The following is a 143,718-nucleotide window of genomic DNA, read 5'->3' as shown; positions in this document are numbered from 1 at the left end:
TCTCTCTCTCTCTCTCTCTCTTCTCTCTTCCCTCTCGCTCTCTCTCTCCTCCCTCTCTCTCTCTCCTCTCTCTGTGTTTGACCCCACTCCTCTCTCTCTCTCTCCCTGCTCCGTCTCTCTCTCTTCTCTCTCTCTCTCTGGTGTTTGACCCCACTCCTCTCTCTCTCTCCCTCTCTCTCTCTCTCTCTCTCTCTCTCTCTCTCTTCTCCCTCTCTCTCTCTCTCTCTCTGTGTTTGACCCCCACTCCTCTCTCTCTCTCCCTCTCCCTTCTCTCTCTCTCTCTCTCTCTCCTGTGTTTGACCCCACTCCTCTCTCTCTCTCCCTCTCTCTCTCTCTCTCTCTCCTCTCTCTTCTCTCTCTCTCTCTCTCTCTCCCTCTCTCTCTCTCTCTCTCTCTCTCTCCCTCTCTCTCTATCTCTCTCTGTGTTTGACCCCACTCCTCTCTCTCTCGCTATCATAAGTAACGGGGATAGACAGAAGGCAGACCTAAAGTGTACAGATGCAGTCCCATGGTGATACACATATGTAAACTGTCTTATAAGCACACGTATTGTTAGACACACACACATCATTCGCCATTCCCTGGCATAGGAGAGACTCGCCAAATCTGTGTGTTTATTGTGCTGTCTCCAACAGCAGAACAACAACAATCGCAGCATTCTCTAGGTTCTGCTGAGGACCTTCTGATGTTGGTTCACTTCCCCAGGATATGAATACATAAGCCAGAGCCACATTAGCTGCCATAACACCATTGTGCTGCCTGCAACGCTCTGCACCGCTCTCCCCTAGACATGTTAGTAAAGCTTTCCTGTTTTCCCAAGCCGTGAACACTCTTTACAAAGAAATCTTTCAACGGACGGGAGGATGAAGTTCAAAAAGTGTGAGGACGATGTGCATCCTGAAAATGAGCTGGGCAGTGGGTGAGGAAAGGTTAGCAAAAGGTTACTTGGCTTCTTTCTGTTCAGTATCTGTCTTGAAAATACATACTCCTGAAATCAGAAAGGCATGCCTAGTGGAACACACACACTCTCTCTCTCTCATACACACAGACAAGGTCTCAGTTTTCAAGGTGTCACAGACATGGTGGTGTCATTGTGCCTCTTGACCCCCCCACCTCCTTGTAACCTCCCCCGTCAAATCTGAACCAATCTCTCCTCAATGTGGTTTCGGTTTGGAGACCACCACAGGCCTCCCCTTACACACGCACGCACGCACACATACACGAACGCACGCACGCGTTCTCACCCTTTGAGGCAAAGCACTAAGATCACAAGTCCTAAATAGTACCCAAATCTATGAGAAATGTTCTGTCTTTCAGGATATCCCACATTAGATCTGTACTTGTGCGGATCTACTCTTCTTTCAAGTTACATTTTCAGTCTCCCTATTTTCATTACCTAGATAAGACTATGTCCAGCCTTGTGTGGACACACACATGTATCGCACACAGATGCACATGCATACACACGTATGCATGCATGCATGTACACAGACACAAACAGACACACACACACCCACACAGACACACACACACACACACATGGCAGATTGTGTGTGAAAGGCCCTGCCCTGAGGGAAAGTCCTGATCTCAGTTTTCCTTTTCTTCCTTCTCCTGGCTGGCCTTGATTAGTGAGGGATCACTCTCAGTCCCCAGCGACACCACCGTCTCACACACACACAAACATACACACACACAACCACACTCCCTTTAATTGGCCCCTTCCAATAAGGACACTTCTTAACCCCGCTAAGTAGACTTTGGAGAAGTCCCATGGTATGGAAAGTGTGTGCGCTCTCGTCCGTGCGTGGGCTGTACCCTAGCCTAGAGGTGGTAGGGTGGGCCTCTGTTCAGGTTGGTGTTTTACGACATGTGCGCGTAGCCACTTTTCCAGAGAGGTGTCTCTCTCTGATGTCAAGAGGAGGAGAAAAGAGAGAAAAGAGGGTAAATAAATAAACACCTCATTTGAGGCCTTACGAATCAGGATAGGTGTGTGTGGGGGGAGTGTGTATGGAAGGGGGTGAGGGGGTGGTCTGTGTGTGTGTGTGGGGGGGGGGTGCGTTTGTGTGTAGTGTGCAAAGTCTGGTTAGGAATCCCTCTGCGACCCCCTCCCCCACCCACCCACACCCACCTACACCCCTCACCTCGGTCAAAGCTGTTCCCCATCTGTTCATAAAATATGTACAATACCTGAGCTTGAGCTCCCAACATGCGCTGGGACAAGTGCACTCTGACTTGAACCTGTGCAAGGCTTTTTTGGGGAGTTAATTCCACCTCTATGCCTGGTTAGTTTTTCAGTGACTGTTTTCACACAGGAAATAAAGGGCCTATTATTTCAGACTGCTTAATGCATAAATGGCGGCGGTAGCAGTAGCTCTTGTTCGAGTGACTGTTGAACTACGTTGTCCACACCAGAGGGGAAAGTGAAGAGAAGACTGAGGCATTCTCTGTGAGTGTAGAAGACAGAGTGTAACAAAGGAACATGGCTTCAAGATGACATTGAGATGACATCAGCATGTCTGGTTTCCAGTAAAGCACTAAAGAACAACGTTGTTCGGAAAGGAAGGAAAGATCTCACACAATCAGTATCTTAGCTCACTATCACCATCAGGCCAAATGATTTGCATGCGAGGCAGCCACAGGTTATTCTTCATGTTAAAGACCTGACTTGTTCCATGCTACATGAGTGTAGGTGCTAACAGGTGGTGTTATTTCCAAGCAGGCCAGTTAGCAGTTGTCTAACCTAACACTCTCGCTTCCCACAGGCTAAACACAGCGCTATAGTATGAGGCACAGCTGCAACTTTGGGGCACGCTTACGATTAGTTAGCATACCGCACTCATCAGAACCGTGTGTGTACATGAACTGCCCTACTCACCTTGGACGAAACCTGCTATTTCCATATTTACTCACAAAACACAGCCACCACCATCACCGACAGCTGACCTTCTGCATGCGCTCAGTCTCCGACAAGCAAGGCCATTCAGAATTTATGAGCTACAGAATTGAACGAGCCTCTGTAAATGCTCTCTTGGAAAAGCGGGACCGTTTTGACCTTTCGCAAAAGTCAAAGATAATTGGGGTGTGCCTCCGCCACACTTTAGATTCTTCCACAGACATTTGACTGAGGCAGAAAAGAAGAGCAGCCTTAACCCAAAGCATAAGCTTTAAAACCGTAACTCTAGAATTGAACTGGGAAGGTTAGGCCAGAATGTACATTTGTAGATCCTACAACTAACTGAAATGACTAAGATGTCAACACGTTACTATTAAAAACATGAGACTGGGTTGCAACAGATGAGAACTTGAGTGGTAGAAGTTGAGCCGAGTGGAGGCTGATTATGACCTACTACTGAGAAGCCCTAGCCAGCCCTGTCTCATCTCGGTCCCCAGAGGATCTGCCCAGCGACCGACACAGTATCAGTTCCACCAGGAGAAATGAGATCTTCTATAGAGGAACAGAGCTGTGAGATGTTCACATCTCATTTGGGGGTTTCTTCCTCCTCGTTCCAGGTTCTTCTCAAGGCATAGAGTAGCGGACAGACACCTGGGTCGTGGTTATTGGGGCATGTGACGGAAAGTGTTTGTTTTCAAGCGCTTTTGCAACTGGAAACTAAAATGAGCATTTCATTTTGGACAGTCCCTGTTTCAAGTAGATTTTTCCATTTGGGGACTAGTAAAGATTACATTGGAGCATTCAGACACTCTCACTCTCTATAAACTCACAGTCTTATTTGCCACCAGCGAGAGTCATTGTCTTGTTCTCATTTAAGTTCTTGTCTAGTGCCACCAGGCCTTCGTCATTCAGTCAGTGGCATTTGGTTGATGTTGTTTTGTAATAGTTTAAGCTCAGTCATGCCCGGTATGTTCACATTTTTGTGAGAAAATTGATATTGGACGTGTATCACATATGCTCTGTTGAGGCCCCGCAGAAACCTTTAACGTTTTCTTTATTGGGAGAATTTCTCAGTCCTGTGTTCTTAGCAACAATCATGGCACAGCAGCTTTGAAGAACTGTATGTGTGGTGTAACCTTCGTCTAGAGAACACCACACAGCAGCTCGCGATCGACTCTCCTGTTTTCTTCCCTTACTTTCTCCCTCACAATGAGTTCCTCTCCTCTCCTCTCAAGTGGTAACCTGAAACCCGCTCCCTCGTTCTCGGGATGGCCCAGGGGATTACAAAGGGTGATCAATACGTGCCAAAGGAAGTCTTTAGAAAAGTGAAAGAAGCCACAGTTTTCAACCTTCTCCTCCTCCCCCCTCCTTTCCCTCTTTCCTCTCTCTGCTCGGAGGAGCAACAAGGTTAGGGGCCCTTGGCAGATAGTGTTCTGTCTACTAACAGATATGGACACACACAAACAATGTTGAGAAAGTCCACCCTCTTTGTGTCCAACAGTCGCGTGACGTGAAACTATCTGGTTCTATCTGCTTTGCCCATTGTAATTACAAAAATGTTTATACTGTATGATGGTGACTAAGAAATGAAACCCTAATAATAGCAATTCCACAATGCTATTGCTCTCTTCAGCAGATATTCACACATCCTCCCATACTAGAGAAGATAGAGGCTCAGTTCAGTGTCTTTGCATGAAAGGTGCACCTCTGACGTATGGGTGTTGTCATCTGCTCTGTCCCAACAGGTGGTGGATGAGATGGGCAACGTCAAGTTCTGTCTGGACGAAGGCTCAGATCCCGGTAGGAGCTGGCTCAAGTATGTACGCACTGCCATCTCCAATAAGGAGCAGAACATGGCGGCGTGTCACCTCAGCGGAGACCAGGTGAGTGGCGCCTCCCTCCTCCAATGGGCTGCCAGCGTTTAGTGATTGACACCCCACTCCTCCAATCAGCTGCACATGGCAATGTCAGAGACTCGGTGGAATGGCTATTGTCCTTCTTCCTACCTACCCATTGGGAAGAACAGTGGACTTAGTCGCATACATGTTTAGCAGATGTTTTGTGGGTGTAGAGATATTATTGTGTTCCTAGCTTCAAAAGTACAGTAATATCTAACGATACACAATACACACATCTAAAAGTAAAATAATGAAATGAAGAAATATAGAAATATATACGGGTACTATATAGTACCAGTTAAAAGTTTGAAAACATCTACTCATTCAAGGGTTTTCTATATTTTTTACTATTGTCTATATTGTATAACAATAGTGAAGACACTATGAAACTATGAAATAACACATGGAATCAAGTAGTAACCAAAAAAGTGTTGAACAAATCAAAATATATTTTAGATTTTAGATTCTTCAAAGTAGCCACCCTTTGCCTTGATGACAGCTTTGCACACTCTTGGCATTCTCTCAACCAGCTTCATGCGGAATGCTTTTCCAACAGTCTTGAAGGAGTTCCCACATATGCTGAGCACTTGTTGGCTGCTTTTCCTTCACTCTTCGGTTCAACTCATCCCAAACCATCTCAATTGGGTTGAGGTCGGGGGATCGTGGAGGCCAGGTCATCTAATGCAGCACTCCGTCACTCTCCTTCTTTGTAAAATAGCCCTTACACAGGCTGGAGGTGTGTTGGGTCATTGTCCTATTGAAAAACAAATGATAGTGCCATTAAGCCCAAATCAGATGGGATGGCGTATTGCTGCAGAATGCTGTAATAGCCATGCTGCTTAAGTGAATTCTAAATAAATCACAGATAGTGTCACCAGCAAAGCATCCCCACACCATCACACCTCCTCCTCCATGCTTCATGGTGGGAACCACAAATGCAGAGATCATCTGTTCACCTACTCTGCATCTCACAAAGACCAGGCAGTTGGAACCAAAAATCTTAGATTTGGACTCATCAGACCAAAGGACAGATTTCCACCAGTCTAATGTCAATTGCTCGTGTTTGTTGGCCCAGGCAATTCTCCTCTTATTATTGGTGTCCTTTAGTAGTGGTTTCTTTGCAGCAATTCGACCATGAAGGCCTGATTCACGCAGTCTCCTTTTTTATTTAATTTAACCTTTATTTAACTAGGCAGTTGATGTTGTGTCTGTTACTTGAACTCTGTGACGCATTTATTTGGGCTGCAATTTCTCTGGTAACTCTAATGAACTTATCCTCTGCAGCAGAGATAACTCTGGGTCTTCCTTTCCTGTGGCAGTCCTCATGAGAGCCAGTTTCATCGTAATGCTTGATGGTTTTTGTGACAGCACATAAAGAAACTTCCAAAGTTCTTGACATTTTCCGGAATGTCTTAATGTAATGATGAACTGTCATTTCTCTTTGCTTATTTGAGCTGTTCTTGCCATAATATGATATGGACTTGGTCTTTTACCAAATAGGCCATCTTCTGTATACCACCCCTACCCTGTCACAACACAACTAATTGGCTCAAACACATTAAGAAGGAAAGAAATTCCACAAATTCACTTTTAAGAAGGCACACCTGTTAATTGAAATGCATTCCAGGTAACTACCTCATGAAAAGGTTTGAGAGAATGCCAAGAGTGTGCAAAGCTGTTATCAAGGCAAAGGGTGGCTACTTTGAAGAATCTCAAATATAAAATATATTTAGATATTTTTTTGGTTACTACATGGTTCCATATTTGTTATTTTATGGTTTTGATGTCTTCACTATTATTCTAAAAATAAAGAAAAACCCTGGAATTAGTAGGTGTGTCTAAACATTTGACTGGTATTATATGTGATGGGATGTATAGACATTATAGACAGCAATTGGATATAATATATAGTATATCTGAAGAATACGTGGATAGAATAGTATATGTACATTAATAGTTGGATAGGATGGATTTGACTATAATACAGTATATGCATATTAAATTGGTAAAACAGCATGTAAACATTAAAGTGACCAGTGTTCCATGTCTATGTACAAATGGCAGCAGCCTCTAAGGTGCAGGGTTGAGTAACCTGATAGGAGAGTGACTAAATTCAGGGCCGGCTAATGATGGCTATTTAACAGTCTGATGAACTTGAGATAGAAGCTGTTTTTCAGTCTCCCAGCTTTGATGCACCTGGTACTGACCTCGCCTTCCGGATGAGCGGGGTGAACAGGCCGTGGCTCAGGTGGCTGAGGTCCTTGATTATCTTCTTCCTGGCACCACTCCGCCAGGGCTCTCACGTCCTCCCTGTAGGCTGTCTCGTTGTTGTTTGTAATAGGCATACCACTGTTGTTTCATCTTCAAACTTGATTATTGAATTTGTGGTGTGCTTGGCCACACAGTCATGGGTAAACAGGGGGTACAGGAGAGGCCTGAGCATGCACCCTTGTGTGGCCCCTGTGTTGAGGATCAGCAAAGTGGAGATGTTGTTTCCTACCTTCACCACCTGGGGGCGGCTGGTCAGAAAGTCTAGGACCCAGTTGCACAGGGCGGGATACAGACCCAGGGTCCCGAGTTTAATGATGAGCTTGGAGGGTACTATGGTGTTGAATGCTGAGGTATAGTTAATAAACAACATTCTTACATAGTTATTCCTCTTGTCCAGATGGGATAGGTGGTGGTGTACAGTGCAATGGCAATTGCGTCATCCTTTGATCTATTGGGGCAGTGGGTCAATGATGTTGAGGAAGGTGGTTATATGATCCTTAACTAGATCCTTAACTAGTCTCTCAAAGCACTTCATGATGTCGCTACGGGGCGATAGTCATTTAGTTCAGTTACCTTAGCTTTCTTGGGAACAGGAACAATGGTGGACATCTTGAAGCATGTGGGGACAGCAGACTGGGCCAGGGAGAGATTGAATATGTCCATGTGTGTGTGCATGCGCGTATGTGTGCGTGCCTGTTATTGTCAGTGTGTGTGTGTGTGTGTGTGTGTGTGTGTGTGTGTGTGTGTGTGTGTGTGTGTGTGTGTGTGTGTGTGTGTGTGTGTGTGTGTGTGTGTGTGTGTGTGTGTGTGTGTGTGCGTGTGTGCATGATGAGTAAAGTAATGGCTCTGTTGTGGGTCCAAGGCTGGGCTGTCAGTGCCTTGCTGAGGAAGTCACTCGTGAAGTAGAATAATAATACGCTGACACGCCCACGTCTCCTAACCACTCCGGGTCCTTCTCTGGGAGCCAGCCACAAGCACGTCCTAAAAGGAAACCTGGAAATGGAACACTCCTGAAGGAATACCCACACTCTACCAGTCACTTGGCCAGAAAACCCAGCTGAGCCTAACCCCAATGCCTGTGTGCCTCTTACATCTCTCACCAGTCATATGCTCTCTCCTCAAAGGTGCTCTAGTCAATGAGTAACCTTACGTCAATGACACTGTATATCTGTAGTAGTAGGGAAGGGAAATACTAGCTCATTTAGAAATAAAGTACACGCTTCTGATGGAAAACTCGTCATTTGCATCACTGAGCAGTGCCCAAGAAAGCATTCAATCTAATTGTTTGATGCTACCACCAACCCTCCAAATCAAAACCTAACATGGATATCAATGTTTGCACCCACAAGCTCTATTCTATTTCCCATCTGCAGCAGCATGTTGCCCAATTGTGAGGCTGATTAGCTAGACAAACAGGTCTGAAGCACGCTAAGCGAGACACAACATGGAATCCATGTTTGGTTTTGATTTGGAGAGGGGTGGTAGCATCTAACAATTTGATGTTATTCTTTCCTGGGCACCACTCGACAATGCAAACCACGATTCTTCAATCAGAACCGTCTACCAATTCTAGATGTACCTTGGGTTGTGGGAAAGGTGTTGCCAAACAGCCACAGCAACGGGTCGGGACATAACTCGGAAGCTGGGTATATGTTATCAGCCTAGACCAGAGTGGACCTGGGTTAGCCCTAATCATGTTTAGATTTTCACAGTAATGTCCTCTGCTACAGTCTGAAAAGCATATTCCCTATTACGTGCACAGTGCTCTGGTGAAAGGTAGTGCACTATGTAGTGAATCGGGTGCCTTTTTGACACTGACCAAATCAAATATCTATATTGTGTGGGTGTGGCCTGCCCCACATGTAATGGGTTGTTTTGTTGTTTGAATTTAATGTGCTGCTTTGCTATTGTTTGTGAAGCTTGTTTTGTCTGGTGGCTTGTTGGCACAAGCTTTTTATTAATTTACTAACACCACACACACTCACAATGCAAAAAATGTATCATTTATCTAACTTAGAACTTCTCCGCTTTTTTGATGGAAATTTGTGCACGACAGGCAAATTCAAATATGGCAGCAACCTTTTAAAACCCCAGTAGATCATTTATTTACACATTTACTTGTTTGTTATTAATGTTGTAGTGTATCAGAAGATACATGGATAATCATGCAAATTTAAACCATTAACTGCGTTCGTCGTCTTCCTCTGACGAGGAGTATGAAGGATCGGACCAATATGCAGCATGGTACGTGTCCATGTTGATATTTATTAACACTGAACACCAAAAAACAAAATAACAAGGAGAACGAACGAAAACGAAACAGTTCTGTCTGGTGAAGACACAGAGACAGAAAACAATCACCCACAACTAAAATGGGGAAAACAGGCTGCCTAAGTATGATTCTCAATCAGAGACAACGAACGACACCTGCCTCTGATTGAGAACCATACCAGGCCAAACACATAAATACTATATAGAAAAAAGTACATAGACAACCCACCCCAACTCACGCCCTGACCAAACTAACACTAAGACATAATAAAGGAACTAGGTCAGAACGTGACATGCATTTTGAATATATTTCATACATTTAAATGTATAATTAATTAACATTCTTTCATTGAACAAGAAAGAATATTTTTACGATCGTCAATATTGACCAAAGTTTGAATGAATGAAAGTGATTTTGTTAAATATATTTATTGTGAAATAACAGTTGTGTTTGACTGTGTGAGAGTATGTGCATGCAAGCATGTGGCCGTGAGTGTGTGTGTGTGTGTGTCGTCCTTTAGTGAGGATGAGGCTGCACAGATAGGGGAGGGGGCTTCCTTCCTCTTTAGACCTCAGCCATTCAGAGAGCCCATTGATTGATCTCTGAACCTCACAGCCCTCATTTCTCAAGATGCTCTTAAGCCGTTTGTCAAAACAGCATCAAGTACGTAGAATATGTGTGAGCTCTTCGTGGCGAGTAGAGCAGAAGTAGCTGGTAGGACTAAACGCCACGGAGAGCTCACACATACGCTCTCTCTCTCTCTCTCTCAAATCATTCTAAATCAGGATGCAGGTTCCTCACCTGAAGGTTAAGCAAATGAAGGAAGCCAGATAGGCAGTAAGCCGTCGTGTGTGTTTGTTGGAGAGAGGGACAGAGCCTCAGCTTGTTTGGGAGCATCCCAGTCCTAATACACTTCCACCTACGAAATCCAAGGTCACATAGAATTACTGGAGGTCCGTTTCCCTATAGCCAGAAGCCTGTCCTCAGACACAGAGCGGTGTTCTATCTCGGATAGTAAACGTAGACTACACTGTCCTCGGACACAGAGCGGTGTTCTGTCTCAGATAGTAAACGTAGACTACACTGTCCTCAGACACAGAGCGGTGTTCTATCTCGGATAGTAAACGTAGACTACACTGTCCTCGGACACAGACCGGTGTTCTGTCTCAGATAGTAAACATAGACTACACTGTCCTCGGACACAGAGCAATGTTCTGTCTCAGATAGTAAACGTAGACTACACTGTCCTCAGACACAGAGCGGCGTTCTGTCTCAGATAGTAAACGTAGACTACACTGTCCTCGGACGCAGAGCGGCGTTCTGTCTCGGATAGTAAACGTAGACTACACTCCTCGGACACAGAGCGATGTTCTGTCTCGGATAGTAAACGTAGACTACACTGTCCTCGGACACAGAGCGGCGTTCTGTCTCGGATAGTAAACGTAGACTACACTGTCCTCGGACACAGAGCGGCGTTCTGTCTCGGATAGTAAACGTAGACTACACTGTCCTCGGACACAGAGCGGTGTTCTGTCTCGGATAGTAAACGTAGACTACACTGTCCTCGGACACAGAGCGGTGTTCTGTCTCGGATAGTAAACGTAGATTACACTGTCCTCGGACACAGAGCGGTGTTCTGTATCGGATAGTAAACGTAGACTACACTGTCCTCGGACACAGAGGGGCGTTCTGTCTCAGATAGTAAACGTAGACTACACTGTCCTCGGACACAGAGCGTTGTTCTGTCTCGGATAGTAAACGTAGACTACACTGTCCTCGGACACAGAGCGGTGTTCTGTCTCGGATAGTAAACGTAGACTACACTGTCCTCGGACACAGAGCGGTGTTCTGTCTCAGATAGTAAACGTAGACTACACTGTCCTCGGACACAGAGCGGTGTTCTGTCTCAGATAGTAAACGTAGACTACACTGTCCTCGGACACAGAGCGATGTTCTGTCTCGGATAGTAAACGTAGACTACACTGTCCTCGGACACAGAGCGGTGTTCTGTCTCAGATAGTAAACGTAGACTACACTGTCCTCGGACAAAGAGCGGCGTTCTGTCTCAGATAGTAAACGTAGACTACACTGTCCTCGGACACAGAGCGGTGTTCTGTCTCAGATAGTAAACGTAGACTACACTGTCCTCGGACACAGAGCGGCGTTCTGTCTCGGATAGTAAACGTAGACTACACTGTCCTCGGACACAGAGCGGCGTTCTGTCTCGGATAGTAAACGTAGACTACACTGTCCTCGGACACAGAGCGGTGTTCTGTCTCGGATAGTAAACGTAGACTACACTGTCCTCGGACACAGAGCGGTGTTCTGTCTCGGATAGTAAACGTAGACTACACTGTCCTCGGACACAGAGCGGTGTTCTGTCTCAGATAGTAAACGTAGACTACACTGTCCTCGGACACAGAGCGGTGTTCTGTCTCAGATAGTAAACGTAGACTACACTGTCCTCGGACACAGAGCGGTGTTCTGTCTCAGATAGTAAACGTAGACTACACTGTCCTCGGACACAGAGCGGTGTTCTGTCTCGGATAGTAAACGTAGACTACACTGTCCTCGGACACAGAGCGGTGTTCTGTCTCAGATAGTAAACGTAGACTACACTGTCCTCGGACACAGAGCGGCGTTCTGTCTCAGATAGTAAACGTAGACTACACTAACCTCGGACACAGAGTGGCGTTCTGTCTCAGATAGTAAACGTAGACTACACTGTCCTCGGACACAGAGCAGTGTTCTGTCTCGGATAGTAAACGTAGACTACACTGTCCTCGGACACAGAGCGGCGTTCTGTCTCGGATAGTAAACGGAGACTACACTGTCCTCGGACACAGAGCGGTGTTCTGTCTCGGATAGTAAACGTAGACTACACTGTCCTCGGACACAGAGCGGTGTTCTGTCTCGGATAGTAAACGTAGACTACACTGTCCTCGGACACAGACCGGTGTTCTGTCTCAGATAGTAAACGTAGACTACACTGTCCTCGGACACAGAGCGGTGTTCTGTCTCAGATAGTAAACGTAGACTACACTGTCCTCGGACACAGAGGGGTGTTCTGTCTCAGATAGTAAACGTAGACTACACTGTCCTCGGACACAGAGCGGCGTTCTGTCTCGGATAGTAAACATAGACTACACTGTCCTCGGACACAGAGCGGTGTTCTGTCTCGGATAGTAAACGTAGACTACACTGTCCTCGGACACAGAGCGGTGTTCTGTCTCAGATAGTAAACGTAGACTACACTGTCCTCGGACACAGAGCGGTGTTCTGTCTCAGATAGTAAACGTAGACTACACTGTCCTCGGACACAGAGCGGTGTTCTGTCTCGGATAGTAAACGTAGACTACACTGTCCTCGGACACAGAGCGGTGTTCTGTCTCAGATAGTAAACGTAGACTACACTGTCCTCGGACACAGAGCGGTGTTCTGTCTCAGATAGTAAATGTAGACTACACTGTCCTCGGACACAGAGCGGTGTTCTGTCTCGGATAGTAAACGTAGACTACACTGTCCTCGGACACAGAGCGGTGTACTGTCTCAGATAGTAAACGTAGACTACACTGTCCTCGGACAAAGAGCGGCGTTCTGTCTCAGATAGTAAACGTAGACTACACTGTCCTCGGACACAGAGCGGTGTTCTGTCTCGGATAGTAAACGTAGACTACACTGTCCTCGGACACAGAGCGGCGTTCTGTCTCGGATAGTAAACGTAGACTACACTGTCCTCGGACACAGAGCGGTGTTCTGTCTCGGATAGTAAACGTAGACTACACTGTCCTCGGACACAGAGCGGTGTTCTGTCTCGGATAGTAAACGTAGACTACACTGTCCTCGGACACAGAGCGGTGTTCTGTCTCAGATAGTAAACGTAGACTACACTGTCCTCGGACACAGAGCGGTGTTCTGTCTCAGATAGTAAACGTAGACTACACTGTCCTCGGACACAGAGCGGTGTTCTGTCTCGGATAGTAAACGTAGACTACACTGTCCTCGGACACAGAGCGGTGTTCTGTCTCAGATAGTAAACGTAGACTACACTGTCCTCGGACACAGAGCGGTGTTCTGTCTCAGATAGTAAACGTAGACTACACTGTCCTCGGACACAGAGCGGTGTTCTGTCTCGGATAGTAAACGTAGACTACACTGTCCTCGGACACAGAGCGGTGTTCTGTCTCAGATAGTAAACGTAGACTACACTGTCCTCGGACACAGAGCGGCGTTCTGTCTCAGATAGTAAACGTAGACTACACTAACCTCGGACACAGAGTGGCGTTCTGTCTCAGATAGTAAACGTAGACTACACTGTCCTCGGACACAGAGCAGTGTTCTGTCTCGGATAGTAAACGTAGACTACACTGTCCTCGGACACAGAGCGGCGTTCTGTCTCGGATAGTAAACGGAGACTACACTGTCCTCGGACACAGAGCGGTGTTCTGTCTCGGATAGTAAACGTAGACTACACTGTCCTCGGACACAGAGCGGTGTTCTGTCTCGGATAGTAAACGTAGACTACACTGTCCTCGGACACAGACCGGTGTTCTGTCTCAGATAGTAAACGTAGACTACACTGTCCTCGGACACAGAGCGGTGTTCTGTCTCAGATAGTAAACGTAGACTACACTGTCCTCGGACACAGAGGGGTGTTCTGTCTCAGATAGTAAACGTAGACTACACTGTCCTCGGACACAGAGCGGCGTTCTGTCTCGGATAGTAAACGTAGACTACACTGTCCTCGGACACAGAGCGGTGTTCTGTCTCGGATAGTAAACGTAGACTACACTGTCCTCGGACACAGAGCGGTGTTCTGTCTCAGATAGTAAACGTAGACTACACTGTCCTCGGACACAGAGCGGTGTTCTGTCTCAGATAGTAAACGTAGACTACACTGTCCTCGGACACAGAGCGGTGTTCTGTCTCGGATAGTAAACGTAGACTACACTGTCCTCGGACACAGAGCGGTGTTCTGTCTCAGATAGTAAACGTAGACTACACTGTCCTCGGACACAGAGCGGTGTTCTGTCTCAGATAGTAAATGTAGACTACACTGTCCTCGGACACAGAGCGGTGTTCTGTCTCGGATAGTAAACGTAGACTACACTGTCCTCGGACACAGAGCGGTGTTCTGTCTCAGATAGTAAACGTAGACTACACTGTCCTCGGACAAAGAGCGGCGTTCTGTCTCAGATAGTAAACGTAGACTACACTGTCCTCGGACACAGAGCGGTGTTCTGTCTCGGATAGTAAACGTAGACTACACTGTCCTCGGACACAGAGCGGTGTTCTGTCTCAGATAGTAAACGTAGACTACACTGTCCTCGGACACAGAGCGGTGTTCTGTCTCGGATAGTAAACGTAGACTACACTGTCCTCGGACACAGAGCGGTGTTCTGTCTCGGATAGTAAACGTAGACTACACTGTCCTCGGACACAGAGCGGTGTTCTGTCTCAGATAGTAAACGTAGACTACACTGTCCTCGGACACAGAGCGGTGTTCTGTCTCGGATAGTAAACGTAGACTACACTGTCCTCGGACACAGAGCGATGTTCTGTCTCAGATAGTAAACGTAGACTACACTGTCCTCGGACACAGAGCGGTGTTCTGTCTCGGATAGTAAACGTAGACTACACTGTCCTCGGACACAGAGTGGCGTTCTGTCTCGGATAGTAAACGTAGACTACACTGTCCTCGGACACAGAGCGTTGTTCTGTAGTAACTTACAGGTAACTGGCTGCAAGTAAGTTACCATGAAAACTTGCTCACCTAATTGTTAACCAGAAACAGCTACCATTCAGTGTTTGAATCTAAGAAATTGAGCTTTATGTTCTCCTACATAACATTACTGAACATGAGTTTAAAAAATATGATTGAGTTCAAAAGAAACAAATAGACCTACAATTTGTATTTACAAGCCTTATTAACTACGATCTTATTTTGCATGAATAGATAGATCTCTATTCTTCAATGTGTTTATTCCACTCACATTGTAATAGTAAAAAGCAGAGATATATCCTAGGTCTCGTTTGTCAATGTGTTTATTCCACTCACATTGTAATAGTAAAAAGCAGAGATATATCCTAGGTCTCGTTTGTCAATGTGTTTATTCCACTCACATTGTAATAGTAAAAAGCAGAGATATATCCTAGGTCTCGTTTGTCAATGTGTTTATTCCACTCACATTGTAATAGTAAAAAGCAGAGATATATCCTAGGTCTCGTTTGTCAATGTGTTTATTCCACTCACATTGTAATAGTAAAAAGCAGAGATATATCCTAGGTCTCGTTTGTCAACGATGTAAGAAGAACAGAATACATTGGCAGAGGGATAAGACATATATATTGAGTAAACACATTTGGTACAAGGTAAACCTATCAAAGGGTAAGCTACATGTTATTATCGTGGATTGCAAACATGTCAAATGTCATTGTTAAATAGTTAAATAACCGTGTCACTATTTATTTCATACCGGGCAACTGAGTTTAAGTTGCACATAATCAATTGACTTTGAAGTTGAAATCCTTTCAAAAATGTATAGGGATCACATGTTGCAATTAGCCTCCATGTGTAGTTTACTCAATGTAGCAAGCAAGCAGGTTGCATTTATGATAACAAAGTCAGTTGATGCCAATTATTCTGAACATATCCAAATGTTTCATGCCCTTGTTTAAGTCTTTGGCACAAATACTCTTGCACAAACTGTTAAAAGCAGGTGGTGAAAGATAACAAGTAAAAACAGGCGTAGCAGCGACTTATGTAAAGGCTGAACTAAAACCCATTGTTTGCTCTGGGTAGTTTGGAAAGCCTTTAGAACTATGACTACGTCAAGCCTCACACACCTAGACTGTGTAAAGGCTGAACTAAAACACATTGTTTGCTCTGGGTAGTTGGAAAGCCTTTAGAACTATGACTACGTCAAGCCTCACACACCTAGACTGTGTAAAGGCTGGACTAAAACACATTGTTTGCTCTGCGTAGTTTGGAAAGCCTTTAGAACTATGACTACGTCAAGCCTCACGCACCTAGACTGTGTAAAGGCTGAACTAAAACACATTGTTTGCTCTGGGTAGTTTGGAAAGCCTTTAGAACTATGACTACGTCAAGCCTCACACACCTAGACTGTGTAAAGGCTGAACTAAAACACATTGTTTGCTCTGCGTAGTTTGGAAAGCCTTTAGAACTATGACTACATCAAGCCTCACACACCTAGACTGTGTAAAGGCTGAACTAAAACCCATTGTTTGCTCTGGGTAGTTTGGAAAGCCTTTAGAACTATGACTACGTCAAGCCTCACACACCTAGACTGTGTAAAGGCTGAACTAAAACCCATTGTTTGCTCTGGGTAGTTTGGAAAGCCTTTAGAACTATGACTACGTCAAGCCTCACACACCTAGACTGTAAAGGCTGAACTAAAACCCATTGTTTGCTCTGGGTAGTTTGGAAAGCCTTTAGAACTATGACAACGTCAAGCCTCACGCACCTAGACTGGATTTTTATCGCTCCATGTGTGTGTGTTTTTAAAACTAGTTGACATAGTTGACATACATCATTTACATCATCATAGAGAGCAGAGATGGGACTGTGGGAGAGGTCTCTTTGGCAGATGACTCAATCCTTTGGTTTGAGATAAGAAGGGGAGGAGGAGTGACCTCATCATCAAAGACACGCTCACACAGACTATAGAGTGCCTGCTTCAGCTCCAACCATGGAGGACACACCGCAGCCTGCTTGCCTGCCTGGCCACCTGTCTCCTCTCACTCCCCGGCCCTGGCTGGCTCCCCAGTCCCGGCCTCTCTCCTGTAATGATACTATGGGTTGTGTTGCCAACTCCATCCAGACAATACTACTGTTACAACGGGAAGCTCTAACAACCACGACTCTCCTTTCCAAACTCTAACACCACATGGAGAACAACCACCTACAAATCAGCCGGGCTAGACAATCTGGACCCTTTCTTTCTAAAATTATCTGCCGAAATTGTTGCCACCCCTATTACTAGCCTGTTCAACCTCTCTTTCGTGTCGTCTGAGATTCCCAAAGATTGGAAAGCAGCTGCGGTCATCCCCCTCTTCAAAGGGGGGGACACTCTTGACCCAAACTGCTACAGATCTATATCTATCCTACCATGCCTTTCTAAGGTCTTCGAAAGCCAAGTCAACAAACAGATTACCGACCATTTCGAATCTCACCATACCTTCTCTGCTATGCAATCTGGTTTCAGAGCTGGTCATGGGTGCACCTCAGCCACGCTCAAGGTCCTAAACGATATCTTAACCGCCATCGATAAGAAACATTACTGTGCAGCCATATTCATTGATCTGGCCAAGGCTTTCGACTCTGTCAATCACCACATCCTCATCGGCAGACTCGACAGCCTTGGTTTCTCAAATGATTGCCTCGCCTGGTTCACCAACTACTTCTCTGATATAGTTCAGTGTGTCAAATCGGAGGGTCTGCTGTCCGGACCTCTGGCAGTCTCTATGGGGGTGCCACAGGGTTCAATTCTTGGACCGACTCTCTTCTCTGTATACATCAATGAGGTCGCTCTTGCTGCTGGTGAGTCTCTGATCCACCTCTACGCAGACGACACCATTCTGTATACTTCCGGCCCTTCTTTGGACACTGTGTTAACAACCCTCCAGGCAAGCTTCAATGCCATACAACTCTCCTTCCGTGGCCTCCAATTGCTCTTAAATACAAGTAAAACTAAATGCATGCTCTTCAACCGATCGCTACCTGCACCTACCTGCCTGTCCAACATCACTACTCTGGCCTGCTCTGACTTGGAATACGTGGACAACTACAAATACTTAGTTGTCTGGTTAGACTGTAAACTCTCCTTCCAGACCCATATCAAACACCTCCAATCCAAAGTTAAATCTAGAATTGGCTTCCTATTTCGCAACAAAGCATCCTTCACTCATGCTGCCAAACATACCCTTGTAAAACTGACCATCCTACCAATCCTCGATTTTGGCGGTGTCATTTACAAAATAGCCTCCAATACCCTACTCAACAAATTGGATGCAGTCTATCACAGTGCAATCCGTTTTGTCACCAAAGCCCCATATACTACCCACCATTGCGACCTGTACGCTCTCGTTGGCTGTCCCTCGCTTCATACTCGTCGTCAAACCCACTGGCTCCATGTCATCTACAAGACCCTGCTAGGTAAAGTCCCCCCTTATCTCAGCTCGCTGGTCACCATAGCATCTTCCACCTGTAGCACACGCTCCAGCAGGTATATCTCTCTAGTCACCCCCAAAACCAATTCTTTCTTTGGCCGCCTCTCCTTCCAGTTCTCTGCTGCCAATGACTGGAACGAACTACAAAAATCTCTGAAACTGGAAACACTTATCTCCCTCACTAGCTTTAAGCACCAACTGTCAGAGCAGCTCACAGATTACTGCACCTGTACATAGCCCACCTATAATTTAGCCCAAACAACTACCTCATTCCCAACTGTATTTAATTAATTAATTAATTTTGCTCCTTTGCACCCCATTATTTTTTATTTCTACTTTGCACATTCTTCCATTGCAAAACTACCATTGCAGTGTTTTACTTGCTATATTGTATTTACTTTGCCAACATGGCCTTTTTTGCCTTTACCTCCCTTCTCACCTCATTTGCTCACATTTTATATAGACTTGTTTATACTGAATTATTGACTGTTTGTTTTACTCCATGTGTAACTCTGTGTCGTTGTATCTGTCGAACTGCTTTGCTTTATCTTGGCCAGGTCGCAATTGTAAATGAGAACTTGTTCTCAACTTGCCTACCTTGTTAATTAAAGGTGTTCTCAACTTGCCTACCTGGTTAAATAAAGGTGTTCTCAACTTGCCTACCTGGTTAAATAAAGGTGTTCTCAACTTGCCTACCTGGTTAAATAAAGGTGTTCTCAACTTGCCTACCTGGTTAAATAAAGGTGTTCTCAACTTGCCTACCTGGTTAAATAAAGGTGTTCTCAACTTGCCTACCTGGTTAAATAAAGGTGTTCTCAACTAGCCTACCTGGTTAAATAAAGGTGTTCTCAACTAGCCTACCTGGTTAAATAAAGGTGTTCTCAACTAGCCTACCTGGTTAAATAAAGGTGTTCTCAACTAGCCTACCTGGTTAAATAAAGGTGTTCTCAACTTGCCTACCTGGTTAAATAAAGGTGTTCTCAACTAGCCTACCTGGTTAAATAAAGGTGTTCTCAACTAGCCTACCTGGTTAAATAAAGGTGTTCTCAACTAGCCTACCTGGTTAAATAAAGGTGTTCTCAACTAGCCTACCTGGTTAAATAAAGGTGTTCTCAACTAGCCTACCTGGTTAAATAAAGGTGTTCTCAACTTGCCTACCTGGTTAAATAAAGGTGTTCTCAACTAGCCTACCTGGTTAAATAAAGGTGTTCTCAACTAGCCTACCTGGTTAAATAAAGGTGTTCTCAACTAGCCTACCTGGTTAAATAAAGGTGTTCTCAACTAGCCTACCTGGTTAAATAAAGGTGTTCTCAACTAGCCTACCTGGTTAAATAAAGGTGTTCTCAACTAGCCTACCTGGTTAAATAAAGGTGTTCTCAACTAGCCTACCTGGTTAAATAAAGGTGTTCTCAACTAGCCTACCTGGTTAAATAAAGGTGTTCTCAACTTGCCTACCTGGTTAAATAAAGGTGTTCTCAACTAGCCTACCTGGTTAAATAAAGGTGTTCTCAACTAGCCTACCTGGTTAAATAAAGGTGTTCTCAACTAGCCTACCTGGTTAAATAAAGGTGTTCTCAACTAGCCTACCTGGTTAAATAAAGGTGTTCTCAACTAGCCTACCTGGTTAAATAAAGGTGTTCTCAACTAGCCTACCTGGTTAAATAAAGGTGTTCTCAACTTGCCTACCTGGTTAAATAAAGGTGTTCTCAACTAGCCTACCTGGTTAAATAAAGGTGTTCTCAACTAGCCTACCTGGTTAAATAAAGGTGTTCTCAACTAGCCTACCTGGTTAAATAAAGGTGTTCTCAACTAGCCTACCTGGTTAAATAAAGGTGTTCTCAACTAGCCTACCTGGTTAAATAAAGGTGTTCTCAACTAGCCTACCTGGTTAAATAAAGGTGTTCTCAACTAGCCTACCTGGTTAAATAAAGGTGTTCTCAACTAGCCTACCTGGTTAAATAAAGGTGTTCTCAACTTGCCTACCTGGTTAAATAAAGGTGTTCTCAACTAGCCTACCTGGTTAAATAAAGGTGTTCTCAACTAGCCTACCTGGTTAAATAAAGGTGTTCTCAACTAGCCTACCTGGTTAAATAAAGGTGTTCTCAACTAGCCTACCTGGTTAAATAAAGGTGTTCTCAACTAGCCTACCTGGTTAAATAAAGGTGTTCTCAACTAGCCTACCTGGTTAAATAAAGGTGTTCTCAACTTGCCTACCTGGTTAAATAAAGGTGTTCTCAACTAGCCTACCTGGTTAAATAAAGGTGTTCTCAACTAGCCTACCTGGTTAAATAAAGGTGTTCTCAACTAGCCTACCTGGTTAAATAAAGGTGTTCTCAACTAGCCTACCTGGTTAAATAAAGGTGTTCTCAACTAGCCTACCTGGTTAAATAAAGGTGTTCTCAACTAGCCTACCTGGTTAAATAAAGGTGTTCTCAACTTGCCTACCTGGTTAAATAAAGGTGTTCTCAACTAGCCTACCTGGTTAAATAAAGGTGTTCTCAACTAGCCTACCTGGTTAAATAAAGGTGTTCTCAACTAGCCTACCTGGTTAAATAAAGGTGTTCTCAACTAGCCTACCTGGTTAAATAAAGGTGTTCTCAACTAGCCTACCTGGTTAAATAAAGGTGTTCTCAACTAGCCTACCTGGTTAAATAAAGGTGTTCTCAACTAGCCTACCTGGTTAAATAAAGGTGTTCTCAACTAGCCTACCTGGTTAAATAAAGGTGTTCTCAACTAGCCTACCTGGTTAAATAAAGGTGTTCTCAACTAGCCTACCTGGTTAAATAAAGGTAAATAAATAAAATAACAAAATAAAGGTCAGAGATAAAGATGTCTGTCACGTAAAAGCCTATGCGTAAACAGATACTACCACTGATAATTATAGATATAATAGGTGTATTTTGTTTGAAAAATATGGCTTCTCTTCTAGGTGATTTTGAATATTTGGCCTAACTTCTAAGCCACCCCTCAACGTTCACAACATAGCATTGGACCGATAAAAGGATCACATGTTGCAATTAGCCTACATGTGTAAAAGGATTGGATGAAGATACTACAATTTTACTATCTTGTGTGAATGTGTTACCTCTCATAGCCAACTATTCTGCTGTCTCTGTGTGTGTGTGTGTGTGTGTGTGTGTGTGTGTGTGTGTGTGTGTGTGTGTGTGTGTGTGTGTGTGTGTGTGTGTGTGTGTGTGTGTGTGTGTGTGTGTGTGTGTGTGTGTGTGTGTGTGTGTGTGTGTGTGTGTGTGTGTGTGTATGTGTGTGTGTGTGTGTCATTGATGAGTAAGTTGGTGCTGAGCGCCCCCATGCGTCCACACAGGACACATTGAGGCTGGTTATTTTCAAATGTGTTGCCTATTTGTATATTGTTCATTGCTTGGCGTCTGTATAAAACTGTAGTTTACATGTTTCGCTCATAATTCAGCGACATTTGCTATTTAATTCAACATTATATTTTCAGTTGAAATCAGTTAAATGACAACATGTTGTGCTAAAAATTGGTGCATTTTATTCGGGCCTATTTAGCATTTTCTGGTGTTGCTCTTTCACTGTAAGCTAATAAATAGATGTATTGCCACCTCTAACATGTTTCAGTCGCTCAGCATATACCCAGTGTGAGACTTACATGTTTTAGAAATGTTTAGTTGGAAATGTGCACGGATATGCAACTACTGTAAAACAATGCACTCCAGGTATGTGACATTTCATTTAATTGGCCTTTTATTTCAATCCTCAGGACGTGTACTTGAACTATAATTTCGTTTTTACCCCAAAGTATGCTTGTAACTGGCTCATTGAATTCAACATTTTCAAATGTCCGGCGCTTATTGTTACTTATCAAAAAAGTTTATTGCCTCCTAGAATGAAAAGAATGTATATACATAAATATTTAGATTTTTAGAAACAATAATACATATTATGCATTGACTATCAAGTGTTTATATGATGAACAATGGATGTAAAGTAGACTAGAAACCTAAATCGTACTTAAATTCATTTGTACGTCAAGCAAGCTAAATATGAAAACTAATTAGGCCCTATTTAGGGATTATTGTCAATGTAGACATTTTTGGTTAGGCCTACTTTTATAATAGGCCTATAAATTGGTTGGTATTTTTCCAATGATTACAATATTAACAACATCGATATTGACATATGAATATAGATAATAGGCTAAGCCTAATAAATCGACGCCCATAAAGGTTCATGTATTCATTCATGACAAGCAGACTATAGCTTTTTGTTGACTACACTGTCCCTAACCGCTTTCTCTTCCTCTCTTTTCTATTTTACAGATTGATTATAAAGCTATTAGGGATATTGAAGTGGGGGAAGAGCTATTGGTGTATATGAAGAAAGGAATTTTCCCCGAGGGATCGATGGCACTAAACCTCGAAGGTAAGATGAATGCCATCATTAGCGCATATTTAAATTAACTTCAAAATAACATTTTGTTTTGGATCTTTTAATAATTGTTTTAGATACAGATTTGGGGCAAAAATAATGACGTTTTGGATCTTTTTCCAAATTGACATCTATAAAAAGCTTATTTTGGGGAAAATATTTGGCCTAAAGATCTGTCTACATTCAATGAGACAATACATAGCCTAAGCTAACACCCGATCAATGACGAACTCAGTCCTCATCCATCCTCGAACAATTGTAAATCAAAATCAAATGTTATTTGTCACAAGTGTTTAGCAGATGTTATTGCGGGTGCAGCGAAAAGCTTGAGAATAGTGGGTCCGCTATCACTTAACAAATACCTCGTAGAACTAGATGTGACAGCGGTCAATAACCTCGGACATTTAGGGATGTAGAAAACATTATAGGCTTTCTCTATGAAGACACGATGCAAGGAACATGATGCCATGGTCTATTTCTTGAAGTAGAACTGATGTTTCTTGGGAAGGATTAGACAGCTATTATGTTTGAAGTGAAGGATTTGATGTAGGATTTAACTTTGACCTACTTACCTCACTGTGCATCAGAAGGAAAATACCAAAATATCATCCCAACATGCAACAAAGATTTTACTGAGTTACAGTTCATATCAGGAAGTACATTTAATTAATGAATTAGGCCCTAATCTATGGATTTCACATGACTGTGCAAGGGCGCAGCCATGGGTGGGCCTGGGAGGGCGTAGGTCCACCCACTTGGGAGCCAGGCCAACCCACTGTGGAGCCAGGCCCAGCCAATCAGAATGAGTTTTCCTCCACAAAAAATACTCCTCAGCACCCCTGATATTATGATTTTTCATAGCTGCAATTTGAGCCTCCCTCAGATCTTTTTGCCAAAGAACAGGAGAGAGGATGAAAGGGTAAGAAATAGATGTGCGCTGGGGTGTCTATAAAAGAAAGAGACAAACAGAAACAACATTGACACTTTACCAGTGTGTGAATTAGTGTCAACGGGAAAGGTAGACTGTGTGCGTGTGCGTGGGTGCGCAAGAGAAAAGAGGGAGAGAGGGGGAAAGGAGAGGAAGAGCTTGGTGCTGCACAGCTCTCCTCGGCTGGTTTATCGGAGCTGGGACTTGAGGAGGCTCCGAGACCTCACCCATGCTCACAGATTAGTCACTAAACGGCACATAACTGTGTTCCCCTACCTCTCAAAGAGAGCTATTATGTGCGCTTTCACACACACTCCTCCCCATTCATGCGCGCTCTACTGCTGAGTGTTACTGGTCGATTCATTCAATAGATCATGGCGACAAAATGATTCTTTACGCGCTGCGCTCCAAAACACTGTGCACGCTTCCCCTGGCATTGTAGGTCTCGAGTCTAATGTCTTCCCGCGGTGAAATCGATGGCTAGGTGCGGCTCTGACGAGTCCTCAAGTTTCAATTCCTCCTTGAAGTGTTTTTTGATTTGACAAAGCCTCGTAGTCGGTGTAATAAAACAAGTAGGCTAATAAAGCCTCACAAGCGCGTCATAAGGCTGTTACTGGAAAGATGTCGCAGCCTTCAAAAGTGCCACATCCAAATATTCTGATCGGTGAGGAGTTTTTCATCTTGGGAGGGAACAGTTCACACACAGTAAATGAGTTATATGGCTTTGGTGGCAGCTATGCATGTATAGCCTTTGAGACGGAAGTAATGTACAATTGAGACCAGAGGGTCATTTGTTCAAATCCATGTTTAGACAAAGTGCTGTTGCTACACTTCTCCCCTTTTAATGCATCTGGTTATTGCCAGCTGAATAAATGGCATACAGAATGAACTAGGTGAGCCATACACTCGAAGTCATTTTGAATCAACTTGAGTTGATAGTTCGGTCAAGTCAGGTCATGGCAATGCTGGGACAGGGTGGGTGCCAACGTAGCAGGCCCGGCTCCAGGATGACATGTCTGAGACGGGGCACAGCTAGTATTGCTTTAGAGCCTTAATAAAACAAGGTCCATTGGTCCTACTGCTGTTCAAATGTACAAAAATGGATCTGAAACGTAGCCTGACACATCAACAACCGTCGTTTTATAGAAGACTAATAACACAAGAAGGATATGCGCCCCACTACGACACAGGCCTACAAGTGTATTTGAAATGCAGCCGTAGCTGCTGCGGTAGATCTGCACATCATGTCTGCATACCATCACGCACAGTTCAGCTCGACACTAGGCTATCAAAGACTCTTCCAGGCTTCATTGCTTAATTACACTATAATAATTAGAACGATAGGCTACATATTGCTGTCGAATGTGTAACACTATTCAATTAGTGTAACCAATCCGCCTTTTCTCCAGGTACGCACTATTTTCTGTGTGGCAGAGTTCCAAACGCACATGCACACGCTATAGCAAGAGAGCAGGGAGGGAGAGAAGAGGAGGCGGTTTGTTGTTTTCATAGTATTGACATCACTTTTGCAGTAATGCAAATGTAATGATACCAGAGTGAACGTTTGCTTACTTCGTTTAGTAGGCTACACACGGTGTTGGTCATACTAGTGCTATATACGATATGTTTTTTTAGGCCTATCTGAAATGCAGCCATATACTGTACACAACTGTCATTTTGCGCGCAAGAAAGTGAGCGATGTTGAAGAAAAGCCCAATGAAGACTGGTAGCCCTAGATGCGCTCATTCAAATATCACATACCGTAACCATCTATTCAGGATCATGGACAGGTGGCTACCGTCAGTCAGTGTTCTATATCTATCAATAGCATTTTTTAAATGTACTATTATATTTGTTTAGATTAGCCAATGAGGCTAATTTGTAAAAGTGTTCCAAACGGCAAAATGTAGGGGAATGTTAAAGCTAAAAAGTTGACACAATTTGTGGCTACTAATTGCTTGTTGGCAGATTTCTATACTGTTTGCTCTTAATCTATAGGCCTGTTTAGTACCATGTCATTTATTGGACCACGATGCTTCAACTCAGTTGCTGGAGAGGAAGGAAATAGCTCAGGGATTTTATTATGAGGCCACCAGTGATTTTAAAACAGTTATAGAGTTGAATTGCTGTGATAAGAGAGAACTGATGATCGATCAACAACATTGTAGTTACTTCACAATACTAACCTAAATGACAGAGTGAAAATAAGGAAGCCTGTACAGAATATAAATATTCCAAAACATGCATTTGTTTGCAATAAGACACTAAAGTAAAACTGAAAACAATGTGGCGAAGAAATGAACTATATGTCCTGAATACAAAGTGTTTATGTTTGGGGCAAACTAACACAACACATCACTGAGTACCACTCTTCATATTTTCAAGCATGGTGGTGGCTGCATCATGTTATGGGTATGGTTGTCATCGGCAAGGACTAGGGAGTTTTTTTAGGATAAAAATAAACAGAATAGAGTTAAGCGCAGGCAAAATCCTAGAGGAAACCTGGTTCAGTCTGCATTACATCAGACATTGTGAGACAAATTCACCTTTCAGCAGGACAATAACGTAAAACACAAGGTCAAATATACACTGTAGTTGCTTATCAAGATGTGGCCTAGTTACAGTTTTGATTTAAATTGAATTGAAAATATATGGCAAGACTTGAACATGGCTGTGTAGCAATGATCAACAACCAATTTGACAGAGCTTTTTAAAGAATAATGTGCAAATATTTTACAATCCAGGTGTGCAAAACTTACCCAGAAAGAATCACAGCTGTAATTGCTGCCAAAGCTGCTTCTAACATTGAATAAGGGATCTGCATTTCTTTTTAATAATTTGCTACAATTTCTAAAAACATGTTTTTACTTTGTCAGTATGAGCTATTGTGTGTAGGTGGTTGAGAATTATTATTTTTTTAATCCAATTTGAATTCAGGCTGAAACACAACAACATGTAGAATAAGTCAAAGGGTATGAATACTCTCTGAAGGCACTGTAGCCTCTGTCCTGGTCTGTGCAACTGGCAGGCCCAGCAGCATCTACATCTACAGAAAACACAGCTAGGGGGGCACATCTGGGGGGTCCATGCCTGGCTTTGTCACTCTGCAACCTAGCCTAAACACGCATGGCTCATTCTTCTTGGACAACATCCACCCTACACTCCCCCATTCCCTCCCCCTCTCTTCAACTTGGCCTGAGTTGTTGAACTTGGCGCCCAGGTCAGAAAGCCGCCATTGAAATCGCCTGCCTCAAAGTTCCATTGGTTTGACCTTGATTGGGAAACGCATTTCAAAGGCTATCAACCTGGAAAATAATGACAAATGTTTAGCCTTTTGCTTCCTTTGCGTGCTATAGCCTAAAGCCACTGAACAGCCGCCACCACTGGACTAAAAAGTAATTAGCTATGTGTTAATTAAGATGTAAAGCTGACTAGCCCAGGCTACATTTTATTGTTCCTAGATGTGTTTATGTTTTAGGTCAAAGCTAATGGGAGAGTGGTTGTTTAAGCATTTGAACATGCACTTGATTCGCTTGGACAGGAGAGTGAGAGGTTTATCTTTTCTCAACTTGAAATGCTAGACATTTCTGGTTCCTGTTTATGATTGTGTGTTCAGTTTGGGATCACAGATGGATGTTGGCTGGGGAGCTACGTAGTTATCCTGCTCAGCCTTTTACCCTTAGTGTGTGTGTGTGTGTGTGTGTGTGTGTGTGTGTGTGTGTGTGTGTGTGTGTGTGTGTGTGTGTGTGTGTGTGTGTGTGTGTGTGTGTGTGTGTGTGTGTGTGTGTGTGTAGAGGGACCTTATCTAACCTACAGGCTACTCACAAGTGTGTGTTGTCTGGTTTTGCAAAAGACACATTTCCGAAAAATAAATAGTCCGATTGTACCACAGACGAACAGATGTACCGCTGTGAGGACTGTGACGAGCTGTTCACCTCGGCCCTGGAGCTGCAGCGGCACCAGAAGTGCTTTTGTTCCAGCGCCGGGTCCGTGTTCGACACTCTCAGCAACGAGGACTTCAAGCAGGGCTGTGACGACAGCGACCACGAGTCTGTCCACGAGTGCAAGGACTGCGAGAAGATCTTCCCCGACGAGTACAGGTGCAGCGCGCACACACACACATACACACAAGCATGCACACGCACACACATACACACGCACATAGGCGAGCACGCACGGACACACACACAGTGGTACCACTACCTCTACACTAATGATTTGAAGAGTTTCATCATCCTGAATGACTATGTGTCTGTGCTCCCTGTCCAGTCTGGGCCAACACATGATTGTGCACACAGAGGAGCGAGAGTACAGGTGTGACCAGTGTCCCAAGGCCTTCAACTGGAAGTCCAACCTCATCCGCCACCAGATGTCCCACGACAGCGGCAAACAGTTCGAGTGTCAAAACTGCGATAAGGTACAGCACACCCGGCATGTAAGTTGTGCGCAGAAACACAGGCTTCTTTTGCTACCTTGGTGAATGCTGATTCTAGCCACAGTAGTGAATTGACTGGGGAGAAAATTAATTGTGTATGTACGTAGAAAATAGGATTTTAACCATATGATTTTGTGATTAAGTTAGTGTAACGCAACCATAAATGCAATTTAGTACCAACTTAATCATGTCAGTTCATGCTATGACTTGAAAATGTCATTACTTGCAGTTTATTCAGCTAACTGGTTGTCTGGCATTTAGTGCTGAGTGATTAGTGGTTTTTGAGGTCGGTTTGGTTCCGGTTTGATTGGTTTGATTTGATTTGGTTTTAAAAAATTATTCCGGATTTCAGTTGAACTTCTTTTTTTTAAACATGAAATGGATTATAAAATAATGACATAACAATGAATGTAGAGCATTTTAAGGCCAGAAATAGTGAACATTCAATAGCCAAAACATGAAAAATATTCAATTGCACCTGTTAGGTCCACATTGGGTAGACATCAATAGAAAATATACAATATTTCAGTTGTGTATATTACTTAGTTTCTATTTCATGACTTTATTCATTTTCATTCCTTAAAGTCATCATCTCATCTCGGTTCAGGCTGTAGCAGTCATCCAGTCAGTTATCTATGTTCTCCCTGTACTGCCCTCTTTAATGTGTATGTAACCATAACTTGACAGCCAGCCAAACTCCAATCAAGAACTGAACCAGAGTCAGGGAAAGGCTTTCCATAAACCTCCAGTTCTATAGTTGAAACGGAGTAAAACTATAAGAGTACAGAAACATTTAATTATATCGCAGCTCAGACTTAACGGCTTAAAGTCGAACCGATGTTTCGTAGTCGCATAGTGAACAATACCTGACCATCACTGTACATAGAAAACGTACGCATCCTGCTTGAATATTGTTCTCAACGGGATTAGTATCTAAATAACATGTAAAATAACTTAAGTGTGAAGTGAAATCACATGTAGAGAGAAGCTACCTGCAAAACAGAACTTAACAGGCAGGCTAGGCTAGCGAGGGAATAGATGTAATCGATTTACTTAAAACTCAGAACTTAAACACGACATGCTGAAATTATAAATATTGTGTTTACAGGCAGGGGCGCAACTTTGGTTTTAGAAGTGGGGGGGGTATTTCTTTATTTGATTCGGAGGGGGGGGGGGGGGGGGCAATTTCAGAATCTGGGGGGGATATGTCTTGTTCTTCAAAGTGCACTGGACAAAAATATAAACATAACATGGAACAATTTCTAATATTTACTGAGTTACAGTTCATATAAAAGGAAATCAGTCAATTCAAATATGTTCATTAGGCCCTAATCTATGGATTTCACATGACTGGGAATATAGATATGCATCTGTTGGTCACAGATACCTTTAAAAAGGTAGGGTGTGGATCAGAACCAGTCAGTATTTGGTGTTACCACCATTTGCCTCATGCAGCGCGACACATCTCCTTCCCATAGAGTTGATCAGGCTGTTGATTGTGGCCTGTGGAATGTTGTCCCACTCCTCTTCAATGGCTGTGTGAAGTTGCTGGATATTGGCGGGAACTGGAACACGCTGTCGTACACGTCGATCCAGAGTATCCCAAACATGCTCAATGGGTAACATGTCTGGTGAGTATAAAAGCCATGGAAGAACTGGGACATTTTCAGCTTCCAGGAATTGAGTGCAGATCCTTGCGACATGTGGCCGTGCACTATCATGCTGAAACATGAGGTGATGGTGATGGATGAATGGCACGACAATGGGCCTCAGGATCTCATCACGGTATCCCTGTGCATTCATATTGCCATCGATAAAATGCAATTGTGTTCATTGTCCGTAGCTTATGCCTGCCCATACAATAACTCTACTGCCACCATGGGGCACTCTGTTCACAACGTTGACATCAGCATACTGCTCGCCCACCCGGCGCCATATACACTGTCTGCCATCTGCCCGGGTACAGTTGAAAGCGGGGTTCATCCATGAAGAGGACCGTTCTTCATCATGCCAGTGGTCATTGAAGGTGAGCACATTTGCTCACTGAAGTCGGTTAAGATGCCGAACAGATCAAGACTCTGGTGAGGACAGCGAGCACACATATGAGCTTCCCTGAGACCGTTTCTGACAGTTTGTGAAGAAATTCTACAGTTGTGCAAACCCACAGTTTCATCAGTTGTCCGGGTGGATGGTCTCAGACGATCCCAAAGGTGAAGAATCCAGATGTGAAGGTCCTGGGCTGGTGGTCTGCGGTTGAACATACTGCCAAATTCCCCAAAAAGTTGTCGGAGGCGGCTTATGGTAGAGGAATACACATTATATTCTCTGGCAACAGCTCTGGTGAACATTCTTGCAGTCAGCCTGCCAAGTGCATGCTCCCTAAAAACTTGAGACATCTGTGACATTGTATTTTGTGACAAAACTACACATTTTAGAGTGGCTTCCTGATATGCAACACCTGTCAGGTGGATGGATTACCTTGGCAAATGAGATATGCTCATTAACAGGGATGTAAACAAATTTGTGCACAAACATTGTAGAGAAATAAGCTTTTTGTGTGTATGGAACGTTTCTGGGATCTTTTATTTCAGCTCATGTAACATGGGACAAACACTTTACATGTGTTTATATTTTCAATGTAGATAAGGCATACTTTCACAAACTGTCTCTGTCCCTCTCGTCATTATGTTGTGTACATTCCTCTCTCGTGTTTTATGCAGTCTGTGTGTATCTAATTTAATGTTGATGGTGTAAATGTGTATCCGTCCAGAGATCTGTATATAATGGCGAGATGCTGATGTATTCGCCCTAAGAATAGGAGTCGTTGTCCAAAATAAGCCATAGAAACATATTGGGCTTTTTTTGCACAGCTTTTGGCAAGAGTGAATCCTCTCACTTCACCTCTTCCTCTCTGACCCGCCTCTTGTCTGAGCCAGAAAAAAATAGGCGCAATGAATTATGGTCATTGTAGTTAATAACCATGTTTCTGCGCTGAACTAGGTTCATTATTTGGCTTAATGAAAACTACAACTCCCTTCAGCCCAGCATCCCACATAAAGTTCTTGACTTGATTTCTCTCGTGAATTATTTGATTTCTCTATAGACAAGAAAACAAACTTAATGTAATTCAAGTAATTGAACTGACTTTGGTCAATTAGTAACCCCCAAAAATAAAATGTTGGTTAATCGCTCAGCACTACTGGCCTTAAAGTTAGTTGTTGGTGAATGTAACCACCATCATCAAGGCATCACGGGAAGCTGGCATGGATGCAGTATAAGCTTTTTTACTCAGTAGTATATATATTCTGAAAGTGTCAACACACAGTGATCGGATGACTGCTGACCATAACTGTTTTTTATCTGTGTGTGTGTGTGTGTCAATGGAAATGTTTCTGCCACCGCCCTACCCACAGGTGTTCACGGACCCCAGCAACCTGCAGCGCCACATCCGCTCGCAGCACATAGGGGAGCGCACTCACACCTGCCCCGAATGTGGCAAGACCTTCGCCACCTCCTCGGGCCTCAAGCAGCACAAGCACATTCACAGTAGTGTCAAGCCCTTCATCTGTAAGTCTCTGCAACCCATGTCGATATGGCCTAGCCATCCCACATCTAGTTCTACCTCCCTGTGTCTACAGGCCTACTCCTCATCCTCCTCCCTCCATCTCTCTCCAACCCCAAGCAGGGCCAGCGACAGTAGCAGACACAATCCCGTAGGTCAGAGGCAATTCCGTGACCCCATCCCTTCTTTTTCTTGTTATGTCTTTCATTTTGTTGTGTGTTTTCCCCACCTTTTCTCTTGTTTTTGTTATGTGTTTCATTTTGTTGTGTGTTTTCCCCACCTTTTCTCTTGTTTTTGTTATGTGTTTCATTTTGTTGTGTGTTTTCCCCACCTTTTCTCTTGTTTTTGTTATGTGTTTCATTTTGTTGTGTGTTTTCCCCACCTTTTCTCTTGTTTTTGTTATGTGTTTCATTTTGTTGTGTGTTTTCCCCACCTTTTCTCTTGTTTTTGTTATGTGTTTCATTTTGTTGTGTGTTTTCCCCACCTTTTCTCTTGTTTTGTTATGTGTTTCATTTTGTTGTGTGTTTTCCCCACCTTTTCTCTTGTTTTTGTTATGTGTTTCATTTTGTTGTGTGTTTTCCCCACCTTTTCTCTTGTTTTTGTTATGTGTTTCATTTTGTTGTGTGTTTTCCCCACCTTTTCTCTTGTTTTTGTTATGTGTTTCATTTTGTTGTGTGTTTTCCCCACCTTTTCTCTTGTTTTTGTTATGTGTTTCATTTTGTTGTGTGTTTTCCCCACCTTTTCTCTTGTTTTTGTTATGTGTTTCATTTTGTTGTGTGTTTTCCCCACCTTTTCTCTTGTTTTTGTTATGTGTTTCATTTTGTTGTGTGTTTTCCCCACCTTTTCTCTTGTTTTTGTTATGTGTTTCATTTTGTTGTGTGTTTTCCCCACCTTTTCTCTTGTTTTTGTTATGTGTTTCATTTTGTTGTGTGTTTTCCCCACCTTTTCTCTTGTTTTTGTTATGTGTTTCATTTTGTTGTGTGTTTTCCCCACCTTTTCTCTTGTTTTTGTTATGTCTTTCATTTTGTTGTGTGTTTTCCCCACCTTTTCTCTTGTTTTTGTTATGTGTTTCATTTTGTTGTGTGTTTTCCCCACCTTTTCTCTTGTTTTTGTTATGTGTTTCATTTTGTTGTGTGTTTTCCCCACCTTTTCTCTTGTTTTTGTTATGTGTTTCATTTTGTTGTGTGTTTTCCCCACCTTTTCTCTTGTTTTTGTTATGTGTTTCATTTTGTTGTGTGTTTTCCCCACCTTTTCTCTTGTTTTTGTTATGTGTTTCATTTTGTTGTGTGTTTTCCCCACCTTTTCTCTTGTTTTTGTTATGTGTTTCATTTTGTTGTGTGTTTTCCCCACCTTTTCTCTTGTTTTTGTTATGTGTTTCATTTTGTTGTGTGTTTTCCCCACCTTTTCTCTTGTTTTTGTTATTCTCCTCCATTCCTCCCTCCGTGCCTCTCCTCCTCTTTTTGTTGTATGGGTAACACTTTATTTTGATAGTCCAGCTAATTAAGTTGGATAGAGGGTGCACTTGCATTGATAAAGATAGGAAGTGGGCCCTCTTTCCCAGTCTACGGTCCCTCTGCAGCTGATATGTTACTGATTTGTTGAGCATCTTTAGTGGGACTTTAAAAAAAAGTGCTACTTTGTGTTTCTTTTTTTCTTTTTTCCCCCTGTGTGTGTGTGTGTGTGTGTGTGTGTGTGTGTGTGTGTGTGTGTGTGTGTGTGTGTGTGTGTGTGTGTGTGTGTGTGTGTGTGTGTGTGTGTGTGTGTGTGTGTGTGTTTCCTTCTGTGGGGGGGTAAAATGGGTTTCCTTCGGCACGGGCAGATTTGATATAAACGTGGATCAACAGTTTCTGCTCCAGCTCCCCGTTAAAGGATGCCGGAAGCCATGATACCTTACCTTGTCTTCTCTCTCTTAACTTTCTGCTTTGCTTTTCTGTTTGTACCCATGTGCACATATGTGTGTATATGCTTATATACATGTATAGGTACGGTCTGTATTCAAGCAACACTTTATAGAATATATTGTGAAAAGTAGGTTGCCCACTGTGGAGATGTATGGTATGTATGTTGCCGGTCATAGTGATGCATGGATACAGCCTTAAGAGAAAAAGGCCCAGTCTATGTACATGTATAGTGAGTGTACCAACATTAAGAACACCTGCTATTTCCATGACGTAGACCAGGCCTGGGCAATTCCTTTCCAATGAGGGCCACATTAGAATATATTCACGTTACCCATATAACAGGATTACACATCATGTGTATGACTGTGTTGACAGATATATCTACTGTAAATCACGTCCAGATACTTATTTTACTTTTTTAACATGCACAGAAATAGAGCACATCCATGTTCTCCTTTTGGTATTTTCATTATTAAACATGCAATGGAGGGAAAAGTACACTGTACATTCAGCACCACGGACAAAAACACAGTAAAGAGAGAGAGCTCAACATTACATTTAAACTACTCAATCAGTGCGAGGAGTGAAGTCTGATGGGCATTGACTAGAGCAGTGAAGTCAGGTATAGTTTCTGTCGTCGCTGTGCGCAGGATTGCTGAGAGGTGAGAGTCAGTAAGAGATGATCTGTGCCTTGACTTGTTATATTTCATCACTGAAAAGATACATAGAACCTCGTCAGTGACATTGTTTTGAATAGTTCTCCAATCACTGCATCAGACTGAAGATCGATAAGCTCAGACTAACAATCGGAAGGTGGGTGAGATTGTTGACTTCTACTTGGAAATCAGGAGGAGTAATTTTCCCTTGAAGGCTTTGACAAGGCTGTGCATCTGATATGCAAAACGGCCCTTCCCTTGTGGTTTGGAATTCAGTTCATTCATGAGGGCCATGATGTCCACGGTGAAGGAAAAATCAGCCAACCATTCTTTATCTTGCAGTTAAGGGAAATCCACATATATTCCTTTCATTTGCAAACACTCAGCAATCTACGACTTCAGGTCTCACACCCTTTTAAGCACCTTCCCCAAACTCAGCCATCTCATGTTTTTGTGGTAGGGGACATATGCATGACCCGACTCTGTCTCTTCCAACAGTGAGACAAACTGCCTGTGGTTTAAAGATTTTGCTCTTATGAAGTTTACCACTTTAGTCACTGTATCCACAACATGGCCCATTTGATGAATAATGCAATGCAGGTAAATAATGATCTGATCTGGGTTCAGCTCAGCTACTTGATCTTGTATCCTTTTCAAAAGGCCCCATGTTTTTTCCTGTCAAGTTTGGGGACGCATCAGTGGTCACACTGGATAACTTTACAAAACTCAGTCCCAGCTTTGCCACACACTTATTAACCTCCTCCAATAAATGTTTCCCTGTGGTTGTGCTCTTCATTGACTGCACTGAAGCAAGCTCCTCTGTAATTTCAAAGTCTGGGGTTATGCCTCGTAAGAATATCAACAACTGTGCCATGTCACGTACATCACTGGCTCTCATCCAGGGCCAAGGAGAAATAGGTGAAATCCTTTACCTTAATCTCTGCGATATCCTCAACACGCCGTGTCACTGTTCGTCTTGATAGGGAAACAAATAGCTCTTTCTTGTCGGGGCAAAGTATTTCTGCAGAGTCAATTTAACATTCTTTAATGAATTTGCCTTCAGCGAATGGGTTGATATGTTTAGCAATTTTGTTGGACATTACATAGCTAGCTCTCGTAATTGTTGTTTCCTGAAAGCAGTTTTCTGAAAAGTTCTTGCTACTTTTGCAACTGAGAAAGCAACTCTTTCGATGCACTTGCCCTCTGCTCAGAAGACATATTCTTATATTTCTCTGCATGCTTTGTCTGGAAGTGTCGGGACAAGATGTACTCTTTCAAGACAACGATGTTCTCTTTGCACACTAAGCACACAGGGGGGTGCAACTCAATATTAGGAAAGTGATCTTAATGTTTTGTACACAGTGTATATTATTTCTAAGTAGTGTTGTATCTGTGTTGACTGTTAACTTGGTACTCTGAGTTAGTGACAGTGTTTAAATGGGCTTAACCAGGCCCATGTGGGCTGTGTGTCTCCCCAGGCGAAGTGTGCCACAAGTCCTACACGCAGTTCTCCAACCTGTGCCGCCACAAGCGCATGCACGCCGACTGCCGCACCCAGATCAAGTGCAAAGACTGTGGCCAGATGTTCAGCACTACTTCCTCCCTCAACAAGCACCAGCGTTTTTGTGAGGGCAAGAACCATTATGGCCCTGCCGGGGGCCTCTTTGCTCCCGGCATCCCTATGAGCAGCCCCATCCTGGCCAAGTCCAGGTCCCATCCCCAACCGGGACTCAACCACTCAGGTCTGGCCTTCCCTGACTACTTCCCCTCCCGGCCCCATCTTCACGCCAGCCTATCCTTCTCCCCCAGGCCGCATGGCTTCCCCTCGCTCTCCCATGGCTTCCCGGATCTCTTCGTCCCCTCGCTCTACCCCCGACCGCCCTTACTGCCCCCCAGCCCCTTTCTGAAGAGCCCCCTGGGCAAGAACAGTAACAACGGTGGAAGCCAGGAGGGCAAGCTGCCTCACAGCCCCCTGGACGGGACTCCACTGTCTCTGATCAGCTCCATCAACAACAACAACGGAGGAAATAGTCTCCTCAGCAGTCAGGAGAGGGAGGACAAAGAGAGGCTGGAGCTGGCGTACAGAGAAGTCAAGGCCAAAGCCAAGATGTCGGAGGCGTCGGATGTCAGCGACCTGGAGGAAGTCAACGCCACCAGCGGCACCGACCTAGACACCACCACCGGCACCGCCTCGTGTTCAGAGGTAGACAGCGACGCTGAGAGTGATCGGGAACAATGGGAGCGGGTCAGCGGCACAAAGAGAAGGAAGGAGGCAGGCGTTAGAGGGGTGGTGGGGACAGATAGGATCGGTCAGGATGGGCGGCCGGACAACGTGAGCAGCGGCTCAGTGTCGGCGGTGTCCAGCTCGTTCAACCTGGCTTGCGAGCAGCCCCCCTTCCTCTCGGTCGCCTCCCAGCACTCCTTCTTTCCGCATCCGGACGAGCAGGCACTGCCCCCCACAGGGGCCACCGCTGCCACCGACTCCATCAAGGCCATCGCTTCCATTGCCGAGAAGTACTTTGGCCCTGCGCTCATGGGCCTGCAAGAGAAGAATATGGGCTCGATGCCCTGCCATTCGATGTTCCCTTTCCAGTTCCTACCCAACTTCCATCACTCCCTCTACCCCTTCACCGAGCGGGCCGGTGCCCTCAAACCCGGCATGTTCTTCAAGGCTGAGCCCAAGTCGCCTCGTGTGCAACATCCGCCACCCCACAAAATGGCTGCCCCTCGCACTGAAGAGTCATCGCCCTTTGACCTCACCACCAAGCCAAAGAAGACCAAACCGAAACTGCCGGCCCCCGCCAAGTCGACCCCACCCAGCGGTAGCAGCAACACCCCCCTCCTTCTCCCGGGGGATGAGGAGCAGCCACTGGACCTCAGCATCAGCAGCCACAGACGGGATGTGCACAACGGGGTGGTGGCCCCTGAGCAGCCGTCCAGCCGCAAGAACCAATGCAAGGAGGAGCACCCCGGCAGCCACCCACACCAACACACCCTGCCCACCCAGGGCCACCCCCTCCACCAGCCCCTGCTGTCACAGCACCAGCAGCCCCTGGCCCAGCCGCCCCAGCAGCAGCCCTCCCTGCATTACACCAAGCCCTCGGCCTTCTTCATGGACCCAATATACAGGTATTTCAGCCCCAAGGAGACCAGAGTCCTCACCAGACACTGTATCTAGATAAGCAACTGAAGTTGACACTCATGTTAGAACCTACATTCAATATGCAGGCTATATATACACAATATACAGCAGGGTCCGGAACTATTGACAAACTCAATAAAGATGAGCAGATATGACTGTATAAAATGAATAATGCAAATACTGAGATAAACCGAACAAAAATATGAACGCAACATGTAAAGTGTTGGTTTCATGAGCTTAAATATAAGATCCCAGAAACGTTCCATACACACAAAAAGCTTAATTCTCACAAATTCTGTGCCAGTGGGGCTTGGGTCATTGCACTCTAGCAACTCCTTGTGGTGAGGCGGGCACTTGTAGGCTGACTACGGTCGTCAGTTGAGCCGTGTTTCCTGCTACACATTGGTGCAGCTGGCTTCCGGGTTAAGCAGGCGGGTGTTAAGAAGCGCGCTTTGGCGGGTCATGTTTCAGAGGACGCATGACTCGACCTTCGCCTCTCTCGAGCTCGTTGGGGAATTGCAGCGACGAGACAAGATCGTAATCACTAAATTGGGGAGAAAAAGGGGGTAGTTGGGCTTACTGAGGAGTATTTCTGTCTTTAATAAAGCCCTTTCGTGGGGAAAAACAAATTCTGATTGGCTGGTCTGGTCTGGCTTCCCAGTTTGTGGGCCTGTTTCCCAAGTGGGTGGGCCTATGCCCTTACAGGCCCACCCAAGGCTGCGCCCTGCCCAGTCATGTAAAATTCATAGATTAATCCATTAATTTCAATTGACTGATTTCCTTGTATTCACTGAAACTCTGTAAAATCATTGAAATTGTGGGATGTTGTGTTTATATTTTTGTTCAGTATGTACTGTATGCTAAAAAAATGGAGGAAATTATATTATTTATACTAATACATTTTCTCGGAGAAAGAGATTTTGAGCTAAAAGAAAATCTCTAAAAGGTAGGGGTCAAAATACATTTCAATACCTAACCTTGCGAGGATAATGGCACTGAGCTTTTTTTCTCAAATGTTTTATGAGATTGGAGAACACATTGGGAGGGATCTTCGTCCATACAGAATCCTTCCAGATCCTTGATATCCTTCGTATGCACTTATGTACTGACCTCTTCAATTCAAACCACAGGAGACTGCGATGGCCATTGCAAAATGTGGATTTTGTGGCCAATTAACGACATACAGTGCCTTGCGAAAGTATTCTGCCCCCTTGAACTTTGCGACCTTTTGCCACATTTCAGGCTTCAAACATAAATATATAAAACTGTATTTTTTTGTGAAGAATCAACAACAAGTGGGACACCATCATGAAGTGGAACGACATTTATTGGATATTTAAAACTTTTTTAACAAATCAAAAACTGAAAAATTGGGCGTGCAAAATTGGTCCTAGGGCCCTTGTTAAGGTCAACGGCATCATGAACTTTGCCCAGTACCAGGATATTGTAAACAAAAACCTGGTTGGCTCTGCCAGGAAACTGAAATGTGGCCACAAGTGGATGTTCCGGCAAGACAATAGCCCCAAGCACACAACAAAATCTACAAAGAAATGGTTCATTGGCCACAAAATCTAAATTGTGCAATGGTCATCTCAGTCTCATTGAAAACCTGTTAATTGAATTGAAGAGGGCCGTCCATAAACTCAGATGAAGGATGTCAAGGATCTAGAAGGATTCTGCATGCAAGAACATCCCTCCCAATGTGTTCTCCAACTCATAAAACATTTTAGAAATAGGCTCAGTGCCGTTATCATTTATTACAGTGTCAAAATTGAGAACAAAGTGTACATTTTTGTCATCAAGTCAGTATCGTCTAAAACAGAATTTGAAACTGAAACCCCAGTGCGTGATAACGAATAAATGAAGGTTGGGTTTGGATTACAATTATGTCAACAAATCATGCACCCTTTTGCCAAGCTCCACGTGCATATTGCCCCTTCGACCACTTTGCTTCCCGTCATTGAATGGGGCTTCATTGCCCCCAACGCGCTCAAAGGATCACAGGGCCTATACGGATTGACCATGCCTCCACAGCCAAAGATCTATGGTTAGCATGCCCTGCCGAAGGACCCTAGTATGCGGTCGGAATAGTTGCTTGGAGTTTGTCTGTCCACAACTGTCTGCACCAGTAATGCTAGCTTGGTGTGCAACGACCGGTGGTGGTGAGTATAACCAGAGACACTGAAATATATATACCTCTCTGGTATAATTTAGCTAACAACGTTAGATAACGTTATTACTGATTAGGTAGCTAGGTAGCCATGTCTTGATAAAGTGAGGCAGGTGAGCTATTGTTAGCTAGCGAGGCAGTCTAGCTAATGTTAGCTAGCAAAACAGACTAGATAACATTAGCGTAGCTAACTAGCTAGCTACCTCTACAATTTAGTTAGGTCGTAGCTCATACGATTGTATAGTCTAGATACTGCTGGTTATGTAACGTTATCATTTTTTAAAAGCTAGCGTCGTGAGGCAGGCTAGCTAGCTAACGTTAGCCTACAAGTTGGATTTGCAATTAGTTCGTAACTCATACAAGTGTATTCTATATTGTCTAGGGCAAGACTAAATAATGGATGCAGCTATAGTGGTAACTAACCCATGTCTAACATGCTGACCACACCGCTGGTGTCGCATGCGCGAGCAAATAAATGTACACATACATGTTCGTCAATCATTGCACCCACACTGGTCGCGAGCGTCTGTGTGGCCAGACGCTAAAATATAACTTAGTTCTATTTGTGATGCTTGATGCTGTGCAAGTCCTGCCTCTCCCATCCCCTCATTGGTTTTTAGGAGCATATACCATCTCCTCATTGGTTGGTAGGAGCATATAACCACGTGGGTGATTGAAAGATGAACTGAGGTCCACACTCCAGTCCAGTTGGTGGTGGTAATGCACCTTAAAGTTGGTTAGCAACTGCCAAATAAAGTCCAAAGAAGAAGAAGCCTGAAGGAGGAGAGATTACTGGAAACAAACTCGGGTTTACCCTTTTATCTGTGCATTCATTGAGTAGAGGACCTTGTGCATTTCATGTAAAAGAACAACCCAATGTTTATATTCCAGGAAATATTTGCTAGCAACAGCAGGCTAGCTAGCTAAATTGCCATACATGTTTCACGCTTTTTGAACTGTCCCCAAAATAATATAGTTGGTTCAGAGTTTGTTTGTCAAACTGAGTGTCCAGATCATGTCTGGTGTGGATGGACAGACTCAACATGCACACAAGCAGTCTGGTCAGCATGTAAGTCTGATTAATACAGTGAACAAATAACCATTACGGCGTCAGCGGCCTGAATCTAAACCAATCTGGAGCTACAGTCTGTAAAGCGTATCTTTGGCTTTCCACTAGTTACCACATCCCCAAAGACAGAACTGGCTATATCGTAAAAATGTATGAAAACAAAAATGAGCTTTTTGGTCTTAATGTAAGTCTAGGGTTAGGCATAAGGATAGCAGTGTGGTTATGGAAGAGAAATTATAGAAATAGGCAGCCTTTATTACATTTGCTGTGGTAACTAGTGACTACCTCAAATTATCTTGAGTTACTGCCCTGATGACACAGAAGGCTTCATCGACAATGGTAAAGTGTGTTTTGTGAAAAGTTGTCTAAAAAAGACCCAGTGTGATAAACTAGTAGGTTCATTACCCAGCCAAGTAGTTGTCATTTGAAAGCTTTGTGCTTTGTTTATAACAGAATGTAATTTACCACATGGCTGTCTCTTGTATCACCATGTCAAAGGCCCTGCCAGTCAACACTACCTCATAAGATAAAGGACATTGTTTATGAGGATTGCCTGCTGCAGTTGTTTGAGAGATTGCCAGTTTGCAGCAGAACATGCAACATAGAGAAGACCAGCAAGGGGACCCTCAGCATCACACAGACATGCCCCTCGCTGTGAGCATTCCTATAAATGGAACAGGGAGGACACTTGAATCAGGTTGGTGACATTTTACCTGGTCAAAGGTCAAAACATGTTCGAGTTTTGTCCCAATTCACCTTGATAACCTAGCCTCTTGGAACCAGTCTGATTTATGTGTGTATGCCTGTGTATGCATATCATGATATCTGAAGTGAAATAGAACTGTGAATAAAGCGATCAGGTTGGTTCCAGCGTGCTAATCATAACCACCAGCGATCAGGTTGGTTCCACCGTGCTAATCATAACCATCAGTGATCAGGTTGGTTCCACCGTGCTAATAATAACCACCAGTGATCAGGTTTGTTCCACCGTGCTAATCATAACCACCAGTGATCAGGTTGGTTCCACCGTGCTAATCATAACCACCAGCGATCAGGTTGGTTCCACCGTGATAATCATAACCACCAGCGATCAGGTTGGTTCCACCATGCTAATCATAACCACCAGTGATCAGGTTGGTTCCACCGTGCTAATCATAACCACCAGCGATCAGGTTGGTTCCACCGTGCTAATCATAACCATCAGTGATCAGGTTGGTTCCACCGTGCTAATAATAACCACCAGTGATCAGGTTTGTTCCACCGTGCTAATCATAACCACCAGTGATCAGGTTGGTTCCACCGTGCTAATCATAACCACCAGTGATCAGGTTGATTCCACTGTGCTAATCATAACCACCAGTGATCAGGTTGGTTCCACCGTGCTAATCATAACCATCAGTGATCAGGTTGATTCCACCGTGCTAATAATAACCACCAGTGATCAGGTTTGTTCCACCGTGCTAATCAAAACCACCAGCGATCAGGTTGGTTCCACCGTGCTAATCATAACCGCCAGTGATCAGGTTGGTTCCACCGTGCTAATCATAACCATCATGATCAGGTTGGTTCCACCGTGCTAATAATAACCACCAGTGATCAGGTTTGTTCCACCGTGCTAATCATAACCACCAGCGATCAGGTTGGTTCCACCGTGCTATTCATAACCACCAGTGATCAGGTTGGTTCCACCGTGCTAATAATAACCACCAGTGATCAGGTTGGTTCCACCGTGCTAATAATAACCACCAGCGATCAGGTTGGTTCCACTGTGCTAATCATAACCACCAGCGATCAGGTTGGTTCAACTGTGCTAATCATAACCACCAGCGATCAGGTTGGTTCCACCGTGCTAATCATAACCACCAGCGATCAGGTTGGTTCCACCGTGCTAATCATAACCACCAATGATCAGGTAGGTTCCACTGTGATAATCATAACGACCAGCGATCAGGTTGGTTCCACCGTGCTAATCATAACCACCAGCGATCAGGTTTGTTCCACCGTGCTATTCATAACCACCAGTGATCAGGTTGGATCCACCGTGCTAATCATAACCACCAGTAATCTGGTTGGTTCCACCATGCTAATCATAACCACCAATGATCAGGTAGGTTCCACTGTGATAATCATAACGACCAGCGATCAGGTTGGTTCCACCGTGCTAATCATAACCACCAGCGATCAGGTTTGTTCCACCGTGCTATTCATAACCACCAGTGATCAGGTTGGATCCTCCGTGCTAATCATAACCACCAGTGATCTGGTTGGTTCCACCATGCTAATCATAACCACCAGTGATCAGGTTGGTTCCACCGTGCTAATCATAACCACCAGTGATCAGGTTGGTTCCACCATGCTAATCATAACCACCAGTGATCAGGTTGGTTCCACCTTGCTAATCATAACCATCAGTGATCAGGTTGGTTCCACCGTGCGAATCATAACCGCCAGCGATCAGGTTGGTTCCACCGTGCTATTCATAATCACCAGTGATCTGATCAGGTTGGTTCCACCGTGCTAATCATAACCACCAGCGATCAGGTTGTTTCCACCGTGCTAATCATAACCACCAGTGATCAGGTTGGTTCCACCGTGCCATTCATAACCACCAGTGATCAGGTTACTTCCACTGTGCTATTCATAACCACCAGTGATCAGGTTGGTTCCACCGTGCTAATCATAACCACCAGTGATCAGATTTGTTCCACCGTGCTAATCATAACCACCAGTGACCAGGTTGGTTCCACCGTGCTAATCATAACCACCAGCGATCAGGTTGGTTGCACCGTGCTAATCATAACCACCAGTGACCAGGTTGGTTCCACCGTGCTAATCATAACCACCAGCGATCAGGTTGGTTGCACCGTGCTAATCATAACCACCAGTGATCAGGTTGGTTCCACCTTGCTAATCATAACCACCGGTGATCAGGTTGGTTCCACCTTGCTAATCATAACCACCGGTGATCAGGTTGGTTCCACCGTGCTAATCATAACCACCAGCGATCAGGTTGGTTGCACCGTGCTAATCATAACCACCAGTGATCAGGTTGGTTCCACCGTGCTAATCATAACCACCAGTGATCAGGTAGTCAGTGCTCTGTTTGTGTTTGGCCGACCCGTATCTTTGAGTGGCCAGGAGCTGATCTACACTGCCGTACCTATCAATATGGCGCCTTAAAGGCCTCACCTCTTGTCTGCTCACCAACGGTCGCCGATGGGTAGACCAGAGTTAGGTAGGTTTAGTCTGACCTGTTCAATCTTCAACATAGTATATGTTTGTTTGTCAGATATCACCTTTCCTAACTGACATTGGTAATAGAACAGTGACTATATGTGTATGTGTTCACAGATGCATCTATGGAGCAGCACATGGAGACTTGCAAGATGATGTGATGAAGTCCAGACTGACATATGGGCTTGATACTGATGTCTCTGAATAGAGAGGGACCCGGGCACTCAACATTAAAATTTGACTAGACACAACTTTTACTTGTCTTTTTATATGGTTGAATTGAATGGTATCAGTAAATATGGGGAGAGAGAAACCCTGTGTATTCCTCACCCAGATCAGGAAAATCCTATTGTATACAAGACACCGCACAGGGAGATATGACCACTCTGACATGTTAGCCAAGGTAGCCCCATTACCACCAGACAAAATGCAGATAGGCACAGTATCTGTATCGGCTGGGAATGACAATGAAATGTGAAAGGTTCACCTTGTTTTATTAGCAGAACACTGATTCTATGGTATTATGTAAAGCAGGGGTGTCAAACTCATTCCATGGAGGGCCTAGTGTCTGCAGGTTCTAGTTTTGTCCTTTCAATTAAGACCCAGACAACCAGATGAGTGGAGTTCTTTACTAATTAGTGACCTTAATTCATCAATCAAGTACCAAGGTGCAGAGCGAAAAAACCCAGGCACTCAGCTCTCTGTGGAGTGAGTTTGACACGGGATGTAAAGGGTTAATTCTACATCGACCTGTTACTACATTTGAAGATTATCAAAACACTTAGTTTAGAATATCTACATAAACTCATCAATTTCATTCTTATATTACCTTGTAGACCACTGACCTATGCAAAGCTTCCTCCGGCATCTCACCATACATCTGCCTGTAGTTATTGAACTCAACCTGAGGGCAAGGCTCTGACGGATGTGTGTCTTGGTGGTGGCAAGGACACACCCAAGAAACATCAAATCACACCCCCAAGCCAACTCGCGTTTGGCTCCTGTCATGGCCGCCGGAATGTCTTGAGAAGCAAGACAAGTAAAAACTAGGTGAAATCAGCAGGTGCAGTTCCCAGCATGCCCCCCAAAAATTAGGCCAAATTAACGTGTGAAATTTCCTTTTAAACAAGATCCCTTTCTCTGTGTAAATCTATCAGTATAAAGTAATTTCCCATATTTTTAGGATACAATGTACGCTGAGTATGGAGTCACAACACCCGCTCTTTCCATGACAGACTGACCAGGTGAATCCAAGCGAAAGGGGAGGGGACAGGTTAAAGAAAGATTTTTAAGTCTTGAGACAAATGAGACATGGATTGTGTGCCATTCAGAGGGTGAATGGGAAAGGCAAAATATTTAAGTGCCTTTGAACAGGGTATGGGGGTATGGCAGTAGGACATCCAGCCAACTTGACACAACTGTGGGAAGCATTGGAGTCAACATTGGCCAGCATCCCTGTGGAATGCTTTCGACACCTTGTAGTGTCCCTACCCCGATGAAATGAGCCTGTTCTGAGGGCAAATAATTATTATTATTTTTCCTTTTCTTTATCAATGGTGTCAATAATTTCAGACCCCACTATACATGCAATATTAATATAATATTTCCAAATCTCTATGTCAGTGTTCAGACTGAACTTTTCCAATCATGAAATAAGAGAAAAGGGCTATGTTCCAATGTCCAAACAAGAACACCACCAAGTGCATAGTGGGTTCAATCCCCACAGGGGACATACACATATTAAAAATGTATGAACTCACTGTGCCCTTAACTGTAAGTTGCCTTGGATCAAAGTGTATGATTAGTGGCACATTTCATTATCAATATTATAATGATTGTCACGACTTGTTCAGAGGTCGACGTCACCGACCTTCTAGCCATCACTGATCCATTTTTCATTTTCCATTGGTTTTGTCTTGTCTTCCTTCACACCTGGTCCCAATCCCATGAATTACATGTTGTGTATTCAACCCTCTGCTTCCCCTCATGTCCTTGTCGGAGATAGTTTTATTGTATGTTATGTGCAAGTCATGTGTCGGTGTGCGACGGGATTTGTACCCACTTATATATATTTGTTTGAGCACTTATTAAACGACTCCGTTTATACCGAGTTCCTTTTCCTGACTTCCCTGCCACCGACACGCACCCATAGCAATGATTTTATATTGGAACATGGGAATGTATTGTGTGAAGTAGACCACAGTTGACCTCTGACCTTCATACGTAACCCTGGTCCTTGCTGTCCAGCAGGGTGGAAAAGAGGAAGTTACTGGACCCTGTTGGAGCTTTGAAGGAGAAGTTCCTGAGGGCCAATTCGCTTCTCTTCCATCCACAGGTACACACACACACACACACACACACATACACACACACACACACACACACACACACAGGGACCGTGTCTGAATACCCATAGTTGCGTTGTAAATAGACATTTTAGGTATAAGAAAATAGAACAGGGGTAAAAGGGGTATATATATTTTTTGCTGAAGACACAACACTGGTTTGCCTGATCACCGACAACGATGAGACTGCCTATAGGGAGGAGGTCAGAAACCTAGCAGTGTGGTGCCAGGACAACAACCGCTCCCTCAATGTGAGCAAGACAAAGGAGATGATCGTGGACTGCAGGAAAAGGAGGGCCAAACAGGTCCCCATTAATATCGACAGGGCTGCAATGGATCGGTTCGAGAGTTTCAAGTTCCTTGGAGTCCACATCACCAACAAACTATCATGGTCCAATCACACTAAGACAGTTGTGAAGAGGGCACGCTTCCTGCCATCCAGGACCTCTATACCAGGCAGTGTCAGAGGAAGTTCCAAAAATTGTCAAAGACTCCAGTCACCCAAGTCATAGCCTGTTCTCTCTGCTACCACACGGCAAGCGATACCGGAGGGCCAAATCAAAAATTTAAATTGGCACCCTTGGCATCTCTCCCCGCTTCTTTTTACATTGCTGCTACTCGCTGTTTATTATCTATGCAGTCACTTTACCCCTACCTACATGTACAAATGACCTCGACTAACCTGTACCCCTGCACATTGACTCGGTACCGGGCCCCCTGTATATAGCCTCGTTATTGTTATTTTATTGTTACTTTCTATTTTTACTTTAGTTTATTTAGTACATACTTTCTTCAATATATTTCTTGAACTGCATTGTTGGTTAAGGTAAGTAAGCATTTCACTGTAAGGTCTACACCTGTTGGATTTGGCGCATGTGACAAATACAATTTGTTGATTTGTTGAGAAACAGTTAAGTTCGTTACTAAAACGTGATTGTACATTTTCCCCTATCTACAGCTACAGTATCTTTACCATGGTACACCTTCTTTACCTCAGATGTCAGCCATGGAGAGCATGACGGAGAAGCTGGAGAGCTTTGGCGCTCTCAAACTGGATGCTTCGCCCAACTTGCTGCAGCACTCGGCCCACCCACTCTTCAAATTCCGCTCGCCGCCCTCCCTCTCTGACGCCATCCTCCGCAAAGGCAAAGAGCGTTACACCTGCAGGTAGGTACCCACCAGGCAGTTTAATTTGTCAACTTCCTCTCTCCGCCGCCCTCTCTCTCCGCCGCCCTCCCTCTCCGCCGCCCTCCCTCTCCGCCGCCCTCCCTCTCTGCCGCCCTCCCTCTCCACCGCCCTCCCTCTCCGCCGCCCTCCCTCTCCGCCGCCATCCTCTGCAAAGGCAAGGAGCGCTACACCTGCAGGTAGGTACCCACCAGACAGTTTAGTTTGTCAACTTCCTCTCTCCGCCGCCCTCCCTCTCCGCCGCCCTCCCTCTCCGCCGCCATCCTCTGCAAAAGCAAGGAGCGCTACACCTGCAGGTAGGTACCCACCAGACAGTTTAGTTTGTCAACTTCCTCTCTCCACCGCCCTATCTCTCCGCCGCCCTCCCTCTCCGACGCCACCCTCCGCTAAGGCAAGGAGCGCTACACCTGCAGGTACCCACCAGAGAGTTTAGTTTGTCAACTTCAAAAAAAAGTATATGGGATCAACATAAGATATTCAAGCCATGCTCTCTTTCTCGCTCACTTTCCACGCTCCCCATCTCTCTCTCTCTCACCCTTGCCTACTCCCCCATCTCTCTCCCTCTCTCTCCCACTTTCCCCGCTCCCCCATCTCTTACTCCCCCTTCCCTGCCCCCCATCTCTCTCACTTTCCCCACTCCCCCATCTCTCTCTCTCTCTCTCTTTCTCTCTCTCACACACACTCTCTCTCTCACTCTCTCATTCTCCCCGCTCCTCTCTCTCTCTCTCTCTCTCTCTCTCTCTCTCTCTCTCTCTCTCTCTCTCTCTCCCCGCTCCCCTCTCTCTCTCTCTCTCTCTCTCTCTCTCTCTCTCTCTCTCTCTCTCTCTCACTGTCTCCACTCCCCTCTCTCTCTCATCTCTCTCTCGCTCTCTCTCTCCCCGCTCCCCCATCTCTCTCTCACTTACCCCGCTCCCCCATCTCTCTCACTGTCCCACTCCCCCATATCTCTCTCTCTACCCGCTCCCCCATCTCTCTCTCTCTCCCCGCTCCCCCATCTCTCTCTCACTTTCCCCGCTCCCCCATCTCTCTCACTTTCCCCCGCTCCCCCATCTCTCTCTCTCTCTCTCTCTCTCTCTCTCCCCGCTCCCCCATCTCTCTCTCTCTCTCCCTGCTCCCCCATCTCTTTCTCACTTTCCCCGCTCCCCCATCTCTCTCTCTCTGCCCGCTCCCCCATCTCTCTCTCTCTCTCCCCGCTCCCCCATCTTTCTCTCACTTTCCCCCACTCCCCCATCTCTCTCTCACTTTCCCCGCTCCCCCATCTCTCTCTCTCCCCGCTCCCCCATCTCTCTCTCTCTCTCTCCCCAATCCCCCATCTCTTTCTCACTTTCCCCGCTCCCCCATCTCTCTCTCACTTTCCCGCTCCCCCATCTCTCTCTCTCTCGGGCTCTCTCGCGCTCTCTCTCTCTCTAGGTACTGTGGGAAGATCTTCCCCAGGTCAGCTAATCTTACCAGGCACTTACGGACACACACAGGGGAGCAGCCCTACAGGTAAGCCCTTCCTCTTCTTTCCTCCATCCCTCTATACCGCTGACAGAGGCCTACTCCACCCAATCAACCAATAATGACATCACGTCCTTCCCACCTGATTTATTCCTCCTTGTTTGGCAATCAAAACGCACTCATGCCTTGCATAGGCCTTCGTAACGACACATACACACACACACACTCAAATGTGCTGATTCGGCTATACACACACACAGCATAGATATATATACATATATATCGTGGAGGGAGGGAATAGAGTGGTAGGGAGGGATGGAGGGAGGTGGGCGGTGAATGGTCCTGGACAATGTCATGTTGTAATAGTGCCCTGGGGAAAACAGAGCCTCCATTTATAGAGACCAGTTAATTATCAGTCATTTGGCGCCTGCCCAGTCTCTGCACAGATAGGGAGGGGGCTTCCTTCCTCTTAGACCCCAGCCATTCAGAGAGCCCATTGATTGACCTCTGAACCTCACAGCCCTCATTTCTCAAGATGCTCTTAAGCCGTTTGTCAAAACAGCATCAAGTACTTAGCGTCCTGCCAGCTACTTCTGCTCGCCACGCAACAGAGAGCTCACACATACACTCACACATACCACGCTCTCTCTCTATCTTGCTCTTTAACCCTGTGTCCCTCTATCTCTTTCTCTCTCTCTCTCTCTGCTGAATGTTTCTCCATCTCTCTATTTCCTTCTCTTGGAGTCCAACAAACAGTGTGCAGTTTGAGAACATGTTGACAGTGAAACGGCAAGAGTGGCAGTGATAGGCAAGCAGTTCTACATTTGAAAATAACCTGCAATCTCATTTTTCAAATGGACCATCTAGTATTTGAAGCTTGGTTAACCCAAGGGCACAAAACAAAAGGGGTGCACTTTGTCCTCTGTTGAGCTGTAGTGCCAACTCCCTGAGCTCAATTTACATAAAGAGAGAGAGAGAGAGAAATACAACCCATATTTATGCTTATTTATTTTATCTTGTGTCCTTTAACCATTTGTACATTGTTAAAACACTGTATATATATAATATGACATTTGGATTGTCTTTATTGTTTTGAAACTTCTGTACGTGTAATGTTTACTGTTACTTTGTATTGTTTATTTCACTTTATATATTATCTACCTCACTTGCTTTGGCAATGTTAACACATGTTTCCCATGCCAATAAAGCCCCTTGAATTGAATTGAATTGAGAGAGAGAGAGACCCAGTCCCTGCGCCCAGTCCAAACAATCTGCTTATTACCTCATTTAGAAACAATTTACCCTATCAAATAGCAGACATCATTATCTCTGCCACTTTTCACGCAAATAACACCAAAGCAGCGCAGAGAGAGACCGAGAGAGAGAGAGAGAGAGAGACAAGAAGAGACCTACAGCGACAGAGAGAGGAAAAGAGCAACCAAGAGAGAGCGACAGTGTATGTATGTGAGAGTGAGACAGCAACCAAGAGAGAAAGAGAGAGACAGACAGAGAGAGGGAGAGAGAGAGAATTGGGCCTCATAGCCAGGCACTCATGCTTCATTGTCGTAGAGCCATTTCCCTGCCTGAGATCTTTTATCCTATCAGACGGATGCTTTCTGCTTTGAAATTGGCCCCACTTAGACCTGACCACTGAAAGACCCCATTCAGGCTGTAATGCGCCATTCATTACTTATTCAGAGGCTTTCATCAAATGGCCCGGACCAGGCTGCGTGTAGCTGGTTCAAAAGTTATTTAAAGGAGAGAACACAGTGTGTATTTACTGATGGTGTTAAATTAGGTTTTCTAGACAGAACAGGGATCAATTTTGGTCTGGTTATTTTCATTATTTACAATAACAATATTGGTTTATCTGTAAAAAAAAAGTATAACTTTCACCTGTATCCAGAACTTCAATCTGCTTTATTGCCCAGCAGAAAGCCTTTGTTGAACCTAAATTGGTACTTCAGCAAAGTAAAACAAATGATGTGTTATTTTCCAAATCCCTTAAAAATGTATCTGATGTTATATGGATGGTGCATGTTGATGCGTTAAGACATGAAGAAATAAAATAGACTTCTTCTATAGGAACAGGTCCTGTCTTCATTAAATAGCACAAAACAAATCATTCAGTCAACATTCATTCCGGTTATTGACTATGGCGATAGCGTCTATATGAAGGTAACAATTCCTAAATCTGGTTGAGCATCAGCAGTTTTTCTCTTGTTATTTCAGTCAAAATCTTTTCTCTGGCCAATTGCAAAATGCAGCATTTTCTCTACTACCTCTGGCAAAATGTGTAGAATTGCAGGAAATTAACTCAAAAAAAATTCTATACAATGTCAAGAGGGGGCAGCTAAAAGTAGGTCCTCTTTGAAGTCTGGATACATCCAGGGATGGCTAAACCTGGAGATGCCTTCAGACATACAGCAGAAGATACCAGACCAGGACTCAGGGTCCAACCCTGGAAATGCCTTCAGACATACAGTATAAGTTACCAGACCAAGACTCAGGGTCCAACCCTGGAGATGCCTTCAGACATACAGTATAAGTTACCAGACCAGGACTCAGGGTCCAACCCTGGAGATGCCTTCAGACATACAGTATAAGATACCAGACCAGGACTCAGGGTCCAACCCTAGAGATGCCTTCAGACATACAGTATAAGATACCAGACCAGGACTCAGGGTCCAACCCTAGAGATGCCTTCAGACATACAGTATAAGTTACCAGACCAGGACTCAGGGTCCAACCCTGGAGATGCCTTCAGACATACAGTATAAGATACCAGACCAGGACTCAGGGTCCAACCCTGGAGATGCCTTCAGACATACAGTATAAGATACCAGACCAGGACTCAGGGTCCAAACCTGGAGATGCCTTCAGACATACAGTATAAGATACCAGACCAGGACTCAGGGATGGCTAAACCTGGAGATGCCTTCAGACATACAGTATAAGATACCAGACCAGGACTCAGGGTCCAACCCTGGAGATGCCTTCAGACATACAGTATAAGATACCAGACCAGGACTCAGGGATGGCTAAACCTGGAGATGCCTTCAGACATACAGTATAAGATAGCAGACCAGGACTCAGGGATGGCTAAACCTGGAGATGCCTTCAGACATACAGTATAAGTTATCAGACCAGGACTCAGGGTCCAAACCTGGAGATGCCTTCAGACATACAGTATAAGTTATCAGACCAGGACTCAGGGTCCAACCCTGGAGATGCCTTCAGACAAACAGTATAAGATACCAGACCAGGACTCAGGGATGGCTAAACCTGGAGATGCCTTCAGACATACGGTATAAGATACCAGACCAGGACTCAGGGATGGCTAAACCTGGAGATGCCTTCAGACATACAGTATAAGTTATCAGACCAGGACTCAGGGTCCAACCCTGGAGATGCCTTCAGACATACAGTACAAGATACCAGACCAGGACTCAGGGATGTCTAAACCTGGAGATGCCTTCAAACATACAGTATAAGATACCAGACCAGGACTCAGAGATGACTAACCCTGGAGATGCCTTCAGACATACAGTGTAAGTTATCAGACCAGGACTCAGGGTCCAACCCTGGAGATGCCTTCAGACATACAGTATAAGATACCAGACCAAGACTCAGTGATGGCTAACCCTGGAGATGCCTTCAGACATACGGTATAAGTTACCAGACCAGGACTCAGGGTCCAACCCTGGAGATGCCTTCAGACATACAGTATAAGATACCAGACCAGGACTCAGGGATGGCTAACCCTGGAGATCCCTTCCATCTCTACAGTTAGGGAAATCTGCTTTCAGTTTTATTGACCTTCAATGTTGGTGTAATTGGTGCCTCCAGGGCAGTTCAGGCGAATGTTAGAGGGACTTTTTACTGAAGTATGTGTTTGTTTCTTATGATTTTGTCTTGCTTTTTGTGTCTTGTGTTTGCTTTTCATGTTTTGTGTATTTGATGTGTGTACAGTATATATGTATCATGTAATTGTTGTTTATTGATGTGCTCATGCAGGGCTCATCTGCAACATAGACTGTCGTCTCAGCATGACTCCCTGCTTAAATATTACATGAAAATGTGTTGCCCCATCGTAACGGTCAGAGCAAGCTGGTGGGGTCCACAGAAAGTCCACTTAAGATAATGAAGTAAATACACCCCCCCCCCCACACACACACAGACACACACACACACACACACCAAACACACACACACACACACACACACACACACACACACACACACCAAACACACACACACAAAACACACACAAAATGAAAAGAGCCCTGCATCTTCATTCCAAAGCTTGAAAGGTTTTCCCTCAGATCAAATCAAATATTCAACTCAAATTGTGTTTCTCCCAGCCTATAGACAGAAACTAAAACAGGAACCCCCGTGCTCAGGTCTGTTCAATGCTGGTCCGACCAATCTAACCAATCTGATTCCACACTTCCAGATTGCTTCGATCACGTGGACTGGGATATGTTCCTGATAGCGTCGGACAACAACATTGATGTATCGGTGAGAGAGTTTATTAGCAATTGCATCGGTGATGTTGTAGCCATGGTGACTATTATAATCTTCCCCAACCACAAACCATGGATTGATGACAGCATTCGCGCAAAACTGAAAGCGTGAACCACTGCTTTTAATCATGGCAAGGTGACCGGACATAATTACGTTACGGACATAATCAATCCCTATCCCAGTCTGCTTTTCCCACATGCTGAAGGTAGAAAACAATACCTCCACTTCCTTGATCCTCAACACTGGGGCCCCACAAGGGTGTGATCTCATCCCCTCCTGTACTCCCTGTTCACCCATGACTGCATGGCCAAGCACACCTCCAACTCAATCATCAAGTTTGCGGACGACACTACAGTAGTATGCCTGATTACCAACAACAACGAGATGGCCTACAGGGAGGAGGTGAGGGCCCTCGGAGTGTGGTGTCAGGAAAATAAACTCACACTCAAAGTCAACTAAACAAAGGAGATGATTGTGGAATTCAGGAAACAGCAGAGGGAGCACCCCTCTATCCACATCGACGGGACAGTTGTGGAGAGGTTAGAAAGTTTTAAGTTCCTCTGCGTACACATCACGGACAAACTGAAATGGTCCACCCACACAGGCAGCGTGATGAAGAAGGAGGCTGAAGAAATTTGACAAATTTGAAATTTGTCACCAAAAACACTCACAAACTTTTACAGATGCACAATCAAGAGCATCCTGTTGGGCTGTATCACCGCCTGGTATGGCAACTGCTCTGCCCACAACCGTAAGGCTCTCCAGAGGGTTGTGAGGTCTGCACAACGCATCACCGGGGGCAAACTACCTGCCCTCCAGGACACCTACAGCACCCGATGTCACAGGAAGGCCAAAAAGATCATCAAGGACAACAACCACCCGAGCCACTCCCTGTTCACCCCACTATCATACAGAAGGCGAGGTCAGTACAGGTGCATCAAAGCTGGGACCGAGAGACTGAAAAACAGCTTCTATCTCAAGGCCTTCAGACTGTTAAACAGCCATCACAAATTTATTTTTTATTTTATTTATTTTATTTGATTTCACCTTTATTTAACCAGGTAGGCTAGTTGAGAACACCTTTATTTAACCAGGTAGGCTAGTTGAGAACACCTTTATTTAACCAGGTAGGCTAGTTGAGAACACCTTTATTTAACCAGGTAGGCTAGTTGAGAACATGTTCTCATTTGCAACTGCGACCTGGCCAAGATAAAGCACAGCAATTCGACACATACAACAATACAGAGTTACACAGAGTTACACATGGAATAGACAAAACACAGTCAATAATACGGTAGAACAAAAGAAAACAAAAAGTCTATATACAGTGAGTGCAAATGAGGTAATATAAGGGAGTTAAGGCAATAAATAGGTCATGGTGGTATAATTACAATATAGCAATTAAACACTGGAATGGTAGATGTGCAGAAGATGAATGTGCAAGTAGAGATACTGGGGTGAAAAGGAGCAGGTGGCGAAGTAATTACAATATAGCAATTAAACACTGGAATGGTAGACATTGAGTGGCTGCTGCCTACATTGAGACCCAATCTCTGGCCACTTTAAACAATGCCACTTTAAATAATGCCACTTTAATAATGTTTACATATCTTGCATTACTCATCTCACATGTATATACTGTATTTTATAACATCTACTGCACCTTGCCACTCGGCCATCGCTCATCCATATATTTATATGTACATATTCTCATTCACCCCTTTAGATTTGTGTGCATTAGGTAGTTGTTGAGGAATTGTTAGATTACTTGGTTGATATTACTGCATGGTCGGAACTAGAAGCGCAAGCATTTCGCTACACTCACATTAACATCTGCTGATTTGATTTGATTTGCAGATAACATTCTAGGCTCATCCAAGATGGCGTAGCAGTGTATGTGACCAAGAATATGTGATTTGATTGAAATAGCAGACCAATCAGACTATTTCATGAATGCTTTTTAAGCTTTTGGAAAGAAAATGTGTTTGACCAGATGTAATGCTAGTACAGTGAACAAATTGACAACAGATTGGCTGAGAGATATTGATACTAAAAATATTGTGGGGGCTGTTTTGTTGACTTCAGTGCCACTTTTGACATTATCGATCATAGTCTGCTGTTGGAAAGTATTCAGTCCCCTTGACTTTGTCCACATTTTGTTATGTTTTTCCCCTCATCAATCTACACACAATACCCTATAATGACAAAGCAAAAACAGGTTTGTAGGCATTTTTGCAAATGTATTAAAAATAAAAAACGTAAATATTACATTTTGCATAAGTATTCAAACCCTTTTCTCAGTACTTTGTTGAAGCACCTTTTGCAGTGACCACAGCCTCAAGTCTTCTTGACACTTTTTTTGGTACACTTTCCAAATGATTAAAACTGAAAGCATTGTATTTGGGATAAATCATTCACTAAACCCTAAACGTCAACAAAATATTGTAATGAATATGGTGGAAATTGAGATCACTAAACTGCTTGGAGTAACCCTGGATTGTAAACTGTCCTGGTCAAAACATTTTGATTGAACAGTTGCTAAGATGGGGAGAAGTCTGTCCATAATAAAGCGCTGCTCTGCCTTCTTAAACACTATCAACAAGGCAGGTCCTACAGGCCCTAGTTTCTACCTTCTTAACAACACTATCAACAAGGCAGGTCCCACAGTCCCTAGTTTCTACCTTCTTAACAACACTATCAACAAGGCAGGTCCTACAGGCCCTAGTTTCTACCTTCTTAACAACACTATCAACAAGGCAGGTCCTACAGGCCCTAGTTTCTACCTTCTTAACAACACTATCAACAAGGCAGGTCCTACAGGCCCTAGTTTCTACCTTCTTAACAACACTATCAACACGGCAGATCCCACAGGCCCTAGTTTCTACCTTCTTAACAACACTATCAACAAGGCAGGTCCCACAGGCCCTAGTTTCTACCTTCTTAACAACACTATCAACAAGGCAGGTCCCACAGGCCCTAGTTTCTACCTTCTTAACAACACTATCAACAAGGCAGGTCCCACAGGCCCTAGTTTCTACCTTCTTAACAACACTATCAACAAGGCAGGTCCTACAGGCCCTAGTTTCTACCTTCTTAACAACACTATCAACAAGGCAGGTCCCACAGGCCCTAGTTTCTACCTTCTTAACAACACTATCAACAAGGCAGGTCCCACAGGCCCTAGTTTCTACCTTCTTAACAGCACTATCAACAAGGCAGGTCCCACAGGCCCTAGTTTCTACCTTCTTAACAACACTATCAACAAGGCAGGTCCCACAGGCCCTAGTTTCTACCTTCTTAACAGCACTATCAACAAGGCAGGTCCTACAGGCCCTAGTTTCTACCTTCTTAACAACACTATCAACAAGGCAGGTCCCACAGGCCCTAGTTTCTACCTTCTTAACAGCACTATCAACAAGGCAGGTCCCACAGGCCCTAGTTTCTACCTTCTTAACAACACTATCAACAATGCAGGTCCCACAGGCCCTAGTTTCTACCTTCTTAACAGCACTATCAACAAGGCAGGCCCTACAGGCTCTAGTTTCTACCTTCTTAACAGCACTATCAACAAGGCAGGTCCCACAGGCCCTAGTTTCTACCTTCTTAACAACACTATCAACAAGGCAGGTCCCACAGGCCCTAGTTTCTACCTTCTTAACAGCACTATCAACAAGGCAGGTCCCACAGGCCCTAGTTTCTACCTTCTTAACAGCACTATCAACAAGGCAGGTCCCACAGGCCCTAGTTTCTACCTTCTTAACAGCACTATCAACAAGGCAGGTCCCACAGGCCCTAGTTTCTACCTTCTTAACAACACTATCAACAAGGCAGGTCCTACAGGCCCTAGTTTCTACCTTCTCAACGACACTATCAACAAGGCAGGTCCTACAGGCCCTAGTTTCTACCTTCTCAACAACACTATCAACAAGGCAGGTCCCACAGGCCCTAGTTTCTACCTTCTTAACAGCACTATCAACAAGGCAGGTCCTACAGGCCCTAGTTTCTACCTTCTTAACAGCACTATCAACAAGGCAGGTCCTACAGGCCCTAGTTTCTACCTTCTTAACAGCACTATCAACAAGGCAGGTCCCACAGGCCCTAGTTTCTACCTTCTTAACAGCACTATCAACAAGGCAGGTCCTACAGGCCCTAGTTTCTACCTTCATAACAACACTATCAACAAGGCAGGTCCTACAGGCCCTAGTTTCTACCTTCTCAACAACACTATCAACAAGACAGGTCCTACAGGCTCTAGTTTCTACCGTCTAGACAGCACTGTCAATAAGGTAGGTCCTACAGGCCCCAGTTTCTACCTTCTTAACAGCACTATCAACAAGGCAGGTCCCACAGGCCCTAGTTTCTACCTTCTTAACAGCACTATCAACAAGGCAGGTCCCACAGGCCCTAGTTTCTACCTTCTTAACAGCACTATCAACAAGACAGGTCCCACAGGCCCTAGTTTCTACCTTCTTAACAGCACTATCAACAAGGCAGGTCCTACAGGCCCTAGTTTCTACCTTCTTAACAACACTATCAACAAGACAGGTCCTACAGGCTCTAGTTTCTACCGTCTAGACAGCACTGTCAATAAGGTAGGTCCTACAGGCCCCAGTTTCTACCTTCTTAACATTACTATCAACAAGGCAGGTCCTACAGGCCCCAGTTTCTACCTTCTTAACATTACTATCAACAAGGCAGGTCCTACAGGCCCTAGTTTCTACCTTCTTAACAGCACTGTCAACAAGGCAGGTCCTACAGGCCCTAGTTTCTACCTTCTTAACATTACTATCAACAAGGCAGGTCCTACAGGCCCTAGTTTTGTCGCATCTGGATTACTGTTCAGTCATGTGCCACAAAGAGGGATTTAAGAGAATTACAACTGTCTCAGAACAGGGCAGCAGGGCTGGCCCTTACAAGTACACAGAGAGATAACATTAATAATAGGCATGTCAATCTCTCATGGCTCAAGTGGAGGAGAGATTGACTCCATCACAACTTGTTTTCGTAAGAAGTATTGACAAGCTGAGTGCACCACGCTGTCTGTTTAAATTACTGGCACACAGCTCGGACACCCATGCATACCCCACAAGACATGCCACCAGAGGTCTCTTCACAATTCCCAAGTCCAGAACAGACTATGGGAGGCGCACAGTACTACATAGAGCCATGACTACCTGGAACTCTATTCTATATCAGGTATCTGACGCTGCAGTAGAATCAGATTTCAAAAACAAATAAAATACACCTTATGGAACAGTGGGGACAATGAAGAGACAACCACACAGACACACAAAAATTCTAGCACACAGACTCTATACACACCTACATTGTAATATTGTGTTATGGTGGTATTATACATTTAGTATTGTAGATGTGTAGTGGTGTAATATTGTGGTATTATACATTTAGTATTGTAGATGTGTAGTGGTGTAATATTGTGGTATGGTGGTATGATACATTTAGTATTGTAGATATGGAGTGGTGTAATATTGTGGTATGGTGGTATTATACATTTAGTATTGTAGATATGTAGTGGTGTAATATTGTGGTATGGTGGTATTATACATTTAGTATTGTTGATATGGAGTGGTGTAATATTGTGGTATGGTGGTATTATACATTTAGTATTGTAGATATGTAGTGGTGTAATATTGTGGTATTATACATGTAGTATTGTAGTGGTGTAATATTGTGGTATGGTGGTATTATACATTTAGTATTGTAGTGGTGTAATATTGTGGTGTGGTGGTATTATACATTTAGTATTGTTGTGGTGTAATATTGTGGTGTGGTGGTATTATACATGTAGTATTGTAGATATGTAGTGGTGTAATATTGTGGTATTATACATTTAGTATTGTAGATATGTAGTGGTGTAATATTGTGGTGTGGTGGTATTATACATTTAGTATTGTAGATATGTAGTGGTGTAATATTGTGGTTTGGTGGTATTATACATTTAGTATTGTAGATAGGTAGTGGTGTAATATTGTGGTGTGGTGGTATTATACATTTAGTATTGTAGATGTGTAGTGGTGTAATATTGTGGTATGGTGGTATTATACATTTAGTATTGTAGATGTGGAGTGGTGGTATTATACATTTTGTATTGTAGATGTGTAGTGGTGTAATATTGTGGTGTGGTGGTATTATACATTTAGTATTGTAGTGGTGTAATATTGTGGTGTGGTGGTATTATACATTTAGTATTGTAGATATGTAGTGGTGTAATATTGTGGTATGGTGGTATTATACATTTAGTATTGTAGTGGTGTAATATTGTGGTGTGGTGGTATTATACATTTAGTATTGTAGTGGTGTAATATTGTGGTGTGGTGGTATTATACATTTAGTATTGTAGATATGGAGTGGTGTAATATTGTGGTATGGTGGTATTATACATTTAGTATTGTAGATATGGAGTGGTGTAATATTGTGGTATGGTGGTATTATACATTTAGTATTGTAGATATGTAGTGGTGTAATATTGTGGTATTATACATTTAGTATTGTAGATATGTAGTGGTGTAATATTGTGGTATTATACATTTAGTATTGTAGAAATGTAGTGGTGTAATATTGTGGTGTGGTGGTATTATACATTTAGTATTGTAGATATGTAGTGGTGTAATATTGTGGTGTGGTGGTATTTTACATTTAGTATTGTAGATATGTAGTGGTGTAATATTGTGGTATTATACATTTCGTATAGTAGATATGTAGTGGTGTAATATTGTGGTACTATACATTTAGTATTGTTGAAATGGAGTGGTGTAATATTGTGGTATTGTGGTATTATAGATTTAGTATTGTTGATATGTAGTGGTGTAATATTGTGGTACTATACATTTAGAATTGTAGATATGTAGTGGTGTAATATTGTGGTATGGTGGTATTATAGATTTAGTATTGTTGATATGTAGTGGTGTAATATTGTGGTATCGTGGTATTATACATTTAGTATTGTAGTGGTGTAATATTGTGGTGTGGTGGTATTATACACCACACTTGCTGGACTGGGGACAGCAAGGAGTCATCATGTCAGGTAGTCCTGGGGCATGGTCCTAGGGCTCAGGTCCTCCGAGAGAGAGAAAGAAAGAGAGAAGGAGAGAATTAGAGAACGCACACTTAGATTCACACAGGACACCGAATAGGACAGGAGAAGTACTCCAGATCTAACAAACTGACCCTAGCCCCCCGACACATAAACTACTGCAGCATAAATACTGGAGGCTGAGACAGGAGGGGTCAGGAGACACTGTGGCCCCATCCGAGGACACCCCCAGACAGGGCCAAACAGGAAGGATATAACCCCACCCAATTTGCCAAAGCACAGCCCCCACACCACTAGAGGAATATCTTCAACCACCAACTTACCATCCTGAGACAAGGCTGAGTATAGCCCACAAAGATCTCCGCCACGGCACAACCCAAGGGGGGGGCGCCAACCCAGACAGGATGACCACAACATTGAATCAACCCACTCAGGTGATGCACGCCCTCCAGGGACGGCATGAGAGAGCCCCAGCAAGCCAGTGACTCAGCCCCTGTAATAGGGTTAGAGGCAGAGAATCCCAGTGGAAAGAGGGGAACCGGCCAGGCAGAGACAGCAAGGGCGGTTCGTTGCTCCAGAGCCTTTCCGTTCACCTTCCCACTCCTGGGCCAGACTACACTCAATCATATGACCCACTGAAGAGATGAGTCTTCAGTAAAGACTTAAAGGTTGAGAGTTTGCGTCTCTGACATGGGTAGGCAGACCGTTCCATAAAAATGGAGCTCTATAGGAGAAAGCCCTGCCTCCAGCTGTTTGCTTAGAAATTCTAGGGACAATTAGGAGGCCTGCGTCTTGTGACCGTAGCGTACGTGTAGGTATGTACGGCAGGACCAAATCAGAGAGATAGGTAGGAGCAAGCCCATGTAATGCTTTGTAGGTTAGCAGTAAAACCTTGAAATCAGCCCTTGCTTTGACAGGAAGCCAGTGTAGAGAGGCTAGCACTGGAGTAATATGATCAAATTTTTTGGTTCTAGTCAGGATTCTAGCAGCCGTATTTAGCACTAACTGAAGTTTATTTAGTGCTTTATCCGGGTAGCCGGAAAATAGAGCATTGCAGTAGTCTAACCTAGAAGTGACAAAAGCATGGATTAATTTTTCTTTATAATTTTTGGGACAGAAAGTTTCTGATTTTTGCAATGTTACGTAGATGGAAAAAAGCTGTCCTCGAAATGGTCTTGATATGTTCTTCAAAAGAGAGATCAGGTTATACATTTAGTATTGTAGTGTTGTAATATTGTGGTGTGGTGGTATTATACATTTAGTATTGTAGTGGTGTAATATTGTGGTATGGTGGTATTATACATTTAATATTGTAGATGTGTAGTGGTGTAATATTGTGGTATGGTGGTATTATACATTTAGTATTGTAGTGGTGTAATATTGTGGTATGGTGGTATTATACATTTAGTATTGTAGATGTGGAGTGGTGTAATATTGTGGTATGGTGGTATTATACATTTAGTATTGTAGATGTGTAGTGGTGTAATATTGTGGTATGGTGGTATTATACATTTAGTATTGTAGATATGGAGTGGTGTAATATTGTGGTATGGTGGTATTATACATTTAGTATTGTAGATGTGTAGTGGTGTAATATTGTGGTATTATACATTTAGTATTGTAGATATGTAGTGGTGGTATTATACATTTAGTATTGTAGTGTTGTAATATTGTGGTATGGTGGTATTATACATGTAGTATTGTAGTGGTCTAATATTGTGGTCTGGTGGTATTATACATTTAGTATTGTAGATATATAGTTGTGTAATATTGTTGCATTATACATTTAGTATTGTGGCTATGTAGTGGTGTAATATTGTGGTGTGGTGGTATTATACATTTAGTATTGTAGATATGGAGTGGTGTAATATTGTGGTATGGTGGTATTATACATTTAGTATTGTAGATATGTAGTGGTGTAATATTGTGGTATTATACATTTAGTATTGTAGATATGTAGGGTGTAATATTGTGGTATTATACATTTAGTATTGTAGATATGTAGTGGTGTAATATTGTGGTATTATACATTTAGTATTGTAGTGGTGTAATATTGTGGTATGGTGGTATTATACATTTAGTATTGTAGATATGGAGTGGTGTAATATTGTGGTATGGTGGTACTATACATTTAGTATTGTAGTGGTGTAATATTGTGGTATACAGGTATTATACATTTAGTATTGTAGATATGTAGTCCTGTAATAATGTGGTATTATACATTTAGTATTGTAGATATGGAGTGGTGTAATATTGTGGTATGGTGGTATTATACATTTAGTATTGTTGATATGTAGTGGTGTAATATTGTGGTATGGTGGTATTATACATTTAGTATTGTAGATATGTAGTCCTGTAATATTGTGGCATTATACATTTAGTATTGTAGATGTGTAATGGTGTAATATTGTGGTATGGTGGTATTATACATTTAGTATTGTAGTGGTGTAATATTGTGGTGTGGTGGTATTATACATTTAGTATTGTAGATGTGTAGTGGTGTAATATTGTGGTATGGTGGTATTATACATTTAGTATTGTAGATATGTAGGGTGTAATATTGTGGTATTATACATTTAGTATTGTAGATATGTAGTGGTGTAATATTGTTGTATTATACATTTAGTATTGTAGATGTGTAATGGTGTAATATTGTGGTATGGTGGTATTATACATTTAGTATTGTAGTGGTGTAATATTGTGGTGTGGTGGTATTATACATTTAGTATTGTAGATGTGTAGTGGTGTAATATTGTGGTATGGTGGTATTATACATTTAGTATTGTAGATATGTAGTGGTGTAATATTGTGGTATGGTGGTATTATACATTTAGTATTGTAGATGTGTAGTGGTGTAATATTGTGGTGTGGTGGTATTATACATTTAGTATTGTAGATATGTAGTGGTGTAATATTGTGGTATGGTGGTATTATACATTTAGTATTGTAGATATGTAGTGGTGTAATATTGTGGTGTGGTGGTATTATACATTTAGTATTGTAGATATGTAGTGGTGTAATATTGTGGTATTATACATTTAATATTGTAGATATGGAGTGGTGTAATATTGTGGTGTGGTGGTATTATACATTTAGTATTGTAGATATGTAGTGGTGTAATATTGTGGTATGGTGGTATTATACATTTAGTATTGTAGATGTGTAGTGGTGTAATATTGTGGTGTGGTGGTATTATACATTTAGTATTGTAGATATGTAGTGGTGTAATATTGTGGTATTATACATTTAGTATTGTTGTGGTGTAATATTGTGGTATGGTGGTATTATACATTTAGTATTGTAGATGTGTAGTGGTGTAATATTGTGGTGTGGTGGTATTATACATTTAGTATTGTAGATATGTAGTGGTGTAATATTGTGGTGTGGTGGTATTATACATTTAGTATTGTAGATATGGAGTGGTGTAATATTGTGGTGTGGTGGTATTATACATTTAGTATTGTAGATATATAGTGGTGTAATATTGTGGTATGGTGGTATTATACATTTAGTATTGTAAATATGGAGTGGTGTAATATTGTGGTGTGGTGGTATTATACATTTAGTATTGTAGATATGGAGTGGTGTAATATTGTGGTGTGGTGGTATTATACATTTAGTATTGTAGATATGTAGTGGTGTAATATTGTGGTATTATACATTTAATATTGTAGATATGGAGTGGTGTAATATTGTGGTGTGGTGGTATTATACATTTAGTATTGTAGATATGTAGTGGTGTAATATTGTGGTATGGTGGTATTATACATTTAGTATTGTAGATGTGTAGTGGTGTAATATTGTGGTGTGGTGGTATTATACATTTAGTATTGTAGATATGTAGTGGTGTAATATTGTGGTATTATACATTTAGTATTGTTGTGGTGTAATATTGTGGTATGGTGGTATTATACATTTAGTATTGTAGATGTGTAGTGGTGTAATATTGTGGTGTGGTGGTATTATACATTTAGTATTGTAGATATGTAGTGGTGTAATATTGTGGTGTGGTGGTATTATACATTTTGTATTGTAGATGTGTAGTGGTGTAATATTGTGGTGTGGTGGTATTATACATTTAGTATTGTAGTGGTGTAATATTGTGGTGTGGTGGTATTATACATTTAGTATTGTAGATATGTAGTGGTGTAATATTGTGGTATGGTGGTATTATACATTTAGTATTGTAGTGGTGTAATATTGTGGTGTGGTGGTATTATACATTTAGTATTGTAGTGGTGTAATATTGTGGTGTGGTGGTATTATACATTTAGTATTGTAGATATGGAGTGGTGTAATATTGTGGTATGGTGGTATTATACATTTAGTATTGTAGATATGGAGTGGTGTAATATTGTGGTATGGTGGTATTATACATTTAGTATTGTAGATATGTAGTGGTGTAATATTGTGGTATTATACATTTAGTATTGTAGATATGTAGTGGTGTAATATTGTGGTATTATACATTTAGTATTGTAGAAATGTAGTGGTGTAATATTGTGGTGTGGTGGTATTATACATTTAGTATTGTAGATATGTAGTGGTGTAATATTGTGGTGTGGTGGTATTTTACATTTAGTATTGTAGATATGTAGTGGTGTAATATTGTGGTATTATACATTTCGTATAGTAGATATGTAGTGGTGTAATATTGTGGTACTATACATTTAGTATTGTTGAAATGGAGTGGTGTAATATTGTGGTATTGTGGTATTATAGATTTAGTATTGTTGATATGTAGTGGTGTAATATTGTGGTACTATACATTTAGAATTGTAGATATGTAGTGGTGTAATATTGTGGTATGGTGGTATTATAGATTTAGTATTGTTGATATGTAGTGGTGTAATATTGTGGTATCGTGGTATTATACATTTAGTATTGTAGTGGTGTAATATTGTGGTGTGGTGGTATTATACACCACACTTGCTGGACTGGGGACAGCAAGGAGTCATCATGTCAGGTAGTCCTGGGGCATGGTCCTAGGGCTCAGGTCCTCCGAGAGAGAGAAAGAAAGAGAGAAGGAGAGAATTAGAGAACGCACACTTAGATTCACACAGGACACCGAATAGGACAGGAGAAGTACTCCAGATCTAACAAACTGACCCTAGCCCCCCGACACATAAACTACTGCAGCATAAATACTGGAGGCTGAGACAGGAGGGGTCAGGAGACACTGTGGCCCCATCCGAGGACACCCCCAGACAGGGCCAAACAGGAAGGATATAACCCCACCCAATTTGCCAAAGCACAGCCCCCACACCACTAGAGGAATATCTTCAACCACCAACTTACCATCCTGAGACAAGGCTGAGTATAGCCCACAAAGATCTCCGCCACGGCACAACCCAAGGGGGGGGCGCCAACCCAGACAGGATGACCACAACATTGAATCAACCCACTCAGGTGATGCACGCCCTCCAGGGACGGCATGAGAGAGCCCCAGCAAGCCAGTGACTCAGCCCCTGTAATAGGGTTAGAGGCAGAGAATCCCAGTGGAAAGAGGGGAACCGGCCAGGCAGAGACAGCAAGGGCGGTTCGTTGCTCCAGAGCCTTTCCGTTCACCTTCCCACTCCTGGGCCAGACTACACTCAATCATATGACCCACTGAAGAGATGAGTCTTCAGTAAAGACTTAAAGGTTGAGAGTTTGCGTCTCTGACATGGGTAGGCAGACCGTTCCATAAAAATGGAGCTCTATAGGAGAAAGCCCTGCCTCCAGCTGTTTGCTTAGAAATTCTAGGGACAATTAGGAGGCCTGCGTCTTGTGACCGTAGCGTACGTGTAGGTATGTACGGCAGGACCAAATCAGAGAGATAGGTAGGAGCAAGCCCATGTAATGCTTTGTAGGTTAGCAGTAAAACCTTGAAATCAGCCCTTGCTTTGACAGGAAGCCAGTGTAGAGAGGCTAGCACTGGAGTAATATGATCAAATTTTTTGGTTCTAGTCAGGATTCTAGCAGCCGTATTTAGCACTAACTGAAGTTTATTTAGTGCTTTATCCGGGTAGCCGGAAAATAGAGCATTGCAGTAGTCTAACCTAGAAGTGACAAAAGCATGGATTAATTTTTCTTTATAATTTTTGGGACAGAAAGTTTCTGATTTTTGCAATGTTACGTAGATGGAAAAAAGCTGTCCTCGAAATGGTCTTGATATGTTCTTCAAAAGAGAGATCAGGTTATACATTTAGTATTGTAGTGTTGTAATATTGTGGTGTGGTGGTATTATACATTTAGTATTGTAGTGGTGTAATATTGTGGTATGGTGGTATTATACATTTAATATTGTAGATGTGTAGTGGTGTAATATTGTGGTATGGTGGTATTATACATTTAGTATTGTAGTGGTGTAATATTGTGGTATGGTGGTATTATACATTTAGTATTGTAGATGTGGAGTGGTGTAATATTGTGGTATGGTGGTATTATACATTTAGTATTGTAGATGTGTAGTGGTGTAATATTGTGGTATGGTGGTATTATACATTTAGTATTGTAGATATGGAGTGGTGTAATATTGTGGTATGGTGGTATTATACATTTAGTATTGTAGATGTGTAGTGGTGTAATATTGTGGTATTATACATTTAGTATTGTAGATATGTAGTGGTGGTATTATACATTTAGTATTGTAGTGTTGTAATATTGTGGTATGGTGGTATTATACATGTAGTATTGTAGTGGTCTAATATTGTGGTATGGTGGTATTATACATTTAGTATTGTAGATATATAGTTGTGTAATATTGTTGCATTATACATTTAGTATTGTGGCTATGTAGTGGTGTAATATTGTGGTGTGGTGGTATTATACATTTAGTATTGTAGATATGGAGTGGTGTAATATTGTGGTATGGTGGTATTATACATTTAGTATTGTAGATATGTAGTGGTGTAATATTGTGGTATTATACATTTAGTATTGTAGATATGTAGGGTGTAATATTGTGGTATTATACATTTAGTATTGTAGATATGTAGTGGTGTAATATTGTGGTATTATACATTTAGTATTGTAGTGGTGTAATATTGTGGTATGGTGGTATTATACATTTAGTATTGTAGATATGGAGTGGTGTAATATTGTGGTATGGTGGTACTATACATTTAGTATTGTAGTGGTGTAATATTGTGGTATACAGGTATTATACATTTAGTATTGTAGATATGTAGTCCTGTAATAATGTGGTATTATACATTTAGTATTGTAGATATGGAGTGGTGTAATATTGTGGTATGGTGGTATTATACATTTAGTATTGTTGATATGTAGTGGTGTAATATTGTGGTATGGTGGTATTATACATTTAGTATTGTAGATATGTAGTCCTGTAATATTGTGGCATTATACATTTAGTATTGTAGATGTGTAATGGTGTAATATTGTGGTATGGTGGTATTATACATTTAGTATTGTAGTGGTGTAATATTGTGGTGTGGTGGTATTATACATTTAGTATTGTAGATGTGTAGTGGTGTAATATTGTGGTATGGTGGTATTATACATTTAGTATTGTAGATATGTAGGGTGTAATATTGTGGTATTATACATTTAGTATTGTAGATATGTAGTGGTGTAATATTGTTGTATTATACATTTAGTATTGTAGATGTGTAATGGTGTAATATTGTGGTATGGTGGTATTATACATTTAGTATTGTAGTGGTGTAATATTGTGGTGTGGTGGTATTATACATTTAGTATTGTAGATGTGTAGTGGTGTAATATTGTGGTATGGTGGTATTATACATTTAGTATTGTAGATATGTAGTGGTGTAATATTGTGGTATGGTGGTATTATACATTTAGTATTGTAGATGTGTAGTGGTGTAATATTGTGGTGTGGTGGTATTATACATTTAGTATTGTAGATATGTAGTGGTGTAATATTGTGGTATGGTGGTATTATACATTTAGTATTGTAGATATGTAGTGGTGTAATATTGTGGTGTGGTGGTATTATACATTTAGTATTGTAGATATGTAGTGGTGTAATATTGTGGTATTATACATTTAATATTGTAGATATGGAGTGGTGTAATATTGTGGTGTGGTGGTATTATACATTTAGTATTGTAGATATGTAGTGGTGTAATATTGTGGTATGGTGGTATTATACATTTAGTATTGTAGATGTGTAGTGGTGTAATATTGTGGTGTGGTGGTATTATACATTTAGTATTGTAGATATGTAGTGGTGTAATATTGTGGTATTATACATTTAGTATTGTTGTGGTGTAATATTGTGGTATGGTGGTATTATACATTTAGTATTGTAGATGTGTAGTGGTGTAATATTGTGGTGTGGTGGTATTATACATTTAGTATTGTAGATATGTAGTGGTGTAATATTGTGGTGTGGTGGTATTATACATTTAGTATTGTAGATATGGAGTGGTGTAATATTGTGGTGTGGTGGTATTATACATTTAGTATTGTAGATATATAGTGGTGTAATATTGTGGTATGGTGGTATTATACATTTAGTATTGTAAATATGGAGTGGTGTAATATTGTGGTGTGGTGGTATTATACATTTAGTATTGTAGATATGGAGTGGTGTAATATTGTGGTGTGGTGGTATTATACATTTAGTATTGTAGATATGTAGTGGTGTAATATTGTGGTATTATACATTTAATATTGTAGATATGGAGTGGTGTAATATTGTGGTGTGGTGGTATTATACATTTAGTATTGTAGATATGTAGTGGTGTAATATTGTGGTATGGTGGTATTATACATTTAGTATTGTAGATGTGTAGTGGTGTAATATTGTGGTGTGGTGGTATTATACATTTAGTATTGTAGATATGTAGTGGTGTAATATTGTGGTATTATACATTTAGTATTGTTGTGGTGTAATATTGTGGTATGGTGGTATTATACATTTAGTATTGTAGATGTGTAGTGGTGTAATATTGTGGTGTGGTGGTATTATACATTTAGTATTGTAGATATGTAGTGGTGTAATATTGTGGTGTGGTGGTATTATACATTTAGTATTGTAGATATGGAGTGGTGTAATATTGTGGTGTGGTGGTATTATACATTTAGTATTGTAGATATATAGTGGTGTAATATTGTGGTATGGTGGTATTATACATTTAGTATTGTAGATATGGAGTGGTGTAATATTGTGGTGTGGTGGTATTATACATTTAGTATTGTAGATATGGAGTGGTGTAATATTGTGGTGTGGTGGTATTATACATTTAGTATTGTAGATATATAGTGGTGTAATATTGTGGTATGGTGGTATTATACATTTAGTATTGTAGATATGGAGTGGTGTAATATTGTGGTGTGGTGGTATTATACATTTAGTATTGTAGATATGGAGTGGTGTAATATTGTGGTGTGGTGGTATTATACATGTAGTATTGTAGATATGGAGTGGTGTAATATTGTGGTATGGTGATATTATACATTTAGTATTGTAGATATGTAGTGGTGTAATATTGTGGTATTATACATTTAGTATTGTAGTGGTGTAATATTGTGGTATGGTGGTATTATACATTTAGTATTGTAGATATGGAGTGGTGTAATATTGTGGTGTGGTGGTATTATACATTTAGTATTGTAGATATGGAGTGGTGTAATATTGTGGTATTATACATGTAGTATTGTAGATATGTAGTGGTGTAATATTGTGGTATTATACATGTAGTATTGTAGATATGTAGTGGTGTAATATTGTGGTATTATACATGTAGTATTGTAGATATGTAGTGGTGTAATATTGTGGTATGGTGGTATTATACATTTAGTATTGTAGATATGGAGTGGTGTAATATTGTGGTATTATACATGTAGTATTGTAGATATGTAGTGGTGTAATATTGTGGTATTATACATGTAGTATTGTAGATATGTAGTGGTGTAATATTGTGGTATTATACATGTAGTATTGTAGATATGTAGTGTTGTAATATTGTGGTATTATACATGTAGTATTGTAGATATGTAGTGGTGTAATATTGTGGTATTATACATGTAGTATTGTAGATATGTAGTGGTGTAATATTGTGGTATTATACATGTAGTATTGTAGATATGTAGTGGTGTAATATTGTGGTATTATACATGTAGTATTGTAGATATGTAGTGGTGTAATATTGTGGTATTATACATGTAGTATTGTAGATATGTAGTGGTGTAATATTGTGGTATTATACATTTAGTATTGTAGATATGTAGTGGTGTAACATTGTTACATGATGTACTGTTTTATCTTTATTTTATGTGTGATGTAAGTGCCCTAATGTGTTCAGACCCCAGGAAATTTAGCTGATGGGGATCCTTAAATGACAATATAAGCGCAGATCGCTGCTGATGTGTGTGTGTGTGTCAGTGCTGCAGTGACACGTGTCCATGTAGAAAGGCCCATGGTAGATGAACAGCCATACTCCCATATTGTTTTGACTGAAGCATTCTTGCTCTGGGTCGTTGCTGTTGTTTACCATCTGAAATAGGCATCTCAGTTAATATCAACGAGCATGCACAGCCCACCTATGGATCTGTGTTTTTCAGCCATCTATTTCCTGTGTTTGAGGGGTGCACACTTGAATTATGCAGTCTCGACAGTGCAGGTGGCTGCAGGTTGGCCTAGACAGAGCAGGTAGACCTAGACAGAGCAGGTGGCTGCAGGTAGTCCTTGACAGAGTAGGTAGCTGCAGGTTGGCCTAGACAGAGCAGGTTGGCCTAGATAGAGCAGGTAGGCCTAGACAGAGCAGGTTGGTCTAGACAGAGCAGGTAGACCTAGGCAGTGCAGGTAGGCCTAGACAGAGCAGGTAGGTATAGACAGAGCAGGTAGACCTAGACAGAGCAGGTAGACCTAGACAGAGCAGGTGGCTGCAGGTAGTCCTAGACAGAGTAGGTAGCTGCAGGTTGGCCTAGACAGAGCAGGTTGGCCTAGATAGAGCAGGTAGGCCTAGGCAGAGCAGGTTGGTCTAGACAGAGCAGGTAGACCTAGGCAGTGCAGGTAGGCCTAGACAGGGCAGGTAGGTATAGACAGAGCAGGTGGCTGCAGGTAGTCCTAGACAGAGTAGGTAGCTGCAGGTTGGCCTAGACAGAGCAGGTTGGCCTAGATAGAGCAGGTAGTCCTAGACAGAGCAGGTTGGCCTAGACAGAGCAGGTAGATTTAGGCAGTGCAGGTAGGCCTAGACAGAGCAGGTAGGTATAGACAGAGCAGGTAGACCTAGGCAGTGCAGGTAGTCCTAGACAGAGTAGGTAGCTGCAGGTTGGCCTAGACAGAGCAGGTTGGCCTCGATAGAGCAGGTAGGCCTAGACAGAGCAGGTAGACCTAGGCAGAGCAGGTAGACCTAGGCGGAGCAGGTAGACCTAGACAGAGCAAGTAGACCTAGACAGAGCAGGTAGACCTAGGCAGTGCAGGTAGGCCTAGACAGAGCAGGTAGGCCTAGACAGAGCAGGTAGGCCTAGACAGAGAAGGTAGACATAGACAGTGCAGGTAGACCTAGACAGAGCAGGTAGGCCTAGACAGAGCAGGTAGTCCTAGGAAGTGCAGGTAGGCCTAGACAGAGCAGGTAGGCCTAGACAGAGCAGGTGGCTGCAGGTAGACATAGACAGAGCATGTGGCTGCAGGTAGACCTAGACGGAGCAGGTGGCTGCTGGTTGACCTAGACAGAGCAGGTGGCTGCAGGTAGACCTAGACAGAGCAGGTAGTCCTAGACAGAGTAGGTAGCTGCAGGTTGGCCTAGACAGAGCAGGTTGGCCTAGATAGAGCAGGTAGTCCTAGACAGAGCAGGTTGGCCTAGACAGAGCAGGTAGATTTAGGTAGTGCAGGTAGGCCTAGACAGAGCAGGTAGGTATAGACAGAGCAGGTAGACCTAGGCAGTGCAGGTAGTCCTAGACAGAGTAGGTAGCTGCAGGTTGGCCTAGACAGAGCAGGTTGGCCTCGATAGAGCAGGTAGGCCTAGACAGAGCAGGTAGACCTAGGCAGAGCAGGTAGACCTAGGCGGAGCAGGTAGACCTAGACAGAGCAAGTAGACCTAGACAGAGCAGGTAGACCTAGGCAGTGCAGGTAGGCCTAGACAGAGCAGGTAGGCCTAGACAGAGCAGGTAGGCCTAGACAGAGAAGGTAGACATAGACAGTGCAGGTAGACCTAGACAGAGCAGGTAGGCCTAGACAGAGCAGGTAGTCCTAGGAAGTGCAGGTAGGCCTAGACAGAGCAGGTAGGCCTAGACAGAGCAGGTGGCTGCAGGTAGACATAGACAGAGCATGTGGCTGCAGGTAGACCTAGACGGAGCAGGTGGCTGCTGGTTGACCTAGACAGAGCAGGTGGCTGCAGGTAGACCTAGACAGAGCAGGTAGTACTAGACAGAGCAGGTAGGCCTAGACAGAGCAGGTAGGCCTAGACAGAGCAGGTGGCTGCAGGTAGACCTAGACAGAGCAGGTAGTCCTAGACAGAGCAGGTAGTCCTAGACAGAGCATGTAGGCCTAGACAGAGCAGGTAGTCCTAGACAGAGCAGGTAGGCCTAGACAGAGCAGGATGTCCTACACAGAGTAGGCAGGCCTAGACAGAGCAGGTGGCTGCAGGGAGTCCTAGATAGAGCAGGTAGACCTAGACAGCGCAGGTAGGTCAAGACAAAACAGGTAGGTCAAGACAGAACAGGTAGGCCTAGACAGAGCAGGTAAGTCTAGACAGAGCAGGTTGGCCTTGATAGAGCAGGTAGGCCTAGACAGAGCAGGTATACCTAGGCAGAGCAGGTAGACCTATACAGAGCAGGTAGACTTAGACAGAGCAGGTAGACCTAGGCAGAGCAGGTAGACCTAGACAGAGCAGGTAGACCTAGGCAGTGCAGGTAGGCCTAGACAGAGCAGGTAGGCCTAGAGAGAGCAAGTAGACCTAGTCAGTGCAGGTAGGCCTAGACAGAGCAGGTAGTCCTAGACAGAGCAGGTGGCTGCAGGTAGACCTAGACAGAGCAGGTAGTCCTAGACAGAGCATGTAGGCCTAGACAAAGCAGGTAGGCCCAGACAGAGCAGGTAGGCCTAGACAGAGCAGGATGTCCTACACAGAGCAGGTAGGCCTAGACAGAGCAGGTCGCTGCAGGGAGTCCTAGATAGAGCAGGTAGTTCTAGACAGAGCAGGTAGGTATAGACAGAGCAGGTAGACCTAGACAGAGCAGGTAGGTCAAGATAAAACAGGTAGGTCAAGACAGAACAGGTAGGCCTAGACGGAGCAGGTAGTCCTAGACAGAGCAGGTAAGTCTAGACAGAGCAGGTAGGCCTAGACAGAGCAAGTTGTCCTAGACAAATCAGGTAGACCTAGACAGAGTATGTAGACCTAGACAGAGCAGGTGGCTGCAGGTAGACCTAGACAGAGCAGGTAGACCTAGACAGAGCAGGTGGCTGCAGGTAGACCTAGACAGAGCAGGTAGACCTAGACAGAGCTGGAGGTCCTAGACAGAGCAGGTGGCTGCAGGATGGCCTAGGCAGAGGAAGTTTGTGTGGTTGCAGTCCTGTTCCATCCTTTATGTTAATGTATTCGTATATGCAAATACACCCAGTGTATTTATGCAAATGAGGCACTTATAATTATGTGTTTTCTTACCACAAATTATAAAATAAATACCTGATACCATTAGAAAATGTATATACTGTAGATTTCAAAAAAGATTCAATTTGACAATAAATGGAATACCTTAATTCCCACCAAAACTCCATTATTTGTTTGTGCCAGTAAAATGTTTTATGTGCTATAACTCAGTCTCTACCTGACAGATTTAAAACATGTAAACAGGTTGGAGTATCTTCATCCATTGTCCAACTGTTGCATTTACTAGAATTGTTTTAAAACTTTTTACAATTTTAATGACCGTTGCAACATTTAGACCACCTCTCCTTTCTTACCAATGTTCAGTTTATTTTATCTTACCCCTCTATCTCCCAATTCACTCCTTCTCTCTGCCTGTCTTACCCCTCTACCTCCCAAGCTCACTCCTTCTCCCTGACTGTCTTACCCCTCTACCTCCCAAGCTCACTCCTTCTCCCTGCCTGTCATACCCCTCTACCTCCCAAGCCTACTCCTTCTCCCTGCCTGTCTTACCCCTCTACCTCCCAAGCCTACTCCTTCTCCCTGCCTGTCTTACCCCTCTACCTCCCAAGCTCACTCCTTCTCCCTTCCTTCTTTCTCTACCTGTACTCTCTCTCTCTCTGCTTCCCTTCTCTCTGCCTGTCTTACCCCTCTACCTCCCAAGCCTACTCCTTCTCCCTGCCTGTCTTACCCCTCTACCTCCCAAGCCTACTCCTTCTCCCTGCCTGTCTTACCCCTCTACCTCCCAAGCTCACTCCTTCTCCCTTCCTTCTTTCTCTACCTGTACTCTCTCTCTCTCTCTGCTTCCCTTCTCCCTGCCTGTCTTACCCCTCTACCTTCCAAGCCTACTCCTTCTCCCTGCCTGTCTTACCCCTCTACCTCCCAAGCTCACTCCTTCTCCCTTCCTTCTTTCTCTACCTGTACTCTCTCTCTCTCTCTGCTTCCCTTCTCCCTGCCTGTCTTACCCCTCTACCTCCCAAGCCTACTCCTTCTCCCTGCCTGTCTTACCCCTCTACCTCCCAAGCCTACTCCTTCTCCCTTCCTTCTTTCTCTACCTGTACTCTCTCTCTCTCTCTCTGCTTCCCTTCTCCCTGCCTGTCTTACCCCTCTACCTCCCAAGCCTACTCCTTCTCCCTGCCTGTCTTACCCCTCTACCTCCCAAGCCTACTCCTTCTCCCTGCCTGTCTTACCCCTCTACCTCCCAAGCTCACTCCTTCTCCCTTCCTTCTTTCTCTACCTGTACTCTCTCTCTCTCTCTCTCTGCTTCCCTTCTCTCTGCCTGTCTTACCCCTCTACCTCCCAAGCCTACTCCTTCTCCCTGCCTGTCTTACCCCTCTACCTCCCAAGCCTACTCCTTCTCCCTGCCTGTCTTACCCCTCTACCTCCCAAGCTCACTCCTTCTCCCTTCCTTCTTTCTCTACCTGTACTCTCTCTCTCTCTCTCTGCTTCCCTTCTCTCTACCTGTCTTACCCCTCTACCTCCCAAGCCTACTCCTTCTCCCTGCCTGTCTTACCCCTCTACCTCCCAAGCCTACTCCTTCTCCCTGCCTGTCTTACCCCTCTACCTCCCAAGCCTACTCCTTCTCCCTGCCTGTCTTACCCCTCTACCTCCCAAGCTCACTCCTTCTCCCTTCCTTCTTTCTCTACCTGTACTCTCTCTCTCTCTCTGCTTCCCTTCTCTCTACCTGTCTTACCCCTCTACCTCCCAAGCCTACTCCTTCTCCCTGCCTGTCTTACCCCTCTACCTCCCAAGCCTACTCCTTCTCCCTGCCTGTCTTACACCTCTACCTCCCAAGCCTACTCCTTCTCCCTGCCTATCATACCCCTTTACCTCCCAAGCTTACTCCTTCTCCCTGCCTGTCATACCCCTCTACCTCCCAAGCTCACTCCTTCTCCCTGCCTGTCTTACCCCTCTACCTCCCAAGCCTACTCCTTCTCCCTGCCTGTCTTACCCCTCTACCTCCCAAGCCTACTCCTTCTCCCTGCCTGTCTTACCCCTCTACCTCCCAAGCTCACTCCTTCTCCCTTCCTTCTTTCTCTACCTGTACTCTCTCTCTCTCTCTGCTTCCCTTCTCCCTGCCTGTCTTACCCCTCTACCTCCCAAGCCTACTCCTTCTCCCTGCCTGTCTTACCCCTCTACCTCCCAAGCCTACTCCTTCTCCCTGCCTGTCTTACACCTCTACCTCCCAAGCCTACTCCTTCTCCCTGCCTGTCTTACCCCTCTACCTCCCAAGCCTACTCCTTCTCTCTACCTGTCTTACCCCTCTACCTCGCTTCTCCTTTCTCTCTCTTTCTGCTTCCTTCTCTTCCCCTGTTCTTTCTCGTTCTCTCTATACTTTTCAATTTCTTTCTCTCTTTCTCTTTCAATTCAGTTAGATTCACTTTAATCTTCCATTACCAAAGCAAATACAGAAATATATGAAATCTCTCTCTACCCCCCCAGGTGTAAATACTGTGACCGCTCGTTCAGCATCTCCTCCAACCTCCAGCGGCATGTACGCAACATCCACAACAAGGAGAAGCCCTTCAAGTGTCACCTGTGCAACCGCTGTTTCGGCCAGCAGACCAACTTGGACCGCCACCTAAAGAAGCATGAGCACAAGAACCTGCCCGGTGGGTCCCTGTTCACCTAATGAACCCCTCCCCCTAGATCAGCTGTGTTATACCATCAAATCTAAAGAAGCATGAGCACGAGAACCTGCCCGGTGGGTCCCTGTTCACCTAATGAACCCCTCCCCCTAGATCAGCTGTGTTATACCATCAAATCTAAAGAAGCATGAGCACGAGAACCTGCCCGGTGGGTCCCTGTTCACCTAATGAACCCCTCCCCCTAGATCAGCTGTGTTATACCATCAAATCTAAAGAAGCATGAGCACGAGAACCTGCCCGGTGGGTCCCTGTTCACCTAATGAACCCCTCCCCCTAGATCAGCTGTGTTACCATGTTTATCAGATATTTTCAAAAATCTTATGTCCAAGGCCACCTGTTTTGTAGATTCAGCGATATGTCATTATAACCTCAAATGAATGGAAAAGATAAGTATCATTTCCAGATCTAAAAGCACATGACAAACATTGGTTTTGGAGTTTACTGTCCCTTTAACATACAGTACATGGTTGTTATTCACAGCCTGAAAGAAAATAGCATTTACCTATTTTCTTTTACTGCTGGTGAGCGTACTGTAAATGATAACATTGACTATGTTGACTACATTAACATGTACATACAGTACATTAACTTTAACTACAGGGCATAGTGAAAGTTTACACACCCCTTGCAAAGTTGTCACATTTATTTGACTTCCTTTAAATAAAACCTAAAAACAGATTCAATTGGATACACAACCTGCTCCACATTTTCAAAGTGAAATGAATAAAAAAATAGAAAATGAAAATGTCTTGATTTGTTGAAGCACCTTACAGCTGTAAATCATTTTGAATAAGATTCTACCAACTCTGCACAACTGTTAAAGCAACATTATATCCATTGTTTTTGTCAAAATTCCAGCAATATGTAAACCTTGTCTCTGATTTCAAGTAGATTTAACTCAGGATTTAAATGGGACCCCTCAGAAACACTCAAAACCTCTCGGAATGTGAGTGTCTTTGGCATTGTATTTTTAGTAATTGTTCCACTGAAAAATAAAACTCTGCATTTAGAAGACATGCAGGTTTTCCTTTTGACCTGAGCTTTGCTCCTATCATATTTATTTTGATCCTGACAGACAAGCATACCCATAACATGATGCTGCCGCCATATTACTTGTGAATACAGAGGGTTTCACTCTGTGATGTGATGCATTTGACCCAAACCTGACGTTTTTATTTGAAGTTCATTATTTGGACTGGGGAGTTTGTTAGGATCAAAACCCATATGAAAGGTAGAAGAGGTAAAAGTTACAGGAACACCTTCTGAAAACTGCTGACCCCAAGGCACTCCAGAGGGTGGTACACTCAGCCAAACGCACCACTGTCTGGCCTCCAGGACACCTACAACACCAGGTGTCACAGGAAAGTCAAGATCTTTAGGGACCTCAGCCACCCGAGCCATGGCCTGTCCTCCCTGATTCTATCACTAAGACACGGGCAGTACAGGGGCATCATGGCTAAAATGAACAGATTTGCCAATACCTTCTACCCCCAGAACATCAGGCTGCTGTATAGCCACCACTAGTCACCTCCCCGTGTCCCCCTAATAGATTCTCTTATTATTGTTTCATTCACACCTGCACTGTGGGAGCTCGGAGCTTAAGTATTTCGCTGTACTGTCACGTTCTGACCTTAGTTCCTTTGTTATGTCTTTGTTTTAGTATGGTCAGGGCGTGAGTTGGGGTGGGCAGTCTATGTTGGTTTTTGTGTTCGGCCTAGTATGGTTCTCAATCAGAGGCAGGTGTCGTTCGTTGTCTCTGATTGAGAATCATACTTAGGTAGCCTTTTTCCACCTGGGTTTCATGGGTGTTTATTTCCTGTTTAGTGTTTGTCCTTCACCTTACGGGACTGTTCGTTTGTTGTTTTTGTTCAGTGTTCATTTTGCTTCATTAAATTATGGACACTTACCACGCTGCGTTTTGGTCCTCCGATCCTTCTCGCTACTCCTCCTCAGAAGAGGAGGAAGAGATCCCTTACATGTACACTGCACCTACATCTGCGACTTTGCGCATGTGACTAAATAATCTAATCTAATCTGAATACCTAAACCTGGGATAGAGTTCAATTTTTCATCAGGGCAATTACATACATTTTAAAGACACAGCAGAATGGCTTTTTAAGAGGTGTTGACTGACTATTTCAGTCCTGACTATAAAAGGTTTGAATATTGCTGTCCATCAGTGATTCCCATCCAAATTTACTCAGTTTAACAAAAACAACGGAAACGGAAATAACTGCTAAAATAATGGAATCAACTAACATAAAGTGTCTTAATAGGGCGTTGGGCCATCACAAGCCGCCAGAACAGCTTCAATGCACCTTGACCTCTATTGGAGGGATGTGACATTCTTCCACGAGAAATTCCTTAATTTGGTGTTGATGGTGGTGGAAAACGCTGCCTTAGAATCTCCGATAAATGTTCAATTGGGTTAATATCTGGTAACTGAGATCGCCATGGCATATGGTTTACATAATTCCCATGCTCATCAAACAATTCAGTGACTGCTGGTGCCCTGTGGATGGAGGCATTGTTATCAACTCCCATCAGGTTAGAGATGATTCACCATAGGTTGAAGGTGATCACTCAGAATGGCTGTGTATTTATTGGTGTTTGCCTTGCCCTCTAAGGGGTTGAGTGGACCTAAACCATGACAGGAAAATGCAACCTGCACCATAAGAGCTGCCAGAACCCTCATTCACCAAGTATTCACCAAATATTTCCATCCAAATATTTATACCCTTTGACTTATTCTACATTTCATTGATTTACAGCTTGAATTCAAAATGGATTAAATAAATTGGTTTTCTCACTTGATTAAATAGATTGGTTTTCTCACAATACAATGTGGCTGCCATGTTTGAGTAGGCTAAACTAACTAGCTACATTTGCTAGCTAAGTAAGTGAAACTGAAAGTTTCTCCTTCATTTTGGAAGAAAGGAATTTGTTCAAAACTGTTTAACTATTGTCTTTGTCTCTCTTTGAGTCAACTACTCACCACATTTTATGCACTGCAGTGCTAGCTAGCTGTACCTTATGCTTTCAGTACTAGATTAATTATCTGATCCTTTGATTGGGTGGACAACATGTCCATTCATGCTGCAAGAACTCTAATAGTCTGTGTAAGTCTATGGAAGGGAGTGAGAACCATGAGCCTCCTGGGTTTTGTACGGAGGAGGACAGAAGCTAGCTGTCCTCCGGCTACACCATGGTGCTACCCTACAGAGTGCTGTTGAGGCTACTGTAGACCTTCACTGCAAAACAGTGTGTTTTAACTCAAATGGATCAATTTTTAAATGTTTTATGATTTTTCACAGAGGAGGATGGTCCTCCCCTCCCTCCTCTGAGTAACCTCCACTGGTGGGAATACTTTCTGAAGACAATGCATGTTGCCCTTAGTGTTATGCAGAGTTGATAGAATGTTATTAAAAATGATTTACAGCTGTAATTGCTGCCAAAGTTACTTCAACCAGGTATTAACTGTGGCATGTGAAGACATACACAATAAAGACAATGTTCTATACTTTTTCTTTCACTTGATGTGTAGGGAAAAAAATCTAATGTAATCCCTTTTTAGTTTTTTTAAGGCAGCAAAATGTAACAACTGTGCAAGGGGTGAGTAGACTTGAACTAAACACGTTACGCATCTCATCGAGTGTAGTTCCCTATTCCTGATGTTGATTATAGCTTTATATGCTGTTACTAATGGTTGTGTGTGTGTGTGTGTGTGCTTTGCTAACAGTGAGTCAACACTCTGGGATCCTCTCCAACCTAGGAAACAACATTTCCTCTCCCAACTCCGAGCCAGATCACCATGCACTTTTAGATGAGAAAGGGGACTCTTACTTCTCGGAAATCCACAACTTCATTTCCAACAGCGAGATGAACCAGGCATCCAGCTCCACAGACAAGAGGTAGGGGGAACACACACATGCAAACACACACACACACACCCCTGTCGGTGCAGTTAAAGCCAAGGTATTAGCTCGGGGTGTCTTAAAAGTTACTCATCATTACATGAGTGTTGTTCACAGAATCACTTCCGTTTACGTACCTTATGACACACATCAACACCCAAATACGTTTAACTCACATTGATTGTTTTCAATGAATATTTGGATTGGCTTCTAGCGAGTAGACTATACAGTTATTAGGGTGTCACTCTGCCTTCCTGACAGAACTAACTCTGCTCCCCTGTCAGATGTTGCTCAAACAGGCTTTAGGGGGAGTCCAGTACAGTACAGTAAGCATAGCCCCCAGTGCCCCCTCCTCTACTCTGCCTGTTCTCAACGACTCACCTCAACTGAAATAAACTTCCCAGGCTGTTCCGCTATAACCAAGGCCAGGTTTACCAGAGCTTCTGGCCTGCTCTCCTCTCCTCTACAGACTAAAGCATCACCAGCCTATAGTCTATGGCCTTGCAGTTTCAGGTAGCGCTAGAGGCTAGTGCTTAGGCAGGGTCGTGTTCATTAATGCACACTGCAGCAAATGTTTTGCAAATGAAAACAAGCATTTCTTATAGTCCCTCCCTGTTTCAGTCCGTTTCCTGAAGAGTCTAATAAATACGACCCAGGTTCCAAGGCAGTAGCTTTGACAGATGTGTGGGGGGAAATATGCAAGCTATCTTCTCCAATAAGCCAATAAGGCAAACAAGTTGGATTCTTTAGATGTCAAGTAATGGTTCCTCCTGGATTTCGCTAACCCGTCTTCATGCCAATAACAGAGGGCTGCTTGTTTTTCAACTTTTCTTTTCCCGCTCCTCTGTCTTTCTCTACATCGCACTCTTTTTCTTTGTCTCTGTCTATTCTCTCTCTGTCTGTCTTTCTTTCTTTCTTTCTTTCTTTCTTTCTTTCTCTCTTTCAATCTCTGTCTCTCTCTCTCTTTCATGTCTCCCACCCTCCCGCTTCCCTGGTCAGTAGACAAGAGACATAAAAGCCAACAGAGCTCAAGGGTAATTTAGCCCCTCTGCCATCTGCGATCAATAGTGCAGAACCATCCAGAATATGCAAGCCTGGCATTTTAATATCTATAATCCAAAATAAGTGCTCTGTTTTCTGTCCGTCACAGACACACACACACTCACATGAAGGCACGTAGACAAATGTGCACGCAGGCATGCACACACACGCGCATGCACACATGCATGTACGCACACACACATCACTCCCCCCCATTGAACAGAGACATACAGCTGTGTGTATGCCTATCTGTGCACTCATGCATCTCCTCCCCACAAAGTGTTTGTGAACTAAGTCAAGTTGATCTAGTCACTTGTCTCACTCTATTGTGTTTTTCTCCTCTGGACACTGTCTAGCCTGTGAGGTTGGGTGATGATTGAGATAGCTGGAGATGTGTGTATGGGGCACAGGGGTGGGGAGGAGGGGACTGGGACAGTGGAAGAGATTGTAAGGGGCAGAAACAGTAGAAAAGTGTGTATGGGGGGCAGATAGAAACGCCCAGTCCAGCTCTTCGCTCAAAAGTTGTCGGGTGGTGGCTGAGGCATTTATCTACAAGATAAATCTGATGGACCTACAGTGGTTCCTCCTCTAAAGTTGTGGGGTGGTGGCTGGCACCAGCTTTCGGAGCAGCTCACAGATCACTGCACCTGTAAATAGCCCATCCAATCTACCTCATCCCCATACTGTTATTTTTTTCCTGCTCCTTTGCACCCCAGTATCTCTACTTGCACATTCATCTTCTGCAGATCTATCACTCCAGTATTTAATTGCTATATTGTAATTATTTCACCACTATGGGCTATTTATTGCCTTACCGCCCTTATCTTACCTTGTTTGCACTCACTGTATATGAACTTTTTTTTCCTATTGTGTTATTAACTGTAGGTTTGTTTATTCCATGTGTAATTCTGTGTTGTTGTTTGTGTCACAGTACATGCATATAGGACTTGCATCCTTGGCACAATAAAGTTATTTTAAGTTAACTACATGTACTGTAGATATTACCACGCATGATATTTATCTTGGCCAAGTCGCAGTTGTAAATGAGAACTTGTTCTCAACTGGCCTACCTGGTTAAAAAAGCCTACCTGAAATATATATATACAGTGGGGCAAAAAAGTATTTAGTCAGCCACCAATTGTGCATGTTCTCCCACTTAAAAAGAGAAAGGCCTGTAATGTTCATCATAGGTACACTTCAACTATGACAGACAAAATGAGAATAAATAAATCCAGAAAATCACATTGTAGGATTTTTTATGAATTTATTTGCAAATTTAGGTGGAAAATAAGTATTTGGTCACCTACAAACAAGCAAGATTTCTGGCTCTCACAGACCTGTAACTTCTTCTTTAAGAGGCTCCTCTGTCCTCCACTCGTTACCTGTATTAATGGCACCTGTTTGAACTTGTTATCAGTATAAAAGACCTGTCCACAACCTCAAACAGTCACACTCCAAACTCCACTATTGGGCTGTTGCTGGGCAACACGGACTTTCAACTCCCTCCAAAGATTTTGGTGTCTTCTAACCAGCCTTGGGCCCCCAGTTGGCCCAAAGGTTATCTTAAGAGCGGGTGAGGTGGGGAGAGGTGTAGAAGACCAACCTTTGGGCCAACTGGGGGCCCAAGGCTATCTTAAGAGCAGGTGAGGTGGCGATGACGGGACTGGCTTCCACTAGCACATCAAAACATACCTGCAGACGAGACAGATCGAGAGAGAGCATGATTAAGCCTTGTTTTTTTATTCTAACACGGGCAGTCATCATAATCATCAGGAGGTGAAATGCAAAACTGACCTTGGATCATCATCATAATCATGATCATTAACTCTGGGACTACTACATCTGTCTGTATTTCAATGTAAAGCATCTCTTTAACAATACTTCCTGTTGACCTGACCTCTCACCTATGATTATGCTGTGCACTCTGTCAGCCAATTCAGATCGGGAGGGGTTCACCGACACAGCTGATATAACCTAGAGGATTTAGGGAGAAGGGGGAGGGATGGAGAGAGACTGTTACTGTGTGTGTCTCACCTGGTGTCCACACTAAGTGGCCAAAGAATACTTTATGCTGAAAAACAGACACATGAGGACAAACCATAGAAGATAATGTCATTATTAGACTTTTACATTACCAGATCACAAATTAATATCAATTCTATTTATATAGCCCTTCTTACATCAGCTGATACCTTAAAGTGTTGTACAGAAAACTTGCCTAAAAGCCCAAACAGCAAGCAATGCAGGTGTAAATACCACTTGAAGCTTGATGATAACTTGATCATTTGAATCAGCTGTGTAGTGCGAAGGCAAAAACAAAACTGTGCACAGGTGTTTGGAGCATTCCGATATGCCACAGCTGGTGAGGTGTCAGGTTCCCCTCTGTACTTAAAGGGTGATTATTCAAACTCTCTCTGAAATGCTGTAGATGAGGTAGGAACACATATCCCAGACAGAAGAGGTGGATAGAATTCGACAGGTCAAGGTATCTTCCTCCAACCTGTGCATGTGAGACAGGTTCCATGTACAAGACAGGCAGAGAGGAAGAGAGAAAAACAACACAGAACAGTTTAATTACCTCTGGTTATGGACACTTTTGCCAGCAATAAAGCTTCCACGGCCTGTTCCTGGGAACATACATCTGAAAGTAAAGAAAATAGCTTATTTTTTGTAGATATGAAAACAATAACTGAGATGACCGTTCAATCTAAAGCAGCAGATGACATTTTCAGGATGCGACAATAGAGCACAGAAAGATGAACACCAGACGGGTACTGTGGTTGTTCATCAGGTGATGGGAAATATGCTAAATGTACACAAAATAATATACTTGCCTATTAACCTGCATTATTATTTATCTATTACCAGTTGATGATGAACAACTCAGATTTCATACATCATTGAAAATGTGTCTAGGAATAAGTAAGAATAAAAAAGATAAAATAACTTCTTAGATTTGATGGAGACATTATACATCTTAGTACCTTATCAATGTAGACGAGGGACAAGGGAGCAGGAACAGAGTATTTTTGCCGAGCAATGCGACGAAGCTGGATCATTCTGGCAATGATACCTGCACCATCTACACGCTGCAAAGACTCTTCACCATTGTACACGATGGCCCATTGCTCAGACTTCCTTTGACCATTCTAAAGCCCGCATGGTGCAATATGGAAGACTATCAAATTCTTCTCAAAGATGCCCTCTGCTGGTCAAACTAGCAATGACTTGCAGTAACAGAAAACATGGCTGAGAATGAAATGACATGCCACAGAATGCTGCAGCAGGCAGGGTGTTCCGCAGTATGACAACTTTTAAAGGAGGAAAAACTGTAGGCACAAACATACTGCTGATGTGTTTAGACTAAGTGACAAAATGGAGGGCGTCAGAGCCGTGCTTGTCTCCCTATACCCCCCCCTTACACACAGCCCCTGCCAATTTGATTGTAGGATATTTAATCTAGGTTGAAAGAGGAGAACAGCCCTCTGTCCCGCTTACTCCAGGAAAGTACCCCGTCTAGTTTGATGTCCATCTGCCCTCCGCTCTGCGGCAGCGGCTTCTCGGAGGGCTCACCCTGAGGAAATGACATCATGAGGCGATAAGCTGCAGAGACCAGGGGGCTTAAAAATGTGAAGGGCAGCAAGTTGCAATGTCTGGTGTGCTGATGGCCTGTTTGCATAGCAGCCCACCTCCCCACACATACACAGCCTCTAGAATCGGGGCCCGAAGGAGCCCTTTGAGCTTGGCCCTCTTGTCCAGTATGCGTGTTAGGAAATAGCCAGTTATTCATTCGGCTCTGTTTCTCGCCGATTGTCAACATGCATGTTTGTTTGCTTGGACTGGGTCTCTGCTCGCTGTCAACAGAGCTCCTGACAGCTCAGTTATGGCTCAGCAAAGTATGACTCATTGCCTATTGACAGATAGACAAACAGCAGGGATGCCTGGCCAGTGGCCCACTGAGGCAGGTAGGGCAGTGGGCCTATAAATCCCAATCAAAGTCCTAATGGAGGCGAGGTGGGTTTGGGGGAAGGCCCTCGTCCCCCCCGTCTCCTCTCCCTCATCTCCGCTCATCTGGCCAAGACAGAATGGGTGGGAACAGTAAACAGTAAGTCTAAATTGGCTGCTTTTGATGACCAGTTAGCTCTTTCACATCAGTGCAGATGAAGGAAAGGAAGCAAGGAGAGAAAATGGCCTTAGACTATTTGGATGCAATGATATTGTTCCACAGATTACACCCAATGAGGGTTTCATATAAACCAAGACATTTCAAGGATAAAATACTGTACATTTTTGTGGGTATGAATGAATGGAACACATTTTTAGAAACTATGAATAAAGAGCTAAATCAATACAATATATAATGTACAGCCACTGACCTCACGGTTCTCGTTGTTGCAGGTCAGAACTTACGGAGGAGGAGTGTCTGTCGAGCCACGGCCTGTCCAGCTCCCGGGGGCTAGAGGAGGCGGAGGGAGATGATGAAGAGGAGGACAAAGGCAGCCTGAAGGAGGAGGAGCGTCCGTCGAGCCACGGCCTGTCCAGCTCCCGGGGGCTAGAGGAGGAGGAGGCGGAGGGAGACAATGAAGAGGAGGAAGAAGGCAGCCTGGCGGAGAAATTTCAGGACGAAGCACCCAAATCCCTCTCCCCGATCACCATGGTCACACCGGGGGCGTACGAAGACGAAGAGGGGGAGGGATCGGAGGAAGCCACACCGTTGCCTATAAGCTACAAACACACCCGCAGGTATGTTTTGTCTGGCAGAATACAAGCTTTTTTTACAGACACAATGTCCTGTCTAATAGACCAAAGACATGGTTACGGACACAACTACTGGTATGTTTTTCCTGTTACAGACTTCTGACCAAGTTACAGACACAACTACCACCATCAGACCAGCAGGTAGTGGTAGAATAGAGACATACTGTAGGGACAGACACAACTACAGACAAAGTCATGCAGTCACATACAGCACACCACACCTTCACAAACAAATCCACCCAATCACACTCCTGTCTCCTCCCATTCCAACTAACACGACTTATACAGTTTAATATTGCATGACCTGCCATGCATGATCTGCCCTCCCTACGATGGCAGTACAATGAGTTCAATGAGAGTTAGATGGTGATAGAGTGTTGGGATGCAGATAGAACTCTCATAGTCCCATTCCATCGCCACCTGTCTTTCTGTCCCTATCAGTGTCGGTCAGTGTTGTACCTGTCTTTCTGTCTTTCTGTCCCTATCAGTGTCGGTCAGTGTTGTACCTGTCTTTCTGTCCCTATCAGTGTCGGTCAGTGTTGTACCTGTCTTTCTGTCCCTATCAGTGTCGGTTAGTGTTGTACCTGTCTTTCTGTCTCTCTGTCCCTATCAGTGTCAGTCAGTGTTGTACCCGTCTTTCTGTCCCTATCAGTGTCGGTCAGTGTTGTACCTGTCTTTCTGTCTCTCTGTCCCTATCAGTGTCAGTCAGTGTTGTACCTGTCTTTCTGTCCCTATCAGTGTCGGTCAGTGTTGTACCTGTCTCAAGATCACATAGAGTGTCTTGGTCTTGTCTTGGTGTCAGGAAGATTTGACTTGGTCTTGTCTTGGTGTCAGGAAGATTTTACTTGGTCTTGTCTTGGTGTCAGGAAGATTTTACTTGGTCTTGTCTTGGTGTCAGGAAGATTTTACTTGGTCTTGACTCTGTCTCGGACAGCCAAGACCAGCGCAATAAAAACTAAAAAAGATCAGCTTCCATTCATTCATTGCATAAAACCGAAAAAATCTAAAGGTTCTACAGCTGCACCATCAAGAACATCCTGACTGGTTGCATCACCGCCTGGTATGGCAACTGCTCGGCCTCTGACCGCAAGGCTCTACAGAGGGTAGTGTGTACGGCCCAATACATCACCAGGGCCAAGCTTCCTGCCATCCAGGACCTCTATACCAGGCGGTGTCAGAGGAAGGCCCTAAAAATTGTCAAAGACTCCAGCCAACCTAGTCATAGACTGTTCTCTCTGCTACCACACGGCAAGCGGTACCTGAGCGCCAAGTCTAGGTCCAAGAGGCTTCTAAACAGCTTCTACCTCCAAGCCATAAGACTCCTGAACATCTAATCAAATGGCCACCCAGACTATTTGTATTTCCCCCCTCCCCCAATAACTCCACCTGCATGTACATATATCTTCAATTACCTTCACTAATCAGTGCCCCCACACATTGACTCTGTACCGGTACCCCCTGTATATAGCCTCCACATTGACTCTGTACCGGTACCCCCTGTATATAGCCTCCACATTGACTCTGTACCAGTAGCCCCTGTATATAGCCTCCACATTGACTCTGTATATAGCCTCGCTATTGTTATTTTACTGCTGCTCTTTAATTATTTGTTACTTTTATTCATTTTTTTCCTTTTTCTTTCTTAGACCTGCATTGTTGGTTAAGGGCTTGTAAGTAAGCATTTCACCGTAAGGTCTACCTACACCTGTTGTATTCAGCATTTCACCGTAAGGTCTACCTACACCTGTTGTATTCAGCATTTCACCGTAAGGTCTACCTACACCTGTTGTATTCAGCATTTCACCCTAAGGTCTACCTACACCTGTTGTATTCAGCATTTCACCGTAAGGTCTACCTACACCTGTTGTATTCAGCATTTCACCGTAAGGTCTACCTACACCTGTTGTATTCAGCATTTCACCGTAAGGTCTACCTACACCTGTTGTATTCAGCATTTCACCGTAAGGTCTACTACACCTGTTGTATTCAGCATTTCACCGTAAGGTCTACCTACACCTGTTGTATTCAGCATTTCACCGTAAGGTCTACCTACACCTGTTGTATTCAGCATTTCACCGTAAGGTCTACCTACACCTGTTGTATTCAGCATTTCACCGTAAGGTCTACCTACACCTGTTGTATTCAGCATTTCACCTTAAGGTCTACCTACACCTGGTGTATTCAGCATTTCACCGTAAGGTCTACCTACACCTGTTGTATTCAGCATTTCACCGTAAGGTCTACCTACACCTGTTGTATTCAGCATTTCACCGTAAGGTCTACCTACACCTGTTGTATTCAGCATTTCACCGTAAGGTCTACCTACACCTGTTGTATTCAGCATTTCACCGTAAGGTCTACCTACACCTGTTGTATTCAGCATTTCACCGTAAGGTCTACCTACACCTGTTGTATTCAGCATTTCACCGTAAGGTCTACTACACCTGTTGTATTCAGCATTTCACCGTAAGGTCTACCTACACCTGTTGTATTCAGCATTTCACCGTAAGGTCTACCTACACCTGTTGTATTCAGCATTTCACCTTAAGGTCTACCTACACCTGTTGTATTCAGCATTTCACCGTAAGGTCTACCTACACCTGTTGTATTCAGCATTTCACCGTAAGGTCTACCTACACCTGTTGTATTCAGCATTTCACCGTAAGGTCTACCTACACCTGTTGTATTCAGCATTTCACCGTAAGGTCTACCTACACCTGTTGTATTCAGCATTTCACCGTAAGGTCTACCTACACCTGTTGTATTCAGCATTTCACTGTAAGGTCTACCTACACCTGTTGTATTCAGCATTTCACCGTAAGGTCTACCTACACCTGTTGTATTCAGCATTTCACCGTAAGGTCTACCTACACCTGTTGTATTCAGCATTTCACTGTAAGGTCTACCTACACCTGTTGTATTCAGCATTTCACCGTAAGGTCTACCTACACCTGTTGTATTCAGCATTTCACTGTGAGGTCTACTACACCTGTTGTATTCAGCATTTCACCGTAAGGTCTACCTACACCTGTTGTATTCAGCATTTCACCGTAAGGTCTACCTACACCTGTTGTATTCAGCATTTCACCGTAAGGTCTACCTACACCTGTTGTATTCAGCATTTCACTGTAAGGTCTACCTACACCTGTTGTATTCAGCATTTCACCGTAAGGTCTACCTACACCTGTTGTATTCAGCATTTCACCGTAAGGTCTACCTACACCTGTTGTATTCAGCATTTCACTGTAAGGTCTACCTACACCTGTTGTATTTGGAGCATGTGACAAATACAATTTTTTTAGAAATACATACACTCTTTTCTTAAAACATGAATATCTTATTGTCTATTGAAACCTGGGATTCCTACTTTACCCGGAACATTACTGTATGTGTATTTATTATGGATCCCCATTAGTCCCTGTCAAGGCAGCAGCTACTCTTCCTGGGGTTTATTATGGATCCCCATTAGTTCCTGTCAAGGCAGCAGCTACTCTTCCTGGGGTTTATTATGGATCCCCATTAGTTCCTGTCAAAACAGCAGCTACTCTTCCTGGGGTTTATTATGGATCCCCATTAGTTCCTGTCAAGGCAGCAGCTACTCTTCCTAGGGTTTATTATGGATCTCCATTAGTTCCTGCCAAGGCAGCAGCTACTCTTTCTGGGGTTTATTATGAATCCCCATTAGTTCCTGTCAAGGCAGCAGCTACTCTTCTCTGGGTTTATTATGGATCTCCATTAGTTCCTGCCAAGGCAGCAGCTACTCTTCCTTCCTGGGGTTTATTATGGATCTCCATTAGTTCCTGTCAAGGCAGCAGCTACTCTTCCTAGGGTTTATTATGGATCTCCATTAGTTCCTGCCAAGGCAGCAGCTACTCTTCCTTCCTGGGGTTTATTATGGATCTCCATTAGTTCCTGCCAAGGCAGCAGCTACTCTTCCTTCCTGGGGTTTATTATGGATCTCCATTAGTTCCTGCCAAGGCAGCAGCTACTCTTCCTGGGGTTTATTATGGATCTCCATTAGTTCCTGCCAAGGCAGCAGCTACTCTTTCTGGGGTTTATTATGGATCTCCATTAGTTCCTGCCAAGGCAGCAGCTACTCTTTCTGGGGTTTATTATGGATCTCCATTAGTTCCTGTCAAGGCAGCAGCTACTCTTCCTTCCTGGGGTTTATTATGGATCTCCATTAGTTCCTGCCAAGGCAGCAGCTACTCTTCCTTCCTGGGGTTTATTATGGATCTCCATTAGTTCCTGCCAAGGCAGCAGCTACTCTTCCTTCCTGGGGTTTATTATGGATCTCCATTAGTTCCTGCCAAGGCAGCAGCTACTCTTCCTGGGGTTTATTATGGATCTCCATTAGTTCCTGCCAAGGCAGCAGCTACTCTTCCTTCCTGGGGTTTATTATGGATCTCCATTAGTTCCTGCCAAGGCAGCAGCTAATCTACCTGAGTATACAATTTTAAAAATATTACAATACATTCACAGATTTCACAACACACTGTGTGCCCTCTGACCCCTACTCCACGACTACCACAGATCTACAACTGTCCTGTACTTTAGTTGAAAAATATCTTCAAACATTGTTTGAATTTCCTTGACTCGCTGGTAAGGAAGAATGGGGGAAATTGTTAAAAAGTTGCACACTACACTACCTGCCCTTATTAGTAAGGGGAGATGGGGCAGGTAGCCTAGGGGTTAGAGCATTGGGCCAGCAACTGAAAGGTTGCTAGATCAAATCCCTGAACTGACAAGGTAAACAATCTGTTGTTCTGCCCTTGAGCAAGGCAGTTAACCCACTGTTCCTAGACCATCATTGTTAATAAGAATTTGTTAACGGACTTGCCTACTAAACTTTTTTTTTATATACCTGTTTCCCCAGTGTTGAGCCTATTGGGCCTTCAGTGTGTGACAAGGTCTTGATGCTGAATGGACAGCACATTTTATTACCAGCACACTCAAGTAGGTCAAAGAGCGCACTTTCTGTGAAACACAAAGGGCCAGTGATGTAGTGGGTTTACCCACCTTTTTTTCAGTGGGCATTGCCTATACTCACTTCTTCCTCCCTACTGTTGGCGTATCAAAGAAATGATGCACAAAATAGCCTACACAGTCGCAAAGCACATGAAATATATTCACACTCGCAAATAGCAGCAAGAGTGCAGCTCTCAAAAGGTGCATGGAGCATGGAGCAGCTCACAGAAGAATGACATCGGTAGCTGGTAGGTAGGAAAGATGTTCCACGTTCTACCAATAAACGCTCGCTAAGGCAACAATGGGTATGCAAACCTATTGAATAAGGTTGGTCCATCATCTTGGTTCATGGGCTATTTTCAATGGCCATTTCAGTCATCATCCACTGTTTGCATGAACATTTCTAAAGGCTTTCCCCAAAAACCTTCCCAATTAAAATGTTGAACATAATGTTGGCCTACCTGACAGAATGATATAATGCCGATTTGTATCAATGGAGAGGGCATTTGTTTTGCTCAATTGAATTAAAGGGTAACTACACCCTCCAAAAATATATATTTTAGATTTTTCCCAGACCTCAAAAATGTTTTAAGGATTATTATTTAAAAAAATGTGGTGTCATTTTGAGAGTGTACATCTGAATAATCTATAGGAAAACATAGGATTTTTCACACAGGGTGCCTTTCCTTCACACAGGACCCACTTCTCCAGGCACCTCTACACCACTGCATAGGGCCGATGGAAAGGATAAGCTTAGTATTAGGTCACAATCATAATACAAAAACACAACCATTAGGCTAAGCAATTTCCAATTGAAATGTACAACTATTACTTAACATTGTGTTAAGTATACAAAGTAACCAGTGATCTAAAGTTTAAATGCAACAATGTTTCACACACCTAAGTTCTTATCAATGAGATGGCTAACAACAGCATGCGAGCTGCAATTAAAACACCAGTTCCACTTTAAATGCAACCATGTTTCACACACGTAAGTTCTTATCAAAGAGATGGCTAACAACAGCATGCGAGCTGCAATTAAAACACCAGTTCCACTCACCAGATGATGATCATTTAAAATGTAACTTCTTGTTGAAAGTTATTCTTGAAAAGGGACAAGCTAACAAATTAGCAACAACATCCTCTTTGATAACATCTGCTGCAGCTGCTGCAAACTAGCCTACAACAACAGTTAGCTAGGTAGACCGTGGGAACACCACTGGTCACTATTGGACAGTGTCCTGTTGGCCTTTGAGAAAGAAAAAGTTTCCATAAGTTTTTGTAAAAATGGTCCCACCCATTGCAAGTCAATGTGATTGGTTGATTCCACTGTCACTTCAAAATTTTGCCCTGAAACATTAAAATGGCAGATGCCTTCCATCAAGCATCTATTGGCCTAGCTAATGGCTTACTTAGCTAGATAGACTTATTTCCCCAGAAACCGCCAAAGAAAAATCCTGATTGGATATTTTTTCTCTTCAGTGTTAACCCTTTACTTCCTAACTAAAACTGAATAGATTGATTCAGAACATTATTGAAAAGAATAATATCATTATTAATATTTGTATTATTTTATAAAGCCTTTCCCTGAAACCAGTGTTCCCCACTGTGTTTGGGTTGGTAATACTGTGGCTCTATTTTCCCCCAGAATACATTGTTTCACCATTCTGGATGTCAAAAGAATGCATATGTTCTTCTGAAATATTAACACAGAAATACTGGTGTTGGTACTTCACCATCTCTCCCCACACTGAGCATGGTTAGCTCCTTGGTTTAGTGCCAGCTTTGCCTTTCGATGCACAAAACCGGTGAGGAAAACAATCATGTCCTTTGCAGGTTCTCTAGTGGGGTTTCAGTCAAGTTGGTTTTCAGCGGTAGTAGTGTGAACTGTTTTCAGACAACAAATCCATACCATCTATCCCATTCGTCCGTCTCCATCCATCCGTCCATCCATCTGTCCCCCATGCATGCACCATCAAAAGTCCATCCATCGAGTTACAAGATAGTATTGGTTAGGCTAACTGAGGACAACACCCCCTCCCTCACTGCACCTTCCCCCCCTCCCTCACTGAACCTTCCCCTTCCTCCTCCACAACCTCTCCTTACCCCGTCCCTATCTTTATCCCTCCCTCCCCCGTCTTCTCTATTTACTTACTCCATCATCCCCTCTCCTCTCAGCTTACCCCTCCCCTTTATCCTTCCTCCCTGCTCTTCCCCTCCCCTTCCCCCAGTGCTGCTGCGGGTATACAGAGGAGGATGGTAGGCTATTAGACCTGGAGGGCCTACCCAGCTTCCCCAATGGTCTGGACCTGCATAAGGCCAACAATGGTGTACAGAGGAGGATGGTAGGCTATTAGACCTGGAGGGCCTACCCAGCTTCCCCAATGGTCTGGACCTGCATAAGGCCAACAATGGTGTACAGAGGAGGATGGTAGGCTATTAGACCTGGAGGGCCTACCCAGCTTCCCCAACAGTCTGGACCTGCATAAGGCCAACAATGGTGTATAGAGGAGGATGTTAGGCTGTTAGACCTGGAGGGCCTACCCAGCTTCCCCAATGGTCTGGACCTGCAGAAGGCCAACAATGGTGTACAGAGGAGGATGGTAGGCTATTAGACCTGGAGGGCCTACCCAGCTTCCCCAACAGTCTGGACCTGCATAAGGCCAACAATGGTGTATAGAGGAGGATGTTAGGCTGTTAGACCTGGAGGGCCTACCCAGCTTCCCCAACAGTCTGGACCTGCATAAGGCCAACAATGGTGTACAGAGGAGGATGGTAGGCTATTAGACCTGGAGGGCCTACCCAGCTTCCCCAATGGTCTGGACCTGCATAAGGCCAACAATGGTGTACAGAGGAGGATGGTAGGCTATTAGACCTGGAGGGCCTACCCAGCTTCCCCAATGGTCTGGACCTGCATAAGGCCAACAATGGTGTATAGAGGAGGATGGTGGGCTATTAGACCTGGAGGGCCTACCCAGCTTCCCCAACGGTCTAGACCTGCAGAAGGCCAACAATGGTGTATAGAGGAGGATGGTGGGCTATTAGACCTGGAGGGCCTACCCAGCTTCCCCAACGGTCTAGACCTGCAGAAGGCCAACAATGGTGTACAGAGGAGGATGGTAGGCTATTAGACCTGGAGGGCCTACCCAGCTTCCCCAACGGTCTGGACCTGCATAAGGCCAACAATGGGGTATAGAGGAGGATGGTGGGCTATTAGACCTGGAGGGCCTACCCAGCTTCCCCAATGGTCTGGACCTGCATAAGGCCAACAATGGTGTATAGAGGAGGATGGTGGCTATTAGACCTGGAGGGCCTACCCAGCTTCCCCAATGGTCTGGACCTGCAGAAGGCCAACAATGGTGTATAGAGGAGGATGGTGGGCTATTAGACCTGGAGGGCCTACCCAGCTTCCCCAATGGTCTGGACCTGCAGAAGGCCAACAATGGTGTATAGAGGAGGATGGTGGGCTATTAGACCTGGAGGGCCTACCTAGCTTCCCCAACAGTCTGGACCTGCATAAGGCCAACAATGGCGAGGAGCCCCCCTTTGATGTTAAAGTCATTTTTAACACCAGCTCACTCGAGTCAGAAACCCTGAAAGAGACTCTGTACAGACATGTTAAAACTCAGGTAGGTGGACTCCCGTATAAAAAGAGAGAAGGAAGGGGGATACCTATTCCATTGTACAACTGAATGAATTAAACTGAAATGTGTCTTCCTCATTTAACCCAACCCCTCTGCATCAGAGAGGTATGGGTGGCTGCCTTAATCGACATCCACATCTTCGACGCCCGGGGAACAGTGGGTTAACTGCCTTGCTCAGGGGCAGAACGACAGATTTTTACATTGTCAGCTCTGGGATTGATTCCAGCAATCTTTCGGTTACTAAGTCCAACAGTAACCGATTACTGTTGATCAGTTACTGGCTCTAACCACTGGGCTACCAGGATGTAGACAGCAAGTGGCAGATGATTTTGAACGTCCGTCCAAAGGCTTGAATTCGGTAAGGGGAAATACAAAAAGACAAAGAGGAAAATGCATGACAACCAGGCCAAAACACGATGCCAGTTTGTTCAATGTGGTTTTATGGAGTGTCGGGATGAAAGTCCGTGAATAACAACCAGTATTTATTCTCATTGACATGCTCTCCCCTCTCTTAGCTTACCTATTAACTGAGCTATTAACTCTCTCCCTCTTTTCTAAACCTCTCATCTAACTACTCTCCAAGCAGCAGCATCACAGTGCTCTCTCACCTTTGACCTCTTGCATGCCAAGACATGTTGCAATGGTTAAAGTGATGCTCCTAATCCGAGACGGAACAGCTCTTGGGTTTTATTGACAATAATGACACCCACGTTTGATTGGCTAACAATTAACTCGGAGACTCACAAAGTGGTTTCTGAACAACGGTGGTGTCTTTTTGTTGTTTCTCTGTCTCCTCCAGGCTTATGCAATGATGCTTTCTCTGTCGGAGAACAACCCTTTGCACGCATCCTCCCAGAACTCACTGGATGCCTGGCTGAGCACGGGAGGGGGGCCGTCCGGGACGAGCAGTTTTTACCCACTCAGACACATCTAAGAGAGTTAGGAGGAGGGATGAAGCCTACTGCGGAGGAGAACTCAACAACACATAGTCCTGGCCTGAGAAGAGAGAGGATTTGTGGCTCCTGCCCTTCTGTGTGTGAGTGTGTGTGTGAGTGTGTACGAGGGGCCTCTAAGATAGACACTCACAGGCAGAGATCAAAGTAGCACTGCTCCACCCGTGTAGAGGGGTGAAGGACGTCCCAGGAAGGACCACCCCACTCCATTCCAGCGAAGCCCTCTAGTTGAACTCTCAGAGACAGTCATTCAGTATGCCACTGCATTACTAGGGGAGCAAAAACGTCTATCCAGACACAGTCTACAACAGCAATTTCTCAATCGCTTCATATACAGTGACAGTAGGTCTGGAATATGTGCATTGCATGTCCATAGGGGGGCGCTCTTCTCACTCTTTTTAGGCACCTCCGTGCTCAGTGTTAATATAAATAGTGAAGTGACAACTGAAAAAGTATTTTTTCTCTCTCTCTTTTACTTCTTGCTGAAGGAATGAAATTGAATCGAAACGCAAGTGAGATTGTGAGTCTCGGTTTCAATGCTTTTTTGTGTAAAAACCAGTGTGCCAAATTGGAAAGAACCCGTGAAATCGGATGCTTTTATTTATAGTGACATGGTAGTTCTAGATTGTTTAGATCAGTGGTTCCCAACCAGGGCTACTAGAACTCCGGTGGGGTACTTGGTCTATCCACAGGGGGTACTTGAGGAGACTATGGGCCTACTGGTAAAATGCACATGAAGGGGTACTTCAGGGGTACTACGGGCAGAGCAGTTGGTGGTACAATAACTGGAAAAGGTTGGGAACCACTGATTTAGATCATGTTTGCAATGTTGTGTCTATCGTGTGGTTTGATGATTCTCGCTTCATTTGAACAAATGCAACCAGTATGCTGAGTGTTTTGTGTTCAAGGTGGTTGAATTCTTACTTTGGCTATTTTGGAAATTGCAGCCTTTACTATGATTGTCAGGTGATTTGGATGCCAGGGCATTGTATTGTTAGCTTGTAATTTATCCTAAGTTTGAGCAAATCAGTTTTACTCTACAATAAATCCCATCAACAGTTCATCAACAGTTTAACAGTGCTCCGATTCTGCGTGAATGTTTTCATTTTGTACGAATTCTTATTTTTAAATGTGACCATGTGCTTGTAGAAAAGAACATCTCAGAATGCCCCATCGTAGATAAAATAGACGTTGTTTGTCAGTCCAACTACAGTGTACCATGCCATCATATTTCCACTCTTTAGTTGAAGAGTCTGTGCTATCCGGGATCCCATTGAAATTGAAATGTAAAATGGCTAAGGTAAGGATCCCGGATAGCACTGACTTTTTTACCTTTATTTAACCAGGCAAGTCAGTTAAGAACAAATTCTTATTTTCAATGCTGGCCTAGGAACAGTGGGTTAACTGCCTGTTCAGGGGCAGAACAACAGATTTGTACCTTGTCAGCTCAGGGGTTTGAACTTGCAACCTTCCGGTTACTAGTCCAACGCCCTAACCACTAGGCTAACCTACCTTACTTGAAGTAGCTTTACTCTCAGGGTCAAATGGTTCTGTAAGTAGTATTGACTCTAGTGACTTGCCTAGTTAAATAAAAAATTAAAAAAATAGCTTGATAATTCACCCCTTACTTCAGCTGTGTCTGAGATGTATTTATTGTCTGTAAGGGGTTTTAACATCCAGCATAACACATTTACTGTACTGTGAGGAGTAAACCTGACTGGCCTCACTTAAAATAATGATGACCTTGGGAAAAAAAATCTACATCTAATTGAAGCACTGTAATCATTTGTTTTGTCAACAGGTGGCAGGGTGATACTAGTTTTGCTGCATAAATCCTCTTAAGGATCCGCCCATTTTTAAAAATGTTTTCCTAAAATAACATACCCAAATCTAACTGCCTGTAGCTCAGGACCTGAAGCAAGGATATGCATATTCTTGGTACTATTTGAAAGGAAACTCTTTGAAGTTTGTGGAAATGTACTACTGTAATAAGTGTGTGCTGTTATGGATCCACATTGAAGTCAAAGATCACATTGTTGTCTCTCAAATACATAGTTCCAGTTGTTGCTTAGCTAGCTAGCATTTTTTTTGCCATATTAACATAGAAGTGTCATCAATCAAAACACCTCATAACAAAGACATGGTTTCAAGAACAAGGTAAAACCCGCTGAAACGAGTTACCCACGATTCACATGTCAGCTTCTTGTCATTCTGGCCATCCAGAATCACAACACACAGACGTCTGCCCCATTGAAGCGCGCTCATCGTTTTCATTATGTTTTCAGCTAACCAGGGTATAGTATTTTCACAAACAATGTTGCATTATGTCCAAAACATTCAATGAAAAGAAATGGGTTAAATGGATGGTGCTCGTTTCATTTGAATCTGCGTTGTATCACCTCTGTTGTGTTTATAAAAAATATATATTGTGCATGACGTGTTTAGCAGTCATAATGATGTCCATTTGTGAAATGTGCATCTTAAATTTAAAAATGAAAATTTTAAAATAAATGAATCTGTAGATGCACTTATTGTACGTGGTTGGGTTAGTAGGTTTGACTTCAAATCAATACAATACAAATGTATTGGGCAGGTGGTTCTTAAATGACTATAAAAAAGCTTGTGGCAGAGAGATGTAATAAACAAATGAAAGGATTGTAGAATAACATGGATCAATTCTGAAATTGCAGTTTTTTTAATGCTTGTGATTATTGAAGAAATGTAATTGAAATGATATGATTCTGATGATAGAAATGTATACCAAATGTAATCTTTCCAATGTTATGAAGAATTTATACATGAAATTGATATGCAATAAAAACCTGTGTGCTTTTTATATGAAATGTCCCTTGCATTTGTCATGTAGCCTTCAATGAACCTCAAATAACCCAATTGCTCATTCTCTCTATCTTTTTTCTCTGCATTGCCAAAATTGTCCTGGGACAAATGTGTGTATGGCTTAAAAAACTATGGACAGATAGTGAACTATTGAGAATATGTATTAAATAAATAAATGAATAGACCTACCCCACCCACTTGCCATGATTCTCAAATATACATACAACCACGTTAAAGGGCCAATCTGCGATTGGTACATCCTGTGAAATGATATATACCCATTGATCCTTGAAGAATTTTACTTATAAATGCCTAATGACATTAGTTCAGCGTTCGAATGTCACGTTTTGACAAATGCTGAACATAATGTTTGATTTGATTGAGATGTTTTAGGATCCCCGTTAGCTGTCGCCCATGGCAACAACGAGTCTTACTGGGGTCCTACACATGACAATATGGACAAAATACCTTACAATTGACATGCGTTTAAAAACATTAACATGAGGTGTGTGTGTTCATCTATCAGTTACAAATACTGTACATACACACCAGTAGGTCACATGGGGGTTGTGCCTTTGCTTTATGAATTTTTTGTAAACATGTTTGCAGTTCACTTGCGCCATGTGAGATGGAAGGGAGTTCCATGCACTCATGGCTCTGTATAATACTGTCACGTTTCTTCAAAATCGAACCCAGAAGCAGACCAGGACAAGGAGAGTAGGAAGAAGGTGAGTATTTATTTACAAGTGAATGTGAGTGGGTAGATACATCCAGGTGGCGTAGCGGGCAGCGGTGGTGAGTTGATGGGAGTAAATAGGTGGATCCAATGGGGAAGCGGAATCCTCCGATGACCAGGCGGGAATGGGGTAAATGATCCGGGTGAGTAATGTTCATGGCTAACGATCCGGCAGGGAATGGATGTCAGGTCAGAGCTTTTGAAGGGGAGAGGTGATGATCAGGACAGGTGTGCAGATTACTGATGGGATACAGGTGCGGGTGAACATCGATCTCCCAACAAGCTAATCTGCCCGGCAACCAGACAGGGTGCGTTCCAGGACACCGGAAACATACTCCAGGACAGAAACACAGGCAAACACAGACTCAGGAAGCGGGGTTCGTGACAAATACTGTACATTTCTGGACCTGGGGACTGTGAAAAGACCCCAGGTGGCATGTTTGATGTTGTAAGTGTATGTCAGCTCTGTGTGTAAATTGACTATGAAAAAGTTTGGAATTTCCAGCACATTAAAGGAGCATTATGTAGATTTTCTTGCATTATAATGTAATAAAATGTCTCTAAATATATCTGCACTAATAGTGGAATGATAGTGTTTCACAAAGCAAATATACAAAACCAATGCTTTGGGCCCTTTAAGTTTTCCTATTGGTCAACAAAAGGCCTCACATCTCTTGTTTTTGAATTGGAGGACTGCACCCTCCCTCTTTGAGCAGCGTCACTCGGAGGCATGGTCCTCTTCTTCAGAGCGCAATCAACAGAGGCGGATACAGGGCCAAAACAAGGAGAGGTTTAGCCAAGCGACTAAATGATAAGGCTCGGGGGAAAACCAGAGTAAACATTAGGTAACATTTTTTATCGTTGGAGAGAAGTTATGGCCCTAAAAGGGCTGAAGTCTAATGCAGAGATTACCTGTTTTCTGCTTGACAAGTAATGTTACCAAGACGTTGCGGCAGCTACACAGTAGCTAGCTAGCTAGCTAATGTTAGCTGTGATGGTTGTAAATGGAGAATCTGGGTTAGCTTTATGCTATCTAAATTATATGGCTGTCTTGATAAATAACTAAGGTGTACATGGTATTTATGATCTAAAACCAGTGAAGATATAGACATAAATATGTGTATTTTGAGAGTTATGATAATTTAGAACCTACTTACATTTTACATGACAAATTGTTTTCTAAGGTTTCTTGTGCATTTCTCTGTTTGAGAGTGATAGAACTGTAATGGCGCTCTGCTCTAACATTAGCAGCTGTAATGGTGCTCGGCAGTATAGTTGCCTCACATTTTTGAGACTTACAAGTAACTAACGTTATTACAGAACATTACTGAAACAATATTAGCTAGCTAGTTAACATTTTGTAGCTTGGTAGAGAGTTGACAAATAAGCTCACTAGCTAGATTTTGTGACATACATTAGCAAGCTAGATATGTGATATAATAATGGGACATGCGTGAAATAAAAATGTAATTTCTCATCTTCTAGTTATGAAAAGGCCCCACCACAATCCACTCCAAGGGAAGTGTTACCTCTGCCTGCTTTATCAAGCATTGGAGTGGCATCCAGCACCTCACTGTCAGATAGCTAGATGGGAGCACCATGGAGTATCCTGGAGGGGTTGTGCTAGATGGGAGCACCATGGAGGAGCCTGGAGGGGTTGAGCTAGATGGGAGGAGCCTGGAGGGGTTGAGCTAGATGGGAGTACCATGGAGGAGGCAGGAGGGGTTGAGCTAGATGGGAGCACCATTGAGGATCCTGGAAGGGTGAGCTAGATGGGAGCACCATGGAGGATCCTGGAGGGGTTGAGCTAGATGGGAGCACCATGTAGGAGCCTGGAGAGGTTGAGCTAGATGGGAGCATCGTGGAGGAGGCTGGAGGGGTTGAGCTAGATGGGAGCACAATGGAGGAGGCTGGAGGGGTTGAGCTAGATGGGAGGAGCCTGGAGGGGTTGAGCTAGATGGGAGCACATGGAGGAGCCTGGAGGGGTTGAGCTAGAATGGAGGAGCATGGAGGAGTTGAGCTAGATGGGAGCACCATGGAGGAGGCTGGAGTGGTTGAGCTAGATGGGAGCACCATGGAGGAGGCTGGAAGGGTTGAGCTAGATGGGAACACCATGGAGGAGGCTAGATGGGAGGAGCCTGGAGTGGTTGCGTTAGATGGGAGCAACATGGAGGATCCTGGAGTGGTTGAGCGAGATGGGAGGAGCCTGGAGGGGTTGAGCTAGATGGGAGCACCGTGGAGGAGGCTGGAGGGGTTGAGCTAGATGGGAGGAGCCTGGAGGGGTTGAGCTAGATGGGAGCACCATGGAGGAGGCTGGAGGGGTTGAGCTAGATGGGAGGAGCCTGGAGGGGTTGAGCTAGATGGGAGCATCGTGGAGGAGCCTGGAGGGGTTGAACTAGATGGGAGGAACCTGGAGGGGTTGAGCGAGATGGGAGGAGCCTGGAGGGGTTGAGCTAGATGGGAGCATCGTGGAGGAGACTGGACGGGTTGAGCTAGATAGGAGCACCATGGAGACCCCTGGAGGGGTTGAGCCAAATGGGAACACCATGGAGGATCCTGGAGGGGTTGAGCTAAATGGGAGCATCGTGGAGGAGGCTGGATGGGTTGAGCTAGATGGGAGCACCATGGAGGATACTGGAAGGGTTGAACTAGATGGGAGCATCATGGAGGAGGCTGGAGGGGTTGAGCCAAATGGGAACACCATGGAGGATCCTGGAGGGGTTGAGCTAGATGGGAGGATCCTGGAGGGGTTGAGCTAAATGGGAGCATTGTGGAGGAGGCTGGACAGGTTGAGCTAGATGGGAGCACCATGGAGAATCCTGGAGGGGTTGAGCCAAATGCGAACACCATGGAGGATCCTGGAGGGGTTGAGCTAAATGGGAGCACCATGGAGGATCCTGGAGTTGTTGAGCTAGATGGGAGTACCATGGAGGATCCTGGGGGGGTTGAGCTAGCTGGGAGGAGCTTGGAGTGGTTGAGCTAGATGGGAGTACCATGGAGGAGGCTGGAAGGGTTGAGCTAGATTTGAGGATCCTAGAGGGGTTGACCTAGATGGGAACACCATTGATTAGGCTGGAGTGGTTGATGTAGATTGGAGCACCATGGAGGATCCTGAAGGGGTTGATCTAGATGGGAGGATCCTGGAGCGGTTAATGTAGATGGGAGCACCATGGACGATCCTGGAGGGGTTGAGCTAGATGCGAGCACCATTGAGGATCCTTGAGGGGTTGAGCTAGATGGGAGCACCATGGAGGAGGCTGGAGGGGTTGAACTAGATGGAAGGATCGTGGAGGGGTTGAGCTAGATGGGAGCACCATGGAAGAGGCTGGAGGGGTTGAGCTAGATGGGAGCATCATGGAGGCTCCTGTAGGGGTTGAGCTAGAGGGGAGCACCATGGAGGATCCTGGAGGGGTTGGGCTAGATGGGAGCACCATGGAGTATCCTGGAGGGGTTGAGCTAGATGGGAGCACCATGGAGTATCCTGGAGGGGTTGAGCTAGATGGGAGCACCATGGAGGATCCTGGAGGGGTTGAGCCAAATGGGAACACCATGGAGGATCCTGGAGGGGTTGATCTAGATGGGAGGATCCTGGAGGGGTTGGGCTAGATGGGAGCACCATGGAGTATCCTGGAGGGGTTGAGCTAGATGGGAGCACCATGGAGGATCCTGGAGGGGTTGAGCTAAATGGGAGCATCGTGGAGGAGGCTGGAGAGGTTGAGCTAGATGGGAGCACCATGGAGAATCCTGGGGGGGTTGAGCCAAATGGGAACACCATGGAGGATCCTGGAGGGGTTGAGCTAAATGGGATCACCATGGAGGATCCTGGAGTTGTTGAGCTAGATGGGAGGAGCCTGGAGTGGTTGAGCTAGATGGGAGTACCATGGAGGAGGCTGGAAGGGTTGAGCTAGATGGGAGGATCCTAGAGGGGTTAATGTAGATGGGAGCACCATTGATTAGGCTGGAGTGGTTGATGTAGATTGGAGCACCATGGAGGACCCTGAAGGGGCTGATCTAGATGGGAGGATCCTGGAGCAGTTAATGTAGATGGGAGCACCATGGACGATCCTGGAGGGGTTGAGCTAGATGGGAGCACCATGGAGGAGGCTGGAGGGATTGAGCTAGATGGGAGCACCATGGAGGATCCTGGAGGGTTGAGCTAGATGGGAGCACCATGGACGATCCTGGAGGGGTTGAGCTAGATGGGAGCACCATGGAGGAGGCTGGAGGGGTTGAGCTAGATGGGAGCACCATGGAGGATCCTGGAAGTGGTTGAACTAGATGGGAGGATCATGGAGGGGTTGAGCTAGATGGGAGCACCATGGAAGAGGCTGGAGGGGTTGAGCTAGATGGGAGCACCATGGAGGCTCCTGGAGGGGTTGAGCTAGAGGGGAGCACCATGGAGGATCCTGGAGGGGTTGGGCTAGATGGGAGCATCATGGAGTATCCTGGAGGGGTTGGGCTAGATGGGAGCACCATGGAGGACCTTGGAGGGGTTGAGCTAGATGGGAGCACCATGGAGGCAACACAAGGTGAAGACAGGCTACACAAGTTATTTTTGAATAACTTATCTCAGGAATTATCACCCTATATGTGTATTGCCAATACTGTACAGATCTTATTCAGTGACTTTTCTTTTTTGTTATGTTCGAAAACTTCTATTTATCCTGATGAATATGAGCATCTCCGAAGAGACCATTTCCAGTGGGGCAAAAAAGTATTTAGTCAGCCACCAATTGTGCAAGTTCTCCCACTTAAAAAGATGAGAGAGGCCTGCAATTTTCATCATAGGTACACATTGTGGGATTTTTAATGAATTTATTTGCAAATTATGGTGGAAAATAAGTATTTGGTCAATAACAAAAGTTTATCTCAATACTTTGTTATATACCCTTTGTTGGCAATGAAAGAGGTCAAACGTTTTCTGTAAATCTTTGAGGTTTTCACACACTGTTGCTGGTATTTTGTCCCATTCCTCGTGGCAGATCTCCTCTAGAGCAGTGATGTTTTGGGGCTGTTGCTGGGCAACACAGACTTTCAACTCCCTCCAAAGATGTTCTATGGGGTTGAGATCTGGAGACTGGCTAGGCCACTCCAGGACCTTGAAATGCTTCTTACAAAGCCACTCCTAAATTGCCCGGGCGGTGTGTTTGGGATCATTGTCATGCTGAAAGACCCAGCCACGTTTCATCTTCAATGCCCTTGCTGATGGAAGGAGGTTGTCACTCAAAATCTCACGATACATGGCCCCATTCATTCTTTCCTTTACAAGGATTAGTCGTCCTGGTCCCTTGGCAGAAGAACAGCCCCAAAGCATGATGTTTCCACCCCCATGCTTCACAGTAGGTATGGTGTTCTTTGGATGCAACTCAGCATTCTTTGTCCTCCAAACACGACGAGTTGAGTTTTTACCAAAAAGTTATATTTTGGTTTCATCTGACCATATTACATTCTCCCAATCTACTTCTGGATCATCCATATGCTCTCTAGCAAACTTCAGATGGGCCTGGACACGTCTGGCACTGCAGGATTTGAGTCCCTGGCAGCGTAGTGTGTTACTGATGGTAGGCTTTGTTACTTTGGTCCCAGCTCTCTGCAGGTCATTCACTAGGCCCCCCCGTGTGGTTCTGGGATTTTTGCTCACCGTTCTTCTGATCATTTTGACCCCACGGGGTGCGATCTTGCATGGAGCCCCAGATCGAGGGAGATTATCATTGGTCTTGTATGTCTTCCATTTCCTAATAATTGCTCCCACAGTTGATTTCTTCAAACTAAGCTGCTTACCTATTGCAGATTCAGGCGTCCCAGCCTGGTGCAGGTCTACAATTTTGTTTCTGGTGTCCTTTGACAGCTCTTTGGTCTTGGCCATAGTGGAGTTTGGAGTGTGACTGTTTGAGGTTGTGGACAGGTGTCTTTTATACTGATAAGTTCAAACAGGTGCCATTAATACAGGTAACGAGTGGAGGACAGAGGAGCCTCTTAAAGCCTCTTAAAGAAGAAGTTACAGGTCTGTGAGAGCCAGAAATCTTGCATGTTTGTAGGTGACCAAATACTTATTTTCCACCACAATTTGCAGTAAGTTCATTAAAAGTACAATGTGATTTTCTGGATTTTTTTTTCTCATTTTGTCTGTCATAGTTGAAGTGTACCTACGATGAAAATTACAGGCCTCTCTCATCTTTTTAAGTGGGAGAACTTGCACAATTGGTGGCTGACTAAATACTTTTTTGCCCCAGTGTATATATATATATATATATAAAGTTAACCTTTATTTAACTAGGCAAGTCCGTTAAGAACAAATTATTATGTACAATGACGGCCTACACCGGCAAAACCCAGATGACGCTGGGCCAATTGTGAGCCGCTCTATGGGACTCCGAATCACGGCCGGAAGTGATACAGCCTGGATTCAAACCAGGGACTGTAGTGATGCATCTTGCACTGAGATGTAGTGCCTTAGACCGCTGGGCCAATCGGGAGCCATGACCAATATATGTATATATTTTTTTCAGAACATTAACCATTTGTGCATTAACCTTGTTTTGTACAGTTCTGTACTTTCGACCCAATGATTTGTCTGACAAACAAAGACATTTGCATCCTGCAGGCCCAGGCATGGATTAAAGCTGGCGAGAGTATTTCTATCATTATTTTATTAATGAAAGCATAAAGATGTTGATGAAGAAGCCACATTTGCCTCGGAATCCATCCCCGTTGGTATTCTGTGGAACCATGCGTATTCTGTTGGTATTCCCAGTTGGTTTTCCCAGTTGGTATTCTGTGGAACCATTTTTTCGGTGGGGCCCTTTGTCCGCTGATCTCCATGGATGGTTGCCAGCATGGTTGAATGGTCTGCAAAAACACATTCATGTTTTTAGTACACAATTATCAATTTTATTACACAGTATGTCTACACATTGATAGGTTATATACACTATCATTTTTTAAAGAAAAATGCACTGAAACCAAATACCTTTAGTTGTGGTGATCCTCTCAGCTCCAGCTCATTTTCAAGTCCTCTGGTGGTTACAGTCCTAACCGGCCAATGTATTGAATGAATGTCTTAATTACAGTCATTTACCATTCTCATTCTCGGACTGGAAACACACGCCCTGACCAAACTAAAATAGAGACATAAAAAAGGAACTAAGGTCAAACCATGTGCCATCAAAAATCTCTTCCCAACTATTTTGCAATCTATATGGCCCTACGCCAGTAATTATATTTAGAGGATTGGAGGACTCTAAATTCATATCAAAGGGGCATTTTTCGTTTGGGCAAATCTGTAATATGACATGCGCAAGAGACGGTGATAGTATTTTTCCTTTTAGAGACTGTAATACATGGTGTCCAGGTCAAGATAACCAAAACATTTCATTATTAAAGACTATCAGAAAGAATGTTGGTACTTATTTATTTTGATCCAAAGCCATGAATGAGTAAATCACTCAGCTTTATGTTGGTGCTGAGGCTATATGACTGCATCAACTTCAGTCTTTAGCAGACATCACTTATATCACTTTAGCAGTCAACACATATATCTTAAGAATATCATGGAATATAATTGAACATTTTAGTTTGTCTTAGAATAACAACCTTAGTATAACAACAGTTACAGCTTCTTCTGACCAAGGAGTAACAAAAAAATAAGTGTATTCTTTCTGGGTGTGTGTGCAGGACAGAGGAATAGCCATTCTTACACTATTGTTCTAAATTCAGCGCCAACTCCCCCTTGCCCTGGTCTGGAGCAATGAAACAGTGACGCAGGGTAACGTACTAAACTACAAATGACCTCTAAGTAGCACAGCATAATCTCAAAACTTTTAGTTGAGGAACCACTGTAAGTGTAAGATTGTTCTTAGTATTTGTGATGTGCTCGTGCACTTACTTTTGTTGTTTGTATTTATAGTTTACCAGTATATTATAATTTCGTTTTAGTTGTGATGGCATCGACTGGGATGATGGAATTGGTGCTGACGAGAGTGTTGCTGATAAGACCTGGTGTTCCACAAAGGAATCACAGGTGACTGAAGATTCTGATTAAGAGGAGTCTGACGAGTTTGAAGATTCTGATGAAGAGGAATCTGATAAGTTTGAAGATTCTGATGAAGAGGAGTCTAACGAGTTTGAAGATTCTGATGAAGAGGAGTCTGACAAGTTTGAATATTCTGGGGACAGGAGCTTGGACGAACAACACATTCCTTCCCTTTGTGTGAAGTATGTTTATCATTCTATGGATTTAGACATGTATACATTTTTAAATGTGTCTCTTATGCTACTTCTGTACTGTTTTTTGAAAATAGTTTATCCACATATTTTTCCATGTGTTAAAACAGAAGGGGTGGATCTCTCCATCCACAGACACTCCTCCATCCACAGAAACACCTCCATCCACAAACGCTCCTCCACCCACAGACGCTCCTCCACCCACAGATGCTCCTCCACCCACAGACGCTCCTCCATCCAGACGCTCCTCCATCCACAGACGCTCCTCCATCCACAGACGCTCCTCCATCCACAGACGCTCCTCCATCTACAGACGCTACTCCACCCACAGACGCTCCTCCATCCACAGACGCTCCTCCACCCACATACGCTCCTCCATCCACAGATGCTACTCCACCCACAGACGCTCCTCCAGACGCTCCACCATCCACATACGCTCCTCCATCCACAGATGCTGCTCCATCCACAGACGCTCCTCCATCCACAGATGCACCTCCATCCACAGACGCACCTCCATCCACAGACGCTCCTCCACCCACAGACGCTCCTCCATCCACAGTTGCTCCTCCATCCAGACGCACCTCCATCCACAGACACACCTCCATCTGCAGACACACCTCCATCCACAGATGCTCCTCCATCCACAGACACACCTGACCCACATCAACTGATTTGCGAGGATGACATCATGTCACTTATGAAGTCAGTTTAATACATCTGACAAACTGTCTTGTGCTACCTGTGGATCAGTGCCTGTTCCACAACCATGGAACAGGTGAAGATTGCCATGGCCTTCCTCTCTTTGAGGTCCACTTCAGTTTGAGAGGCACAGGAAGCATCATTGAATGGGTCAGTTAATCCAATCCTAACATGGGTTTGTTGTACTTCTCAACATGCATGCAATGAAGGATGTCACAGACTTGTATCTTTGAACTTCCTATGCTATTTAGACATTGGTTGGCATCCACCCAAGTAAGGATGCTTGCTTGCATCGATTGGGATGATGGAATTGGTGCTGATGAGGAGTCTAAACATTGGTTGGCATCCACCCAAGTAAGGATGCTTGCTTGCATCGATTGGGATGATGGAATTGGTGCTGATGAGGAGTCTAAACATTGGTTGGCATCCACCCAAGTAAGGATGCTTGCTTGCATCGATTGGGATGATGGAATTGGTGCTGATGAGGAGTCTAGACATTGGTTGGCATCCACCCAAGTAAGGATGCTTGCTTGCATCGATTGGGATGATGGAATTGGTGCTGATGAGGAGTCTAGACATTGGTTGGCATCCACCCAAGTAAGGATGCTTGCTTGCATCGATTGGGATGATGGAATTGGTGCTGATGAGGAGTCTAAACATTGGTTGGCATCCACCCAAGTAAGGATGCTTGCTTGCATCGATTGGGATGATGGAATTGGTGCTGATGAGGAGTCTAAACATTGGTTGGCATCCACCCAAGTAAGGATGCTTGCTTGCATCGATTGGGATGATGGAATTAGTGCTGATGAGGAGTCTAAACATTGGTTGGCATCCACCCAAGTAAGGATGCTTGCTTGCATCGATTGGGATGATGGAATTGGTGCTGATGAGGAGTCTAAACATTGGTTGGCATCCACCCAAGTAAGGATGCTTGCTTGCATCGATTGGGATGATGGAATTAGTGCTGATGAGGAGTCTAAACATTGGTTGGCATCCACCCAAGTAAGGATGCTTGCTTGCATCGATTGGGATGATGGAATTGGTGCTGATGAGGAGTCTAAACATTGGTTGGCATCCACCCAAGTAAGGATGCTTGCTTGCATCGATTGGGATGATGGAATTGGTGCTGATGAGGAGTCTAAACATTGGTTGGCATCCACCCAAGTAAGGATGCTTGCTTGCATCGATTGGGATGATGGAATTGGTGCTGATGAGGAGTCTAAACATTGGTTGGCATCCACCCAAGTAAGGATGCTTGCGCAAATGTGTTTGTTCAAATAAAGCTGTAACTTGGTAATAGTATACATTTTTATGGTATAATTTGGATATAATAAAATAATATTTTAGGTTATTTTTAGTATATATTTTTATCCAGGTTGTGTCTCAGAGTGAAAGCACTGCCAGCATTCAAAAGTGACCAAAACATCAGCCAGGAAGCATAGGAACTGAGAAGTGGTCTGTGGTCCCCATCTGCAGAACCACTCCTTTATTGGGGGTGTCTATTCCATTTGCACAACAGCATGTGTAATTTATTGTCAATCAGTGTTGCTTCCTAAGTGGACAGTTTGATTTCACAGAAGTGTGATTGACTTGGAGTTACATTGTGTTGTTTAAGTGTTCCCTTTATTTTTTGAGCAGTGTACATTTAAACTCAGTTTTTCACAATTCCTGATATTTAATTCTAGTAAAAATTCCATGTCATAGGTCAGTTAGGATCACCACTTTTATTTTAAGAATGTGAAATGTCAGAATAATAGTAGAGAGAACAATTTATTTCAGCTTTTATTTCTTTCATCACATTCCCAGTGGGTCAGAAGTTTACATAAACTAAATTAGTATTTGGAAGCATTGCCTTTAAATTGTTTAACTTGGGTCAAACGTTTCGGGTAGCCTTCCACAAGCTTCCCACAATAACGTGGGTGAATGTTGACACATTCCTCCTGACAGAGCTGGTGTAACTGAGTCAGGTTTGCAGACCTCCTTGCTCGCACATGCTTTTTTGTCCATTTGGAAGACCCATTTGCAACCAAATCTTAACTTTCTGACTGATGTCTTGAGGTGTTGTTTCAATATATCCACATCATTTTCCTGTCTCATGAAGCCATCTATTTTGTGAAGTGCACTAGTCCCTCCTGCAGCAAAGCACTCCCACAACATGACGCTGCCACCCCCGTGCTTCATGGTTGGGATGGTGTTCTTCGGCTTGCAAGCTTCCCCCTTTTTCCTCCAAACATAACGATAGTCATTATGGCCAAACAATTCTATTTTTGTTTCATCAGACCAGAGAACATTTCTCCAAAAGTATGATCTTTGTCCCCATGTGCAGTTGCAAACCGTAGTCTGACTTTTTCATGGCAATTTTGGAGCAGTGGCTTCTTCCTTGCTGAGCGGCCTTTCAGGTTATGTCTATATAGGACTGGTCCCATGGTGTTTGTACTTGGGTACTATTGTTTGTACAGATGAACATGGTACCTTCAGGCGTTTGGAAATTGCTCTCAAGGATGAACCAGACTTGTGGAGGTCTACCTTTTTTCTGAGGGCTAATTTCTTTTGATTTTCCCATGATGTCAAGCAAAGAGGCACTGAGTTTGAAGGTAGACCTTGAAATACATCCACAGGTACACCTCCAATTGACTCAAATGATGTCAATTAGCCTATCAGAAGCTTCTAAAGCCATTACATTTTTTTCTGGAATTTTCCAAGTTGTTTAAAGGCACAGTCAACTTAGTGTATGTAAACTTCTGACCCACTGGAATTGTGATAAAGTGAATAATAAGTGAAATAATCTGTCTGTAAACAATTGTTGGAAAATGACTTGTGTCATGAACAAAGTGGATGTCCTAACAAACTTCCCAAAACTATATATACACACACACACACACACACACACACACACACACACACACACACACACACACACACACATACATACATATATATATATATATATATATATATATATATATATATATATATATACACAAAAAATGGAGTCCACCTGATGTAAATTCAATTGATTGGACATGATTTGGAAAGGACCATACCTGTCTATACAAGGTCCCACAGGTGACTGTGCATGTCAGAGCAAAACCAAGCCATGAGGTTGAAGGAATTGTCCGTAGAGCTCCGAGACAGGATTGTGTCGACTGACTCACACTTCTGGGGAAGGGTACCAAAACATTTCTGCAGAATTGAAGGTCCCCAAGAACACAGTGTCCTCCATCATTCTTAAATGGAAACAGTTTGGAACCACCAAGACTCTTTCTAGAGTTGGCACATAAATGTCTCAAGATTCTTTTGTCTGACAAAACCAAGTTTGAACTTTTTGGCCTGAATGCCAAGCGTCACATCTGGAGGAAACCTGGCACAATCCCCACGGTCAAGCATGGTGGTGGCAGAATCATGCTGTGGGGATGTTTTTCAGCTGCAGAGACTAGTCAGGAACGAGGGAAAGATGAACGGAGCATTGTCAGGGGGGGTCCTTGATGAAAACCTGCCCCAGAGCACCTAGGACCTCAGACTGGGGCCAAGGTTCACCTTCCAACAGGACTACGACCCTAAGCACACAGCCAAGACAACGTAGGAGTGGCTTCAGGACAAGTCTCTGAACATCCTTGAGTGGCCCAGCCAGAGCCCGGACTTGAACCCGGTCGAACATCTCTGGAGAGACCTGAAAATAGCTGTGCAGCAACGCTTCCCATCCAACCTGACAGAGCTTGAGAGGATTTGCAGAGAAGAATGGGAGAAACTCCCCAAATACAGGTGTGCCAAGCTTGTAACATCATACCCAAGAAGACCTGAGGCTGTAATTGCTGCCAAAGGTTCTTCAACAAGGTACTGAGCAAAGGGTCTGAAAACTTATGTAAACGTGATATTTAAAACATTTTATAAAGATGCAAACATTTCTGAAAACCAGTTTTATTGGGTATTGTGTGTAGATTGATAGGGGGAAACGATTTAATCCATTTCATAATGAGGCTGTAACGTAACAAGATCTGTAAAAAGTCAAGGGGTCGGAATACTTTCCGAATGTACTGTATATTGCTCATTGAACCATAGACCAAATATTTGTACTTATAAACCCTCCCCATGGGCTGTCCATACAGAATAAAATGGTATTATCAGTAATTTCTTCTCTGAAAAGAACAAGGCATCGTCACTGACAAATTAAAATCCCAATCAATCGACCATCTTTCAAAATCCACGATAGCTTGTTAAATAGATTTGATCACGATACCTTCCTTCCCCTCTTCCAAATAGATCCTGTGAACAGGAGACAAGGGGGAGTCAGACATGGTTTTAACTCTAGACACAGAAAAGGTAGGAAAAATATGGAGGGTACGGGCAACAGAGGACGAACAGCAGAGGGGCTAATGATCTTGGAGCCGGGGGGAAAGGTCTCGGTTTCCGGGGTTGTAGCCGGGGCACTATAGCGGGTTGCCAGCGCCTCAGGCTTGACCTTCTTGGATACTGGTTGGTGCTGCGGAAACAAAGTGGTCCGGGTCTTACTGAAACCCTCCCGGAGTTCCTGGTACTCTGCGGAGCTGGCGGAAAGGTCCGGGGAAATTTCCAAGCCCCCAGGAAGATGTCCTGGGGCAGGCAGAGCTGACTTCAGGCAATGAGTGTGGCAGGACGGGCTCTAGCCCACGATGGCACCAGTAGCCCAGTCAATGGAGGGATTGTAGCGCTGGAGCCAAGAGAATCCCAATACCACAGGAACCTGCAGAGACTCAACCAGCAGGAATTGGATTGTCTCGCTGTGGTTCCCCGACACTCGTAGGTTGACGGGGGTGGTCTGGTGGGTGACCCGACCTATAGAGCGCCCATCCAGTGCTCTAACACCCATGGGAATGGAGAGGGGTTGAGTGGGGATGCCCAGCTCGGGAACCCAGGATAACTTCCATGAGACTCACATCGCCCCAGAGTCGATGAGTACCTGGAGAGATTTGGACTGGTTTCCCCACCGCAGGATGGCACAGAGAGGGGGGCGAGCAAGGCCTCCAAAAAATGAGCTAGGTCTCTTAAAGGGACATATAGACACATAATGACTGGCAGTACCGCAATACAAACAACTCTAGGTCTCAAGTCTGCGTACACGTTAGGCTGGAGACAGCCTAGCCCTGCCGAGCTGCATCGGCTCGGGAAGAGGTGAATTGGCAGTCCCCGGAGGATTTTGGAGAGACTCGGGTAAGATCGGTTCCTCTTGGGGACGTAGACGTCGGGGACTTCCGGAGTTCATCAGATGCAAGATGGGATTCCTGAGTGAGCAATTGGGACCGTATTCGAACCTTTTCTCCATCCCACGTTACAACCACCATACCACAATATTACACCACTACATATCTACAATACTAAATGTATAATACCACCACACCACAATATTACACCACTACATATCTACAATAATAAATGTATAATACCACTATACCACAATATTACACCACTACAATACTAAATGTATAATACCACCATACCACAATATTACACCACTACATATCTACAATACTAAATGTATAATACCACCATACCACAATATTACACCACTACATATCAACAATACTAAATGTATAATACCACAATATTACACTACTACATATCTACAATACTAAATGTATAATACCACAATATTACGCCACTACATATCTACAATACTACATGTATAATACCATCACACCACAATATTTTTCCACTACATATCTACAATACTAAATGTATAATACCACCATACCACAATATTACACCACTCCATATCTACAATACTAAATGTATAATACCACCATACCACAATATTACACCATTACAATACTAAATGTATAATACCACCACACCACAATAATACACCACTACACATCTACAATACAAAATGTATAATACCACCATACCACAATATTACACCACTTTATATCTACAATACTAAATGTATCATACCACCACACCATATCTACAATTCTAAATGTATAGTACCACAATAATACACCACTCCATATCTACAATACTAAATGTATAATACCAAAATACCACAATATTACACCACTCCATATCTACAATACTAAATGTATAATACCACCATACCACAATATTACACCGCTACACATCTACAATACTAAATGTATAATACCACCACTCCATATCTACAATTCTAAATGTATAATACCACATTATTAAACCAATACATACCTACAATACTAAATGTATAATACCACACTATTACATCACTCCATATCTACAATACTAAATGTATAATACCACCACACCACAATATTACACCACTCCATATCTACAATACTAAATGTATAATACCACATTATTACACCAATACATACCTACAATACTAAATGTATAATACCTCTATACCACAATATTACACCACTATATATCTACAATACTAAATGTATAATACCACCACACCACAATATTACACCACTCCATATCTACAATATTAAATGTATAATACCACATTATTACACCAATACATACCTACAATACTAAATGTATAATACCTCTATACCACAATATTACACCACAACAATACTAAATGTATAATACCTCTATACCACAATATTACACCACTCCATATCTACAATATCAAATGTATAATAACACCACACCACAATATTACACCACTACCTATCTACAATGCTAAATGTATAATACCACCATACCACAATGTTACACCACTACACATCTACAATACTAAATGTATAATACCACCACACCACAATAGTACACCACTCCATATCTACAATATTAAATGTATAATACCACAATATTACACCAATACATACCTACAATACTAAATGTATAATACCTATATACCACAATATTACACCACAACAATACTAAATGTATAATTCCAGCATACCACAATATTACACCACTATATATCTACAATACTAAATGCATAATACCACCATACCACACTATTACATCACTCCATATCTACAATACTAAATGTATAATACCAAAATACCACAATATTACACCACTCCATATCTACAATACTAAATGTATAATACCACCATACCACAATATTACACCACTACACATCTACAATACTAAATGTATAATACCACCACTCCATATCTACAATTCTAAATGTATAATACCACAATATTACACCACTCCATATCTACAATACTAAATGCATTATACCACCACACCACAATATTACACCACTCCATATCTACAATATTAAATGTATAATACCACATTATTACACCAATACATACCTACAATACTAAATGTATAATACCTCTATTCCACAATATTACACCACTATATATCTACAATACTAAATGTATAATACCACCACACCACAATATTACACCACTCCATATCTACAATATTAAATGTATAATACCACATTATTACACCAATACATACCTACAATACTAAATGTATAATTCCACCATACCACAATATTACACCACTCCATATCTACAATACTAAATGTATAATAACACCACACCACAATATTACACCACTACCTATCTACAATGCTAAATGTATAATACCACCATACCACAATGTTACACCACTACACATCTACAATACTAAATGTATAATACCACAACACCACAATATTGCACCACTCCATATCTACAATATTAAATGTATAATACCACATTATTACACCAATACATACCTACAATACTAAATGTATAATACCTATATACCACAATATTACACCACTCCATATCTACAATACTAAATGTATAATACCTATATACCACAATATTACACCACAACAATACTAAATGTATAATTCCACCATACCACAATATTACACCACTCCTTATCTACAATACTAAATGTATAATACCACCACACCATAATGTTACACCACTACCTATCTACAATGCTAAATGTATAATACCACCATACCTCAATGTTACACCACTACACATCTACAATACTAAATGTATAATACCACCATACCACAATATTACACATCTATATATCTACAATACTAAATGCATAATACCACCATACCACAATATTACACCACTCCATATCTACAATACAAAATGTATAATACCACCATACCACAATATTACACCACTACACATCTACAATACTAAATGTATAATACCACCATACCACAATATTACACCACTTTATATCTACAATACTAAATGTATCATACCACCACACCATATCTACAATTCTAAATGTATAGTACCACAATAATACACCACTCCATATCTACAATACTAAATGTATAATACCAAAATACCACAATATTACACCACTCCATATCTACAATACTAAATGTATAATACCACCACACCACAAAATTACACCACAACAATACTAAATGTATAATTCCACCATACCACAATATTACACCACTCCATATCTACAATACTAAATGTATAATAACACCACACCACAATATTACACCGCTACCTATCTACAATGCTAAATGTATAATACCACCATACCACAATGTTACACCACTACACATCTACAATACTAAATGTATAATACCACCACACCACAATATTACACCACTCCATATCTACAATATTAAATGTATAATACCACAATATTACACCAATACATACCTACAATACTAAATGTATAATACCTATATACCACAATATTACACCACAACAATACTAAATGTATAATTCCACCATACCACAATATTACACCACTCCTTATCTACAATACTAAATGTATAATACCACCACACCACAATGTTACACCACTACCTATCTACAATGCTAAATGTATAATACCACCATACCACAATGTTACACCACTACACATCTACAATACTAAATGTATAATACCACCATACCACAATATTATACCACTACAATACTAAATGTATAATACCACCATACCACAATATTACACCACTACAATACTAAATGTATAATACCACCATACCACAATATTACACCACTCCATATCTACAATACTAAATGTATAATACCACCGAACCACAATATTACACCACTACACATCTACAATACTAAATGTATAATACCACCACACCACAATATTACACCACTACACATCTACAATACAAAATGTATAATACCACCATACCACAATATTACACCACTACACATCTAGAATACTAAATGTATAATACCACCATACCACAATATTACACCACTTTATATCTACAATACTAAATGTATCATACCACCACACCATATCTACAATTCTAAATGTATAGTACCACAATAATACACCACTCCATATCTACAATACTAAATGTATAATACCAAAATACCACAATATTACACCACTCCATATCTACAATACTACATGTATAATACCACAACACCACAATATTACACCACTCCATATCTACAATATTAAATGTATAATACCACAATATTACACCAATACATACATACAATACTAAATGTATAATACCTATATACCACAATATTACACCACAACAATACTAAATGTATAATTCCACCATACCACAATATTACACCACTCCTTATCTACAATACTAAATGTATAATACCACCACACCACAATGTTACACCACTACCTATCTACAATGCTAAATGTATAATACCACCATACCACAATGTTACACCACTACACATCTACAATACTAAATGTATAATACCACCATACCACAATATTACACATCTATATATCTACAATACTAAATGCATAATACCACCATACCACAATATTACACCACTCCATATCTACAATACTAAATGTATAATACCACCACACCACAATATTACACCACTACACATCTACAATACAAAATGTATAATACCACCATACCACAATATTACACCACTACACATCTACAATACTAAATGTATAATACCACCATACCACAATATTACACCACTACACATCTACAATACTAAATGTATAATACCACCATACCACAATATTACACCACTACACATCTACAATACAAAATGTATAATACCACCATACCACAATATTACACCACTACACATCTACAATACAAAATGTATAATACCACCATACCACAATATTACACCACTTTATATCTACAATACTAAATGTATAGTACCACGATACCACAATATTACACCACTACACATCTACAATACAAAATGTATAATACCACCACTCCATATCTACAATTCTAAATGTATAGTACCACAATAATACACCACTCCATATCTACAATACTAAATGTATAATACCAAAATACCACAATATTACACCACTCCATATCTACAATACTAAATGTATAATACTACCATACCACAATATTACACCACACACATCTACAATACTAAATGTATAATACCACCACTCCATATCTACAATTCTAAATGTATAATACCACAATATTACACCACTCCATATCTACAATACTAAATGTATAATACCACCACACCACAATATTACACCACAACAATACTAAATGTATAATTCCACCATACCACAATATTACACCACTCCATATCTACAATACTAAATGTATAATAACACCACACCACAATATTACACCGCTACCTATCTACAATGCTAAATGTATAATACCACCATACCACAATGTTACACCACTACACATCTACAATACTAAATGTATAATACCACCACACCACAATATTACACCACTCCATATCTACAATATTAAATGTATAATACCACAATATTACACCAATACATACCTACAATACTAAATGTATAATACCTATATACCACAATATTACACCACAACAATACTAAATGTATAATTCCACCATACCACAATATTACACCACTCCTTATCTACAATACTAAATGTATAATACCACCACACCACAATGTTACACCACTACCTATCTACAATGCTAAATGTATAATACCACCATACCACAATGTTACACCACTACACATCTACAATACTAAATGTATAATACCACCATACCACAATATTATACCACTACAATACTAAATGTATAATACCACCATACCACAATATTACACCACTACAATACTAAATGTATAATACCACCATACCACAATATTACACCACTCCATATCTACAATACTAAATGTATAATACCACCGAACCACAATATTACACCACTACACATCTACAATACTAAATGTATAATACCACCACACCACAATATTACACCACTACACATCTACAATACAAAATGTATAACACCACCATACCACAATATTACACCACTACACATCTACAATACTAAATGTATAATACCACCATACCACAATATTACACCACTTTATATCTACAATACTAAATGTATCATACCACCACACCATATCTACAATTCTAAATGTATAGTACCACAATAATACACCACTCCATATCTACAATACTAAATGTATAATACCAAAATACCACAATATTACACCACTCCATATCTACAATACTACATGTATAATACCACAACACCACAATATTACACCACTCCATATCTACAATATTAAATGTATAATACCACAATATTACACCAATACATACATACAATACTAAATGTATAATACCTATATACCACAATATTACACCACAACAATACTAAATGTATAATTCCACCATACCACAATATTACACCACTCCTTATCTACAATACTAAATGTATAATACCACCACACCACAATGTTACACCACTACCTATCTACAATGCTAAATGTATAATACCACCATACCACAATGTTACACCACTACACATCTACAATACTAAATGTATAATACCACCATACCACAATATTACACATCTATATATCTACAATACTAAATGCATAATACCACCATACCACAATATTACACCACTCCATATCTACAATACTAAATGTATAATACCACCACACCACAATATTACACCACTACACATCTACAATACAAAATGTATAATACCACCATACCACAATATTACACCACTACACATCTACAATACTAAATGTATAATACCACCATACCACAATATTACACCACTACACATCTACAATTCTAAATGTATAATACCACAATATTACACCACTCCATATCTACAATACTAAATGTATAATACCACCATACCACAATATTACACCACTACACATCTACAATACAAAATGTATAATACCACCATACCACAATATTACACCACTTTATATCTACAATACTAAATGTATAGTACCACGATACCACAATATTACACCACTACACATCTACAATACAAAATGTATAATACCACCACTCCATATCTACAATTCTAAATGTATAGTACCACAATAATACACCACTCCATATCTACAATACTAAATGTATAATACCAAAATACCACAATATTACACCACTCCATATCTACAATACTAAATGTATAATACTACCATACCACAATATTACACCACACACATCTACAATACTAAATGTATAATACCACCACTCCATATCTACAATTCTAAATGTATAATACCACAATATTACACCACTACCTATCTACAATGCTAAATGTATAATACCACCATACCACAATGTTACACCACTACACATCTACAATACTAAATGTATAATACCACCATACCACAATATTACACATCTATATATCTACAATACTAAATGCATAATACCACCATACCACAATATTACACCACTCCATATCTACAATACTAAATGTATAATACCACCACACCACAATATTACACCACTACACATCTACAATACAAAATGTATAATACCACCATACCACAATATTACACCACTACACATCTACAATACTAAATGTATAATACCACCATACCACAATATTACACCACTACACATCTACAATTCTAAATGTATAATACCACAATATTACACCACTCCATATCTACAATACTAAATGTATAATACCACCATACCACAATATTACACCACTACACATCTACAATACAAAATGTATAATACCACCATACCACAATATTACACCACTTTATATCTACAATACTAAATGTATAGTACCACGATACCACAATATTACACCACTACACATCTACAATACAAAATGTATAATACCACCACTCCATATCTACAATTCTAAATGTATAGTACCACAATAATACACCACTCCATATCTACAATACTAAATGTATAATACCAAAATACCACAATATTACACCACTCCATATCTACAATACTAAATGTATAATACTACCATACCACAATATTACACCACACACATCTACAATACTAAATGTATAATACCACCACTCCATATCTACAATTCTAAATGTATAATACCACAATATTACACCACTCCATATCTACAATACTAAATGTATAATACCACCACACCACAATATTACACCACTACACATCTACAATACTAAATGTATAATACCACCATACCACAATATTACACCACTGCACATCTACAATACTAAATGTATAATACCACCATACCACAATATTACACCACTTTATATCTACAATACTAAATGTATCATACCACCACACCATATCTACAATTCTAAATGTATAGTACCACAATAATACACCACTCCATATCTACAATACTAAATGTATAATACCACCACACCACAATATTACACCACTCCATATCTACAATTCTAAATGTATAGTACCACAGTATTACACCACTCCATATCTACAATATTAAATGTATAATACCACAATATTACACCAATACATACCTACAATACTAAATGTATAATACCTCTATACCACAATATTACACCACTACAATACTAAATGTATAATTCCACCATACCACAATATTACACCACTCCATATCTACCATACTAAATGTATAATACCAGTACACCACAATATTACACCACGACATATTAACAATACTAAATGTATAATACCACAAAATTACACTACTACAAATAAGCAATACTAAATGTATAACACCACAGTATTACATCACTACATATCTACACTTCTAAATGTATAGTACCACAATATTACACCACTCCATATCTACAATACTAAATGTATAATACCACCATACCACAATATTACACCACTCCATATCTACCATACTAAAGGTATAATACCACCACACCACAATATAACACCACTACATATCTACAATTCTAAATGTATAGTACCACAATAATACACCAGTCCATACCTACAATACTAAATGTATAATACCTCTATACCACAATATTACACCACTACAATACTAAATGTATAATTCTACCATACCACAATATTACACCACTCCATATCTACAATACTAAATGTATAATACCACCACACCACAATATTACAACACTACATATCTACAATACTAAATGTATAATACCACCATACCACAATATTACACCACTACACATCTACAATACTAAATGTATAATACCACCATACCACAATATTACACCACTATATATCCACAATTCTAAATGTATAATACCACCATACCACAATATTACACCACTCCATATCTACAATACTAAATGTATAATACCACCATACCACAATATTACACCACTCCATATCTACCATACTAAAGGTATAATACCACCACACCACAATATAACACCACTACATATCTACAATTCTAAATGTATAGTACCACAATAATACACCAGTCCATACCTACAATACTAAATGTATAATTCTACCATACCACAATATTACACAACTCCATATCTACAATACTAAATGTATAATACCACCACACCACAATATTACAACACTACATATCTACAATACTAAATGTATAATACCACCATACCACAATATTACACCACTACACATCTACAATACTAAATGTATAATACCACCATACCACAATATTACACCACTATATATCCACAATACTAAATGTATAATACCACCATACCACAATATTACACCACTCCATATCTACAATACTAAATGTATAATACCACCATACCACAATATTACACCACTCCATATCTACAATACTAAATGTATAATACCACCACACCACAATATTACACCACTACACATCTACAATACAAAATGTATAATACCACCATACCACAATATTACACCACTACACATCTACAATACTAAATGTATAATACCACCATACCACAATATTACACCACTTTATATCTACAATACTAAATGTATCATACCACCACACCATATCTACAATTCTAAATGTATAGTACCACAATAATACACCACTCCATATCTACAATACTAAATGTATAATACCACCACACCACAATATTACACCACTCCATATCTACAATATTAATTGTATAATACCACAATATTACACCAATACATACCTACAATACTAAATGTATAATACCACCATACCACAATATTACACCACTACACATCTACAATACTAAATGTATAATACCACCATACCACAATTTTACACCACTTTATATCTACAATACTAAATGTATCATACCACCACACCATATCTACAATTCTAAATGTATAGTACCACAATATTACACCACTCCATATCTACAATATTAAATGTATAATACCACAATATTACACCAATACATACCTACAATACTAAATGTATAATACCTCTATACCACAATATTACACCACTACAATACTAAATGTATAATTCCACCATACCACAATATTACACCACTCCATATCTACCATACTAAATGTATAATACCAGTACACCACAATATTACACCACGACATATTAACAATACTAAATGTATAATACCACAAAATTACACTACTACAAATAAACAATACTAAATGTATAACACCACAGTATTACATCACTACATATCTACACTTCTAAATGTATAGTACCACAATATTACACCACTCCATATCTACAATACTAAATGTATAATACCACCATACCACAATATTACACCACTCCATATCTACCATACTAAAGGTATAATACCACCACACCACAATATAACACCACTACATATCTACAATTCTAAATGTATAGTACCACAATAATACACCAGTCCATACCTACAATACTAAATGTATAATACCTCTATACCACAATATTACACCACTACAATACTAAATGTATAATTCTACCATACCACAATATTACACCACTCCATATCTACAATACTAAATGTATAATACCACCATACCACAATATTACACCACTACACATCTACAATACTAAATGTATAATACCACCATACCACAATATTACACCACTATATATCCACAATACTAAATGTATAATACCACCATACCACAATATTACACCACTCCATATCTACAATACTAAATGTATAATACCACCATACCACAATATTACACCACTACAATACTAAATGTATAATACCACCACACCACAATATTACACCACTCCATATCTACAATATTAAATGTATAATACCACATTATTACACCAATACATACCTACAATACTAAATGTATAATACCTCTATTCCACAATATTACACCACTATATATCTACAATACTAAATGTATAATACCACCACACCACAATATTACACCACTCCATATCTACAATATTAAATGTATAATACCACATTATTAAACCAATACATACCTACAATACTAAATGTATAATACCTCTATACCACAATATTACACCACTCCATATCTAAAATACTAAATGTAAAATACCACTATACCACAATATTACACCACAACAATACTAAATGTATAATTCCACCATACCACAATATTACACCACTCCATATCTACAATACTAAATGTATAATAACACCACACCACAATATTACACCGCTACCTATCTACAATGCTAAATGTATAATACCACCATAAAACAATGTTACACCACTACACATCTACAATACTAAATGTATAATACCACCACACCACAATATTACACCACTCCATATCTACAATATTAAATGTATAATACCACAATATTACACCAATACATACCTACAATACTAAATGTATAATACCTATATACCACAATATTACACCACAACAATACTAAATGTATAATTTCACCATACCACAATATTACACCACTCCTTATCTACAATACTAAATGTATAATACCACCACACCACAATGTTACACCACTACCTATCTACAATGCTAAATGTATAATACCACCATACCACAATGTTACACCACTACACATCTACAATACTAAATGTATAATACCACCATACCACAATATTACACATCTATATATCTACAATACTAAATGCATAATCCCACCATACCACAATATTACACCACTCCATATCTACAATACTAAATGTATAATACCACCACACCACAATATTACACCACTACACATCTACAATACTAAATGTATAATACCACCATACCACAATATTACACATCTATATATCTACAATACTAAATGCATAATCCCACCATACCACAATATTACACCACTACACATCTACAATACAAAATGTATAATACCACCACTCCATATCTACAATTCTAAATGTATAGTACCACAATAATACACCACTCCATATCTACAATACTAAATGTATAATACCAAAATACCACAATATTACACCACTCCATATCTACAATACTAATTGTATAATACCACCATACCACAATATTACACCACACACATCTACAATACTAAATGTATAATACCACCACTCCATATCTACAATTCTAAATGTATAATACCACAATATTACACCACTCCATATCTACAATACTAAATGTATAATACCACCACACCACAATATTACACCACTACACATCTACAATACTAAATGTATAATACCACCATACCACAATATTACACCACTACACATCTACAATACTAAATGTATAATACCACCATACCACAATATTACACCACTTTATATCTACAATACTAAATGTATCATACCACCACACCATATCTACAATTCTAAATGTATAGTACCACAATAATACACCACTCCATATCTACAATACTAAATGTATAATACCAAAATACCACAATATTACACCACTCCATATCTACAATACTAAATGTATAATACCACCACACCACAATATTACACCACTCCATATCTACAATATTAATTGTATAATACCACAATATTACACCAATACATACCTACAATACTAAATGTATAATACCACCATACCACAATATTACACCACTACACATCTACAATACTAAATGTATAATACCACCATACCACAATTTTACACCACTTTATATCTACAATACTAAATGTATCATACCACCACACCATATCTACAATTCTAAATGTATAGTACCACAATATTACACCACTCCATATCTACAATATTAAATGTATAATACCACAATATTACACCAATACATACCTACAATACTAAATGTATAATACCTCTATACCACAATATTACACCACTACAATACTAAATGTATAATTCCACCATACCACAATATTACACCACTCCATATCTACCATACTAAATGTATAATACCAGTACACCACAATATTACACCACGACATATTAACAATACTAAATGTATAATACCACAAAATTACACTACTACAAATAAACAATACTAAATGTATAACACCACAGTATTACATCACTACATATCTACACTTCTAAATGTATAGTACCACAATATTACACCACTCCATATCTACAATACTAAATGTATAATACCACCATACCACAATATTACACCACTCCATATCTACCATACTAAAGGTATAATACCACCACACCACAATATAACACCACTACATATCTACAATTCTAAATGTATAGTACCACAATAATACACCAGTCCATACCTACAATACTAAATGTATAATACCTCTATACCACAATATTACACCACTACAATACTAAATGTATAATTCTACCATACCACAATATTACACCACTCCATATCTACAATACTAAATGTATAATACCACCACACCACAATATTACAACACTACATATCTACAATACTAAATGTATAATACCACCATACCACAATATTACACCACTACACATCTACAATACTAAATGTATAATACCACCATACCACAATATTACACCACTATATATCCACAATACTAAATGTATAATACCACCATACCACAATATTACACCACTCCATATCTACAATACTAAATGTATAATACCACCATACCACAATATTACACCACTACAATACTAAATGTATAATACCACCACACCACAATATTACACCACTCCATATCTACAATATTAAATGTATAATACCACATTATTACACCAATACATACCTACAATACTAAATGTATAATACCTCTATTCCACAATATTACACCACTATATATCTACAATACTAAATGTATAATACCACCACACCACAATATTACACCACTCCATATCTACAATATTAAATGTATAATACCACATTATTAAACCAATACATACCTACAATACTAAATGTATAATACCTCTATACCACAATATTACACCACTCCATATCTAAAATACTAAATGTAAAATACCACTATACCACAATATTACACCACAACAATACTAAATGTATAATTCCACCATACCACAATATTACACCACTCCATATCTACAATACTAAATGTATAATAACACCACACCACAATATTACCACCGCTACCTATCTACAATGCTAAATGTATAATACCACCATAAAACAATGTTACACCACTACACATCTACAATACTAAATGTATAATACCACCACACCACAATATTACACCACTCCATATCTACAATATTAAATGTATAATACCACAATATTACACCAATACATACCTACAATACTAAATGTATAATACCTATATACCACAATATTACACCACAACAATACTAAATGTATAATTTCACCATACCACAATATTACACCACTCCTTATCTACAATACTAAATGTATAATACCACCACACCACAATGTTACACCACTACCTATCTACAATGCTAAATGTATAATACCACCATACCACAATGTTACACCACTACACATCTACAATACTAAATGTATAATACCACCATACCACAATATTACACATCTATATATCTACAATACTAAATGCATAATCCCACCATACCACAATATTACACCACTCCATATCTACAATACTAAATGTATAATACCACCACACCACAATATTACACCACTACACATCTACAATACTAAATGTATAATACCACCATACCACAATATTACACATCTATATATCTACAATACTAAATGCATAATCCCACCATACCACAATATTACACCACTACACATCTACAATACAAAATGTATAATACCACCACTCCATATCTACAATTCTAAATGTATAGTACCACAATAATACACCACTCCATATCTACAATACTAAATGTATAATACCAAAATACCACAATATTACACCACTCCATATCTACAATACTAAATGTATAATACCACCATACCACAATATTACACCACACACATCTACAATACTAATGTATAATACCACCACTCCATATCTACAATTCTAAATGTATAATACCACAATATTACACCACTCCATATCTACAATACTAAATGTATAATACCACCACACCACAATATTACACCACTACACATCTACAATACTAAATGTATAATACCACCATACCACAATATTACACCACTACACATCTACAATACTAAATGTATAATACCACCATACCACAATATTACACCACTTTATATCTACAATACTAAATGTATCATACCACCACACCATATCTACAATTCTAAATGTATAGTACCACAATAATACACCACTCCATATCTACAATACTAAATGTATAATACCAAAATACCACAATATTACACCACTCCATATCTACAATACTAAATGTATAATACCACCACACCACAATATTACACCACTCCATATCTACAATATTAATTGTATAATACCACAATATTACACCAATACATACCTACAATACTAAATGTATAATACCACCATACCACAATATTACACCACTACACATCTACAATACTAAATGTATAATACCACCATACCACAATTTTACACCACTTTATATCTACAATACTAAATGTATCATACCACCACACCATATCTACAATTCTAAATGTATAGTACCACAATATTACACCACTCCATATCTACAATATTAAATGTATAATACCACAATATTACACCAATACATACCTACAATACTAAATGTATAATACCTCTATACCACAATATTACACCACTACAATACTAAATGTATAATTCCACCATACCACAATATTACACCACTCCATATCTACCATACTAAATGTATAATACCAGTACACCACAATATTACACCACGACATATTAACAATACTAAATGTATAATACCACAAAATTACACTACTACAAATAAACAATACTAAATGTATAACACCACAGTATTACATCACTACATATCTACACTTCTAAATGTATAGTACCACAATATTACACCACTCCATATCTACAATACTCAATGTATAATACCACCATACCACAATATTGCACCACTCCATATCTACCATACTAAAGGTATAATACCACCACACCACAATATAACACCACTACATATCTACAATTCTAAATGTATAGTACCACAATAATACACCAGTCCATACCTACAATACTAAATGTATAATACCTCTATACCACAATATTACACCACTACAATACTAAATGTATAATTCTACCATACCACAATATTACACCACTCCATATCTACAATACTAAATGTATAATACCACCACACCACAATATTACAACACTACATATCTACAATACTAAATGTATAATACCACCATACCACAATATTACACCACTACACATCTACAATACTAAATGTATAATACCACCATACCACAATATTACACCACTATATATCCACAATACTAAATGTATAATACCACCATACCACAATATTACACCACTCCATATCTACAATACTAAATGTATAATACCCACCATACCACAATATTACACCACTACAATACTAAATGTATAATACCACCACACCACAATATTACACCACTCCATATCTACAATATTAAATGTATAATACCACATTATTACACCAATACATACCTACAATACTAAATGTATAATACCTCTATACCACAATATTACACCACTCCATATCTAAATACTAAATGTAAAATACCACTATACCACAATATTACACCACAACAATACTAAATGTATAATTCCACCATACCACAATATTACACCACTCCATATCTACAATACTAAATGTATAATAACACCACACCACAATATTACACCGCTACCTATCTACAATGCTAAATGTATAATACCACCATACCACAATGTTACACCACTACACATCTACAATACTAAATGTATAATACCACCACACCACAATATTACACCACTCCATATCTACAATATTAAATGTATAATACCACAATATTACACCAATACATACCTACAATACTAAATGTATAATACCTATATACCACAATATTACACCACAACAATACTAAATGTATAATTTCACCATACCACAATATTACACCACTCCTTATCTACAATACTAAATGTATAATACCACCACACCACAATGTTACACCACTACCTATCTACAATGCTAAATGTATAATACCACCATACCACAATGTTACACCACTACACATCTACAATACTAAATGTATAATACCACCATACCACAATATTACACATCTATATATCTACAATACTAAATGCATAATCCCACCATACCACAATATTACACCACTCCATATCTACAATACTAAATGTATAATACCACCACACCACAATATTACACCACTACACATCTACAATACTAAATGTATAATACCACCATACCACAATATTACACATCTATATATCTACAATACTAAATGCATAATCCCACCATACCACAATATTACACCACTACACATCTACAATACAAAATGTATAATACCACCACTCCATATCTACAATTCTAAATGTATAGTACCACAATAATACACCACTCCATATCTACAATACTAAATGTATAATACCAAAATACCACAATATTACACCACTCCATATCTACAATACTAAATGTATAATACCACCATACCACAATATTACACCACACACATCTACAATACTAAATGTATAATACCACCACTCCATATCTACAATTCTAAATGTATAATACCACAATATTACACCACTCCATATCTACAATACTAAATGTATAATACCACCACACCACAATATTACACCACTACACATCTACAATACTAAATGTATAATACCACCATACCACAATATTACACCACTACACATCTACAATACTAAATGTATAATACCACCATACCACAATATACACCACTTTATATCTACAATACTAAATGTATCATACCACCACACCATATCTACAATTCTAAATGTATAGTACCACAATAATACACCACTCCATATCTACAATACTAAATGTATAATACCACCACACCACAATATTACACCACTCCATATATCTACAATATTAATTGTATAATACCACAATATTACACCAATACATACCTACAATACTAAATGTATAATACCACCATACCACAATATTACACCACTACACATCTACAATACTAAATGTATAATACCACCATACCACAATTTTACACCACTTTATATCTACAATACTAAATGTATCATACCACCACACCATATCTACAATTCTAAATGTATAGTACCACAATATTACACCACTCCATATCTACAATATTAAATGTATAATACCACAATATTACACCAATACATACCTACAATACTAAATGTATAATACCTCTATACCACAATATTACACATCTATATATCTACAATACTAAATGCATAATCCCACCATACCACAATATTACACCACTCCATATCTACAATACTAAATGTATAATACCACCACACCACAATATTACACCACTACACATCTACAATACTAAATGTATAATACCACCATACCACAATATTACACCACTTTATATCTACAATACTAATGTATCATACCACCACACCATATCTACAATTATAAATGTATAGTACCACAATAATACACCCCTCCATATCTACAATACTACATGTATAATACCAAAATACCACAATATTACACCACTCCATATCTACAATACTAAATGTATAATACCACCACACCACAATATTACACAACTCCATATCTACAATATTAAATGTATAATACCACAATATTACACCAATACATACCTACAATACTAAATGTATAATACCTATATACCACAATATTACACCAAAACAATACTAAATGTATAATTCCACCATACCACAATATTACACCACTCCTTATCTACCATACTAAAGGTATAATACCACCATACCACAATATTACACCACTTTATATCTACAATACTAAATGTATAATACCACCACACCACAATGTTGCACCACTACCTATCTACACTGCTAAATGTATAATACCACCATACCACAATATTACACATCTATATATCTACAATACTAATGCATAATCCCACCATACCACAATATTACACCACTCCATATCTACAATACTAAATGTATAATACCACCATACCACAATATTACACCACTCCATATCTACCATACTAAAGGTATAATACCACCACACCACAATATTACACCACTACATATCTACAATTCTAATGTATAGTACCACAATAATACACAGTCCATACCTACAATACTAAATGTATAATACCACCACACCACAATATTACACCACTACATATCTACAATACTAAATGTATCATACCACACACCATATCTACAATTCTAAATGTATAGTACCACAATAATACACCACTCCATATCTACAATACTAAATGTATAATACCAAAATACCACAATATTACACCACTCCATATCTACAATACTAAATGTATAATACACCTCACCACAATATTAAACCACAACAATACTAAATGTATAATTCCACCATACCACAATATTACGCCACTCCATTAACTACAATACTAAATGTATAATAACACCACACCACAATATTACACCGCTACCTATCTACAATGCTAAATGTATAATACCACCATACCACAATGTTACACCACTACACATCTACAATACTAAATGTATAATACCACCACACCACAATATTACACCACTCCATATCTACAATATTAAATGTATAATACCACAATATTACACCAATACATACCTACAATACTAAATGTATAATACCTATATACCACCATATTACACCACAACAATACTAAATGTATAATTCCACCATACCACGATATTACACCACTCCTTATCTACAATACTAAATGTATAATACCACCACACCACAATGTTACACCACTACCTATCTACAATGCTAAATGTATAATACCACCATACCACAATGTTACACCACTACACATCTACAATACTAAATGTATAATACCACCATACCACAATATTACACATCTATATATCTACAATACTAAATGCATAATACCACCATACCACAATATTACACCACTCCATATCTACAATACTAAATCTATAATACCACCACACCACAATATTACACCACTACACATCTACAATACTAAATGTATAATACCACCATACCACAATATTACACCACTACACATCTACAATACTAAATGTATAATACCACCATACAACAATATTCACACCACTTTATATCTACAATACTAAATGTATCATACCACCACACCGATCTACAATTCTAAATGTATAGTACCACAATAATACACCACTCCATATCTACAATCTAAATGTATAATACCAAAATACCACAATATTACACCACTCCATATCTACAATACTAAATGTATAATACCCACCACACCACAATATTACACCACTCCATATCTACAATATTAATTGTATAATACCACAATATTACACCAATACATACCTACAATACTAAATGTATAATACCACCATACACAATATTACACCACTACACATCTACAATACTAAATGTATAATACCACCATACCACAATTTTACACCACTTTATATCTACAATACTAAATGTATCATACCACCACACCATATCTACAATTCTAAATGTATAGTACCACAATATTACACCACTCCATATCTACAATATTAAATGTATAATACCACAATTACACCAATACATACCTACATACTAAATGTATATACCTCTATACCACAATATTACACCACTACAATACTAAATGTATAATTCCACCATACCACAATATTACACCACTCCATATCTACCATACTAAATGTATAATACCAGTACACCACAATATTACACCACGACATATTAACAATACTAAATGTATAATACCACAAATTACACTACTACAAATAAACAATACTAAATGTATAACACCACAGTATTACATCACTACATATCTACACTTCTAAATGTATAGTACCACAATATTACACCACTCCATATCTACAATACTAAATGTATAATACCACCACACCACAATATTACACCACTACACATCTACAATACAAAATGTATAATACCACCACTCCATATCTACAATTCTAAATGTATAGTACCACAATAATACACCACTCCATATCTACACTACTAAATGTATAATACCAAAATACCACAATATTAAACCACTCCATATCTACAATACTAAATGTATAATACCACCATACACAATATCACACCACTACACATCTACAATACTAAATGTATATACCACCACTCCATATCTACAATTCTAAATGTATAATACCACAATATTACACCACTCATATCTACAATACTAAATGTTAATATACCACCACACCACAATATTACACCACTACACATCTACAATACTAAATGTATAAATACCACCATACCACAATAGTACACCACTACACATCTACAATACTAATGTTAATACACCATACCACAATTTTACACCACTTTATATCTTACAATACTAAATGTATCATACCACCCACACCATATCTACAATTCTAAATGTATAGTACCACAATATTACACCCACTCCATATCTACAATATTAAATGTATAATACCACAATATTACACCAATACATACTACAATACTAAATGTATAATACCTCTATACCACATATTACACCATACCAATATACAATATACCACTATATATCTACAATACTAAATGTATAATCCCACCATACCACAATATTACACCACTCCATATCTACAATACTAAATGTATAATACCACCACACCACAATATTACACCACTACACATCTACAATACTAAATGTATAATACCACCATACCACAATATTACACCACTTTATATCTACAATACTAAATGTATCATACCACCACACCATATCTACAATTATAAATGTATAGTACACAATAATACACCCCTCCATATCTACAATACTAAATGTATAATACCAAAATACCACAATATTACACCACTCCATATCTACAATACTAAATGTATAATACCACCAACCACAATATTACACCACTATATATCTACAATACTAAGTATAATACACCATACCACAATATTACACCACTCCATATCTACAATACTAAATGTATAATACCACCATACCACAATATTACACCACTACAATACTAAATGTATAATACCACCATACCACAATATAACACCACTACATATCTACAATACTAAATGTATAGTACCACAATATTACACCAGTCCATATCTACAATACTAAATGTAAATACCACCATACCACAATATTACACAACTCCATATCTACAATACTAAATGTATAATACCACCACACCACAATATTACACCACTACACTCTACAATACTAAATGTATAATACCACCATACCACAATATTACACCACTCCATATCTACAATACTAAATGTATAATTACCACCATACACAATATCAACCACTACACATCTACAATACTAAATGTATAATACCACCACTCCATATCTACAATTCTAAATGTATATACCACAATATTACACCACTCCATATCTACAATACTAAATGTATAATACCACCACAACACAATATTACAACCAATACACATCTACAATACTAAATGTATAATACCACCAAACCACAATATTACACCACTACAATCTACAATACTAAATGTATAATACCACCATACCACAATTTACACCACTTTATATCTACAATACTAAATGTATCATACCACCACACCATATCTACAATTCTAAATGTATAGTACCACAATATTACACCACTCATATCTACAATATTAAATGTATAATACCACAATATTACACCAATACATACTACAATACTAAATGTATAATACCTCTATACCACAATATACACCACTACAATACTAAATGTATAATTCCACCATACACAATATTACACCACTCCATATCTACCATACTAAATGTATAATACCAGTTAAACCACAATATTACACCACGACATATTAACAATACTAAATGTATAACTACCACAAAATATTACACTACTACATATCTACAATACTAAATGTATAACACCACAACAGTATTACACCACTACATATCTACACTTACAAAATGTATAGTACCCACAACTAATTACACCACTCCATATCTACAATACTAAATGTATAATACCACAATACCACAATATTACACCACTCATATCTACCATACTAAAGGTATAATACCACCACACCACAATATACACCACTACATATCTACAATTCTAAATGTATAGTACCACAATCAATACACCACCAACTACAATACAAGTATAAACCATATACCACAATATTACACCACTAAATACTAAAGAAATGCTACCATACCACAATATTACACCACTCCATAACTACAATACTAAATGTATAATCCACACATACCACAATATTACAACACTCCATATCTACAATACTAAATGTATAATACCACCATACCACAATATTACACCCTACACAATCTACAATACTAAATGTATAATACCACCATACCACAATATTACACACTATATCCCAATACTAAATGTATAATACCACCATACCACAATATTACACCACTCCATAATCTACAATACTAAATGTATAAACCACATACCACAATATTACACCACTACAATACTAAAGGTATAATACCACCACACACATATTACACCACTCCATATCTACAATATTAAATGTATATACCACATTATTACACCAATACATACCTACAATACTAAATGTATATACCTATATTCCACAATATTACACCAATATATATACAATACTAAATGTATAATACCACCACACCACAATATTACACCACTCCATATCTACAATATTAAAGTATAATACCACATTATTACACCAAACATACCTACAATACTAAATGTATAATACATCTATACCACACAATTACACCACTCCATATCTAAAATACTAAATGTAAAATACTACTATACACAATATTACACCACAACAATACTTAAATGTATAATTCCACCATACCACAATTACACCACTCCATATCTACAATACTAAATGTATAATAACACCACACCACAATATTACACCGCTACCTATCTACAATGCTAAATGATAATACCACCATACCACAATGTTACACCACTACACATCTACAATACTAAATGTATAATACCACCACACCACAATATTACACCACTCCATATCTACAATATTAAATGTAATAATAACAAATTACACCAATACATACCTACAATACTAAAGGTATAATACCTATATACCACAATATTACACCACAACAATACTAAATGTATAATTTCACCATACCACAATATTACACCACTCCTTATCTACAATACTAATGTATAATACCACCACACCACAATGTTACACCACTACCTATCTACAATGCTAAATGTATAATACCACCATACCACAATGTTACACCACTACACATCTACAATACTACAATGTATAATACCACCATACCACAATATTACACATCTATATATCTACAATACTAAATGCATAATCCCACCATACCACAATATTACACCACTCCATATCTACAATACTAAATGTATAATACCACCACACCACAATATTACACCACTACACATCTACAATACTAAATGTATAATACCACCATACCACAATATACACCACTACACATCTACATACTAAATGTATAATACCACCATACCACAATATTACACCACTTTATATACAATACTAAATGTATCATACCACCACACCATATCTACAATTATAAATGTATAGTACCACAATAATACACCCCTCCATATCTACAATACTACATGTATAATACCAAAATACCACAATATTACACACTCCATATCTACAATACTAAATGTATAATACCCACACACCACAATATTACACCACTCCATATCTACAATAATAAATGTAAATAAAACAATATTACACAATACATACCTACAATACTAAATGTATAATACATATATCCACAATATACACCACAACAATACTAAATGTATAATTCCCCATACCACAATATTACACCACTCCTTATCTACCATACTAAAGGTATAATACCACCACACCACAATATTACACCACTACATATCTACAATTCTAAATGTATAGTACCACAATAATACACCAGTCCACCTACAATACTAAATGTATAATACCACCACACCACATATTACACCACTACATATCTACAATACTAAATGTATAATACCACCATACCCAATATTACACCCACCTACATATCTACAATACTAAATGTATCATACCACCACACCAATCTACAATTCTAAATGTATAGTACCACAATAATCACAACTCCAATATCTACAATACTAAATGTATAATACCAAAATACCACAATATAACCACAACAATACTAAATGTATAATTCCACCATACCACAATATTACACCACTCTTTATCTACAATACTAAATGTATAATACCACCACACCACAATGTTACACCACTACCTATCTACAATGCTAAATGTACTACTACCACCATACACAATGTTACACATCTATATATCTACATACTAAATGCATAATACCACCATACCACAATATTACACCACTCCATATCTACAATACTAAATGTATATACCACCACACCAACAATTAATTACACCACTACACACTTCTACAATACTAGTAAACCACACCACAATATTAGACCCACTACACATCTACAATACTAAATGTATAATACCACCATACCACAATATTACACCCCTTTATATCTACAATACTAAATGTATCATACCACCACACCCATATCTACAATTCTACAATGTATAGTACCACAATAATACACCACTCCATATCTACAATACTAAATGTATAATACCAAAATACCACAATATTACACCACTCCATATCTACAATACTAACTGTATAATACCACCACACCACAATATTACACCACTCCATATCTACAATATTAAATGCATAATACCACAATATTACACCAATACATACCTACAATACTAAATGTATAATACCTATATACCACAATGTTACACCACAACAATACTAAATGTATAATTCCACCATACCACAATATTACACCACTCCTATCTACAATACTAAATGTATAATACCACCACACCACAATGTTACACCATACCTATCTACAATGCTAAATGTATAATACCACCATACCACAATGTTACACCACTACACATCTACAATACTAAATGTATAATACCACCATACCACAATATTACACATCTATATATCTACAATACTAAATGCATAATACCACCATACCACAATATTACACCACTCCATATCTACAATACTAAATGTATAATACCACCACACCACAATATTACACCACTACACATCTACAATACAAAATGTATAATACCAAATACCACAATATACACCACTCCATATCTACAATACTAAATGTATAATACCACCATACCACAATATCACACCACTACACATCTACAATACTAAATGATTAATACCACCACTCCATATCTACAATTCTAAATGTATAATACCACAATATTACACCACTCCATATCTACAATATAAATGTATAATACCACCACACCACAATATTACACCACTACACATCTACAATACTAAATGTATAATACCACCATACCACAATATTACACCACTACACATCTACAATACTAAATGTATAATACCACCATACCACAATTTTACACCACTTTATATCTACAATACTAAATGTATCATACCACCACACCATATCTACAATTCTAAATGTATAGTACCACAATATTACACCACTCCATATCTACAATATTAAATGTATAATACCACAATATTACACCAATACATACCTACAATACTAAATGTATAATACCTCTATACCACAATATTACACCACTACAATACTAAATGTATAATTCCACCATACGACAATATTACACCACTCCATATCTACCATACTAAATGTATAATACCAGTACACCACAATATTACACCACGACATATTAACAATACTAAAGGTATAATACCAACACACCACAATATAACACCACTACATATCTACAATTCTAAATGTATAGTACCACAATAATACACCAGTCCATACCTACAATACTAAATGTATAATACCTCTATACCACAATATTACACCACTACAATACTAAATGTATAATTCCACCATACCACAATATTACACCACTCCATATCTACAATACTAAATGTATAATACCACCACACCACAATATTACAACACTACATATCTACAATACTAATGTATAATACCACCATACCACAATATTACACCACTACACATCTACAATACTAAATGTATAATACCACCATACCACAATATTACACCACTATAATCCACAATACTAAATGTATAATACCACCATACCACAATATTACACCACTCCATATCTACAATACTAAATGTATAATACCACCATACCACAATATTACACCACTACAATACTAAATGTATAATACCACCACACCACAATATTACACCACTCCATATCTACAATATTAAATGTATAATACCACATTATTACACCAATACATACCTACAATACTAAATGTATAATACCTCTATTCCACAATATTACACCACTATATATCTACAATACTAAATGTATAATACCACCACACCACAATATTACACCACTCCATATCTACAATATTACATGTATAATACCACATTATTACACCAATACATACCTACAATACTAAATGTATAATACCTCTATACCACAATATTACACCACTCCATATCTACAATACTAAGTGTATAATACCACTATACCACAATATTACACCACAACAATTACTAAATGTATAATTCCACCATACCACAATATTACAACACTCCATATCTACAATACTAAATGTATAATAACACCACACACAATATTACACCGCTACCTATCTACAATGCTAAATGTATAATACCACCATACCACAATGTTACACCACTACACATCTACAATACTAAATGTATAATAACACCACACCACAATATTACACCGCTACCTATCTACAATGCTAAATGTATAATACCACCATACCACAATGTTACACCACTACACATCTACAATACTAAATGTATATATACCACCACACCACAATATTACACCACTCCATATCTACAATATTAAATGTATAATACCACAATATTACACCAATACATACCTACAATACTAAATGTATAATACCTATATACCACAATATTACACCACAACAATACTAAATGTATAATTTCACCATACCACAATATTACACCACTCCTTATCTACAATACTACATGTATAATACCACCACACCACAATGTTACACCACTACCTATCTACACTGCTAAATGTATAATACCACCATACCACAATGTTACACCACTACACATCTACAATACTAAATGTATAATACCACCATACCACAATATTACACATCTATATATCTACAATACTAAATGCATAATCCCACCATACCACAATATTACACCACTCCATATCTACAATACTAAATGTATAATACCACCACACCACAATATTACACCACTACACATCTACAATACTAAATGTATAATACCACCATACCACAATATTACACCACTACACATCTACAATACTAAATGTATAATACCACCCATACCACAATATTACACCACTGTATATCTACAATACTAAATGTATCATACCACCACACCATATCTTACAATTATAAATGTATAGTACCACAATAATACACCCCTCCATATCTACAATACTACATGTATAATACCAAAATACCACAATATTACACCACTCCATATCTACAATACTAAATGTATAATACCACCACACCACAATATTACACCACTCCATATCTACAATATTAAATGTATAATACCACAATATTACACCAATACATACCTACAATACTAAATGTATAATACCTATATACCACAATATTACACCACAAACAATACTAAATGTATAATTCCACCATACCACAATATTACACCACTCCTTATCTACCATACTAAAGGTATAATACCACCACACCACAATATTACACCACTACATATCTACAATTCTAAATGTATAGTACCACAATAATACACCAGTCCATACCTACAATACTAAATGTATAATACCACCACACCACAATATTACACCACTACATATCTACAATACTAAATGTATAATACCACCATACCACAATATTACACCACTTTATATCTACAATACTAAATGTATCATACCATCACACCATATCTACAATTCTAAATGTATAGTACCACAATAATACACCACTCCATATCTACAATACTAAATGTATAATACCAAAATACCACAATATTACACCACTCCATATCTACAATACTAAATGTATAATACCACCACACCACAATATTAAACCACAACAATACTAAATGTATAATTCCACCATACCACAATATTACTCCACTCCATATCTACAATACTAAATGTATAATAACACCACACCACAATATTACACCGCTACCTATCTACAATGCTAAATGTATAATACCACCATACCACAATGTTACACCACTACACATCTACAATACTAAATGTATAATACCACCACACCACAATATTACACCACTACACATCTACAATACAAAATGTATAATACCACCACTCCATATCTACAATTCTAAATGTATAGTACCACAATAATACACCACTCCATATCTACAATACTAAATGTATAATACCAAAATACCACAATATTACACCACTCCATATCTACAATACTAAATGTATAATACCACCATACCACAATATCACACCACTACACATCTACAATACTAAATGTATAATACCACCACTCCATATCTACAATTCTAAATGTATAATACCACAATATTACACCACTCCATATCTACAATACTAAATGTATAACACCACAGTATTACATCACTACATATCTACACTTCTAAATGTATAGTACCACAATATTACAC

General features: G+C 41.0%; 1 protein-coding gene across 1 annotated transcript; it reads left to right on the top strand.

Moving 5' to 3' along the window:
* The first annotated feature begins 22,481 nt into the window (after positions 1-22,481).
* LOC109883894 (histone-lysine N-methyltransferase PRDM16-like) lies at positions 22,482-98,902 on the top strand. Its single transcript, XM_031804331.1, has 15 exons — positions 22,482-22,487; positions 22,825-22,927; positions 27,754-27,961; positions 28,131-28,278; positions 31,710-31,863; positions 35,894-37,585; positions 46,271-46,365; positions 47,373-47,542; positions 48,971-49,048; positions 76,583-76,752; positions 80,528-80,699; positions 86,142-86,486; positions 86,597-86,642; positions 93,701-93,814; positions 95,913-98,902. Exons 1-15 carry the CDS (start codon positions 22,482-22,484, stop codon positions 96,045-96,047), a joined length of 3,636 nt encoding a protein of 1,211 aa, XP_031660191.1. The 3' UTR covers positions 96,048-98,902.
* The last annotated feature ends 44,816 nt before the right edge of the window (positions 98,903-143,718 follow it).

The sequence above is a fragment of the Oncorhynchus kisutch genome, linkage group LG24, assembly GCF_002021735.2.
Source record: "Oncorhynchus kisutch isolate 150728-3 linkage group LG24, Okis_V2, whole genome shotgun sequence".
Classification (NCBI taxonomy): Eukaryota; Metazoa; Chordata; class Actinopteri; order Salmoniformes; family Salmonidae; genus Oncorhynchus; species Oncorhynchus kisutch.
Note: the sequence above shows the minus strand (reverse complement) of the source record. Positions and strands in the feature narration are given on the sequence as shown.

Bases quoted from the DNA above. Each gene is read 5' to 3' on its own strand.
- LOC109883894 (XM_031804331.1), top strand. The intron at 46,366-47,372 runs GTACACACACAC...TCTTTACCTCAG, and splicing joins CGCTTCTCTTCCATCCACAG to ATGTCAGCCATGGAGAGCAT. The intron at 86,487-86,596 runs GTATGTTTTGTC...TTCCTGTTACAG, and splicing joins AGCTACAAACACACCCGCAG to ACTTCTGACCAAGTTACAGA.